Source organism: Natator depressus, chromosome 8, assembly GCF_965152275.1.
Source record: "Natator depressus isolate rNatDep1 chromosome 8, rNatDep2.hap1, whole genome shotgun sequence".
NCBI lineage: Eukaryota > Metazoa > Chordata > Testudines > Cheloniidae > Natator > Natator depressus.
In genome coordinates, this window is record NC_134241.1 from 34,601,665 (window position 1) to 34,744,569 (window position 142,905).

The 142,905-nt window shown below is 47.0% G+C and overlaps 5 protein-coding genes across 6 annotated transcripts in view; 1 reads left to right on the forward strand and 4 right to left on the reverse strand.

The window, feature by feature from the left end:
• Nucleotides 1-3,339: 3,339 nt before the first annotated feature.
• PROB1 (proline rich basic protein 1) lies at nucleotides 3,340-8,181 on the reverse strand. Its single transcript, XM_074962127.1, has one exon. The coding sequence runs from the start codon at nucleotides 8,179-8,181 to the stop codon at nucleotides 3,652-3,654; it is 4,530 nt and encodes a 1,509-aa protein (XP_074818228.1). The 3' UTR covers nucleotides 3,340-3,651.
• A 13,355-nt stretch (nucleotides 8,182-21,536) lies between these two features.
• On the reverse strand, nucleotides 21,537-30,339 carry SPATA24 (spermatogenesis associated 24). 2 transcript variants are annotated; one of them, XM_074960725.1, is made up of 6 exons: nucleotides 30,166-30,337; nucleotides 29,307-29,372; nucleotides 26,556-26,686; nucleotides 25,385-25,455; nucleotides 23,850-23,952; nucleotides 21,541-22,453 (listed from the first exon to the last, which is right to left on the reverse strand). In XM_074960725.1, the coding sequence occupies exons 1-6, from the start codon at nucleotides 30,265-30,267 to the stop codon at nucleotides 22,363-22,365; spliced, it is 564 nt and encodes a 187-aa protein (XP_074816826.1). In that variant the 5' UTR covers nucleotides 30,268-30,337; the 3' UTR covers nucleotides 21,541-22,362. The 2 variants fall into 2 exon arrangements, with proteins under 2 accessions (XP_074816827.1, XP_074816826.1); XM_074960726.1 differs by lacking the exon at nucleotides 29,307-29,372 and having other exon boundaries at nucleotides 21,537-22,453; nucleotides 30,166-30,339.
• A 6,244-nt stretch (nucleotides 30,340-36,583) lies between these two features.
• Nucleotides 36,584-78,647, reverse strand: DNAJC18 (DnaJ heat shock protein family (Hsp40) member C18). The gene is made up of 8 exons (XM_074960724.1): nucleotides 78,539-78,647; nucleotides 76,954-77,137; nucleotides 74,904-75,049; nucleotides 71,793-71,978; nucleotides 56,704-56,816; nucleotides 53,890-53,999; nucleotides 49,685-49,857; nucleotides 36,584-39,342 (listed from the first exon to the last, which is right to left on the reverse strand). The coding sequence occupies exons 1-8, from the start codon at nucleotides 78,573-78,575 to the stop codon at nucleotides 39,218-39,220; spliced, it is 1,074 nt and encodes a 357-aa protein (XP_074816825.1). The 5' UTR covers nucleotides 78,576-78,647; the 3' UTR covers nucleotides 36,584-39,217.
• An 11,021-nt stretch (nucleotides 78,648-89,668) lies between these two features.
• On the reverse strand, nucleotides 89,669-139,187 carry ECSCR (endothelial cell surface expressed chemotaxis and apoptosis regulator). The gene is made up of 11 exons (XM_074962128.1): nucleotides 139,054-139,187; nucleotides 114,424-114,468; nucleotides 109,492-109,533; nucleotides 108,725-108,775; nucleotides 107,460-107,567; nucleotides 105,407-105,526; nucleotides 101,101-101,214; nucleotides 100,616-100,714; nucleotides 95,552-95,588; nucleotides 92,993-93,086; nucleotides 89,669-92,099 (listed from the first exon to the last, which is right to left on the reverse strand). The coding sequence occupies exons 1-11, from the start codon at nucleotides 139,109-139,111 to the stop codon at nucleotides 92,091-92,093; spliced, it is 777 nt and encodes a 258-aa protein (XP_074818229.1). The 5' UTR covers nucleotides 139,112-139,187; the 3' UTR covers nucleotides 89,669-92,090.
• A 3,398-nt stretch (nucleotides 139,188-142,585) lies between these two features.
• Nucleotides 142,586-142,905, forward strand: part of SMIM33 (small integral membrane protein 33) — a 14,864-nt gene continuing 14,544 nt past the window's right edge. The window contains exon 1 of the mRNA XM_074962131.1: nucleotides 142,586-142,624. The gene's annotated coding sequence lies outside the window, so the exon portion shown is untranslated. The remainder of the gene's footprint in view (nucleotides 142,625-142,905) is intronic.

Consider the following 142,905-nt stretch of genomic DNA (forward strand, 5'->3'; position numbering starts at 1 on the left):
GCTGAATGCCTCCCATGGCAGCGTGATAAATAATAATCACACTTACAGAATGCACTTCATCAGTAGATCTCAAGGCACATTACAGAGATGAGTCACTATCATAACCCTCAGATGGGGAAACTGAGACATGCCACATCTGAGTGACTTGCCCAAGCTCACCCAGTGAATCAGTGGCAGAGAGAGGACCGACACCATGACTCTGTCACCCTATTCACGTGCCTATGCTGCGTTCTCTCAGGGCGGGGGCATAAGGGATTGAAATCGCTGCTTAGCTCAGGTTTCATGCTTGATTTGCAGTTCACCTTTAAGCACCACTATTAAATTACCCCTTCCCATTTCGCACTCACTATTCAACCTGCGTCAACCCTCCTTTCACCTGACCAGACATCAATTCCAAGGAGTCTAGAATGGCTGGACCCAACACCTCTGGCTCCTGCCCAGCCAGGATGTCCAAGCTACTCCAGGGCTGGCAGCTCTAAAGCATAGCAGTGTTGAGCTGTTAGCTAGAGATTCTCATTAAACCTTGTTAAAACTCGGCACAGGGCCCCGCCTACACTCTGGCCTCAGAAAGGCAAATCTCCCTTCTAACTCCGTCGCCCTTTGCTCTCATTCCACCTCCCCCCACATCACTTCTGCTCCCCTCTTCCCTGAACCAGCCACGTGTTTCTCCCCACTACACACTGCTGAGCAGCCTCACTCTCTGCACCCCAGATAGTCCTTCCCCCTGGATGACTCTGGTCCCTGAGGGCTGCTCCGGTTTCCTTTCCTCTTGCGGTGCAGTGGCTCCTAGGAAAGGCAGCTGAGCTGGTTCTGCCTTGTTTCCAGCCTCTCTAGCTGCTTCCTTGCACTGAGCCTGACACCTGCAGAACAGCTGGAAACCAGTGAGCCGGCCTGTGAGCAGGGAGCTGTCTGCAAAGCAGCAGCAAGAGCTCTGCACCACTGCCCTGGACGCTGGAGCTCAAACACCCCTGGGGCCTGATCCTGTGAGGCACGTTCAGATGCACAGTTCTTCACCCTAGCCATGCCCCTGATGTCAGTGGGATTCCCGCGGGGGGCAAAGGCCACTCGCGCTGAGGAGGGCTGCGCTGAGGAGGGCTGCGCGATCGGCCTGCAGGCTGGGTTTAGCACCAAGCTGGAGCGTGTAATGTGCTTTCTACACCAGCAGACTGCCTGCATTTTGAATGTGGCAGAGGCAGGACCTCCCCGACCACAGAGGCAGGTTTAGACCGTGTTCAAACACAGTTTCTGTACCCAGGTTACCAGCAGCAGCTCTGATCGTTTACACTGGAAGAAGTTTAATAACTGATTAATTCTCTTCTCACTCTTCCTACTGCTTGCTTATTTTCCACACGTCCAGTGGGGTTGGACTGGGTCCCTTTGTTCCAGTACTGACCATCTGCTGAGCACTAAGATGCAACTTACTAAATACATCACTAAATAGCCATTGCCTTCCATGCTGACCCATATGAACCTCTTGTTTCCTTGTGCCCCCTTGTCTGCCTGCCTGTCTGTCTCCACCTGTTGTCTTTTGTTATATTTAGATTGGAAGCTCCTTGGGCAGGGACTGTCTTTTTGTTCGGTGTTTGTACAGCGCCTGGCACAACCGGATCCTGGGCCATGACTGCGGCTCCTTGACGCTGCCACAATGTACATAAATACATTAATTATCCTAATAGTTATTAACAGACGTGCTTCGGATATACTGGTTTCAGAGTAACAGCCGTGTTAGTCTGTATTCGCAAAAAGAAAAGGAGTACTTGTGGCACCTTAGAGATTAACCAATTTATTTGAGCATAAGCTTTCGTGAGCTACAGCTCACTTCATTGGATGCATACTGTGGAAAATGTAGCATAAGCTTTCGTGAGCTACAGCTCACTTCATTGGATGCATACTGTGGATACTTTCCACAGTATGCATCTGATGAAGTGAGCTGTAGCTCACGAAAGCTTATGCTCAAATAAATTGGTTAGTCTCTAAGGTGCCACAAGTACTCCTTTTCTTTTTGGATATACTGTAATTTTTCTTTTCTATACAGCAAAGGACAAAAGCGCCAGATTCCTTAATTATTTCTCACTCAGTTCTTTGGGCCAGGACCTCAGCGGGGGAAAACAGGTACCACCTCATATGATTTCAGTGGTACCAGTCTGATTTACAACAGCTGAGGATCTGAGCTGGTGTGGGGCGGGGAGGTCTGATTACACTGCAGTCACGGGGCATGAGTGCAACTTGAGTTGCAACTTGCAATCTTTTAATCTAGCCTGAGTAATTACTTGCTGGGTTTGCCCAAACTGCCGTGGGTTTACTGCTCTCGCACCGGAGCTAGCTAGCTCAAATCTGTCTCGTCAAACTGCGACCAACCCTACTGCAGTATAGACATACCCTGGGAGTGTGTAGGCCAAAGAAACCAAAGGAATAACGATGCAGTGAAAAATATGTCAGCACAAGAACAAATCATTGCAAAAAAAGGCAAAGCCAAGCCCAATAGCAACTGTTTGCAGTGTCAGGTAAGAGGTTAAGCAGGCAGGTAAGAGCCTTAAGAGTTTAAGCAGGACTTAACGTGGTGTACCTTCTCTCTGCAGGGCTGCATTTCACTCAGCCAGCCCTGCAAAGCAGCCAAGAAACAGCTAACATTTCCCACAGGTCTGAGAACCTATTTTTAAAAATGATTATTGACCCTTTTTGCTAATATTGAAAATACTTGGACAAGTTCCATAACAGCTCTCACAGATTCCCAGGCTGTCACACCGTGACCAGCCAGGCTGCCCTCCTGCAGGGTAGAAAACTTCCCTGAAATAATTTTACAGTCAGCTTCCACAGCCAGTGACCATAGCCCATAACGCAGCATGCCCTCCCCTTTTCACAGACTCTTTGCTTGAGAGGACAAAACAAGCTGGGAGGCGGTATGCATTCCAGCCTTTATGCATGCAGCCCCTTGAAACAGCGATCTTCACAAATAAAAACTAGGTTGTGGGTAATTTTTGTAATGCTGACTAGTGGAAGTTTTGTCTTTCAAAGCGAGAGAGTGGGTTTCTCCTGGACAGCATCCTACCAATACAGAGTAAGCAAAAACCAAAATAAAATGACTGTTACCTGGCACAGGGCCCAATCCTGATCCACTTAGTGCTGAGCACATATAACTCTGGTGGCTGGTGAACAGCACCTCCCAGGATCAGGCCCAGCATTAGAATAGTTTGTTCTGTGCATCAAGAAACAGATCAGCAGTTATGGATGAGAGGCTGCTAGGCTAAATCCTGGTCCCTTTGAAATCAATAGCAAAATTCCCATTGACTTCACGAGCACCAGGATGGTCAGGGCTGGTTACATTTAATTAGTCTGGCTATTGCATTCTTCATTCTCATTAGAAACCAATGAGATGAACCGGAAGTGATGTGCCCCGTGCTGTCTTCTTGGTGCACTGTTACCTCTGATTTGCTTTGGAAGCCCAAACATCTGGACAAGGGGAGCAAAGTGTAACCAGCAGGGTCAGGCAGTGGGTCTCTCTCTCCTTTTCCACCACATCTTGGGGACTGGTGTAGGCTTGACTTGTTTTCAAGTACGAATGGTCAGAAATAAATACGCAGTACACATTCATTGAGGGGAAACCCACTATTTTAACCCTCCGTGTGCTGCAGGTTCATTTGGGTGAGGGTCTCACATCCGGAACAAGGGCCCTTTCTCCGGCATGGAAGGACTGAAACTTGCAGCTGGGGAGAACAAAGGCTGATTAGGGCTAGGACTTGAATTCATCCCAGTAGGAATATAATATAAACTCTCCATGTAGTTGCAGTCGGTGGCTTGAGTAGCTGGTGGAGCTTCGCCTTTTGGACCAGGGTTGAAGATTTCAGTAACATTTTTATTTTCTTGACCAGGCTGTTGGTTTGGCAGATCGGGGTGGACGGATGGCACAGCCACAGGAGGAGGAGGAAACCCTGGGAATCCCGTATATGGTATGTAGGGGGGTCCATAAACCCCTGGATTCATGACCAGTGGGTTGAAAGGAGTTGGGTAAAGCCTACTATGTGATGCCAAGGAGACTGGTGGTATCAACACTTCAAGGTACTGGCCTGTCTCTGGGTCATAGAGCATTTTCAGCTGCGGCTGTCTGGGAGGTTCCATGTAGTAGCATTTCCCGCTGTCTGGATCAACGAGCATTTTCCTGTGAGCCTGGGGCTGGGGAGCAAAAGACCTGGTGGGGCTAGGGGCACTTCTGCTGCCCGGTGAAACGCCATTGTTCCTCCTCAAGAAATTGGGTGAGTCGTTGACTCTGCAGTGGGGCTGGACATGGCTTGGCTGGTCATGCATGGCGTGGTCCGTGGCTGTCTTGCCCTCTGGTGCTTTCGGCTGAGGAGACTCATTGCTCATTGTGCTCATGGGTGCTTCCCTGCCTGGCTGGAAGGACACGTTGGAACTGACCAAAGGGTGGTGTGGATGGGAGGGCACCAAGGGCTTAGGAGCTGCTTCGGGTTTCTGGGCTTTCACAGGAATCGTTAAATAGTTGGCATTCTCAGCATGGGTGGCTGTGAAATATTGCTCGTTTCCTGCCTGCTGTCTGTTCAAGTGATCCCAATTCTCCCTCTGATCTTGGAGCTTTTCAGCTGGGGGCGATGGTGCAGCAGAAGGAACTCCTGGTAGTCTGGTTCCTTCGCTATATTCCTTTGATCTCAAGGGGGCATTGGAATTGGCACACTCTGGAGACATGCGGGTTGCTGGCACAAACACTTGGCTATCCAACGGCCTGGGGGCATCAAACATTTTGGTTTGGGCCTTCTGCTGATGTGAACTGTTAGCAGACCGATTGTTTGCTGGCATGTTTGTGTGGGATGTTTGGGTACTTGTCACTGTTGGCTTTATGGGCTGTAGATGTCTGTAGCCTTCCTTGGTCGGTTCGGAGACCTTGTTTTTTTCTTTTGAACTGACAGAATAGTCTTGACTGTTGCGAGGTGTCAATGAGATGATCTCAGTGGATAAATGCTTCTGAAATGGCCACTCAGACTCCTTGTGACCTGGCCTGGCAGTATTGTGATTGATGTCAGTGTGGTTCTTGGTGTCCTTAGGAGAGGCTGAAGACGGAAACAGAACAGCTTCACTTTTTTCTAGTGAGTTGCAATTAGCTTGTGTCAATGAGTCTTTCGTAGCCCTTCCATTCGAAGCTGAGTAAGTTGGAGCAGGGAAGTGGTCAGCTTGTGTTCTGTGTGGATGCTTGGAAAGAGAACTGTTGACTTTGATATTAAGCTGGGATTCCATCTGAGGTGCTTTCCTCGTGGCTTTGGAAGATGGTGTTACATTTAGCTCACTCCTCTCGTAATGCACTTGTTTATTTTCAGGCTTTAGTTGCGGTTCTTCATTCCCAGCTACAATCTTCTTCTTGGACTGAATTTGAGTGATGTGCATTGAAGATTCACTCACTGCAGTGCATTTGCTTTCAGTAAGACTGGCAGGTCCATCCACGTGGGGCTTAGTGATGGGGTTTAAAGTGGCACTGTGTTGCAGGTCACTCGCTCTCTGATCTGGTATGGAAACTGCTGACACATCTAAGTTCAGCGGCTGCTCCCGGTTTTTTCCATGTGAATGGGTCTTCGTTTGCACATCATCTTTGCGACACACCGAGGTACAGTGTATAAACAGAGGGGAGGTTGCAGTGGACTCCTTTGTTGATAGGCTTACACTATCCCCACTGTTGGTTTCTTGGTCTATATTGAAGCTGTCTGAAGATTTAAAGCACAAGCTATAGGTGTTCTTAACTAACTTTCTGACATCCCTGGGCTGATGTATCCGCCCCTTCCCTTTATTCTCTGTCTTCTTGGCTTTCTGAGTGCATGATGCTTCAGGGGGTCTGCTTTTCTCATCACTGCGTGATCTGCAGGAAGTGGGCAAAATGAGAGCAGAATGCTTGGTGCTCTGCACTGCTGCTGGCCTCTTCTCCTCGGCACCTCCCTCCGGAGTCAGCTGCCTGGAGACATTCAGCATCTTCTGTTGCTGCTCGGGTTTGCTATGTGGGATCAGTTTCATCTCCTGCGTTGTGGACGTGAAGATGTTCCTGGCTGGATCCCTGGGCACCACCAAGCTTTTTGGCTTGAAAGGGACCTTCTCCTCTTTCCATGACGTGTGCTCGTTCTTGCTGATCGCTCGCTGCTTCAAACTGGGCCATGGCTTTTGTGCTTTGGAAAATGTCGGGGTGACACCCAAGCCTTTCACCTCAGCCTGCTTGGATTCAAACAGGGCACGAGCTCTCCAGTATTCTTTCCTCTCTCTGGCAACCTGCTTCCTGCTGTCACCTGAATCCCCATTCATATCATCTGCCAAGATGGGGAGTGGCTTGGACTGGGTGGCTTCTTGAGACTTCAGTCTTTCATTCAGCTCATTGAATGTCTTTTTCAGCTTGCAGACATTTTCCCTTTGCTGCTCGTTCAGCACTACCCCTTTGGTAGGCCGCATGGCATCGGTACTTTCTTGGCTCATTGACTCAGATCTTTCACTCATTGAATGACTCTGCAGATCTTCAGCTGAACAGCTGCAGTCGGACTTGGACAGAGAACTTGACTTCCCTTCCGTGAAATCCCCCACAAGGTCCGTACTTACGGAGGATGGTACAGAAGAGGTCAAGCTGCCCTGCATCGATTTCTGCTCCATTCTGATTCTCTGCTCATACTGCATTTTCTTGGCCAGCACATTTTTCACCAGGCAGGAGGCCATCCTGGTTTTGCTGTACGAGTCGTCTAATGACGCTGTTCTCATAAACTGTTTGTAGTTTATCCTGAATTCATCGCTGATGGTCCTGCCCTTCAGGCAGGGGTTGTTCCTGGGTGCTGCAAAGGGCTGATGAGCAGTGCAGTCCCCTGCTCTGAGGAAACTCATCTGATTCCTGTCTCTCTGCTTTAGCTGGATCTGCCTCTTGGGCACGGTCCTCTTTTTGGAGTGGCCCTTTTTGCCGTCGGCACTTTCCAACGCCACATCAACACACTTGAGCGGGTCCTTCCCGAATGAGTAACTGGGCGGATCTTTTTCTGGGACTTGGCTGCCAGCAGGGAATTGTCTGCTGCCCTTTGCCTGGCTGACCACCTCTGCTTTTCTCAGCTCATTACGTGTTGACCACCTGTTCATTCCATTACTGTCTTCTGACAAGGAATTGGACAAGCTAGATGATGTCCTGTTACTAGAACTGTACATATGTAGGGAACCACCGTGAGGGCACGAGAGGCTCCGGAACGACAGAGCAGTGAGCTTCTGAACTTCATTATCAGCCTCTTCGGAGTCGCTCCCAGCGCTGGAGTTCTCAGCGCAATACTGGGGGTAGGAGGCCTTGCTAATCACAGGAGCTCTGTTGCCCTTCATATTGCGCGCTTTGAGGAACATCTCCCTGGGTTTCGGTGCATTGAATCGTAAAGGTGGATCCAAATATTTAGACCCACCGCCTCCAGGCTGCAGCTCTCTTGTGGCTAGACCCATCCTGCTGCTGTACCCTGGAGCAGAGCTATTCTTAGCAGGGCCTGTGATTGACATCTGAACCTGTTGCTTCTCCTTGGCACTGAGGTAGCCTCTGTATCTGCAAACTTGATTGCTTGTGGCACACTCCCTGCCTGCCTGGGGGCTCAAGATCCTCTCAGCTGTGGCTGTTAAACTCCCCCCTGAAGCCTGGCTTCTATTTAAAGCTGAATGAACTACGGCCGCAGAGCCAGCAGCACAAATATCACCAGCACCTTTGCTGTTCTTATCAGGCAGCTCCCATGTGGCTTTGTCAAAATCGCTTGGCGTCCCATGTAGCTGCTCCGCTGTGTCCTCAGAAGTGCCTGGCCAGAACCCTTTCACGCCAGCCGGGCTCCGTTCAGGAAGGCTCACCGGTGCAGTTTTGTTCTTGCGATGCATATCGCTTTCATCATCTGGGTCACCATCAGGCGGCTGGGTTAACAGAGCGTCCCCTTCGTCTTCCAGAGACTCCGCGCAGTCCTTAAAACTCTCAGCCCCCTCTGAACACAGAGCAGTGTGGTAAGAGGAGACAGAGGAGTCCGATGTGTCCTTTAGGGGGTCTCCTGGGGACTGGCTAGGTGTGTGGCTGTTCTTTTCTGAAGCAGCTTCTTTGCATTCAGAGTCACTGAAGGTCCCCTCCCCACTTAATCCATCAGGCTCAGGGGGCTGCCCTGGCCTAGAGAACTGGACAGTATTTCTTTTCACTGCGGGGATCATTTTTTATTCCCTGCAGCACATGCTAGGTTCAGAGGATTCCATTTGAAAATGCAGCTCAGGCACGTCTTTATATTTGTTGGAGCTGGTGCTATTTCCCCTGGGACTTGAGAACCTGATCTTCTCCGGGGGCGCATTTTCCATCCCCACCGTTTGATACGGTCATAATAAAGAGCAAAACCTGTTATAGGTTGCCAGCCTAGGAAAGGAGAAACAAACAGATATCATATGCTAGCAGCACAACTGACAATAACTGCCCAGAGCCAAGGTATCAGTGATTTATTTTTGTTTTCAAGCAAGGCAACGGAATGAAAAGTTCAGCTCGACAGTATGTATTCAGGAAGCCGTTCCGAAATGCAGCCAGCTATACACTATGCTCTGAGAAACAGCTGTGAGATGCAGTCCTAACAAAATACCCGCATGGTTCTCATGCACTGACTGCTCAGCTGGGGAGGTGCTGTGAGAGGCAGCACCCTTTCCATAATCTAACAGGTCTCTGCCTAGATTGCCCCTTTCATGTGCGGTGATTTAGTAGCCGCCCTCCCAAAAAACGGCCAGGATGCTGAGAACAATACTAAACATCCATGAATAAATCAGAGATAAAGACCATAGTATTATAGAAATGTAGGGCTTGAAGGGACTTTGAGAGGTCGTCTGAGCCAGCCCCCTGCACTGAGGCAGGACCCAGTAAAGCTAGACCATCCTTGACAGATGTTTGTCCAACCTGTTCTTAAAGACCTCCAGTGATGGGGATTCGCAACCTCCCTTGGAAGCCTATTCCAGAGCTACACTAGCCTTCTGGTTAGTTTTTCCTAATATCTAACCTAAATCTCCCCTGCTGCAGATCAAGCCCATTACTTCTTGTCCTACCTTCAGTGGACATGGAGAACCATTGATCACCGTCCTCTTTAGAACAGCCCGTAGCATATCTGAAGACTGTTATCTGGTCATCCCCCCTCTGAGTCTTCGTTTCTCAAGACTGAACACGCCCAGGTTTTTTGTGTTACAAACAAGCATTCACAAAAAAGTTCCCTTTATTATGAGTATTCAATATTCAGTTCCAAGGGGTTTGGATGCCCAATTCCCATTAAAATTAACAGGAACCAGGCATCTCTCAACCCCCCTAGACTGTTCTGAAAGTCTTAGCCTCAAAATTCATTCTGTAACAACACAAGCCCCTTAAAGCTGGATCATTTCCAGCTGTACTTTTCACGTAAATTATTAAAATCTTTTATTAGTGAAAAAATCCAAGCCTTTTTGGGCAGCTCTTGTGCCGTGTAATATCACCGCAGGGTGAAATTTTCCAAAGCACCTAAGTGACTTAGATTCATACCTAGATTTGAAAGCCAGAAGGGACCGCTGTGATCACCTTATCTGACCTCCTGCATAACACAGGCCATAGAACTTCCCAGAATTAATTACTTTTCAAATCCAGTTGCTGTGGCTGATCTAGAGCATATTTTGAAGTATTGAGGGCTGTACGGGAATTTCAAGCTATCACTTTAAGACTGTGGGGGGCTTGTTAGTCCTGCTGGCAGGCTAGGGGGCTTGGTAAGGAAGCTTCAAAGTGTACATTCAGAGTCAGTCTGAAAAGGTCCAGTTTAAAGAAAGGTGGGGTGAGTTGTGCCTCTTGCTGCCTTACAGAGCAGCCTGTTTTCTCTCTCTTGGGATCATGGTACTCATTCTGGATTTTAAGACAGAAAGTAGTGGTATGTTGCAAGCTTCCAGCAAGAGAATGCATATTTTTTATCTAACTTCTCAGTATGTGTGCCATGAACATAACACACAGCTTTTAGAGAAACATCCAGTCTTGATTGAAAGATTTCTAGTGATGGAGAATCCACCACAACTCTCTCCAGAGGACTTAGGCACCTAGGTGCAGATTTTTAAAGGGGTTTAGGTGCCTAACTCCCATTGAGAATTAGGGGCCTAAAAACCTTTGAGGACCTGACTGTTAGGTGCCAAAGTGCAATTGACTTTTAATGAGATTTAGGCCTTGAAGTCACAAGGTGCTTTTGAAAAAACCTGAATGTAATTATAATACTAATGATGGTTAATCACAGATAAGCACTTTCATTAATCAACAGGCTGGGTTTCATTTTTGCCTTTCAAAAGAACTCCCAGTAGGGGAAAGACCCTCTCACAAGTAAGCAGTGCCATTAGCTTTTATCATTTTCCTCCAGGCAAATTGATTTTACTGGGCGTCAGCACCTTCATAGGCATGTCCTCCTCATGCTAATCTGTAGCCCCAGGGTTCCCCAGTGCATATTTATTTTGCTACTATCATTGTGGGATTGCACTCAAAACTGCAAAGACAGTGAAGAAAGCAATTTCAGTGTGAATGGTTGTTATTGATTAATAAGAATGTATTTATACAGCTCAGGGTTACAGAGATCTGGCCTCGGCCTGCCAAACTTCACTCGGGCAAGTAGCGGTTGCTCATGCAGGCAGGCCCTTTGGAGTGACTGGATTGTGTGAAAGGATTACTCGTCTGAGGAGGGATTTTTTATGCTCAAGCCAGAGGCAAGATTTACAGAGGCAAGTAGAAACAGGCCCTGTGCTGGGAATGTGACAGATCCCTTTACAAACAGCAGTTCCGAACCAGCTTCTCAGGGAGGGCCTTGATGGCATTTTAAAATTACAGATGCTTGGCAAACTGACTCGCCAGGATCACTGACTCAGCGTCTGGAGACAAAGAATGCAGCTATCAATTGTATATGGAGGGAATGTTTCATCTAGAAAGGAGATATTTACTCAACACCTCTGGATTAGCTCACACCCATGACCTCCCCCAACTGCTCAGGCCCAGACCCTTCCTGGCCTTACAGGGTCTGGATGGAGGGCAGGGTCCAAGGAGATCCCGAGTGAGGGCCAGGTAGAATTACACTCCCTGAGCGCAGGCCTGAGCCCAAAGGGGTGGGGACACCTGGAGAAGAGGTGGCGCCAGGGCTCTGTCTCCCATCCCCCACTATTTTGTGTAGCAGTGGGCACACTGGCTGTGTGCAGGGGCATTCTTCTTACTTGAGGCAAAACGCCTCTCACTCCGCGCTTAGAAAAAATAACAATGATTTGTCATGGGAAATTTTGAAAATTTTTCATTACAATAGTTTTTTTTAAACCAGTGAAAGTTTCGTTGGGTTTCCAACAAAAAACGGGAACCCCCTGCCTCCCAAATGTGCGGTTTTTGATACACAATTTTCAATAAAACATGTTCAGTTTTCAAAAACAAAAATGAGACAATCTCTACCAAAGCCCACAACATTTTCTACTGATATTTTTTTCAGTTTCCGGGGTTCTCAATGAAAAACTGGCCAACTTTGAGCAAAATAATTTTTTTTAATGCAAAAATATTTTAATGAAACAATGTCCAGCTGCTCCAAAGGGAGCAGTGCCTGTCCCTTGCTGTGGATTTTGCTTACAAGCCACATCAAATCCTCCATTGTTCTGTGCTGCTTCCACTGAAGGCCGGGGGATAGTTTGCCATTGATTTCAAGGGGAGCAGCAGTAGGGTCATTAGTTCTATAGTCTGGAAAAAACCCCATTGTTTGCAGTGGGAACAGAATCGGGCCCTAGGAGAAGAGCATAGGCTCTGGCCCTTAGATAGCTCAGAACAGGATAAAAGTTGGACTCAAAGCCTCAGTCTGAACCCTACTGGGCGTTGAGGTAATTTGGATCAGATCCAGGGCTGAACCCTGCAGTTCAAACCCATCTCTAAACCGAAGGGTCACTTTGAGAGGTATTTATTTCCCTTTCTCTAAGAGATGAAGGATAACAGAGCAGCTGCCTTTTTGCAGCTCAGGGCACCCTTGGCAATATTTACAAATACAAGTCTTATCACTACAGATCCTTTGGGGTTTCATTGTTGTACCAATAAATTAAAAACCAGCAGGATCTTATTAAAGGGAAAAAGGCAAAATACCACATTTATTGTGAATACAGAAAGAATCATAGTAAGCAGTTAGTTACAGCTATAACATTCCATTCAATCTCATCTTTATTCACACATTCATTCATACACACACACACACACACACAGGTTCTGCAAGGTTGTTATCATAGTTACCAGCCTTAGAGTTGCTCATGCCAAGCCACTGGCCAGGTGGCCTGGACATGGGGAGGGAGCAGGGCTTGTCAGATGCTCATCTGATGCTCCTGGAAGTTGCTTTGCAGAATCAGACCCCAAAGTTCTCACTTTTTAGAGTCTATTTTTATAGGAATTTCTTCCTATGCCAGTCTATGGGAATTGCTGCATCATGCTGTTGCTGAATCAATCAGCAGATAGCACATTCCTGACAGCTCCAAGATGTTATCTTGTTCTTTGGTTCTCCCATTCTTGAGGCTGTTGGGTGGATTCCAGTCTGCCCTCCGGGGGTCCTCTGGTTATTTCCACTTGACGCCTTCTTCAGCTGATGGACACTGGATTCTTAGGATGGCACCTCCCTGATCATTCAGTTATTATCCACACCAAGCATCCGTCCACATACATCCTCTATCTCTGTTTTAAATCACAATTGTTAATACAACAAAAGGGCGGGGAGTCTCTGGGTGCTGGTTCTGTTGTTACAGAGTATTGCTTTGAGTCTCTCTCTCTGTGTGAATTGCTTTGAGAACAGACTCTGTCTTAGAATGTACTAACGCAATTAGCAGCTTGCAAGTTTCACACATAGAGGGAGAGAAACAGTACCAAAAACCAAGAGACCTCTTAATTAGTAATACCCTGGAATTTAAACTATGGAGAATCAAACTCATTTGTGATTTTAATACAGAACTTTAATATGATCCAACATCATCTTGCTCCCCCAACCAGTAATGGCCTGACAAAAAGCAGGCACTGAGACACTCAAAAAAAAAAAAAAAAAAAAAAAAAAAGCCAGGCAATAGATGTGTTTTGCAGCATGCAAGGGGCAACATATATAGATGCTTTTGGGCCAAGCTCTCAAGTTGAGGGCCCTTGCAGACAACACCCTGCTTGGACCCCCCTCTTTTTTTATACATAGGGGGTTCCAGTTTATTTTGCCTAAGCACTGACAGAAGGAAATCCACAGTTAAAATCAGTTGCACCAGGATCATTTATTTAATGTGGCTTTTCTGCATCCCTCATTTCAGAGATGCCTCTCCCCCCCTCCCCTCCCCCCTCCTCTGAGGACAAAACTCTATTCACAAGTGACTGCTAAATTAAGAAAGTTTAAATTACCTTTGGAAGTACTCAGGGTACTGTGGCAAGTAACGTGTGTTCTTGTGAGCATTTCACAGTTTCCAAATGCCAAAGGCTTTACCCAGCTCTCCGAACATCAGTGCCATAGTGAAATAAAGCTGAGACTGTTAAGGGTACATCTGACACTGACTTAGACAGTCATTTCACAGTGGAGGGATCCAACCACACCGTTCCCAAAGTGGGTGCCAAACTTGTCTCAACGCCAAGAATGAATTCTGTCTCTGCAGAGCTTGAAACCAAATCTGCCTTTGGAGCTGACAGCTCCGAGCTCATCCATGTTTAGAAAAAGTTGTGTGAAGAAAGATCTTCTTGATTGGGTTCAAAGCATGTGGATCTGCATCTGAACATCAGTGAGATGCAGAAGTGTCAGCTTCACAGCTATAAAATCAGATGCACTAGGCTGGTCTTACTGGAGATTATGGTCTGGGTTGTTGTTGGTTGTTAATATAGATCAGCAAAATAACAGCGGCAGGTGCTGATGCATCAGAGCTGTGCCAGGTTCAGAAGTAACTGGAGACTCCTGTTCAATTGGGTTCACATAGGGGACTAAATATAACCCTTAGTAATTAAAAAAAGACATTACTAGAAATAACTCTCAGGGCAATTAACTCTTCTGTGTTCAGACAACATGCAGACTGTTTGCTTTGCTTGATCACCGGATTATTTTAGGTGCAGCCTTTAGGGCCTGACCCTCCAGGGTGCTGAAGTCTAGGGGAGTTGCCGGAGGTCATCAATTTGCAGCAGAATCAGGGCTACATACTCAGCAAACTCTTACTGGAGGAGTCGCCTCCTGCAGTCAATTCCTTCACCAGAGACATGCCTGGAGCCCGACAGACATGCTAGCTGCAGTGAACTGTATTCTATGTTTGTAGGAAGGGATTTTCAGACATCTGAGCAATTTGGGTTTGAAAATCCCTCTTGTGAAGCATATGTTTGGGGCACCTGGGTCCTTATGGGAATGTCCTGTAGATTTTAACAAGGAATTAAGAAGTTTCTATAGAAAGGACTCTCAAACCTACAGAGCTTAATAGCAAATAAGGTCCTTTCCATAGTTTTTTTAAACCGTCCTGTAGAATTCTGTAGCGGGGATAGAATTCCCTATTAAAGTCTATAGGATGGTATGACAAGCACTATAGAAAGTTGATTTTCCTCTATGAAACTCTACAGGAGATGTCCAGAAAGGACAATATGCTAAAGCAACCAAATAGTTATTGACAGTTCTTTTGGTATTTTTCACCCAATCATTATTTTACATCCAAATAGTTGTATTATTTTTTGAGACTAGAGAAACAAATCCCGCAGGAGCTCAATGCACTGAAGGCCTGCCGTGGGTTGGGCCCATGATGCATAATGACAGTAGGTTAATAAAGCTAAATCACAGAGCAGCATTACTATGCCCTTGTCTTACTCAGCCTAGCACAGGAGTAAGGCACCTCATGGCTTTGCTCAGCCTACCTGGATCTTGGGTCCAGGGTTTCTGAGACTATGGGGATGAGGGCCGTGTAAGCACACGACAGACAGATTGATTAAGCCTGGTGTGGTACGGAGCCCTTACCCTCTGCAATCCTCGTGGGTGAGGAAGTGTGAGAGGAGAAGCAGAGCCAAAGCTCCCAACCACTCCCTGCAGAGTGGCTGGTCAGACATAATGGGGGAGTAAGCTGCAGCCTGAGGAACCAGGAAGGGAATTGTGCCTCTGAGGGATGTCTCTGCAGCATAGGACCTCCCTTGGATGCTCCAGGGGGTGCGGCGTGGTGTCATTTATAAATCTCGCCTTGCTCAGGTCTCAGTCTGAAGGTACAATCTAGCCCACAGGAAACCTGCCATAAATAATAAACACCTATTCTGACTGGCCATCAGTCTCCACTCACAAAACAGCCTGGCATATGAGCTGCTGGAATCCTTCTGGCTTTGGAGGACACAAGTCTATGAGAGTGTGTGAGCCCATATGACCATCTAGCTTTATCAAAAACCTGCAGAGGCTCTAACCATGGGAGTGCCAGAGTGAGATGTGTAAACCCAGGCTCCAGATGGCAGCCACTTTGAATGCCCCAAACTCACAAAGCCCTTGCTCAGGGAAACAGAGGAAGCGCCTAAGCAGAAGGCATATGAAAGGCCCATAAACCACCAGAGGCTGTGCCACACAAGGATGCATGTACAACTAAATGAGTTGGTCGCAGGATCTGTCCATGCAGCTTGGCCCTTTAAAGATCTCGACTATTCTGGGGCAGCCTGGGGCAGCCAGCTAAGCATAAGACAAAGAGAGCCATGCTGGAGTTGAAATAAGAGACAAGCTTGGAGGAAAACCACAGGCCTAAATCCTGTTGATCTCTGCTGCATCCTAGTAAAGAAGACACCTTAAAAAGGCAGCTCTGAGACTGAGTGCCCTGCACACCCATTTCCTTGGGTTTCTTTCAGAGCCAATGAACAAGGTGTCACGCCCGTTCTAGGATCTCAGAGCCCCTTGCAAACATCCAGTAATCTTTGAGAAGGAGGCCAGGCTGGCATCAGTAAGACCCCATCCCTAGAGCAAGCCCGAATGCCCCTCAGCACAGGCAGAAAGGCCCATCTGTGCCCTCAGGCTGGGCCGGAGCGGGAGTCTGGCGCCTGCTGAGTCACTGTTGGGCCGAGTACTCGGGGCTTGACGTGGTGCCAAGGAAGCTGTGCTGTGTTAAAACCGATGCCCGTGCCACTAGAGGCTGCAATGGACACAGCTGATACCAACTAAACAAGCACATAAAGAAGTGGGCCCGACCCTGCAACAAGTTGCCCGGACTTCACTGCGGCGCTGCCGGCACCTGGGCGCTCAGGTGCACACACCTCCGTGCACGGTCAGGGACTATGGTTTTCGCAGCTGCAGGAAATGCAGCACAGAGTGCGCGAGTGACTCGCCCAGGCTTGCACAGCGAGTCTGGGGCAGAGCTGAGCACAGCCCAGGAGTCCTAGTGTCCAGTCCTCTGCCCTAACCACTCGATGACACAGGCAGCAAGGAGTTGTGGCGCTAGCCTGCAGGCCTTCTGGGCATGCCAGGTAGGACGGGTGGGCAAACGCTTCCCTCAGTCACACTGATGGAAATGTGGCGTACAGTGTCCCAGAGGCATTGCCAGCATGGACCAGACCCACAGTCCAGCCACTCCACTGCCAGCAGCAGAGGAAGGTGCAAGAATCCCCCTAGTGGAAAATTACCGAATAACCTGCCCCTGGGGCAAGTCTTCCCCAACCATTAGTGCCTGGCTCATATGCTAAAGTCTGGGGCTGAGAGCCTTCCAGCAATGCTTTATGCTATTGTGTGTACCTGTGAATGTCCCCCACCAAATGACCAGAGAGCGTAACTCTGACAACTAAGGGATGTTGCTGGGGGTGGGGCGGGGAGAGGGTCTGGCCTCCGGAAGGTCCAGTCACTGACGAGAGGAGGCAATCAGTTCTGGCCAGCGCTGGAACGTCACCGAGGGAGCTGTATACCTACCGTGTTGTTCAACGTGTATTACACACAAAGAACTTTGACACTGCAGACTCCTGCCCTCAGCAATTAGGAAGTAACCCAAGTCTGACCGCGTCTGCTCCTGGCCCCTCCCGCCTACCCTTATCCCAGTCCCAGTCTTCTTCCCAGCCCCCTCAGTTTGTTGTCCTAGTCCCAGTCTCCCCTTCACCCTTTCCCCCTCGGCTCTATGTCCCACTCCCAGATACCCTCTGCCTCAGCCCAACCTCCCAATTCGAGACCCCACCTCAGCTCCATAGCCCGAGCCCCCATCCTACCTCCTTCAGCTCCTTTTCCCAGCCACTCCCCTGGCTCTTTGTCTCAGTCTCCTCCCATCCCTCTGGCCCCTTGCCCCAGTCTCCCCACCCTTCTTCTCCTCTCTGCCTGGGCACCAGCCAGGGGCATAGACACCAAGGAGACAGGCTCCCAGCTCTCACTTCCAGTGCCCAGCCTGGAGCAGCCAGCCGCTGTCATTACAGGGAAAGTCCTGAGTCCTGTAGCCCTGGGCTGGGACATGCTCTGTCACTCTGTGGGCTTGGCATACGAGCAGCCTGGTCACATGCAGGGACTGAGTGTGCTGGAGCATGCTCAGTGAGGACAGAATATTTGGGGAATTTAGCTGCCAAACTCAACCACACCCAAATGGGCTATTTAAATGTAAGAAGAATCATATGACTGCCCAGCAGCCTTGCGGCTGTGGCCTTCGGGGTGACTGAGCCCTTGTCAATCTGTGTTACCTTGAGCTCATCAGACAGTGCCATTGTGAAGTAGTCTCTTGTTCAGCACAAAAGGTGATTTCATGTCACCATCATTGGGGTGGGGAGAGCTAGGAACCCAAAAGTGCTACTGAATGTGATCTTTTATAAACAGCCCTAGAGGAGTTAAGGGCTGAGGCAGCATGGCTCTCGCAAGCTTTCAAGGTGGATTGATTGCTTTGTTCAATTCCCGTTTGCCTCTCCAGGATGAATAACATCACGCACAGAGTGCAGAGGAAGAATGAAAGTGGGAGTGGGAGATATTTGGGCTTGGGACATACAGCCTGTTACACCAAAAAGGCCCCAGCTGGCTCAGTGCTCAAGCCTTGATCCCCAGCATTTGATTTCTGAACTCAGTGCCAGAAAAAGGGAGAGCATTTTAGAATCTGGCCCTTTTCATCACAAGCCACTTTTATTCAGCGCTCATGCTGGTAGGGTGACCAGACAGCAAGTGTGAAAAATCGGGGCAGGGTGTGGGGGGTAATAGGAGTCTATATAAGAAAAAGACCCAAAAATCAGAACTGTCCCTATAAAATCGGGACATCTGGTCACCCTACATGCTGGAGGAACACGAAATACTTGTCCATAAAGTTCTTTCCGTTGCCCCATCCTTGCTGTGTTAGCAGGACAGACCGTCTGTAACTGGGTCAGGTACTTCTTCCATAATTATATGTGCGAGCTCATCGCAGCTGGCCATCTGTGAGCGCCTGCTTATGTATTAAATAGTCATCAATGTTCCTTTCTCTGGGGTGTTTCAGCAAAGGCTCTCATGACATGTTACAGACATTAATGAAGAAATCCTCACAGTGCTCCGGGAGGTAAGGTAGGGACAGGCACCCCACTGAACAGAATCTCCTCTGGAGTGGATGTGGTAGCTGTTAACAGCATCTACAACACCACAAAGCCGTTTTAGGAATAGTGAGCCAGAACCTCAGCTACTGCATTGCTCACTTGATGTCCGTGGGGCTACACAGTTGGAGATTTGGCCCCATCTCCAAATGAAAGTGCAAGACTTCAGGTAAGCAGACGGAAATTAACCAAGTGGAAATCTGGCCAGGACACTGTTTGTACAGACCCCACATCACATAAGCATGTGCTTAAAACCTAAGGCCCAGATCCTCAAAGGTACTGAGGAGCCCAAAGACCTTTCAGCATGTGGGGGCTATATCCTTTTCTGAATTGGGCCCTAAAGGGCTGGTCTACGTGGGAGATTATTGTGCAGCAAGCTGGAGTGTGACTTCCAGTGCACCAGCTTGCTGTGCAGTAACATCCCGTCCAGACCCTGCTACAGAGCACTGAAAAGCCGGGAGCGCGGCTACTACTTGTAAAGTGTTATAAGCCAAAGTCCACTCCAGGCCTTTCAGCGCATTCTAGCCATGCCCACACAGACTGTTACTCCTTGGCAAGCTGGTGTGCCATAGCCTCACAACCTGGCTTGCTGCACAGTAACGTCTCATGCAGACAAGCCAGAGTGCTGCAGGATTGTAGTGAGCACAAGGGACCAGGCTTTGGGGTTTATGTGAAATACAACCAGTGTGGCAGGGCTGTTTGAACACGCAAGACTCTCCCAGTTCTGTGCTGCACGTGTGCAAAGGAACTCAGGCTCAGCCCCCTCAACAATGGAAAGCCCTCTCAGCTGTCCAGTGTTTGGTCCAATATTGCTTCCATTAATTAGGGTTCAGAACCTCCTGGTTCCACCCCATGCGACAAACAGCTGAATTTGGTCCAGACCAGAAACAGTCGATTAGCCTCAGGATTTCTTTATAGGCTGAGCTCTGGCAGGAACGGCAGCGAAGCAGTTTAAGGTATGTCTACACTTGAGCAGCAGAACTACAGAGCTGTGCCCCGGTAGTGCCATAGCATAGACGCTTCCTACATGGACAGATGGGGTTTTTCTGTCAATATAATCTACTTCTCGGAGCAATGGTAGCTGGGTCGCTGGAAGAATTCTTCTCTCACCCTCCTACATCAACAGTGGGGGTTAGCTCACTCTAACTACATTGTACAAGGTACATCATTTTTCACAGCCTGAGCAATGTAGCTAGGTTGATCTAATTTTCACCTGTAGACCATTCCTTAAGGCTTATGCCATAGTCCTGTGTGAGATGGGATCAGCAAGGCAAGGCCATGGTATAATAACAAGCCTCCCTGTGTGGTTAGTCGTGTGCTTATCCTAATCGGGCTAGAGTAGGAGGCAGGATGAGGGGGCACTGCCTTAAGAAAGTGCTTTGTCCCACGAGAACTCTGCTCTCGGATACGTGTGTAACCCCCATGGGGCTGGACCTTGCTCTCAGTGAGCCTAGTGCACAGCAGGGGAGTCACTACAGATTTACACAGGGGATACACTCAGATGCTGCTTCCTCAGTGAGAGATTCACACTTGCAAATGATGGCCAAACTGTGTCTCCCCTGGGGAATTGAGACTGCTCCGGAACCATCACCCTTGGGAAAAATGGAAGTAAAATGTCTACTTCCCTCAGCTTTACTTCCCTCAACCATGATCAACTGATCATGTTGCCAACTACCCGCTGCACACGACACATCCCTCAGGGGCTCTGCAGCCATCACCTACGGAGGACCCTGGGTTTTGTCTTACTTGAGCTACCAGGACTCCAGCGTAGCCCCATCTGGTACGTCAGCAGCAGTCCCTTGACATCCAGAGTGTCCCACTATAGCTCAAGCTCAGACGCGGCGGGGGCGGAGCGAACAAGCTCCCTGGCCATGAGTAGGGCAGTAGAGGGAAGAGGAAGGGAGGCATTTGCCCATGCGTGGAGAGTCTCAGTTTACTGGGTGTTTGCCATTCCCCTCCACACCCCATCTGCACACTCCAGGGGGGTGTCACTGTGTTCGGAGGCGGCACCTCCGGCTGTGACTGGCAGGAGGGCAGGCACCTGCAGGGTGGAGTTTGTCTTTTCCTTGTTCTGCTCTTCTCCCGCTTCACCCATCTCATCACCCCCCACGGCTGCTCCCTCTCTAGCTGACCCCTCCCAGCTCCTCTCAGTTCTTCTCCCCAACTTTCTGCCCCCATCCACCCCAAATCAAGCAATGCAGGGGCCCCTCTGGCTAGGCCACACCATTATCCCATGCAGCTTGCTGCTCCCTCTCAGCTGCTCCTTATGCAGCCCCCCTATCACCACAGGCTTCCACAGGGACTGCAAGGTCTAGGGCAGCCAAAAACACAAGGCTCAGGCAAGGGAGGGGAGTTTGGGGAGCTGGGTTTAACGGGGGTGAGAAGGAAATGGAGAGGGCTCCAGTGCAGCACAATGGAAAGTACGAGGGTGGCAGGGGACAAAGGCACAGCCACGGGAGGCAGGAGCTTAGGGAATGGAGGATGCAGGGCCCTGTGTGTCACCAGGCTTGAACGTGATGCAGAAGCGACTGGAAGGCCAGGGCGATGGCAGCAGGAGGCTGCCAGGAACTGTGCTTCAGGAGGAGTGTGGGGCAAGGCTTACCCAGAGCATTACGCACCTCTGGCCAAGCCTTTGGGGCTGAATGGATGCAGAATCCAATGCAGCTTCTCCTGCCCTCCCATCACAGGCTGTTTTAAAGCAACAGGCACCCCTCCAGCATCTGTCCATCTTGGAGGGAAACTTTGGGGTGTCTCCCTGCTGGGGGCAGGGGAGTCAGAGTCTAGTCACATCCGGCCCTCCCCCCATGCATCCTGGGTACCTGCACCTGCAAGGCTGGGAGCAGGAATGCAATGCCAAGAGTCCCCACTGAGTCCAATGGGTCAAGAAGGAAATTTACCAGCAGTTCTTGAACCATTGAGGAGTCCCATCCTCCCCCAAGAAGGGGCATGGTGCAGAGATGCCAGGTTCAAGACTTCAGCCAGCAAGGGACACATAGGACTGAACTCAGATCATGACAGGGCAGTAAAGGGGAAGCTGATCTCGAGGTATTTAGTATAAAACCATTTATTTGAAGGCACTTGGTCTGTACATGCATCCCATCACCCTTCTGGGGTCTAACAGTATTTACCAAGCTTCAGGAGATTGTCCCTGCCATTTTCTCGGTGGGTACAGGGGGTCAGACAGGGGAAGCTGTGAGACACAAACAGCACTGGCTAGGAAGGGGCAGAACATGGCTAGGCAATGGGAGCGTTTCCATATAAGCCCCTAGCCCACAGCAGCAGTGACCAAGGAACAGCCGCTATTGCAACCCAGGGCCTGCTCTGAGCAGAGACCCAGCTCAGGTGGTGGCTTTGTGAAGCACACAAATGCTTAGAGGACAAGGGGAAGCCCATCTAATTAATTTCATTTGCATCAGGCTCCAGGGGTGAAAGGCCATTGTATTAAACCACACCTGCAGCAGCCTGAGTCTGTCTTTGCACTCAGGTTTGGCCATGACAGAGGGGTAGCTGGGCCAAATTTGAGTGAGCGGCAGCAACGCAAACCCCATGTGCCAGGTCGCACTGCCTGGAGTGGGGAGTTGGGCCTAGCCCCACAGGACAGGAGCCGCCAATGAAGGATGAGTGCAGGGTGGGCTTACTTTCCAACCCCTGCCCTGACCTCCCCCTGCCCTGGGGGCCTCCCCTCTGCACCAGGCCAGGAAAAGTATGTTTGTGTAAGCCAGGGCCCACTGATGGGTTAACGTGGCGACTCATCTACAACCTTCCTGAGATAGTGCTGGATATTGCTATTGGTCTTGTTGGCCACTGCAGTAACTGAGCACTAGAATCTTTTTGCAACAGCGGTTGCATACTGAGGGGATACATAGATGGTAGTGTAATGTCTTATACATTCACTTTAAACCCTTCTTCTGTTTCTTTTCCAGCACTTGTGCTATGTAACTTTCCTGTTGTTTCTGTATTTTTAAGTCTGACACTTGAGTCCTGCAAAAAAACCCAACAAAAACAAAAAACAAAAACCACCCATCAGAAAGTTGCACTGGCAGGCATCACACTGCTTATTTATCACCAATTCTCCTGGTTGCTTCCTGGGCAGGTTAATCAGGGATCTTTTAAGCACTTACTAAAGGAAATGGCCGCATTAACAAGGATGCTCCATTAACCCAGAGCTAACGGCTACCCAGGTGGTACCACTCAGGAGTTTTTTGTCACTCTATAGCCAGGTGTGTTAGCAAACCAGGGTTACACTGATTTCACTTCTTGGCATTGGCAATGTAACTTTCCTGTTCCTGGCAATCAGTGTCAGGTTGGTAAATCAGACTCCAGGTGTGAAAGGTGAAGGGAAGACTCACTGCTCAGTCAAGAGGTAGCTCAGGCCTGGTCCACACTTAAAAGTTATGTCTGCATTGCTACATTGGCCAGGGGTGTGAAACACCCCCCCCCCCCCCCCGAGCGACACAGCTATGCTGAAAACCCCCCCAGTGCGGACACAGCTGCATCAATGAAAGAGGGCTTCTGTTGATGTAGCCAATGTCATTCAGGAAGGTGGTGTTCCTACACCAACAGAAACCCCGTCTGCCAATGTAGGCTGTGTCCATGCTTGGTGGGTGACACCAGCGTGGGCCCCATGCCGTAGATACACCTGAAGAAGAATGCAGTGCTTTTTATTAAAGAGAATTTCATGCAGATGAAAAGTGCAAGGCTGGCAGCCGCAGAGAGGGTTCGTTCTCCATTTATCCACAGAGCAGGTACAGCAGGCGCACAGAATGCAAACGTCCCCCGATTAATGTGCCTGCCCCTTGATCTGGAGGGACGGTCCAGAGGGGAAGCCTCCATGGACAGCTCAGTCCTTAGCTGCTCTACTGAGACAGCTAGCAATGGGGCCGATGAATGGGTTTCATCATGCAGATGCCCATTCCCAGCCACTGGGATCTGCCTGCGTGAGAGATGCCTTGGCTCCTGTGCCATGCTGCCCTGTTTGCAATCCGCAGAGGCACTTGAGCTAGATCTCTCTTACTTTACACGTTGGGGGTTGACAGGATGTTCTCTGTGAGGGGCCCTCAACTTTGGAACCTACTCCCCTCCCACCTGCTCTGAAACAGCACCGGCCTGCTGACCTTCCAGGCATGCTGCAAGGGCTCTGAGGCGGAAGGGGACTGACAGGGGCAAAGGGTCAGTGTGGAGGCAGGTGGCTTCTAGTTGGAGTGAATTTAACGGGATTACTTTTGAAGTGATATCAGAGGCTGCTAGAGAGCCAGATGGGTAGATTGTTAAAACACTGAAACAGACAAAACAGACCCCATATTCCCACTGAGGTCAGCGTCAAACTCCCACTGGCTGCAGCGTAGGGCCGATAACGATCTAAGGAGGTAATACTTACTTGAGTGTTTGCTTCTGCTTGGTGATGAACTGCTGCAGCTCCTTAATTTCATTCTCTTTGTCATTGAGAAGATCCTCCTGTTTCATAATATGGCTCTCAATTTCTACCAAAAAAAATGCGGAGGGGGAGTTGAGGCTTAAAACTCACTTGAGATGCAGCTAATCTTAGGTGCATTTCTATTTCCTCTGGCATCAGCACGGCAGCTGGGGTTTTTTTGGCCTTTGTTCTAAGAATTTCTTATAGTATCAGCTACAAACATGGACACCGAAAACATGGGGAAAATGTTCCCACACCCCCCAAAAATGGAGATCAGCTTTGCAGCAGGTGCTGCTGAAATGCTGACAACAGTGACGTTCGGCTACAGTCAGTTCTGGATTGGTTTCACATAAACACAAACTGTCTGCAATGGCGGCATGAAACCTAACTAGGGCAGCTAAGGTGAGAGGACAGCTTGTTAAACAGAAATACACCAAAAATAAAGGTTCTTGGGTCTAACCCCTTCCATCTGCAGGCTTCAGGACACTGCACGGACATCTGCTGGCTTCACCACACCCCCGTGAAGCAGGTATTTATCACAAGCAATATAGTACAGCTAGAGATGCTGAGGCACAGAGAGGTTAAAGGGCTAATCCTATGAAATGCTGAGTACTCCCTGAATGCCCTCAGCTCCCACTGACTTCAGCTGAAGGCACTGGGCACCTCCCAGGAGATGCCTGGCACATCCCAGGATCAGGCCCTAAGTGACTTGCCCCTGATCACATGCTATATCTGTGGCAGAGATAGGCCCAGGTCCCCCTGTGCCTTCAACTCCAGGTCGTGCTTCCTGAAGCTAAACAGTAAGGTGCTTTCATTACAGATGAGAAGACACTGAGTGGAACAAAGCATTGCCCTGTTAAATATTTTACTGCTCAAACCCTGGATTGGGCCATGCATGGCTCTGATTGCCTGGCCTGGGATTTCAACCTAATGCCCTGGGAGCACCTTAACCTGATTGGGGAGGAAAAAGTGGATAGATATTTAAAATGTGCTGTCCGCTTGCGGAGAAAGCCAGCTCTCCTTAGCAGTCAAGCAGGGCCACTCTGAGCCTTTGCTCAGTGACTCAGAGAAGCATGATTCCCTCCCTGCTCCTCCCTTTCTCCAGGAGGGGCCGGTATCTGCACCAGGCTTTTCCCAGCTGCAGATTCCTTCCCTCCTGCACCAGCTCAGCTGATATACTAACGGTAGAATGGAACTACGGCTCCACCAACTCCCTGCCCTGCTTCATGCCCATGTATTCGTAGGTGCCTGGGAATAGTGACTACATGGAACCTGCTCCCCCATCCCCTACACCTGGATCTACGGTTCAGAGAGACCCCGTGGCAGGTGGCGCGCGTGTGTCTGTCTTACTCCCCTTTACACGCCTGTACAGAGTCTTGGCAGGAGTACGATGTTAAGTCACATCACCCTTCCTAATTAAAGTAAATCCTAGTTACTGGGCTTTTGTTTCTAAGCCAGTAGAGCAATGCATAACAGACTGTGGCCTCTGGTAAACTTACCATTGCATTTGCTTATTAGCTTGTCTTTTTTGGTGGATTCTTTTAGCGCTTTGCTCTTAATGTTGGAAAGTCTATAATAGAAGCAACAAAAATGAAGGCAAGTGACAAGAGTGTCAGTATAATTTTAAATGCTGAAGAACCTTCCCATTTTTAAGGGCTGATCTTCCTTCTGCACCAACATGGCATGCAACCCCCTTAGGCAGCTCTGAACATCTCCGCCTCCACGGCATGTGGAGATCTCATTACCTGATGTGCACTCGCATGGCAGCTACTCTGCTTAGCCTCTGTTTGACAGACTGGGAATGGGTGACAGGGGATGGATCACTAGATGATTACCTGTTCTGTTCATTCCCTCTGGGGCACCTGGCATTGGCCACTGTCAGAAGACAGGATACTAGGCTAGATGGACCTTTGGTCTGGCCCAGTATAGCCAGTCTTATGTACTCAGGCATCCAAATGACACTGATTGGCACTACATTTTAAGCCCTGATCCTGCAAAGTGATCCACTTGGGCACACCTGTAAGACCAGGCAAAGGCCCAGTGGCTTCAAAATGATCTCCACACACAAATCACTTTACAAGGCTGGGGCCTTAGGCAGAAATGTCCTTTTAAAAAACGCTGCTGAACCTCTCCCATCACAAAGCAATACATTTTAGAGGCAATCTAAAGGCCTTGTCTTCCAAACCCTAAATTCCAGGCCTCACAATGCTGAACTTGGGTCCAGATTCAGCAAAGCATTTAATTACGAGCTTCAAATTAAGCGCATGCTTAAGTCCCATTTACATCAACTGAATTTAAATTTATAGGTAAATATAGTCAACAAGGGAGTTTGTTGTGATGAAGATTTTACTACTTGTATTATTGTAATGGCCAGTTGCCCCAGTCCCTGACCAGGGAGTGCCCCGTTGTGCTAGGGGCTGTACAATCAGAACAAAAAAGAGTTGCTAACAGCTTTTGGCTCCGATTCAGCAAAGCACTTTAGTATGTGCTTAACTTTTTTCCGATCTCTAATTCTATTAAATTCGGGTAAACAACTCCCCCCCCGTGAAAATGGAGTCCCTAATTAAGTACAATGCTGTCATACCCAGCCTGGTTACCAACGAGACAAAATACTTGCTGCCTGTTTTGAAATATTAAACACAAAAATCCCTCTCCCCCAACCAAACTTACGCTTTTTCAAAGACTTGTTTCTCTCTTTCAAGCTGCTTGGACAAAATCTCAATCTCCCCGAGCGCAAACTGCAGCTTCTCAGCTTCCTTGGCAAGCAGGATTTTGGTCTTAGAGTGCTCTTCCTCTTCTTTCTGTAATACACACAGCATCCCTCTGTTCTCTGCCAGCCCCAGACCAACACAGAGTGTAAATCACAGACTCATAGAAATGTGGGGCTTGAGAGGTCATCAAGTCAAGCCCCCTGCACTGAGGCAGGACTGAGTAAACCTATGCCAGCCCTGACAGGTATCTGTCCAACCTGTTCTTAAAAACCTCCAATGACAGGGATCCCTTGGAAGCCTGTTCCAGAGCTTAACTACCCCTAGAGTTAACCCTTAACTAGCCTTAAAGTTTTTCCTAATAACTAACCAAAATCTCTTGCTGCAGATTAAGTCCACTACTTCTTGTCCTAACTTCAGTGGACATGGACAACCATTGATCACTGTCCTCTTTCTAACAGCCCTTAGCATATTTGAAGACTATTATCAGGTCCCCCCACCCCCTCAAAATCTAACACGGGTTGATCATTATCTTACAGTTCCAGAGGATTTTTCATTTCAGAAGTTGCCAAAGCACTTTACAAACACTCTAATCATTTTGCCCACTAATGAAAAGCAGCCATGGCTAGGATGGAAGGTGGTAGCTGGTTAACAGGGCACAGCAAAATTACAAAGCAAGTTAGGACAGGATGTGTTAAAAAAAATTACTATAGCCAGTTGAAACTGCAAGGGAGTTGAAGGAGGCAGAATGCAAATCCCTACAATGGCCAGGCCACTGGCATTAACACCCAAACTCTAAGGAAATGTGTCACTGGATCTTTAATGATCACAAGTGGACAAGTCCACCATTTTGTCTTCTCCAAAAGACACCACCTTTGGCAGAACGGTGCCCCTAGCACCACTAAGGAATATTAATTCCATATCTACTCAGAGAGATGAGTGCCACTTACTGAATTATCCAGCCACAATTCTTTAAATGTAAATATTAAAAGATCTTGACTGACCAATTTCATCCTTCTGCTCACAAGCTCTTGAGTAATCAGGGGCTCTATTAGTTACATCTTTCCTGGTGAACCTCAATCAAAGGATGGAAAAATCCATTAATTACACAATATATGTGGGCTACCTCACCAGCTATGGACTGGTTGTCCCACTTCACTTGCTCCTACCATACACAACTTACCATTCAGGCTAAGTGGCTCTCAACACACTAACAACTGAACACCTTTTTTCCACTGTTAGATCCCCTCCATCACCGAGCTATCCAGCTCCCACTCATCCATGACATCTGAACATGCACTCTGCTGTGATCTCCAGTTACTATGGAGCTGGCATGGAAGAGGCCAACATGTGGCAGATTTTTTGGTATATTTGATACTTTGGAAAAGTGCATTTAAAATTCACTATTTTATACCTATTGGAATTGAAATTATTTTTTAAAATGAAGTGAATGGATTTGTCATTTTAATCACCTTTAAGCAACATCCTAACCTTCATCTTCAACCAGGCATCACATAACAGACAAACTGCTCACAGCTCCAAAGTAAACAGGGTTATTTTCTGTTCTGTTTTTCACAGGTTCTTATATGGCACTCATCATGGTAGTATCTGAGCACCATCCAGTAGTAGTAATGCACATCTCACATGTGTTGTTTGCTCTCTCACCCTTGCCCACTCGGAGCGTTTTTTCTTTTGTTAAAATATACCTGTTGCTATGTATTTATATTAAAGAAGGCAAGGTCAAATAAATGAACCTTGCACTTGGAGTGGAAGGTGGTAAGGTTTGTGATAGTTCTTAGTTCGAGGGAAGGGGTAGGGGGTTGGGGAAAGGAGTTAATTGACCAGCTCCCAAACACTTCCACTGGCTGAACAGGTGTGTGTTCCTCCTCAGATCCATGCTCCATGGGCCTCCTAGTACCCTTTACCCTATATAACCTCAGGAGCCACAAAAAGTTAAAATGTCAAACATCTAAGCAAGGTCCAGGGCACTGACCTGGTTCTTTAGACAGCTCACCACATATGAATCAAGCATGAGCCTCTAGTACAGCACCACTGAACACAAAATAGCTAGACACAAAAAAGAAAAAAGAAAAGGAGTACTTGTGGCACCTTAGAGACTAACCAGTTTATCTGAGCATGAGCTTTCGTGAGCACGAAAGCTCATGCTCAGATAAACTGGTTAGTCTCTAAGGTGCCACAAGTACTCCTTTTCTTTTTTCTTTTTACAAATACAGACTAACACGGCTGTTACTCTGAAACCTAGCTAGACACAAATATTCAAAAAGAGAGGAAAAGGGGTGGGTCCCAGGGGTGGTAGAGAGAATACACACCCAGAGAAGAATTGTTAATGGTACTAAGACAGTTTTTTTATTCTGTTTGTGCCACATGTAGCCCCATGGAATCTTAGTCTGCTGACAATTAATAGTCCTTTCCATGAGCTTCACTCTCTTTGCTGTCCAATTAATGTGGTACTCAGCAAATTTTTTTTAGAACTGCTAAGCTGCATCAAGACTACCCTTGAGTCCAAATGCAGCTCTCCTACCTTTCACTAAGAACTGCAAGGCTAATTTCAATCTGTTTGGCCTAGTTTCCAATAGAAACAGAAATCATTACATTATTCATTGAGGCCTCCACCAGGATTGGAGCCCCATTGGTACCAGATGCTGTTCAAAATGTATGAAGATGTAGTCCCTACCCCCACGAGGTTACTTACCTCCAACTTCTTCACAACAGCCTCATAATCCTCTTTACGGACAAAATTATCCTCCTGTATTACTATCTGCAAAAAGAATTTGAAGTTCAATAAGTCAGTTACATCCACAGATAGAGCTTCAATGTATGTTGGGCAGACCACCAGAGTCACTAGCGATTTTGACAGGTTTCAGAGTGGCAGCTGTGTTAGTCTGTATCCACAAAAAGTACAGGAGGACTTGTGGCACCTTAGAGACTAACAAATTTATTTGAGCATAAGCTTTCGTGAGCTACAGCTTTTGAGTGCCCAACTTCACACCCTTCAAAGAAGGCTGGCTTTCCAAGAGCAAATGCTCAGCATCTTCTGACCATCAGCGCTTTTTAAGGTGTCTCAACCTGGACACCCAACAACAGACACACCCAAATCACTCATGTTTTTTTTAAAGACCTGGCCATAAAAACCAGGTGTGGTACAAAGACCTTGCTGCCTGCCAGCAGCTAGCCAGTCGCTGGGGCAGAGGTGTCTCAAGAGGAATTCACTATCTTGAACACAAACAAAACTAGGGAAAAGGGGGCAGCTAGGGCCTTGCATGCCTGTGAAAACAGCACTGGCAGAGGCAACACAAACACTCCTGCTCACGTGCAAACGTCATAGAGCCGGGGGAGGGGGGGGGGTGAGCACATGCACCCATTGCTCAGACCCCTGTACCAGGTGCAGCCCAGCGGGCGCCCTAGTGCGGGGTGAAGGGCCGCAGGAACCTTCTAGGACAAAGCGCAACAAGCACAGGGTGAGGGGGCGGGGCCTCTAAATGGCCCCACCCACCAATGCTCCAAGCCCCGCCCATCCGCGTCGCCGCTCCGCCCATGGGCCCCGCCCGCACCCGGAGCCGCAGCCGCTCTATTAGCGCCTCCTGGGTAGCGACGAGGTCCCGCAGCTGCCGGAAGGCCAGAGCCTCGGTACCCGGCCCCGGCTCCGCCGCCATCTCCGCGCTCCCCGCGCCGTTGGAAATGGCCGCCGCCGCTTCCCCCCTGCCAATCACAACCCAGCTCCCTCACCGCCCCCAGCAACGGGGACAGCGAGGCACCGCCCGCTGGCAACCGGGCCGGGGACACGCCCACTCCTGAAAGGAGCCACGTGGGGGCATGTCTACATGGGGAAGAACAACCCCTGGCCTAAGGGGCTGTTTAATTGCATTGTAGCCATTCAGGCTGGGGCTGGAGTTGGGGCCCTGCCAGGGGGGAGGGCCCCAGAGGTGTTCTGGCTGAGGCTGCAGCCCCATCTACCCTGCAATTAAACAGCCCCTTGGCCAGAGTCAGGTGGCATGAGCCAGCCCATGGCGGCTAACTGCAGTGTAGACATATACAGAAGGAAACACAAAGCGGGGGGGGGGGGGGGGAGAGGACAAGGAGAGGGAGAAGGGAGACAGCAAGGGGGGTGAGGGGTTAGAAAGGAGGAGAGAGGGAAGCTGTGCGGCCTGACCCATAAACCCAGGTGCAGGGCAGCCCCAGCTTTGGTGTGTGACCTGTGCACCGGTGGCTAAGACAGATGGGGAAGGGAAGAGTTTCTCTCCAGTGCAGCAGCATTGCTGGGACTTTGGGAACTGGCTGCCGGGAGAGAGGGCCGGGGCATGGCTTGGGGTAGCACGGGCAAGGTGGCAAAAGGCCTGCAGGCCAGGCCAGGTGAGGAGTGGCCAAGGCGGTAGGGAAGGGAGGCCATGATGAGCCAGAGAGGCCAGCACAGTATCAGCTGCAGGGGCCTGCAAGCCAGAGGAGTAAGCATTCCTGCTAGGCAGCCTGCTCCTGGGAGCACTGACACTAAGTAAGGGAAGCCTGGGCAGAAAGAGAGTGAGTCAACCCTAGACATGTTGGGCCTAAAACCCATTTACACCTGTCAGTAAATTCAGTGTGGATTCACCTTCCTTATGCCTGTGTAAAGCAAAAGGAACATCAGACTCATGGAGCCGACACTGGAGCCATCAGACAGGTTCAGCTGTAGAAGTGAATGGAGGATAAATGGTTATCTGCCTAGATTATAAACTCTTTGGGGCAGGGATCATCATTGCTGGGTCTGGGTTTGTACAGCACCTAGCACAATAGGGTTCTGGTCTGTGACACGGGCTCAGAGGTGCTACAGCAACACAAATAATAATTAATGCCAATACCTAAGGTAGCGTGAAAGGTGCTTCCCCCCTGGCTGTCACACAAAATTACCAGTCAAACAAAAGCACAGTGATATATCTGGCTTTGTTAATGGAAGCGTTGGGTTTTGTTTCTGGCAATGGTTAAAGGCACTGTTGCTATAGGAAAGCATCTTCAAAAAGGTGGATCTTACATTTCACCTCTACAGGAAGTTTTGGGCTTAGTAAATGGTGGGAAAATTGCTAAAATGTCATAGACAAGGCCCCTCCCTGTGATTTCTTCTTACGATAGGCAGGGCTCTGCTGCTAATAATATTCTGCTCTGATACCTGGTCAAATGGTAGCCACTGCTGTATTGGTGACAGTTGAAACCATAGCAAGAGATGAGATTACATGCAGGGGCATTATCTATACAAGACTTCAGCAATTCTCCCACTGCTGGTGCAGAATCTGCGCTAGCACTGATTGGGGTACAGGTGTTCTAACTACCGGTCTGAGCAGGAAATATAGGAGAGGAGCTAGAGAACACTGGTGTAACTCTGGAAAGATATGTTAAAGGAGCAGTTAGAAAGCAATGAGAATCTTACAGCAATAAGGTGACATCAAAGAATGTAGGTCTCATCTTCTAAATAGTTGTCATTCTGCTTAAAGCATGTTTCCCTCCCAGGTTTTCCCAAAACTCCAGCCCCTCCCCCCAGCTGCATTAATGGCACTGATTCTGTTAAGGAAATGAAGTTGTATGGTGTCTGTTTATACTGAGAATCATTCTCCTTGTTTTTTCAGTAGTGACCCACTGGGAATGAGTCCAAGTTCTATGGAAAATGCAGTTGCACTGGTACTGATTTACTCATGTTAAATATATTTTTGATCTGTAGCTGGGCTGTACACAATGGATAACCTCTGTCAGCTGCTGATTAACAGGACTATTAAAAGCAAATGGTTTACATTTATGACCTTTGATGCCAAAGCCCTATACTATGAAGTATTGGGGTACAGATCAGCAGCCAGCCCTGGCACTTCACACGACAGGGAGTAGGCAATTTTGCTAAGGAGCCTGGTGCAGTCAGCTACTTTGATCATGTGCGATAGGAGAGAGAGCAAGTAGAAATTCAGTTAAAAGGTACCTTCTGAAAGCTTCCTCCACATAGTAAACTCCAAGGTACTCAATTTATCAATATTGGAAGGCTTAAGGGACAAGTCAGTCCTTTGGGACTTAAGCATCTGGCTGTATGGGGGTATGAACTTCCTTGTGATGTTTCCAGCTGATGTGCTTGAGTCTGCTAATGTTAACAGTTTACTGTGTGACAGTTAACTGTGAAATATTTCTCAAAGATTTGGGAAGAGGGAACAGATCAATTATCTTTATAGAAAGGCTAGATTGTTCATTAGGAGTATTGTCCTAGCTGCAACTGGCTAACATCATTACAGCTGGTCAGAAAATTTCCAACAAACCAAATGCTGATTCATTGCAGTGAAACGTTTTGTTGAATCTATTAAATATTCACAAAAACTTTTGCCTCAATGCAAGCAGGTTTTTACTGGACAAGTGCCAGCATTGTAGGGTTCACAGCTCTGGCAGGGAGCCTACCAGTCCCCGGAATCCTGGCAGGCATCCCATGCCACAGAAGGGAACGTGCCAACCCTAAGCAATACAATGGGTTTGGCTGTTTCTGCACTTCAAACTCCAGTGAGGCATAGGGATAGGGGACAGAAACACATTAAGCACTTATTCAGCTGTTTGGTACTCAGATCTGGTTTTAGGCTTGGCCTTAGCACCTCTTTTTCAGGCCTGACTCTGGCACAGACATAAGCACAAAACTGATGGAATGGTAGCTTCACTTACTACTTCCCATTGATAACTTTTGATGGCACTAGCTTTAGCCTTGTTAAATCTCATAACCCAAAGGAGTGCTTCAGGGAGCCCAGTAATAGCTCAGATCAACATTCCAAGATGAACGGCGTGACTCCATTACATTTAATACAAAAACTTCATCTTCTGATTAAGAGTACACAAGTCAAAACAAACTAAGGTCTCAAGAACTGAGCTGATTATTCAGACCCAACAATCAAGACAGAACTGATTTTTCCAGAATTCTTACTGTAGTAAGGACAGAACAGCTTATTTTCTAATCATCTAGTGTAACAATACAGAGAGGAAATATACACAAATATACAACTTAAGTAAATTAGAACTGTACAGTCAAGGTTCAATGGACTGATACACTATTACAGTATGGCCAATATGGATTTACTTAAGGTAAATGGAATATACATTCAGAAAATAAATACTTTAATATCTCCTACTGAAATAAGTTAAATAAATAGGAATACTAAGGTTGCACTTTCCATTAAACAAAAGTTTGAAACCAACAAAATAAATGCTGCATCTTTTGATGCGTCATGCGTGCTTAGGTAAGAAATAATTTATAATATCACCAGGAAATGCAAATCTTTCGTTTATATTACCACCTATATTTACCCACAAAGTGAGCATCTCTTTAGTTGGACAAATATTGAAGCAAATACATAGTTAATCCTGACTATAAATCTGTACGTTGTAACATTACTGCACTTTGCAATTTAGCAAAGTGGAAAAACTGTTTCTAGTATCAATTAATTGATTACCGTGGGCTCCTATCAAAATCCAGTGCATCAGAGAAGATCACACAATAGAGCCATGTTTCCAAAGCACAGGGCCAAATTCTCCCTTTGGATACACCTATGAAACTGCCATTGGCTTAAATTATATTTGTGTGAGTACATCTAAGGATAGAGTTTGTACCTTATGTTGTCTCGGGGGCTGGCAAGAGGAAGAGAGATTGGGACTTTCAAGTGGATCATAGATAGGAAGACAGCATTAATGGCTTGGTCTGAAAAGGTAATCTAGACTCTCCAAGGACAGCCTTCAAAAACTGCTTTGCTTTCTCTGCTTGGAAGAAAACAGGCTTTTCAAGTGGCAATGCTATGCTGCCCTGCCTTGTTCCCCACCCCTCCCGCTGCTTAAGAAGCCAAGAGTGTTCCATCTTCACAAGAACACTGAAGAACCACTGCCTCAGGATTATGGCCACCAGTGGGACAGTTATTAATTTTTCATTACAAGTCTTTGTGGAAACCATTGCACATCGTCAATTTCACATGATAAAGCCCAAAACTCCACAACCATGTCTCTTTTCATATTCAGTATCTTTTCACCCACAGTATGTACATAAATTAGAATGTGAAATCCTTCATTTCTAAAAATATAATCATATTCACAAATCTATTGGAATTCTCATAGAAACAGCCCAGGGGGCTTACAAAGCTTCAAGCACCTTCTTAAAAGTAATAAATATCCTTACACAGCTCACATTTATATCATGGCAGGAAATATTAGAAGCCTAAATAAAAATGAACACGCCCTACTTGCTGCTCAGAAAAACACTCTAATTTAGAGACCAGGAAATAGAAGTTGATCACAATTTGGTAAATGCCTTCTGGTTAAAGAAAGCAGTTCATTTAACGAGTTACTGTTACCTTGAGAAATATTTGACTAGATTTGATCTATTTTATCTATTTCCTAGCAAAAACAGAAGTAGCGACAAAACATTAGAACAAGACACTTTATGTTGCTAATTGTTTTTACTCACATTCCCTAGAATACTGGCATTGAAGTAGTCTCTGAGAAGGATTTTAATCTCTGATATGACTGGCCATGATTCTGAATACAGAACATCTTACTGTTTTTTAAAACATCTCTTTACTTTTCAGTCGTGTTTTCCACTTAATCATGTTCTCTTCTTGAGTCCTACAGAAGACTCCTAAAATGATGGTGCTTCTTGTAGATCATGTCCTGCCTCTATAAAACACTTTAAGATTGTTGGATGAAAGGTGAAATATACTGTAAATAAAAAGTATTATGTAGGTATTCAAGTTATATACAGTACATGTTATATGTCTAACCAGCTCATAGCATTCAGTTTTCCTACCACATTTTTGATAGGACTGGGAGCGTAAATTAGAAATAACTGGATACTAAACTCGGTGTAAACACTGACCTGCTGTTCACATAAAATCTATTGTGGCATATATCAAATTACATATACAATGCTATATTAAAAAACTTTATAAACAAAGTCAAGTACAGCACTCAGATTAGGAAAACAGCAGAATTAAGGTCGCCTGTGAAATGTTAATTTGGCACCCTTGTGAGCATGCACGATGATACAATCTTTAATTATATGAGGACATACTATTTTTTCCCCCTGCAGGATCCCTGCCTCATTCAGAGCACAGGATGGATGTTGCTCGCTGAATATGCAGCTACTCAGTATTTTGTTTTATCCTCATTGAGCAGTCTGTGGCGTCCATCCTTATTTATACTGCACGCCATCCAAGCCCTGCACCAAATACAGATTTAATTTCTTTGTGGGTTTTCTATAGAACTCATCACTATAGTATTTGAGTGCTTCACAACCATTAATCAATCTATCTTCACAACACCCTTAGAGAAAAGGGGGTATTATTCCCATTTCACATATGGGGGGGCTGAGGCAGAGAGATTCCTCTCAAAAGTGTCCAAGGTGCCTGTAGTCTGATTTTTCAGAAAACTTCGTATTTTATAACACTTTATAGGTTCAAAACACAGACTTCATCTACAGTTGTGAGTGCTCAGCACTTCTGCAAATCAGCCCCCAGGTGTCTCAAATCAGACACTCACAAGATGACAAACAAACTAGTGGCCACCCGTGAAAAAAGTTCGGCTTAAGTGACTTGCCCAGCACCGCATAGAAACTTTATGGCAGAGGCAGGGACAGAACCCAACTTTTCAAGCGCGGAATTCAGTTACTTTAACTATCAAACTATCCTTTCTCTTACTGCAATCCCATTTCATTCCCCACGCCCCTTCCAATTTCTACAATAAACAGTTTTACAGACAACTGTCTCTATACAACCCTGATTAATTTTTCCTCAGCACTGCATCCTGTACACTGAACGAGGCAGCGGTCCGGTGGGGAAAAAAAAAAGTATGTGATCATGTAATTATAGACTGCAACATAATGTACGCAGAGGCTGCACTAAAGCTGCATGGGCAACCTTAATTCTGCCATTTCTTAATTTTGGAGCCCATGACTTTGCAACCTTAACGTTATTCTAAGGTAGTATTTTGTATGTGATATCCTAGATTTAAAAAAAAAAAAAAAAGCAAATTGTGGCTACCTGCACTACCTATCGTGAGGTTTAAAAGTGGGTGGAGTATTGGATTAGTTCTTAGTGGAGAGGTGTCAACACATTACAAGAGTCACTATTACAACAAGATCTGGGCTGAACATGGAGAAGCCTGCACTATCACTAGAAGTAATGTACCTAGTCTGTGGAAAAAGGCAATTTCATCCTCTAGAAGAGCCTGTTCAACAAATTTGTAGACAGAAAAAGAAAAGAAAAGTATGATGAGTGCCTACCCCTTCTGCTGCTAAGTCAAGTCAAAGATGAAATACAACAGTCCAGAACATGGGGTGCAGCTAAGCTGCAGAGTCCTATTAAGGGTATAGGCATAAGTGGTTTAAAACCCACCTTTGGACAGCCTTGATCCTCCTGCAGCTGCATGCAGGCTGGTCTCTTTGTACTGTTAGAGCAGCTCAAAGGATGCTCTAATTTACACCAGGCTGAAATAGTTACAAGGGGCCAAAGTGCAACTGAGGATTGAAATGTTGCAGAAGCATCTGGGCCATGCCCTCTTTTCCCAGCTACACTGGCTGCAGGGTGGTTGTGTGGAATAAGAGCCTCTACATCAGATCTAGTCCACTGGAGGATCAGCCTTACAGTTCTTAGGCCAGTTAAACTAGATTATAATGGTAATGCAGTACACAGTAGCTGCCCTGCACTAGAGGAACACACCCAGTAACTTGATTATTTGTAGTAACATTTTGTTCTCTTAACATAAGAGCATAAGAATGGCCATACTGGGTCAGACCAAAGGTCCATCCAGCCCAGTATCCTGTCTACTGACGGTGGCCAATGCCAGGTGCCCCAGAGGGAGTGAACCTAACAGGTAATGATCTAGTGATCTCTCTCCTGCCATCCATCGTCACCCTCTGACAATCGGAGGCTAGGGACACCATTCCTTACCCATCCTGGCTAATAGCCATTAATGGACTTAACTTCCATGAATTTATCCAGTTCTCTTTTAAACCCTGTTATAGTCCTAGCCTTCACAACCTCCTCAGGCAAGGAGTTCCACAGGTTGACTGTGCACTGAGTGAAGAAGAACTTTCTTTTATTTGTTTTAAACCTGCTACCCATTAATTTCATTTGGTGGCCCCTAGTTCTTATATTATGGGAACAAGTAAACAACTTTTCCTTATTCACTTTCTCCACACCACTCATAACTTTATATATGAGTACATCTCTTCCTCTGCCTTCCATTAAATGTCAGATTTTATAAAAGAGGATTATAAAACAGGAGAGTAATAAATTAGTATTACAAAGAAAAAAATTCAATCTCTAGAGTGAAACATGCATGACAATTGCACATCAAAGCAAGAATGTGTTAAATAAGAACTGTATCAAAAAACTGCCTGGAGAATCTCTGTTGGAGCAAGAAGAAAGAGAAGGCTTGGAGATAAAATCAAACTAGACAATGAGCTTAAAAAATAAAAATACTGTGCCACTGAATAGAATACACGAGAACAATGTATCTGGCTGTATCCTCTTCTCCAGTGGCTTGGCAGTCATAAGAATCCACCTAAGATTCCTTTCCGACTGTAAAGTTAACAAAATTATCACCTCTTGTAAGTTTCTGATTACAATGAAACTCTCAAAGTTTGAGCTGGTTTTCTTAGTTAGTTGGGGGAAAGCTTCTCCCACTCATTGCAAAAGAGATGGGATACACCTTTGCTTAATTAGATCCACTGGCATCCTTCAAATTTAGCTAAAGAATAGCTGTAATTTTCACAATGAATGTTATCATTGCAAGTTTTCCACGTGAGAGAAAAGGATAAATGGGTGAGTTCAAATGAGACATTGTGGCAAGAGCAGGGACTCCAGGAATGCATCCCACATGCACAGAAATGAATGTTAGCAACTGAAATATGCTATTGCAGAAATAAACAATTTCCAAATTCCTACTGGCAATCTGGGTTAATTACATCACTAATTATAAAAGAATAGTATAGGTTTGGATCTAAATTCAGCAAAGCACATAACACATGCTTAATTTTAAGCACATGCTTAAATCTCATTGACTTCAATGAGACCTAAGTAAATACTTAGGTACTTAGCTGAATCAAGGCTTTGATGAATACCTGAGGTAAGCACTGGAAAGTAGAATGGAGCAGGGAGTATGCCCTCTCTCAATTTTTTTTCACAAGCCATTTTGGATGCAAGGACATCAGCTTCAGATGAATATGGAAATGCCAGCATATAACTGAAACCTACATCGCCTGAATGACTGAGTGTGGTCTATGTCCAAATAAAATACAGGGTATATGGGATATTATGTACACTTTTCGGGGAACCAAAGTTGCTTGGGTGGCAGAAAAAACTATATCAAATGAAGACTGGTGCCAAACTAAGCTACATTTTAGGGAGTTAATTTACATTGAATACCATTGGTTTTTGGAACAAACCAGCGTATATAGTATATTAGAGCAAATACTGTGTCTATGGCTCAGGGTTGCCCAGTTCGGTGAACATTACAAAGTTACCAATTATTAAAACTCTACATTAGGCTCTTTTTCTTTTCTTTTTTTAATAAATACAAAGGAAAATAGAAACAAGTTAAAACAGCAATAAATAACCCAGGATTTGTCTGGCCTACTCAGCCCCCCTTGTGTAGTCCAATAAGATTGGAGAGCTTTTCACAGTGCTCAAGTTTCAGTGACTCCGCTTTCTGTTTTAATCGCTCATCTCTGTATAATCTGGCCAAATTCGACAAGTCAGATTCTGAAAGATGAAAAAGATAACATTAGAACAAAGCTACTGAGCCTGATGTGTATAATCATGTTTAATGCTTCATTTTCCTCAATACATTTTAATAAGATTAATAAAATCCCATAACTTTTTAGCAGTTATCTTTACGGAGACGTTGTCAGCCCAAATTGGGCTAGGCATTTAGGAAAGTAAAAACAAATATTTCCATCATTATTTAAAATTTTAACTGTATGAAATAAACCATCTCCTGCAGTGTTTGTAATCCAAACACTGCAGCCTTGTGCTAGTGTATGAGAACCAGAAAATGAAACTGAGTAGACATCAAAAATGAAACTGATTGTCTATTTTCATTGTCCACAAAGAAAAATACAAAATGTAAACAAACAGCATAGTGCAGTAGTGCCCAAACTGTGGGGCGTGCACCTCTTGGGGGCACGGAGGAACATGGGGGGGGGGGGGGAGGGGGAGAAATGAACAAGGGACCAACTACACTGCCTAAATCCTAAACTGCCTAATTCCATTCACTGAAAAATTATTTTTAGTCTTTCTGATTTGCTCACTAATATAATTTTTTCCTTAAGGAAATTACCAATTGAAAACAGTTACGTGTACCTATGGAGAATGGCAGACATGGATTTCTGAACAGGTCAGAAAAGTTTCCTTATGCACAAGCATATGATGTCATTCAATGATGTTTGAAGCATATGATGTCATTTAATTTGTTTGAAGAACTTTACACAGCTGTCAGATATCACAGCCAACAGGCTGATTCAGTATGGAAAGAACCTCACAATGGGACAAATCTTGTAATTGCTACTCTGTCCCATGAAATCTATGGGAGTTTTGATTGAGTAGTAACTGTAGGACTTTGTTCTTTGTATTTATTGAATGACTCTATACACTGACAAGCATCAAGGATTTTTATTTTGAATCAGAAACCCATTCCTCCATTCCCTAACACTAAAATACCATCCACTGAGTACAGCATGCACCTGACAGACACACATGGATTTGGAGCAGGCACTTGTATAAGAACATGTTTTCAGATGTCAGCCAAGACTAGGCTGGTCTCAGCACAGCGGGACTCTCAGTCAACTAGTTTTAAAATGAAAGCTTATTGAAATGAACTCTCTTTGTTACAAGTTCTCTCATGGGGGTCAAACTTCTTACTGTGGATGTTACACCTTTGCTGGTATGAATTTCATCATGTAAATCTCCTATACTTTATCTGATTCTTTATGCTGATTTGTCCTTATACCTGTATCTTTTAATATCCAGTTAAAATTTATAAAGGAAAATAATGTAATATGGTATTCATCAAATATGTTGTTTCAATGTCACATTTTAACCCCCTATTTTCAGTTGTCTTTATTTGGTGTTCTTTGGTCCTGAATTTTGTTAACTTCAGTCTTACACAGAAATTGCTCTACCACAACAGACTAACGGTCCATCCAAATCTGGTATCCTTCCTTCAGCCTATATCAGGTGTTTTAAAGGACAAAAAGCCACAGCACACCCAGCCTATTGTGCAATACTAAGCCACAAGAGGAGAAACGCTGCCTGCAGCTGGCAATCAAATCTTTTAAAATAAATAAGAGGCACCAAAAAAGTGACCGGCCGACCATGTGCTTTAGTGGACTAGTAGGCTGTTGAATGACTACTTTGTAGTCTCCATTAATGAGGTAGACAGACAGCAGACAGAAACCTTTTCAATAGTCAGATCAAAGACAATACAATATCCATTGTTCCTGTAGTTTTAACTTTGCGAAATTGTATATATCTATATCCATCAGCAACGAAGTAAACTCCAGTAAATAAAACAAACTACCTACTATCAATAAGTACTCATTTAACAAAATGCATGGCCCAAATGAGGCTAAACATCTGAACAGAAAGGAATTAATGGACCAAAGTTACAAAACAGCTGATTAAAGGTCTCCAGAGAGCTTTTCTCCATGACTGTGTTTTGCATTCAAACAGTTTATTTTTACAAACTTGGCTGTCTAAAGTTAGCACAGTCTCAGCTGTACTCATTACTGGCTCACCGGACCAGATGCTAATCATTCTTAAACGGTTTTTAATTACTGTGGTGTCCTCAGGCAACTGCTAATCTCAAACACTGTAAATATAGTTGCAGATGTGTTTCTAACGTATACCATGGCTAATTATGGGAGCATATGTTTTTGCTCTTTAGTTAACAGAATGGCAAAATTGTAATGTTTTCCTTTGCTGGGCACAATGGTCTTAGAAAACATCTCTCTTAAATTTGTGGATTTTAGAGAGGTCCCTAGATCCTCAACTGCTATAAATCTGCATTGAAGTCAATGGATCTCAACCATTTACACTAGCTGAGGATCTGGCTCCTATTACAACCATATGTTATCAAAGAGAAGGTTTTGGAGTGACTTGATGACAGTCTATGAATACCTATATGGGGAAAAGAAATTTTACAATCAATGGCTCTTCAATCTAGCAGGCAAAGGTACAACAAGATCCAATGGCTGGGACTTGAAGAGGGGCACATTCAGACTAGAAATAAGGCACACATTTTTGACAGTGAGACTACTTAACCACTGGAACAACTTAACAAGGGTTGTGGTGGATTCTCCATCACTGGCAATGTTAAAATCAAGGTGAGAGGTTTTTGTAAAACATAACTGTAGTTGAACTAGAGCATATTGGACTTGAAGCAGGAATTAATTCAGGGAAGTCCTATGGCCCTCATCATGCAGGAGGTTGGACTAGATGATTACATCTATTAACCTTAAATATGGAGCAACCATTGCCATCTCATAATACATACAGCCCTACTAAAGTCTGAAGCCTTGTTTACACTAGCACATTCCATGTCAGCAACAGGCATATTCCTTCTCCCCATGATTGTGCAGTGTACTATTCACTGGCTGGCTTCCCCTCCCCACCTCACCTTAAGATGTGCTTTGGGCTGAAAGCTAATGTACAAATGTAAAATGCTGAGTGGAAGATTATTTGCATTTATGAACTTGGATCTTCTCCTCTCTCTAACTCTCAGATCCTTTTAGATTTGCAAACTCTGGGGCATGTAATTTTAGAAATGTAGGGTTGAAAGGGACTGCAAAAGGTCATTGAGTCCACCCCCTCAGCAGGACCAAGTATACCTAAACCATCCCTGACAAGTGTTTGTCCAATCTGTTCTTAACAACCTCCCAATGATGGGGATTCCACAATTTCCTTGGAAGCCTATTCCAGAGCTTTACCATCCTTACAATAAAAGTTTTTCCTAATATTTAACCTATATCTGCCTTGTTGCCGATTAAGTCCACTACTTCTTGTCCTATCTTCAGTGGACATGCAGAACAACAGATCACTGTCCTCTTTATAAACAGCCCTTAACATATTTGAAGACTGTTATTAGGTGCTTCCCTCCCACCCCCCAGTCTTCTTTTCTCAAGACTAAACATACCAAGTGGTTTTAACCTTTCCTCATGGGTGAGGTTTTCTGAACCTTTTATCACCTTTGTGGCTCTCCTCTGGACTCCCTCCAATTTATCCACATTTTTCCTAAAGTACAAAATTGGACACAGTACTCCAGCTGAAGCCTCACCAGTGCCGTGCAGAGTGGGATAATTATCTCCGTGTCTTACATGACACTTGTGTTAATAAATCCCAGAATACTAGCCTTTTTTGCAACTGCATCCCTTTGTTGATTCATATTCAATTCACTATAACCTCCAAATCCTTCTAATCCATACTGCCACCAGCTAGTTATTCACCATTTTGTAGCTATGCCTTTGATTTTTCCTTCATAAGCTTAGTACTTTGCATTTGTCTTTATTAAATTTCATCTTGTTGATTTCAAACCACTTCTCTAATTTGTGATGGTCATTTTGAGTTCTACTCCTGGCCTCCAAAGTGATTGCAACCATTTCCAGCTTTGCATTCCTTGGCTCTGGAGACCTTTGTAGAACTACATGAAGGAGATCAGCTATGTGCTTAATGTAAGTGTCCTGAAGCCAACTGAAGTATCTGACAGCACAAATTCTATAAAACAATTATTCGCTGAAGAAGAATGTTCACGTAAGGAAGATACTGTTCTTCTTCATTTAAAAACTTGAAGGTCCCAGGGTGCTGGTTAAACAAGAAATTGCATGGTGCAATGGCTCTAAATCTTAAGGGTATGAGAAATGATAATGCCAGGATCATCAGCACAAGATAAGCAGACTAAACTAGACATTTCTTCCACCCTATGCTGTGAAACCAAAAGTATCATTTCCTGTCCAGAGACAGACAGACAGGACTGGACACAGCTAGGGACTCAATATAGATTCCACTGAGACAAAGGACTGAAAGGTGCATGGAGACTGATGTGTTCCCCTACCCCTGAAGCACAAGACTGGAGCAGACTGTGGAAGCTTGCACTGCCACAACCTCTGGTGTAGCCCATTCTGTGCACAGGGATTTCGGTCTTCAGCACAGGGTTCTTCTTCTGGCACATTTCACCAGCACCAAGTCATTTTATCAAATCTTTTTATGTAAAAGGAAAAGACCCAAACCTGTATTCAAGTATACAACTGAAATAATTTGCAATGCCTTATAAAATGCCATAGATGCCTAAAGTCAATAGTGGACCAGGAAATGGTAGGCCACCATCAAATAAGCCAACAGCCAATAGCAATCTATAGAGACATGCGATTGCCCTTCCAAAAGTAACTCTGGAAAGGTGGAAGACTCACAAGGGGCCAAGGACATTCACTAGGAGAAAGAAGTCAAAATGTAAACCTGCATCCATGTTTGTTGCGCTTACTCGTTGCAATTTCTGTAGCAGAACAGCACATGGCTTGCATGGACAGGAGAGTGGGACTGGAACTGCACACACCTTTCCCTCTAGAACCCAATCACAGTGCAGGTGATTCAACAAGGCAATAGTGACTCTGCAATCTCTTAATCCAAGACCTGCAGTGAGGGGGCATGGCAACAGGGACAGGCAGAGGATGCTGTTGGAAGTCCTTAGTCACAATCCTGCACACAGGTTGAATGGGAGTGATGGCCATTAGTCATAGCTGGATGCCACGTTTGTATCCTTCTCAAGTGTCAGAGCAGCCCTATCTAGGAACAGTGCTGCTCGTTTCAAAGGGGGAGTGGGATGGAGAAAGGACCCTAAAAAACGCTTGCTCCACCCAAACCTGTCAGTGTCCCACATGACTGGTCACCCAGCTTTTCTGCAGTCAAAATATAAGGAAGACAAACAACGTTTGCAACTTGGAATATTCACATGCTCCTCAACAGAGGCGATGGACCTGAGCATAGGACCACTGTATTTGGCAAAGTATTGGCACAGTACAATACAGATGTTGCTGGGCTCAGTGAGACAAGACTTACTTCTTCTAGCTGCAACTCACCAGCGAGCACTAGTTACACTTTTTACTGGATTGGCAAATCTGAGGATGAATGCCGATGCATGGGTGGGATTTGCCATCCAGACTTTGATTGCCTGCAGATTTGAGTCACTGCTGGAGGGTGTTAATGACACATTTATGCTCCTTTGCACTGGCCTTGCTAACAGTCATGCTACTGTCATCAGTGTATAGGCACCAACAATGATCTACCCAGATGAGGATACGGAGGACTTCTATCAAACCCTTGATAACGTTGTCAGGTTGGCCCCACAGAACAATAAACTGATGGTTCCAATCATGCCTGTCATTAAAATGGCCAAAACCTATGAATCATGGGGAATGTATAGAGTTCGCATTGCCAACTCCATGACGACCTAATGGTTTGCTACTACTTTCCAAATGCACTGAATACAACCTAATCATCACCAACAACATTTCAACAGGCCCACAAGTATATGACCTAAATGCATCCTTGTTCAAAACACTGGCACATGATTATGTTACTATATGGTGAAGAAATCTCTGCCATGTCAGGCTCACTTGCATCATGAGAGGCGCCAACTTCTAGTCAGCCCATAGACTCATGAGAAGTCAAATGTTCCTCTGTAGTGTTCTCAAGCAACACTGATAGCAACTCAAGCCAGTGAAGACTATCAGTATTTCAAGCCTGGAAAACCGTGACAGTCTGAATTCCAACAGAAACTCATGGGAGCATTTCCCTCAGTTACAGAAGCCTCAGTGGACATTGAGGCAGTCTGGAAACATTCTGGGGACACAATATATAACATGGCTGCTAAAGTTCTCTGTTTCATTAAGAGGAAATATCAGGACTGATTTGTTGAGAAGGACCCCAAAGTATGTCAGCTCTTGAACTCACTGCATGCTACCCATCAAGCCTACATAGTGGACAAGGATTCAGCAGCTAGAAAAGCTGCATACCACCAAACAAAAACGATGGTTCAGACCAGAATTCGGCAAACAACAAAAACAGTGATGAGAAAATAAAACTGCAGCGTTACAATTGGCAGCAGACCGCAAAGACACCAAAAGTTTTTTTTGCTGGTGTTCATGTTATATACGGCACCATGTGCAACAAGATAAGCCCTGTATGCAAACTGCACTGCAATCGACCCTTAGCTGGAAAAAGAAAAAAAAAGAAATTCTTGAGTGACGGACAGAATATTTCAGTTTGCTTCTTAATCACCCTTCCCAACATATCTTAGGAAGTAATTAATGCTCTTACACAATACTTCTTAAAAGAAAAACTAGCAATAACCCCCACTTTACATGTGACCACCGCAGCCACAGGAGATGTCACAAGGGAAAGCACATGGACCAGATGACATTCCAACAGGGTGGCTATCACTATGCAAAGCACCTCAAATGGCTCTTCCATATTATCTGGGAGCAAGAGTTGGTGCCACAGACTCTCAAGGCTGCCAACCTCATCTACCTCTATAAACATAAAAATGATAGGGCAAATTGCGATGATGACTGTTGCATTTCCCTACTCTGTTGCTGGAAAAATTCTTGAACAGGTCATATTGAACATATGATATCGGACCCCTTTTTGCTCACCAATGCCACCAAAGAAGGTTGCATGCTGGTGCCCGTATTCTTTTCCATCCTTCTTTGGCTATGCTTATGGATGCATTTCATGACATTGACAGGAGTATTTATCCAGTTCCATGCAGATGGGAAGTTGTTCAACCTGCAATGCTTCTGTGCTCACACAAAAGTGGCAGATTTACTTTTTAAAGACCTTTTAATTGCTGATGCTCCCTCGGTTGACGACATTCAACTTATATCTGATCACTTTGCTCATGCAATCATTTTGATTTCACCATCAGCCTAAAGAAAACTGACATACCATACCAATTTGTTCTGGGACATGTGCATGTCTACCCAATTGTTAGGATCAGCAATGCTCCTCTCAAGTCCATGGAGAAGTTTTGCTACCTTAGGTGTATGATTTCACAGAATGCCACATTTGATAATGAAATTACCCACTGCATAACCAAGGCCAGCACTGCATTTGGAATGCTGTCACACCACCTATAGAACAATAGGAATGTCAAAATAAACACAAAGCTAAAAGTCTATCAAGCAGTCATGCTTACAATGCTTCTATATGATTGAGAGACATGACAATATAGTGCTGCCACATTAGGTCACTTGTTCAGTTCCATACATGCTGTCTTTGGTCTATTTGCAGGATCAAGTGGTTGGACAGGATTCCCAATATTGAAATCTTTAATTGTTGTTGGATGTCTGGCATTCAAAGCACGCTCATAAAAACTCAGCTGCCTTAATCTGAGCATCTCATTCGTATGTCCAACTTGAGAATACCCAAGGCCATATTTTAGGGCAGGGGTAATCAAACTTTTTTTCGCAGACCACTTGAAAATTGCTGAGGGTCTTGGTGGACCACTTAATGATCTTTTCAAATGTTGTTTGTACCAATTTGTTCTACAAATTAAAGCACACAACTCATATGTTAGTATCAGTAGTCTTACATTTCTAATGCAATAGATGTGCCCTCTCTCCCCCACCGCAGCAGCCCCCGAGCTGGGGCTGGGAAGGAGGGGGGGTCTCTCCCCCGCCACAGCAGCCACAGAGCTGAGGCTGGGAAGGAGGGGGGTCTCTCCCCAGCAGCCGCAGCCCTGGAGCTGGGGAAAGTTGCCTCTTTCTCTGGCCGACGCAGCCCTGCATGTCCCAAATTCCTCACACCTCTTCTTCTCACCCCTCACCTTCTTTCTCACCACTGCCCCTTACCCCTATTTCCCCCAAGGCCACCACCTCACCTTACATGTGCGTCTTCTCAGGGTCCAGGCACCTAATTAGTGGAGCCACGCCTGCGTGGCTCCACTAATTAGGTGGGTGGGCCTTCATTTTCTCGTGCGTGACTGCCCAGGCGCGCACCTTAGAGGGAACTATCTGAGGACCACCTGAATGGAGCTCGTGGACCACTGGTGGTCCTCAGACCACAGTTTGAGAACCTCTGTTTTAGGGTCAGATAAAGCAAGACATCTGTTCTCATGGTGGTCAGTATAAATTATATAAAAAGATACACTGAAGTCAAAGCTGAAAGCATATCAGGTTGACCTGAGCAACTGGGAAGGAAGAGCCCACAACAGAGCAAGGTGGCAGCAGATTTGTCATGTCGCTGTTATATGCTTTGAAGCAAGGCCCATTAACACCTTATGTGAAAAACAAGAATAGCACTAAGCAAGGAATAAAAGCAATGGTATTGGATAATCCTGTGTGTCTCGTATGTAACCATGTTTGTGGTTCCTGTATTGGTCTGCCTCACATATACGTGTTCACCTACAGTGTTTGCTGAATCCTTGTATGTAGACATTGACGTGAGACTCCATTATCATTGTATTCAAGTTCATAGACAGCCATGTTGTATCTACAGGCTGGTATTGTGTCCACAAGTACCCCAAAATCATGAGTTGGGCCTCTCAAAATCATGAGAGTAGCTTAAAAATCATGATATTTGAGAAACAAAAACAAAAAACAAACTTACATGCCTCTTGGGTTCTTTTAACTTGATTTCTGGTTTTGGGGCCTTCAAGATTTTCTCTGCAGTCAAAATGGCTAGGTTTTTTTTTTTGTTTGTTTTTTAAGGAAAGCTGAGAGTCTCACATGAATCACCTGAATCCAGGAGCTGGGGCTTTTTAAAACATCAAATATTATGAAACTTGTGAGAAGATTACCAGAGTTGGCAACATTGTTGTTGCCTCTTTGTTGATACAGCAAATATTGTTTGGACAAGGCATGTGCTCTACAATGTTTGTGCCATATTGACCTGATTGCTGGACATAATAGGAGATCAATCAAAAGCAAAAAGTTTGTTAAAACATGTTCAGGTTGAGATTTATAGGGATATTATTAACTTAAAAAGAAAAACTTCTATGTGAAAGTGGTTTAAGCTTACTATTACTAAAACACTTAAGATGATAAATGTTTCTCTCTTTTTTTCAGTATACTATGCACTTTGTCTAGTTATTTCAATTATGGAAATTCAAACTTGTGATTCCCCATATAACTTGCTCCCCTTGTGTGTGTATATTTTGTTAAAATGTAAGAAAGGGACAAGGACTGCATCTTTGTTCCATGCACATCAATTCAGATATCAGTACTATATGGTGTTAAAGTTTATGCCTTAATATATATGTGCCATGTGACCAAGTTAAGGTTGATGTGAGAATAATAATTTTGAATTTCCTAACTTTTTTGTGCATTTTAAAGTCTCAACATTTTATTGATTGTCACTTTTTGCATTCCATTTTCTTAAAGTAAAATAAATGCTTGACTATGGTAAAAAACATGACCTCAGACTCAAATAAAGGTGGCACATTCAAATACGCACATGCTTTCTGCCTCTCTTTTTAAAATGTGATACAAAGTAACATGGTATGTGAATGCCATTTTCAAAAATGTTCTGAATCTGTCAAAGATTGGATGAATAAATGTGGTGGATTTCATGTTTAAAACATTGCTACCCTGAGTTATTCAAGTGTAAAAGAAAGCACCCGAAAAAAAAAAAAGTCCACTGGTGAAAAACACTTCAAACTCATCTCTTAAAATCAGCCAAAGAGATCTGTGTCAAGCTTTCAACAACGAATTCACCAGGTGACAAAAGAGAGCAGGTGTGACAAAAACCAGTGCAAAGGTAATTTAGGGTGAGAATCACTGTTCTAAACATTTACCACCGTGGGTAGCATATGCAGCTCTCTACGTGTTATGTGGGCCGCATCCACACCATATATATACTACCTGTATGGCCCTGAGGATGTCACATGGGCCACAGCTCTGTTCTGATTGGGCCGCAAGTTGAGAACCAATGGTTTAGGAAGTTATATATTTCCATAAGCTAGGGCTTATAATGGAAATACCTGCTCAAACAAAGCCATGCTCTGGCTTTTATGTGATGTGTACCTATACACTTATAAACAACAAAGATTACTTACTTTGTTGTTTCTCCTTCCAGCAGCTGGTCTGGATATAGTCTATATAATCCTTTTCAACGGTTTTCTCTAGCTCTTGAAGTTCTGCTCCTTTATAACTATTTTCGAAGTTTTTATCAACATAATAAGGCACCTGCAGGTTTTGTGTTTCTCTAGGAATGGTATGGCCTATGGACCTGTGAAAACAGCATAGAGACAAATGTGTTCAGAAATATCAAGGAATGTTAAAAAAAGGCAAGGAGAGAGAAAAGTGCTCCTTCATTCCAATATTCTCAGCAGGAAATACTTGTAACTTCTTCACAGCAGCTATTGCAGAACTACAGCGCCCTCAATCATTCACTAAAGAAATTACACTTCTCCCTGCTCCATAATCAACCTTACACCTTCCTAACACAGCTGATGAAATAAACGTGACTGGCTAGAAAAACACAATGAAGACACAATATCTAAAGAGATTTAACATGAAAAATGGAATCTAAAAGGAGCAACCTCAAAATTGACACTGCCCAAACTCAAGTACAGTATGCATTAATGAGACTGCATTTTTCTGGGGAGTTCTTGGTAACTTGGTCAAGTCACTTCCAAGACAAAAAGGCCCAAACACAGCTTTGTTTGTTTGCCTGCACTTTCCAGCAGCCTCCTGTCAACATCAGTGGGAAATGACTGGACAAACTTGAAAGGACAGCAGTCTTCAGGGTGCATTTAGGGCACAGGGCCAAATATCTTAGGGTGCAATGTGACTGTAGTCATATAGCCCATTCCACGTAGATTTCCACTGCCTCACATTTTAGGTACCCCAGGGCAAATTATAGAATGTGGAATTCTGAATAAGGGGTGATCCTGGTTCCACTTCCTTCAAATGTTTTGAAACTGCCCTGCAGTCAGGAGAGCTGTGTGGAGCTAGCCTCCTCCGCTGGTTTAAACCATATTCTTCTTTCTAATCTTCTTGGCTCCTCTCTTTGCATCTTTAGAATTGTTACCCTGGATGAGGAGAAAGCAGCCAAGAAGGGAGGGTCACACTCCATTTGACATGCCTCTCCCTCCTTCCACAGTTCGGTTTGTCCCTTCCTTCTTGGTTTATTAAAAACCTTCTTTTCTTCCTCTCTTAAGGTCTGGGGTTTTTATTCTCTGCACTAAGAACAATGAAGTTTGTAGAGTTTAATTTCTAAAGATAAGGTTTAGAGGCAGAGCATATGTGCCTATGTGCAGGACTGAAGTGTGACTCTCTTGGATCACAGGGCACGGAGGCAGCAGGAAGGACTGCCTATTCTGGGAGCAGCCACGGGCGTTTCACTTGGGATTGGCACAACTCAAAAGACTCAGTGGGGGAGTCTCTTGCTGTCTGCCAGACATGCAGGCTGACACCTTGTGGTAACAGTGATAAGAATTTTGGGGCAGCTTGAAAAACAAACGCCCCATGGAAAAGGACAGAATGCGAGTCCAACCTCAGCAAGTTCCAATTACGCTACCCCCAATAGGGGTGCCATTTAGGAGGAGCAATTTCCTCCTTCCCCCATGAAGCGCCTCAGCCCCAGCTGAAGATAAAGGAAGCATGTAGCTGAGGGCAGGCAGAGGCAGAAAGCAAAGCTCTCCCACAGCAGCTCCCCCTTGGCATCATTGTCCTTCTGCATTGCACTGGGGAGAGACTAAGGACTAAAGCTCATCCGCCTGGGCTCCCGACCATTGGGCTTGCCAGTATCTTGGAGCAGGAGCCATCTGCTGCTGGCAAAGCCTGTGGGGTGGGTACCTTTCTGCATGCTGAGCAGCCTGTCTGCCAGGCATCTGTCCCGCTGAAGGGGTACGAGGGAGCAAGTGCTGGGAAAGGCAGGCAGCAAAACCCCCAGAAGTTCACTGAAAAGTCTGGAAACTCCACCTCACAGGCAGCAGGATAGGGAGCAAGCCGCCCACAACAGGAGGGGTGGTGAAACCTTATCCTGCCTGTTCCTGCTGAGCTGACAGGGAGAGCTGTCTCTGCTAAGGAGGTGGGAGCAGATACAACCCACAAGAAGCCTGACAGTCACCTTGTGGCACAGGATTCACGTATTCATGTGATGTTCTTGTGATCTCTCTCTGAAGGAGTCCCTCAATCTCACCACTGCCTCTGTTCCAGCAGTGCAGTGACTGGATTCGTACTCCTACCTCACTAGCCCCTAAAACATGCCTTAATCAATATGTGTTCCCTTTTGTGACCAACGCCAGACTGCTGACCCCTCACTTGGAGCTTGCCAAGAAACGGATGGCAATGCAAATGCACAGCCTCACGTTTTTTTCTTTCCTCCACCCCCAGTTATTTTATCATTAGATCTTCACTTTTGTTATCCTGTCAAACAGCAACTGAAGTTCAAGTTTTTCTGTCACATTTTTCAAATGAAAGCACAATATGTTTTATGTCAAGGGCTTAAGACGTTTGTTTTTTGTTGTCGTTGTTGTTGTTGGAGTCTTGCACTAAGCCAGGAAGGTATTGGGATGAAAAGAAGGTTTTAAAAAGCATGGTGTGAGCACTAAATTTCACGCGTTTATGTTTTAAAAACTGAAGATGGGTGATCCTGCATAGTCATTTCAGAGATATCTGGCAAGCAGCTGTAGGAGTAGACTGCTGTGTGACTGCACTGCTATCTGGAATCAATAATATTTTACTGTATTTGTAGCCTGTATGGTCTGAACTTTGCTGCTTTATAAGCTTGAAAGTTAGGTTTTATTTGGCAGTGGGTCCCAGGTGCAGATTGCTTAGCTTTAAAAGTTTCCTGTTTGTCTTGTGTTGATAATTTTGTTGTAGAAAGCCTATATAAATTATTATTAACAATACAGGAAATAACCACAACAAATGAAACAGACTGATTTTTACCTTTTATCCTTCAAAACATCCAACAGCTGCCAGGGGCCAAAGCAGCCCCTAGACTCCTGCAAGAAGTTGCCCCCCCTGAAATCTGAAATGACCCCCGTTCTTTAAAGGGAGCAAACCCAGACCTTTCAAACACTGGATTTCATCCGAAGTGAACGCTTTGTGTCTATGCTCTTCCTCTCACACATGCTCCAGTTTGTCACCTAACCAACAACTCTCAGCATTGGGAACGCCCAAGTGAAGGAGGAAACAACGTGTGACAATGCCCCAAAAGGAGGGGGGAATTTTGCTGCAAAACAGCTATTTGCTTTTTAAATGACAAAACTGCAAGGAGGCAAATGCCTAAACCCTCAAACTCATTTTATTCCTGATTAACAAAGCAGAACCCCCGTGGGCTGAGCGTTCAGTACTGCAGGTTTCTTTCCCACCTACTTGTTCCAACTCCCCTTAAATATTCCTCCACAGTCATGATAAGCCTTTTGAGCCAGCAAGGATTGAACACCAAGCTAATACTATTCCAGTACTGGCATGAGAGAACTGCTTTGGATTGAAAGGAGGGTCTGCAATGTTTCCCTGACACCTATTCATCCAACTGAAAAACACCTGCAGTCCACAACCCCAAGCCCATGGATATCAGATTTACACTGGTGTATAAATCAACCATGCACATCCTTCCTACCATTCAAATCAACAATACCTTCGCAACTCCAGAACTTTTGCAGGTGCCTTTGCTGCTGCCATCGCTGCCATCCTGAGGACACAGGTCTCATGCCTTACAGCTCCACCTAGCTACTGCTCCTTTCCCCAAAAAAACAACTAGCGTTACTTGGGTGGCTCTACTCTCCCCCAAGGGAAAATCCCCCCACCAGCTCTCCATCCCGAATTGGCCTGCTCTCTTGGACAGCATTTCTACTTGCGCTGGATGAACAGGCAAGTGGGTTTTCCCCAAGCCCTGATTAGAACAATGCTAGGCATTCCCCACTCCTTCCAGGGCTAACCAGGTTGCTCTGTAATGCTCCAGCTCCTGCTGGCTTAGAAGGTGCTAATGCTATTAGCCCACTCTATGAAAGTGTTTTAAACCAGATGGTGAGCTCTCTGGGGCAGGGACTGTCTTCTCTTACTTGTCTGTATATAGCCTGTCACAATGGGGCCCTGCTCCTTGATGGTTTTGTATTATGGTAGTGCCTAGGAAAACCAACCAATAAAAATTGAAATAGCCCTAGTCCCTTAATTCCAAAATGATAATGCTTTCTGCAGAGAGCGGATAGGAAAAGTTAGTGAATTCTTTATTAAGTCCAGCATCCCTCTACCTCCCCACCCCAAGTAACCTAGATCAGATAAACAGTTTTTTAAAAATTGGACTTACGATTTGTAGAACAGGCTGTACGGTGGATTAGTGGCCATCAGCTGAGTTATAACTGACACAACTATGATCACCAAAACCGGCAGCAACTGAATAAATGCAGAGTACGTATTCTGAAATGGACAACCATAGTGAGTGGATGATAAAAGTTAGAGATGGGAATAAGACCTACAGCTCATAAAAGGCAGGATGCAATGCTGTCTCTAGGTAGAGAACGTATCAGATGTTAAACAGACAACAAGAACAGAGACTACACTTGAGTTTACAGAAGAAGTGTGACATTTACATTTCAAACTAGTTAAATTTCAGAATTACCTTTATTAGAAAAAGACTTTAATAACTTAAATTTCAAATAAATAAGTTTTCTCCAAATCAAATTTTTGCAAAGTTTCTTTAATGCACAATTCCATTTATAAGTCAAATATCTTTTCCCTCATAAAGTATGTGCACACTGTGCTGCCAGGTGGCAACGCAGTTCCAGGAACACCCTGCTTGGATACAGTTTACATCTACAGGTGCCCTGTAGTTTCTAAAATTTACAATTTTTTTTCTCAAATCCCATAAAATACTTAAGATTTATTTTCTACCCAATGACTGAAACTTTTAAGAATAAGCAGGTATAAATACACCACATATAGAAGATGGGAGTTGCCTTATCAAGTGTGTGTGTGGGGGGGTCAGTGCTAACGAGCCAATTCAATTAAGGTGGAAGTGGCCTATTCTCAACAGTTGGCAAGAAGGGGTGAATACCTAGGGAGGGAAAATCACTTTTGTAGTGCTAATGAGGCCAATGCAATCAAGGTGGCCCATTTCAAACAGGTGACAAGAAGGTGCGAGTATCAGCAGAGGGAAATTAGTTTTTGTAGTGACCTATCCACTCCCAGTCCCAGCAACTACATACCACAAAACAAAAACACTAACCCAGGAACCAATCCCTGCAACAAACCCCACTGCCAACTCTGTCCGCATATCTATTCAAGGGACACCATCATAGGACCTAACCACATCAGCCACACCATCAGGGGCTTGTTCACCTGCACATGTACCAATGTGATATATGCCATCATGTGCCAGCAATGCCCCTCTGCCATGTACATTGGCCAAACCAGAGAATGTCTCTACGCAAAAGAATAAATCGACACAAATCAGACATCAAGAATTGTAACATTCAAATATCAGTAGGAGAACACTTGAGTCTCCCCGGACACTCAATAACAGACTTAAAAGTGGCAATTCTTCAACAAAAAAAATTCAAAAACAGACTCCAACGAGAAACTGCAGAACTAGAATTAATTTGCAAACTGGACACCATCAAATTAGGCCTGAATAAAGGCTGGGAGTGGATGGGTCACTACAAAAACTAATTTCCCCCTTCTGATACTCACACCTTCTTGTCAACTGTTTGAAATGGACCACCTTGATTACATTGGCCTCATTAGCACTACAAAAAGTGATTTTCCCCCCTCCCTTGGTAGTCACCCCTTCAACAGTTGAGAATAGCCCACTTCCACCTTAATTGAGTTGGCTCGTTAGCACTGACTCCCCACTGGGTAAGGCAACTCCCATCATTTCATGAGCTGTGTATTTATACCAGTCTACTGTATTTTCCACTCCATGCATCTGATGAAGTGGGTTTTAGCCCACGAAAGCTTATGCCCAAATAAATTTGTTAGTCTCTAAGGTGCCACAAGAACTTCTGGTTGTTTTTCCTGATACAGACTAACACAGCTACCACTCTGAAACTCTTAAGAATGTTACAGTTTAATAAACAATACATAGTGTAGTTTGGAATTATATATGTGTATTTTCTTTTATTTGTTTGAATATGTTTTTCAAAGTAAGTGAATTTAGTGCAAGTGAAACAGTGATGCTCTAGGGACAAAAGTTTTTTGTTACTCCATAAAACAAACCGCCTGGACAGTAACAGCGTAAGTTTCTTTTTACATTGTCTTGCCCACCTGCCTCAACTTTGGCCCTTACGGGGAAGAGCAGAAAGCAGTCTGTAGCTATTCAGTCCTTGGTGTCTGTATCAAGATTACCAACAAGAATGCTCACTGCAACTGCATGTGATATGAACACTTGTCTGTCCACACCACAAATGTATTTTCCATTAGGCTACACAACTGACATTGGATGGTAATGATTTTCAGCCACTACTGATCCATTTCAACTGATGAAAGACTGTAGCTCTTTTCTGAGCCCCCCCGCAATAAGATACATGTTGGAAGTAGCAAATAAAGAGACAAGTACAGTGGTCCCACATAAAAAGTCCTTTCCGGTTGTAAAAATATTACTGGTTCTAGAGGCATTCCCCATTTTAAGAACTGTAGAACCTCAGAATTACGAACACCTCCAGAATGGGTTGTTTGTAACTCTGAAATGTTCATAACTCTGAACAAAACATTATGGCTGTTCTTTCAAAAGTTTATAACTGAACATTGACTTAATACAGCTTTGAAACTTCACTATGCAGAAGAAATATGCTGCTTTTAACCATCTTAATTTAAATGAAACAAGTACAGACACAGTTTGCTCACATTGTCAAATCTTTTTTTTTTAAACTTTCCCTTTATTTTTTTTTTGGTAGTTTACATTTAACACAGTAGCGTACTGTATTTGTTTTGTTTCTGCTGCTGCCTGATTACATATTTCTGGTTCCAAATGAGGTGTGTGGTTGACTGGTCAGTTTGTAACTCTGGTGTTTGTAACTCTGAGGTTCTACTGTATAGGGAACATTGCTGAAACCAATATGATCTTGAAGTGCACCCACTGTAGCCATGATCAATATTTAAAGCTAACAGCTTCCTCCCACAGTACCTGAGGCCTGTTCTCGTCCTCCTCTTTGTCCTGCATCCAGGCTCTCTCATTTCGGTGTCGTCGCCGATAATAGTGGGCGTCTGGTGTCACATTTGAAAACATATGAATATTTCCTGTTTTAAAAAAACCCAAAGAGGTGAACTAGCCATTTTCATTCAATTGCAGGCATCTAATATTCCTCAGAAATTCTAGCTGGCTATACCATCTTACAGTAAATGGCCTGAGTTAGCAGGCATAGTCATGAAAGGCCAGATTGTAAACTTCAAATAATACAACTCAGAACTGAAATTCCAAAACAGCACATGGGAGCTAGCCAGTATGCAGCATGCTGGGGTATTGGTGTGCCAAGAGAAAATGAATGTTTTTTTAAAAAAAAAGAAAAAAGAAAAACACCACCACCAAAGGCAAAGCAAAACTTGGTGCAAAACCATCTCAGTTAATTTCCTAAAAAAAACCAACAACCAGAGACTCATTGGGGTTTTTATACTGCAACTCTTGCTTTCACATGAGTTTTAACATGACCCATTGAGAGACTATTTTGCCTGAGGCTCCAAATATAAGAAATATCCTTTATCATTCAGTCCATAAATTAGGCTGCTCTTAATTACTAAATTTGCCCTTCTGTAATCATTTCTGTTCTCTTTCTTTGAGCTCTTTATTGCCTCATTAAGGATTTTGTAATGAGAGAAGAGATTAAGGAGAAGTACTACTTGATAAAGAATACAATTCAGGATTTCCTTTTCTTGTAGGCTAAAGAGAGACACAGTATATAGCTGATTTATTTTAGAACTTCTAAGATGGGGGAAGAAAGAAGCACAAGCTATTTTGATCAGAATGATGCTGTTAAAAAGCTCTACCAATTTTTAAAGCTATGAATTTTACATCACATGAACACCAGAATAGCTATGCTCTTTCCTTTCTAATTCAGAACTCTTTTGTAGTAGAGGCTCCAAATTCAAAATGTTTGTCCTAATCAGAATCATAGAAATATGACTCCATCTTTAAGCCCGCATGAAATTAATATAACTTTACACTTCTATAACATCCTTCATCCAAGATTCTCAAAGCACTTTACAAACATGGGCAAGATAACATTGTTCCAAGACACTGAACTTAAAATAAATTCTTGACTTTTATTTATTAAAGTCTAAATAACAAAATGCCCATACACAAAGCTTGAGGCACCCTGCCAATTATTTACAACAGCATAATGACCATCCAGCAGCATTAAAAAAAATCCCATTGATACCATAAACTCAGCCTACTTGCAGCATTCAAACAAATAGTAACAAATTAATTCAGGGCAGGTCTACACTCTGGGCATTACAGTGGCACAGTTACGTAGACGCTTCCTATATCAGCAGAAGGGGTCTTTCTGTCAATGCTGGTAATCTGCCTCCCTGAGCGGCAGCAGCTAGGTTGATAGAAGAATTCTTCCGTCAACCTCGCCGCATCACACTGGAAGTATGGTCAACTTAACTATGGCATTCAGGGGTTGATCTAAAAGTGTAGACCAATAGGGCTCAGTTGGCCAGCAAATGGAAAGGAACAGAAATGTTCCTTTCCATCCCCTAATGCCTCTTGGTCCATATCTTCCATCTCTTCAAAACCCGAATGGTTTTTGTGGCATGCACAGAAGGACATCAAGTTCAGAATATTTCAGACAAAGCGGAGGGAGCAAGTTCCAAGATCCCAGGACCCTCACGCAGAATGCCCTACCAGCATAAGAAAAAGTTAGGTGTGGAACTTTAGTTTTGCTCATCTCCAAAGGTTTTCAACTCCAATACCCAAAAAGACTATGCTGCAGCTTACAACCGTTTTGCTGCACATGGGGTTTGTGCATGGGCACCAAAATAGCTGGATGGATTTTCCTCAATTAAAGAGAAAAATAACCTTTGAGCTAGGAAAAGGTACAGAAAGTTCATCTCAAAAGTGAGGTGGAAGTTACGATTTGGTTTTAATTTAATTTAATTTGGTTGGAGGAAGTTATGATTTGGTTTGAATATCAAAACAATTTTAAGCTTTGTTTAAGCTTGAAGTAGGCAAAGCATACACAATTTCTGCTTTGCAAAAGAACTGCAAGGAAGATGTTTAGTTGTATAGCAAACGGGAAGAAAAAAACGTTCTAAAATCATAGCTATTTAGTTTTAATAGGGAGTTGTAATGAAAATCCCTGTGCTCCCTTAATTTTCTTTGCCACAGAATCTGTAACAACCTCATTTAGGCCTTGTCTACACTAGAGTTTTTTTGATGCAAGTTACACCAATGATCAAAAAATGGTATAATTACATCGCTTGTGGATGTTCACACAATGCTCCTTTTGTTGGTGGGGCACATCCACAGCTTTAGCATCCACAGTGAGAGCAGTGCTCTGTGGGTAACTATCCTACTTGCCACCTTCTGCAGCTAGGAACTGTGGAATGGTGGAGTGGATCGCAGTGCATCATGGGTGCGGGATCTATGTCCCATGACTCATTTTTTCCTGTCCCATCATTCCATGAGGTTCATAGAATCACAGAATAGCAAGGTTGGAAGGGATCTCAGGAGGTCATCTAGCCCAACCCCCTGCTCAAAGCAGGACCAATCCCCAATTTTTGCCCCAGATCCCTAAATGGCCCCCTCAAGGATTGAACTCACAACCCTGGGCTTAGCAGGCCAATGCTCAAACCACTAAGCTATCCCCTCCCAGGTTCTGACTGTTTTTCGTGGCATTTTTCAATGACCCCTGTTTACTGTGTGCCCAGAGCCTGCACTGCTCTCTACTGTTGTGGTCACTGTTATGACCACATCACCGCTGGTCATGCAGTATATCATAAGCACCCAATCTGAACAGGAATCAGAGGTGCCTGACCTGCTGTGCACCATGGAAAGAAACACCACCAGATTACTTTTGGCATTCATGGAGCAGCTGCACACAGTGGACTGTTGCTTCTGGGCTCAGGAAACAAGCACTGACTGGTGGGATCGCATCATTACGCAGGTCTGGAATGACGAGCAGTGGCTGCAGAACTTTCAGATCATAGAATCATAGAATATCAGGGTTGGCAGGGACCTCAGGAGGTCATCTAGTCCAACCCCCTGCTCAAAGCAGGGCCAATCCCCAACTAAATCATCCCAGCCAGGGCTTTGTCAAGCCTGACCTTAAAAACCAAAAAAGAAGGAGATTCCACCACCTCCCTAGGTAACCCATTCCAGTACTTCACCACCCTCCTAGTGAAAAAGTTTTTCCTAATATCCAACCTAAGCCTCCCCCACTGCAACTTGAGACCATTACTCCTTGTTCTGTCATCTGCTACCACTGAGAACAGTCTAGATCCATCCTCTTTGGATCCACCTTTCAGGTAGCTGAAAGCAGCTATTAAATACCCCCTCATTCTTCTCTTCTGCAGACTAAACAATCCCAGTTCCCTCAGCCTCTCCTCATAACTCATGTGTTCCAGTCCCCTAATCATTTTTGTTGCCCTCCGCTGGACGTTTTCCAATTTTTCCACATCGTTCTTGTAGTGTGGGACCCAAAACTGGACACAGTACTCCAGATGAGGCCTCACCAATGTCGAATAGAGGGGAACGATCACGTCCCTTGATCTGCTGGCAACTCCCCTACTTATACATCCCAAAATACCATTGGCCTTCTTGGCAACAAGGGCACACTGTTGACTCATATCCAGCTTCTCGTCCACTGTAACCCCTAGGTCCCCTTTTCTGCAGAACTGCTGCCTAGCCATTTGGTCCCTAGTCTGTAGCGGTGCATTGGATTCTTCTGTCCTAAGTGCAGGACTCTGCACTTGTCCTTGTTGAACCTCATCAGATTTCTTTTGGCCCAATCCTCTAATTTGTCTAGGGCCCTCTGTATCCTATCCCTACCCTCACGCGTATCTACCTCTCCTCCCAGTTTAGTGTCATCTGCAAACTTGCTGAGGGTGCAATCCACACCATCCTCCAGATCATTTATGAAGTTACTGAACAAAACCGGCCCGAGGACCAACCCTTGGGGCACTCCACTTGATACCGGCTGCCAACTAGACATGGAGCCATTGATCACTACCCGTTGAGCCCAACAATCTAGCCAACTTTCTATCCACCTTATAGTCCATTCATCTAGCCCATACTTCTTTAACTTGCTGGCAAGAATACTGTGGGAGACCGTGTCAAAAGTTTTGCTAAAGTCAAGGAACAACACGTCCACTGCTTTCCCCTCATCCACAGGCCAGTAATCTCATCATAGAAGGCAATTAGATTAGTCAGGCATGACTTGCCCTTGGTGAATCCATGCTGACTGTTCCTGATCACTTTCCTCTCCTCTAAGTGCTTCAGAATTGATTCCTTGAGGACCTGCTCCATGATTTTTCCAGGGACTGAGGTGAGGCTGACTGGCCTGTAGTTCCCAGGATCCTCCTTCTTCCCTTTTTTAAAGATGGGCACTACATTAGCCATTTTCCAGTCGTCCGGGACTTCCCCCGATCGCCATGAGTTTTCAAAGATAATGGCCAATGGCTCTGCAATCACATCCGCCAACTCCTTTAGCACTCTCGGATGCAGCGCATCCGGCCCCATGGACTTGTGCTCATCCAGCTTTTCTAAATAGTCCCAAACCACTTCTTTCTCCACAGAGGGCTGATCGCCTCCTCCCCATGCTGTGCAGCCCAGTGCAGTAGTCTGGGAGCTGACCTTGTTCGTGAAGACAGAGGCAAAAAAAGCATTGAGTACATTAGCTTTTTCCACATCCTCTGTCACTAGGTTGCCTCCCTCATTCAGTAAGGGGCCCACACTTTCCTTGACTTTCTTCAGATGCGGAAAGCCACCCTCCTGGAACTGTGTGCAGAGCTTACCCCAGCCCTGCGTCACATGGACACCAAAATGAGAGCTGTCCTCTTGGTGGAGAAGCGTGTGTGGATTGCTGTGTGGCATCTGGTGACTGGGAAGTCCATCGTTGGGGCTGCATTAACGCAAGTGTGCAGGGTCCTTAATCACATCCTGCTACAAAGGACTGACACTCTTGGCAATGTGCGTGAAATACTGGATGGCTTTGCGGCAATGGGATTTCCTAACTTCAGTGGGGCGACAGATGGCACACATATTCCAATTTTGGCCCTGGACCATCTTGCGATGGAATCACGGCGGACATTTCACGGATGTCAGTGTGGGGTGGTCCAGGAAGATGCATGCCGCACACATCTTCAGGAACACTTGTCTTTACAGAAAGCTCCAAGCTTTCTTTCAAGACCAGAATATTCCAGTGGGGGATGTTTAAATGCCCATGTGATCCTGGGAGACCCAGTGTACCCCTTACTCCGATGGCTCAAGAAGTCATACACGGGAAACCTGGACAGCAGTAAGGAGTGCTTCAACAATAGGCTGAGCAGGTGCAGAATGACTGCTTAATGTGCCTTTGGCAGACTAAAAGCACACTAGCACTGTCTTTATGAGTGGTTAGATTTAAATGAGGAAAATATTCCCATGGTCATAGCAGCCTGCTGTGCACTCCATAATATTTGTGAGACTAAGGGTGAAAAATTTCCCCTGAAGTGGAGCATGAAGGTGGATCACCTGATTTTGAGCAGCCAGATACCAGGGCAATTAGAGGGGCACAATGAGAGGCTATTCAAGACACCATTTTGATAATAAGCACCAGTAATGTGTTTTTCTATACACAGCACTCTGCCATGCTTTATTTATTTGCCACTTTGCATGAAAATGTTGATGATTCCTGACCAGGATTTGTACTCAGCAAACGATCAAATTGCACTGTGTATTAATTCCAGCTGCAACAACCGCATATAGGAGACAAAGACTGGTTATCTTTCAGAGAGTATGTTTTTATTAAATACCAATTAAGTAGACAACAGTGAAGGGCAGTATAGGTGTGTAAGTCCAGCTATAATTTTGGAAGCTGTCAGAAGGGATGAAGTAAACAGGGTATTGACACAGGCGAGGAAGTTGCAAGGAACTTGTGGAAGGCATTTGGGAGAACATGGAACACAATTCTGTATCAGCTGCAGGGAGGGCGAACACGCATGTGTTCTGCCTGCAGCGTGATTAGGGACTTCAACATCTCTGTTTGCTCCTCTATCAGTTTTATCATCTGCTCACGGCCCATTAAAATTTGCTCCTGGCTCTCCTTTCTGTCCTGCCTGTCTATTTTAAAATTTTCCTTTAAAGACTCGCTCCATACCCTGCGTTCTTGTTTTTCAGTCTCCGAGTATTGGAACACCTCTTGAAATATGTCCTCCTTGCTTGCGTCCTTATCTGGCGGAGGTGCTCCGCCAGTGTGTAGGGGGTTCCCCTGACAGCCAAGTCTGCAGAAGCACAACAAACAGAAGTATGTGCACACAGCATCGAATCATGGTAGTAAAATACACCTCTTTTTACATATGAATGAGTTTCTCACTGTCCCTTGGCAAGCACACAGTTTCACTAATACCCTAACCATGGTGAGTTTGGCTGGGGGGGGAGGACGTTCAAGATGGGGCAAAAGATCTAGGAAGTGTTTTTTTAAGGGGATCATTGCAGGCAACTAGGGACAATACTATAAATTCTGCCACCATTTTCCACAGGTGGGGGTCACTGAAGTGGATATCTCACTCCTGAAGTTAAGCAACAATGCATCTGCTGCATGCGTGTGGCTTCAGACCGGGTCCATATGCTGCTCACCTGCGTGCTGCTTTGGTCCCTGCACAGTGATTGCTGATTGGCGCAAGAAAGTTTCCTACAATGGGGGAAGGAATAAAGCACCTCTGCCAAGGAACCTTCGGCAGAGGATTGAAGGGACCTCTAGGGAAGTTTCCTAGAGAGTTCTCTGGAGGCTTCTCGTGATGTTTCGGTGTGTATTAACACACTGTTCCACCACACTGCTTAGCTGCACTGGGGAATGTGAAGCACACACAAACGCAACTAGCCTAGTACATTTCTATCCCTTCACCCACTTCTAGAATATACAAAGCAAAGGACAGCTCTACCTCATATAACCAAGCAGCAACAACTCAAAAAGATCACTCACCAGAGCTCTCCTCTCCTGCATCATGTGCGCCAGAGACGGACTGCTGGGACTGGCTAGACCTCTCTGGAGTGGAAGAGAGGTCCTGACTTGCCGCACCACCGGATGACCCTGCCGTGTGCTCCACATTGTTCTCCAACTTGACCTCCTCGTCCATGACTCTGTTCTCGGGGTTGAGTCTGCTGTCTCTAGCCCCATTGAGGTATCCACAGGGCTCTTGGGGTGGAGGCAAGGTTGCTGCCAAGTATGGAGTCCAGCTCCTTATAGAAGCAGCAGGTCTCCAGTGCAGGACCAGAGCGATGGCTTGACACCCTTGCCTTCTGGTACGCCTCCTTTATCTTCCCACGGTACTGATGGGTATCGCATTTGTAGCCCTTATCCAACATGCCATGAGAAATCTGACTGTAGGTATCCAAGTTCCTACGGCTGGAGCGGAGCTGGAACTGCACAGCGTCCTCTCCCCACAGAGCCAGCAAATGCAACAACTCAGGTGTGCTCCAAGGGGGAGAGCATTTGCTGCGTGGTCTGCTGCAAAGAGGTGATGTGAGCTGTCCAGGCCGAGCAAACAGGAAGTGGAGTTTCAAAAATTCCTGGGCATTTAAAGAGGGAGAGACAGATGCTTGTGTACCTGAGTTCAGGCAGCAGAGTTTGAACTGCTGACCAGAGTGGTCAGGACGGGCATTGTCGGACACCTCCTGGAGGCCATTTATAGTGACATAACCAAGCACAGTGTCTACACACTGTCGATATAACTTTGCTGCAAAAAGTTCTATGCCTCTCACTGAGGTGGTTTTATTTTGTCGTCAAAGCAGGAGAGTTTTGTTGGCAGAAGGAGCATTCTAGTGTGTACACCTCCACAGTTTTGTTGATGAAAGCTGACTTGTCGACAAAACTCTGTAGTGCAGACAAGGCCTTTGTTATCTGTCAAGAGCTTAACTCGGTACTCTGTTTCACCTGTTATAGTTGGTATCACTGACATCTAAATTCCTCCTGCAGTTTCAAATGCTGTTCCACTTCTTGTTCTAAACTGCTGTATAATGTTGCTGGGTGCTGTTGAATAGCTGCCACATGCCAGAAGTGGTTGTTTTTCAGTAGTGGATAAAGTGACTGGTGTAAGCAGGTGCAACTTTCAGCAAAATCAATGGGAATTGTGCCAATGCTGGGTTTGGCCCAGAGTTTGTAAATTTGCTGGTAATGTTTGTAGAGTACTTTAGGATTCTTTTAGATGAATGACGCCATATTAAATCACCATAATTATAATCAGTATAAGTAACATAGATCCCTCCTCTGCTTTAGGTGTTAGTGATTACTGTGATGTTTGTATGACACTTTGAAGGTGAAAAACACAACACAGGTGCTAAATACAGTGTTATCAAGAGATCTTTGAACTCCAATCTTAGCAGGGAAAATACCAGTGTATCTTTAAAATGTATTATTTTCTACCCAAGTCTACATGTGTATTCCACTAATCATTTGGAAATCTCTGTTTTTAGTTATTTTAAAAATGCAGGAGCCAAAAAGATTTGGATTCAGATACGCACACAGCACTGCTACAAGTCTTGAATCTATGGGTATGTCCACATGTTGAACAGGAGGTATAAATTCTAGCTTGAGACACACCCACACCAGCTCTGATCAAGCTAGTGTGCTAAAAACAGAAGCGTAGCTGCGGTGGCGCAAGGGGCTAGCTGCCCTGAGTGTGATCATGTCTAAGACCCTAGGTATTTACTTGGGTAGCTAGCCCCTCCCCAAGCTCGAAGTGCAGCTGTATCCCATGCCCAGGTATGTAGAAGACATGCGGTGATGCCTTCCAGTGAATCTGAAGGTAGACCTATGACCTTTTGTTCTTTATTTCTGCAGTATTCAAGCCAAATGTATGGAGCTTTTCCTTTCATATGCATCTGTGGTTATGGATCGATGCAATACTCTATTGTATCTGGAGCGCTCACAGCAGCTGTCGTGGCACATCTGCATTTACTCAGGGTATGTCTACACTGGCAGAGTTACAGCGCCGGCAGTTACATCGCTGCTCAGAGAGCGCTGAAGGGAAACCACTGTTATGTGTTCACACTGTCAGTTGCCTGTGCAATAGTGTGTTCACACTTGCAGCACTTGCATCGGTATTCAGAGAGGTGCATTCTGGGTAGCTATCCCACAGAGCATCTCTTCCTCTTCTGCTGGTAGGAGTTGTGGGAAGGTGGAGGGGGTCACGGGTCATCCTGGGTCCAGTCCCAATGCCCCGTGATGCATTACTTCGCATCCCAGCAATCCCTGTGCTTCTGTCCACATTTGGTGCCATCTTTCAATGGTTTGTGTACTGCACGCTCTGCAGGAATGGATCCCATACTGTTGTCCAGTATGCTGCTTGCTCTCACTAACAAGACATGAGTGGCAGTGGAGTTATTCCTTAAACTACAAAGGCAAGAGGAGTTCAACATTGATCTCGCCATGCGTACTATCTATAACATGAGATTGCTTGTGGCATTCACAGAGGTGTTGATCACAGTAGAACGCTGGTTTTGGGCTCGGGAAACAAGCACTGAGTGGTGGGATCACATTGTCATGCACGTCTGGGATGATGAGCAGTGGCTGCAGAAATTTTGGATGAGGAAAGCCACATTCATGGGACTGTGTGATGAGCTCGCCCCAGCCCTGCGGCACAAGGACACGAGAATGAGAGCTGCTTTGCCGTTGGAGAAGCGGGTGGCAATTACACTGTGGAAGCTGGGTACTCCAGACTGCTACCAATTGGTCGTTAACCAGTTTGGAGTGGAAAAGTTGACTGTTGGACTTGTGTTGACACAAGTGTGCAGAGACATTAACCACATCATGCTACGAAAGACCGTGACTCTGGACAACGTGTGTGACATTGTGGATGGCTTTGCACAAATGGGCTTCCCTAACTGCGGAGGAGCGATAGATGGCATGCATATTCCAATTCTGGCACCAGACCACCTAGCCACCAAGTACATTAATCGGAAGGGGTATTTCTCTATGGTTCTCCAGCTGCTCGTGGATCACCGTGGCATTTCACGGACATTAACACAGACTGATCTGGAAAGGTTCATGACTCACACATCTTTTGGAACACTGGCCTGTTCAGGAAGCTGCAAGCAGGGACTTTCTTCTCGTACCGAAAGATCACCATAAGGGAAATCGAAATGCCCATTGTGATCCTGGGAGACCCTGCCTAGCCCTAATGCCGTGGCTTATGAAGCCATACATGGAGAACCTTAACAGCAGCAAGGAGTGGTTCAACAAAAGACTGAGCAAGTGCAGAATCACTGTTGAGTGTGCTTTTGGCTGTTTAAAGGCCCTCTGGCACTGCCTATATGGGAGGCTGGACCTGGCCGATGACAATATTCCTATGCTTTTAGCCGCGTGCTGTACACTCCATATTTGTGAAAGGAAGGGTGAAAGCTTCACTCAGGGCTAGACTGCTGAGGCTCAGTGCCTGGAGGCTGAATTTGAACAGCCAGAGACAGGGTTACTGGAGGGGCGGGCAGCGTGGGACCATAAGGATCAGGAATGTCTTGAGGCAGCAATTTGAAGCTGAAAGCCACTAATATTTGTTGCTATGCTCGGGAGTGCAGTGCTTGTGAGGCTAGGAGGTCGTCGTGACTGGTGCAGATGATGCACTGTGAAGGTTTAAGAAAATTGCCTGTTGCTTCGCAGGGCTTGGTTTGCTTTCAATTAATGGAATAAAGATTGCTTTCAAACCAAAACAATTATTTTATTAAAAAGCAACAAAGGGAAGGGAGAGACAAACAAAAAAACGACATCAGCTGTAGAGAGTGGGGGAAGGGAGGGTCCCAGGAAGAGGTGGGGTCTGTGGATGGTTAAAGATTTGTGTATGTCCAGGTGTCATATACAACCTTGTCTTTTGGAGTATAGTGCAACGGGTACTGTAGTTCAGCAGGGCTAAACTGCAGAGGGACGGGTGTTGTCTGCAATGGGTACTGGGAGTCCGCAGGGCTGGACTGTGACAGGGCAAGAGTGGAATGCAGAGGGTACAGACTGGAGCCAGGAGGTTCATAAAACTGTGTTGGCAGCGTCTGGGAGTGCATGGGAAAGAGTTTTGCAAGAGTGGTTGCAGGGGAGGGTGGGTGCAGAGCTGCTCGGCTTACAGTGCTAGTAGCACCTGGAGCATGTCCGCTTGGCATTCCATAACCTTTAAGAGCCGCTCCGTGGCTTTGTTCTGGCGTGTCGCGTTCTCCTTTCGGTCCCTCTTCTTGCTGTCCCGCCACTCCTTCAATTCTTGTTTTTTGGCCATGGAATGTGTCACGACATCACAGAAAATCCTCTTTAGTTCTTCGTGGCCACTTTCTAATTCTGCGCAGCCGTTCAGCTGGCAATAACAAAGAGGGAGGCTGAGCTCCCAAGGTCATCTCTGTGAAGCCAAAATGCAACATTTTACAGAAACATTTATTGTTTGCAACACACAGACCACTGATTCAGTGATTTAAAACAACCACTATTCACGTACCTGTCACTAACTGGCTGACGCCAGGCAAGCACACTTGAGACACAAGACCCCCAAAATGGTGAGTAACCTCAGGGGCAGGGAAAATCAGTGTTCCAGGACCATACTGTAGACTGGGCATGTGGCTCTCGGGGAGAGCCAGCATTGTAGCAGGGGCCTTACAATCATTACTGTCCCCACATTTTCCACAGGCTGTGTTCATTATGGAAGATATCTCACTGCTTAGGGTGAGCAGGGATTCAAGGGAGGATCTTCGCCAAGACTGCGGCTTCCGGCCTTGGCCCTCATGTGGTCCCACAGTGACGGCAGATTGGCGTGGGAAAGTTACCGTTAATGGGGCAAGAAACAAAGCAGCTCGGTCAAGGAACCTGTGGCAGCGGATTGCCCAGTATCTCCATGAGAGTTTCCTGGAGAACTCTGAGGCAGATTCCCGTGAAGTGAGGGAGTCAATCAACACTGTTCCATCACTTAGACTAGGCCTGTGGTGGTATGTGCATCATAGACACATGCCTGCTTTCTGCAACACTCCTGCCCCCAACAACTCGCTTCAGCAATTTCCAAAATCAAAGCCACTTACCAGGGGCCTCCTCTCCTGTTTGCGCTTCGCCAAGTTTCGACAGCTGTGAATGGCTGGCTTACTCCAGAGTAGAGAAGAGCTCATGGCTGCATGCATCTCTGACCTCTGAGTCATCTTCTGCCTCCCCGCAACACATCTTTGTCCAAGATTTCCTCCTCCTGGCTCAGTCCACTCTTGACTGGCATGCGAGCCACCGAAGTATCTACAGTGGCCTTCGCAATGGAGATGGGGTCACCACCGAGTATCACGTCCAGCTCTTCGCAGAACGGGCAGCATTGGAGCAGCAGTTTGCCTCCCACGGCTTATGGTAGGTTCTCCGCAGCTCCTTCACTTTGACCCTGCACCGCAGTGTGTCCTGCTCATGGCCCCTTTCTGTCATGAAATCTGACCGTAGGTATCATAATTCCTACAGCTGCAGCGCAGTTGGGATTGGACAGCCTCCTCTCCCCAAATGCTCATGAGGTCCAGCAGCTCAGCACTGCTCTAAGCAGGGGATAGCCTGGTGCGTGGAGCAGGTATGGTCACCTGGAAAGATGCGCTGAGACCACTGTATGCGTCACCGTGCAAACAGGAAGGGAACCTTCAAAATTCCCAAGGAATTTAAGGGGCGGGGCTCATGGCTGGTCACTTGAGGGCAGGGCCGTACAGTTCAAACTGATGACCAGAGAGGTGAGAACAGGCATTGTGGGACACCTCCTGGAGGCAAATCGCAGCAGTGTAATCGACCAGGGTGTCTACACTGGCACCGCGGCACTGTAACCCTGATGCAGAAAGTGGTACGCCTCTCGTCGGGGTGGTCTTTTTACAGTGCTGCAACTGCACAGTTTCTGCGCACTAAGTGGCTTGGCAGCGTGTGCACCTCGGGAGTTACACTGCAGAAAGCTGCTTTACTGCGCAGAAACTTGCCAGTGTCTACAAGGCTTCAGTGAGCTGTCTATGACAGTAGCACTACAGTTGATGTGGTTGGCAAGCACACTCCCGATCCCTGGAGATAAATACCGCCTCCCCACCTCCAAACCATTTCTGGCTTCAGGCAACAGGGAGAGAGAAGAAGCAGTTTTACCAACTACAGCTGGAAGTTAAAAATGTGGCCCACAAGGAATTCAACCTGCCTCAGCCCTTCCTGCATTAGTGGTTCTCACCCCTGGAGCTCAGCACTGGTTAGGAACTCTCAGGAGAGGCAAGAAGACACAGGCAGGGGTTGGTAGTTTGTTGGCTGGCCATACCAGAGCAGCAACAGCATGAATGGTTCACTGAACCATGTGGGAATGCTGTTGAAGTAGCACATGTGAAGAAAGCAAGGTTAGGGTAGGTTTTCACATTCTGAAAATCTGAAGTCAACAAACTCAATTTAAGATTGTGTATCTCAGGAGTTTTGCTAGACGTAAAAAGGAAAAAGTGAGAAAAGATTAACAGCAACTGTCACTTTAGTTATCAGCCTAACTGTACTTTTCAGAATAGTAAAACCTATGTCTACACTACAAAGTTAAGTTGACGATCATCCACTGCTGTAATTAAACCACTTTTGCATGTCCACATAATGCTCCTTGTGACAGCAGAAAGCGTCCACAGTTAGTGCTATTGCATCGACAGAGAGCAGTGTATTGTGGGTAGTTATCCCACTGTGCAACTCACCACCAGCCGCCACTCAGTGGTCCATGATGCAGTTTTCTCTGTCCAATCATTCTATGGGCTTCCTACTACATTTTGCACCACTTTTCAACAGCCCCTGTAAACTTCCTGCCCATCATCTCTGTCTGAAAGCAAGGATCCTGGACTGCTCTCTTGTATCGTGATGAGCATTATGAACACAATGTGGCTGATCCTGCAGTATTTTATGAGCTACGAGACTGATGACACCGTGGTGTCTGCCCCCATGTGCCATGGAAAGAAACAATTCAAGGCTGATGTTGGCATTCATAGAGCAGCTGCACACAGTGGACTGTCAGTTCTGGGCATAGGAAATAAGCACTGAGTGGTGGGATTGCATCATTATGCAGGTATGGGATGACAAGCAGTGGCTGCAGAACTCTCGGATGTGCAAAACCACTTTCCTGGAACCGTGTGCGGAGCTCGCCCCTGCCCTCTGGCACAAGGACACCAAAATGAGAGCTGCCCTAACGTGGGAGAAGCAAGTGGTGATCGCTGTATGGAAGCTGGCAACTCCAGACTGCTACCGATCAGTTGTGAAACAGAGGTCCACCATGTGGGTTGTAGTGATACAAGTGTGCAGGACCATTAATCTCCTCCTGCTACAAAGGACTGTGACTCTTGGCAATGTCGGGAAATAATGGATGGCTTTGCAACAACGGATTCCCTAATTGCGGGGTGTGATAGATGGCACGTATATTCCCATTTTGGCCTCAGACCACCTTGCAACGGAGTACATCAACAGAAAGAGCTATTTTTCTGTGGTATTGCATGATGTGGTGGATCATTTCACCGACATCAGTGCATGGTGGTCCAGGAAGGTGCATGACACACGTTTTCAGGAATACTGGCCTGTACAGAAAGCTGCAAGCAAGGACTTTCTTTCCAGACCTGAAGAGTCTAACTGCGGATGTGGAAATGCCAATAGTGATCCTTAGGACCCAGCCAACCCCTTGCTCCCGTGACTTATGAAGCCATACACCAGAAACCTTGACTGCAGCAAGAAGCACTTCAAGAACAGGTTCAGCAGGTGCAGAATGACTGTTGAATGTGCATTTGGCTGATTAAAGGGTCATTGGCGCTGCTTTTTTGGCAGGTTAGACCTGAATGAAGAAAATATTCCCATGGTCATAGCAGCCTGCTGTGCTCTGCATAACATTTGTGAAGCTAATGTTGAGATGGTTTTATTATGTCAGCATAGCAAGAGAGTTAAATCAGCGGGAGGAGCATTGCAGTGCGTAAACCTCAACAGTGCGGTTGACGTAAGCTGCCTATGTTGAGTTAGCTGTGTAGTGTAGACAGGGCCTTAGGTTCTTGAGCAGTATCAAATAAAGCTAACTTTCCAACTCTTTACACTTCAAAAACACTATAGACAGAACACTGACCTGTAGGGAAGTGCCCGCCAAAAAACATGTTGAATATTTCTTCTGGTGTGATGTCTGCTTCAAATTCCCTGTAATAATCATAGTTCCTAGTCCGGGGAGTGCTGAAAGTCTCTTGCTCATCCCCAAATTGATCATATCGTGATCGTTTTTCAGGGTTGCTCAGAACGGCAAAAGCAGTGCCTATTGCTACAGAATAAGAGAGAGCAAAATTACACATTTATGTCATCCAATCTTTTCAAGTCAATATGCCTTTCATAAACTGAATTTTAGAAGATGAGTAGCAACGAGTTGATAAGAGACACATTTTCTGTTGGACAAAGTGTAACACAAAACCATCTGGACAGAGAGACTCTATATCCATTGGAGATGTCATTCTTAATGCAAAGTGAGTGCTCCTTTCAGTTATTCTTGTAGATACTGGTATTAACACTAATGAAAGCTGCTCACTCATCTTGGATAGAAGCAGGAAGTTAAAACATTTCCTATAGCATATGGAAAGGTTGAAAATACTCAGAAAACTGGAGAAGAGACCATTCTGGAAATCTGTTAAAGGGCTGAGTGACAATACAACTTTTTACCAAGTCTGAAACCAGTTAGTGACATGGTAGGCGTTAGAGTGTGTGTCCACACACCATATGGTTAATTACATGACATTGCATCCTTCCTGTGGGATGTATACTTTTAACTTTGTATTAAGTTAACTTGAGTTACATTCCTACGAGCTGGACAAGATAAACACTATGCTTGTCCTAGGATTCACCTCAATCAGCTGAAAGGTTACAACTGCCTTGTCTTCACTAGACTTCTAACACAGGTTAGCTTAGCATGGGTTAAAAATATATCTTTTTCCCTAGTGAAGACAAGGCCTTAGTTAAACAAGTGCAATTGCGTGTACAGCATACCACAGAGAGCTAGGTGAGAATGGCAGCAGTGTTAGAGTGATCTCATGCACCAGTGGAAAGAAAGGAACTGAGGGTGAGGGATGGCCACTATCTTACAAATGCCCACTTGCTGGCAATCCCATTCAAAGGCACAGTAGTTTTGAGCTAAGGGAGTTCCACCAGTCACCTGAGAGACTATCAAGAATAGGGCTCGATCACAACATTTGGGGAATGAATTCTCAAATAAGGATCAAAGAATTTACAATAATTGCCTTTATATTAATAAGTGGTAGCTTTCAAAATTACCCAATATGCTTTTTAATGCCAAAGGCAATCCACTAGCCGTATTATGTTTTGCACTGAGATAGCCTTGGAGAATGAAAACCTCTCTTCATAGAATAAATACATCCCTGGCAGTTTCCCCTCTCCTCTACACTCGTCTCAATTCTGACCTGAAAGAGCCACCAATAGACCAGTTTGGTGTCCATGGTCATGCCTATTCAATCTGTAGCCACTTCGCTGAGACTGAAAATAAAGGTACAAACTGATACACTTAGGTGTCTACCAGGACCTGAAATATGAGAATTGTTTCACACTGGCCACCATACAGCTAGTCAGCTGGCAATGACCTCATCAGTAGCCACCTGAGCTGGCTCTAAACTAGTGCCCCAAAGATGAAAGACCCCATATTTTATTACCAAACCCTTCAGCCACCACGTCTCCCAGAACACACCAACATCTTCAGATATTAATTTCTGAGAGTCAAATAGCTGCAACAAACTCAAGTATGCAACAAGTTTCTCTTCTAAAGTTGTGTTCATATAGTTTTTCCAAACGTTCAAGGTATCTAAATATTAATGTAACTAAAGAACATTGAAGTTTGATTTTAAAATTTAGAACTTTTGTACCACCTTAATGCTGTTTGAAATATATTTTTCATAGGCAAATTTACACTGAAAACCAACCCAAAGATGAAAAAAAAAAAAAAAAAAAAAAAACTTTGCAACTTCATGTCTTCTCTCTCTTAACACTAGCTAATTGAAAGCAAGGCTTTGCCAAGCTCTGTGTTAAGATAGTCCTGGCCATAGCTGGAAGATAAAAAAAGAGAAGGTATAACAGATTTAATTTAAGTCTTTAGATACTGATTGTTGATACAGATAATATAATCTTAGTATAAAATTCAGAGAATCAGAATAATACACTCAAAAACTTTCAATGTTTTCATGATTTTTAACTCATAATTAGGGCCCTACCAATTTCACAGCCGTGAAAAACAGGTCATAGACAGTGCAATAAGCCCTTTCCTGTGAAATCTGATCTCCCCATTCTGATCTGAGAGCACCACTGCTCGGGGGCTCCTAGCTGCAAGGCTGGGAAGGAACAGGACTTGTCCATCCCCTCCATGGCCGCAGGGGGGTGGGGGGGGGAGGGGGAAGAGAGGGAGGGAGGGAAAAATCAGACACGTCTCCCCCTGCTTCCGGAAGCTCTGGGACTGGGCAACAGCCCTGAGATTGCTGCAGCTAGAGGAGGCTTCTGAAGGTGGGTCCTATCTCCCCCTGCTGCTGGTAGCACCCCAGCCATGGGGCTCCTAGCTGCAAGACCCCAGCAGGCTGGGGAGGGACAGGATTTGTCCATTCCCTGCAAGGCTGATTGGGGCGGAGGGGGAGGACGAGGAGAGATCAGACCTACCTCTGGGTACATTTGGGTTGGGACCCCCACAGTTACAAATACTATGAAATTTCACATGCAAACATCTAAAATGTGAAATTGACCATTTTTTAAACTCTCTGACCATGAAATTGATCAAAATGTACTGTGAATATGGTAGGAATCTGCTCACAATCTAGTACATAGAACACACAGAACAACAGGTGATTAGACAACCAGGGAAACTGTTGATCAAATGGATGAGGGCTATTCGTTACAAACAATACTGCTTAAACACCACCGTGAAAATTCGAAGGGATTTAGGATGCCTTTTCATTTTACTACCATCCTGCTTCTCACAGAGGTCTGTATTTTGAAACTCCTCCTAACAAAGACAACTCTTTGTCAGGCAGCTGTGGGATTTTATGAAGAAAACTGTATACAACCTACCATCGCCTATGAAAATTATAAGCTTCTAATTATAAGTTTCTATGAAGTCTTCAACCAGGGTGCATTGCCATAGTCTGAAACAAGCCTTGCAGGAAGATTCTTTTTAAAATAAACCATACATCATCTCACATACCTTTAAAAGCTTCTGTTGCTCCAGGAGCACAGTTTTTGTCAGGGTGAAATTTAAGGGCCAGTTTTCGATAAGCTTTCTTCAAATCCTCCTCATTGGCATCTCTCTCAACTCCCAAAATTTCATAATAATTGCTACACTTCTTTATTCTGAAAAGAAACAAAATTGTTTGTTTTTTTTTTAAATCTGCATGCCTCCTCCTACAATACAGCTGAGAGAAAATTTTACAAGAAACCAAATAGACAGCACTTAACATAGGTGAGGAAAAAGTAGCAGCAGAGAGAGAGATTGTATGTTGCTAACATGCATGAGGAATCAGAGCACCGTCTTAGGGATGGGGTCATGTGTATCACTTAAAATTCACTTAGTGAAAATGTAAGTGCTGAAGAAAGGTGCCAGGTTGTGCATCCTAGAAACTGAAGTCCTCTGTTTAGTCACAAAGCAGTTACAACACAGGCAGACGTAAAACAAGCTTCCCCACCAATCCAGCTCAACCCTCGACTGAAAGGAGCAGATCTAAAAGGCTGGTATGTAATTTGGTCTCCACGTTCATCCATCTCTTGCCTACCCTGGTAAGAAAGCCATTAGTGTGCCCATTTGTACGATGCACATGACTTCAGAACCTGAACACCTGGCCAGCAGGAACTGGACACCACCAGGTTCATTTCATATAGGATATCAAACCAGGCATATGCATCATTTGCAGTAGAAGAGCTTATTTAAATTACTTTCACCTGAGAGGACTACATTTAAAATCCTGACACTGATCAACAAGTGAAAAGGAGCCTGGTGGGTCCCCCATTGTTATCTCTATTTGTGCAAACCACAATGTTGGTCTACCTATCTCAGATACTTATATAGCCTCCATCCATGTTGTACGTGAGCACCTCAATCTTTAATGTGCTTATGCTCACAATACCTCTGTGAGGTAGGGAAGTAGTATTATTTCCATTTTACAGATTTGGAACTGAGGCACAGAGAGACTAAGTGACTTGGCCCTGGGTTACACAGGACGTTTGTGGCACAGCAGGACCTGAACCCAGGTCTCCCATAACCCAAACTAGTGATCTAACCACTGAACCATCCTTCCTCAGTCTCTACTCAAGCACTCAGGGCTAGAAGAGCTAAAACTGAGATGCACTGACAATGCAGGAGGGTGAACAGTATTTGACTGTACTATTCTTTGCCTCAGCCACGCCTCATTTTCATGTGAAACATTGCACACAGAGCCACTGAAGTCAACAGAAACAGGGGTCTTGCTCATGCAGAGGTCCTTGTAGGAACAAGGCCTAAATTTAAACACATAGTTATGCTTATTTTCTTCAAATCCTTCTTTTCAAGGAGGCTGTTTCAGCTGGAAAAGAAAGCTTGGGCTGAAACTTAGAATTTCAAGTCTTACCTAGAACTAGATCTCCTCCCCACAAAAAAAATAATTAAAAATGATTCTACCTTTTAAAGTTTAAAACCTAGTAATCTAAAAAGGAAATGTTTGTGCTCCTCTAACTTTAAAAAAACAGCTGCTTTAAAATGATCTTTTGCAAATTCTTTAGATTACAATATGGATAAATTGGTTGCAGTATTTTTAGTAAACATTAACAGTTAAATTTAGGAAGGCACAGTGACTAATATTCTGTTCATATATAGCAACTTTTGTTAATTACCTACTATTATGCATATTACTCCTATGATTATGATGGCTCCATAGTTTAAACTGACTAGATACTAAATACAGATATTCATAATAGACATTACTGTTCGTTAATTGTGACTTAAACCCATAACACCTCAAGGAAGTTTAAGTTAAGGTTCAGAATATAGTTGACACTGTAGATTTCACCACTCAGAGATACTTATATTAAAAGGACCCAATTTTCAAAACGTGCAGAGCACCCACAACTCCCATAAAAGCCATTCAATCAGACCACAAGTGCACATTAGCTGCTCAGGACTACAGCAGCTTTGCAGTTGACATCTGGTTACTAAAAGATCACATATGTGAGACTTTTCCCTCCGCCAATACAATTTAATGTAGAGTCTACTGAAAATAGTTTACCTTTGTACCCCATACAACTGCTCCTCTGTGTAAGTCATACTAGCTTCTCCAGAGCCCGGTTGACCCCTCTCATTGTCACACTTCTCCTTCTTCCCTCTCATACAGTCGCTGCAAGCACAGAAGTCAGAACTCTCACTGTTTTCCTCTGTGGGGCATGCATTCCTTCTGAGTGCATCAATTAAGGCTGCAAAGCAACATGTCCCCATTATGAATGTATTACCAAAAATGCAATGACATATCATTGCATGTTTCACTGCACAATAAATATAAAATTAGGGAATTAAAGTTAGCATAAATTTGGTTAAAGAAATGTGTTGTAAAGAAAGGCCCTAACTAGCAAGTAAAAGAAAGGTCTTGAAAGTAACAAGCTATAAGGCCAGAAGGAATGAAGGAGGGAGGATACCTTGTTCAAAGAATGAAATAAGGGAAAGTTCCTAAAAAGGCCTCTGACCAATAATGGTGACTGCAGATGATAAGACAAAGAGACTGTCTTAAAAATAACCAACACGGACCTTCCCACCCCACTTATCAATGTTCTCAAAAATTGGGGCCTATCTGAACTCATATGCAAAGGAAAAAGTGTTAGTCAGCAAGGAGGAAGGAGAGAGACATGGAGGAAAGGCCTTTGGAAGAAAGAAGGTTGGAAACTTTATCTGGATTAAGACTGCAAATAAGGGAGAACTGCCTCAAATCAGTTTTTCACTGAAGTCAGAAATTGGCAAGGACATCACTGGTTTGTTAAAGGGTATATAAAAAAGTAAGCTCTTAAAGGGTTCATTGCTAATACCTGCCTGACCACGTTGGAGTGGCCCAGTATTGGTCTAAGCATCCCTGGGTTTAGCCCATTTGTAACTATCTTGAACAAATGCTTATAAATATTTTGTTATTGTTTGGAGTAGTACATTGCTTATTATTTAGGCATGTTTAGAGCAACAGTATAACTATCAGTCAGCCTTCGTATTTAATAAAGAAATTTATGGTTAACAGTGTTGTGATAATATCCTGCATAAATAATCCCAATATTCAGTCTAATGGAAACATCTTTTCACATACAAAAATCCATGAAAGAAAAAATTCATCTTTCATCACAGCATTATCCATGGATTATCTTTAATGGGGGTCTTTTCTGTGTGTGTGCTATACCTGAGAAAAACATTACACAAAGCAAGTAATAGAGAAAACAAAGGAGAAAGTTCACCAGTTATATCAATAAAGCAAGAACCAAATACACATTGCAAATTAATAATAGTGCAGAATGATATAAATGCTGCATGGACTGAAAACTACAGCTTCAGGGCTAGATTGCACAAAACGGAATGCAGAGAAAAATGCAATGCAGCTTCAGGCCCTAGGCCCTTCCTCAACCCCCATAATAACCTCAGCCCCACTCCCTCCCCAGCCCCCAGTGCCCCCTCCCCAGTCCCCTCCCTGCAGCACCCTCCCCTCCCCTCCCTGCCCTGCCCTGCCCTGCCCAGCCCCCACAGTGCCCCTCCTCGCTCAACCCCCCTCCCCCCACAGTGCCCCTCCCTACTCCCTCCCTCCCCGGGCTCCCTCGGCCGCTGCCAAGTGCCGCGGCGCTCACTACCTTCGGCCCAGCGCTCCCCGCTGCCCAGCCCCGCCATGTTGTTCAGGGGGAGGAGGGGGCTGGGACAAGAGCGGGACGCGGCGCTACTGCGGCGCAGGCAGAGGGGGCGTGGCGCGGGGCCCCCTGGGTATTGTAGTCCTGCCGCTGGATTACATTACCCAGAGGCCCCGCGCGGCTGGGGGCAGGGAGGGCGTTAGGCGCGTGGGGTGCGAGTCCCCTGCCCTCGCCGTGAGCGAGTGGCGACGTCATCGAAATAGGCGATGGCGTCACGGGAACGGTCAGTAACGTCATGGAGGCTCTGTAAAATCAGCCCCCCAGCCAGCCACCAGGTCTGTGGCAGCAGGGCAACAGCCCGCCTGGTGCCGCACAGCGCCTGTCCGTCCCCGCCGCTCGGCGAAGGCCTCAGCCCCGCGGCTGGCCCCACCATGCTGGGAGACCTGACGTGGGCCTGCGCCCTCTAGGGCAGCTCCTCGGGGCTGGCTGCGGCTGGTTGTTCGGAGCATCCCCTCCGCTGGCACTGGGCTCTGAGGTTTAGTCTCGTACAGCTTGGCTCAGAGGAGGCTCTGCCCGGCAGCTCTCAGGGGCCGAAGTGAGCTCCGGTGTGGTAGCAGTGCTGTTATTGTCACTGTGTATGCCCGCAAAGCGCACAAGGCCTAGAGGGCCTCACAGTCCTTTGTCTGAATGGCTGACATCCTGAAACACAAGTACAACAGGAGGAGGGCGGGGGGAAGGCGTCACAGGTGACAAGGGCAGTGGCTGGCACATATTGGTAGATCCATTTGCTTTTGGGGTGGGGAGGTGCACAAACTCTCTTCCTCTTGCAGTCTTCATGGCAAAAGTGGATCTTGAAGGATCTACATGATGAGAGGGTAGGGTGGCCGCTGGTGCCTCCACAGAATACAGGACATCCCCTTGGCTGTCCCTGTTGCCACCTGCGTGATCCCCCCTCACCAGTGTGACCTCTCACTCACAGTGCATGTGAGGTCATGCTGCAAGGAGGACACCATTTTGCAGAATGCCCTGCTCCCACCTGCGTGACCTAGCATGTGGCTTGCTGACGGGGGCAGAGCAGTGTGCTCTGCAAAATGGCGTTCCCTGTGCATGATACTGGAAACAATCGCATCCAGTTTTATATCAGTGCTGGACAGGGGAAAAACCGGATTGGACGGCTTAAACCTGGACATGTGGCTGCTTGTGAGAGGATAGTGTCATAGGTCTTGTCTACACTACGAAACTAGGTCACGTTTATAGAAGTCGGTTTTGTAGAAAGCATTTTTATACAGTGGATTGTGTGTGTCCCCACACAAATGCTCTAAGTGCATGTAGTTGGCGGAGTGTGTCCACAGTACTGAGGCAACCTTCGACTTCCGGAGCGTTGCACTGTGGGTAGCTATTCCACAGTTCCCGCAGTCTCCGCCACCCATTTGAATTCTGGGTAGAAATCCCAGTGCCTGATGGGGCTAAAACATTGTCGCAGATGGTTCTGGGTACATATCGTCAGGCCCCCCTTCCCTCCCTCCCTCCGTGAAAGTAAGGGCAGACAATCGTTTTGCGTCTTTTTTCTTGAGTTACCTGTGCAGACGCCTTACCACGGCAAGCACGGAGCCTGCTCAGCTAACCGTCACTGTATGTCTCCTGGGTGCTGGCAGATGTGGCACTGCATTGCTACACAGCAACAGTTTATTGCCTTTTGGCAGCAGACAGTGCAGTATGACTGGTAGCCGTCGTCAATGTAGTCCAGGATGCTCTTTTAACTGACCTCGATGAGGTCAGGGGCGCCTGGGCAAACATGGGAGTGACTCTCCAGGTCATTTCCCTTTTAAGTTTCGTCTCATGGCGATTCGTCTCATTATCTTTTAATCTGCAGCCAGCAGAAGACAATGGCCAGCAGTCATACTGCACCGTCTTCTGCCGAGCACTCAGGTGATGACGATGGCTAGTGGTTGTACTGCACAGTCTGCTGCCAGCAAGATGTATAAAGATAGATGAAGTGGATCAAAACAAGAAATAGACCAGATTTGTTTTGTATTCATTTTCTCCTCCCTCCCTCCGTGAAATCAACTGCCTGCTAAACCCAGTTTTGAGTTCTATCCTTGAGGGGGCCATTCTGTTTCTCGCAAAGCCACCCCCTTTGTTGATTTTAATTCCCTGTAAGCCAACCCTGTAAGCCATGTTGTCAGTCGCCCCTCCCTCCACCAGAGGAACGGCAAACAATCGTTTTGCGCCCTTTTCCCTGCATTGCCTGAGCAGGAGCAGACACCATAACACAGCAAGCATGGAGCCCGTTCAGCTCACCACAGCAGTTATGACCATTGTAAACACCTCGCGCATTATCATGCAGTGTATGCAGAACCAGCACCTGAAAAACCAGGCGAGGAGGCGACGGCAGCGCGGTGATGAGGACATGAACACACTTTTCTCTAAAACCGCGTTCCCCCACAAATTGGAGATCATGGTGTTAATTGGGCAGGCTCATGCCGTGGAACGCCGATTCTGGGCCCGGGAAACAAACACAGAGTGGTGGGACCACATAGTGTTGCAGGTCTGGGATGATTCCCAGTGGCTCCGAAACTTTTGCATGCATAAGGGCATTTTCATGGAACTTTGTGACTTGCTTTCCCCTGCTTTGAAGCACAAAAATGCCAAGATGAGAGCAGCCCTCACAGTTCACAAGTGAGTGGCAATAGCCCTGTGGAAGCTTGCAATGCCAGACAGCTACCGCTCAGTCGGGAATCAATTTGGAGTGGGCAAATCTACTGTGGCGGTTGCTGTGATGCAAGTAGCCAATGCAATCACTGAGCTGCTACTATCAAAGGTAGTGACTCTGGGAAATGTGCAGGTCATACTAGATGGCTTTGCTGCAATGGGATTCCCTAACTGTGGTGGGGCTATAGACGGAACCCATATCCCTATCTTGGGACCGGACCACCAGGGCAGCCAGTACATAAACCGCAAGGGGTACTTTTCAATGGTGCTGCAAGCACTGGTGGACCTTTCATCAACATCAGTGTGGGATGACCGGGAAAGGTTCATGATGCTCGTGTCTTCAGGAACTCTGGTCTGTTTAAACGGCTGCAGGAAGGGATTTACTTCTTAGACCAGAAAATAACTGTTGGGGATGTTGAAATGCCAATAGTTATCCTTGGGGACCCAGCCTACCCCTTAATGCCCTGGCTCATGAAGCCGTACACAGGCACCCTGGACAGTAGTCAGGAGCTGTTCAACTATAGGCTGAGCAAGTGCAGAATGGTGGTAGAGTGTGCATTTGGACGTTTACAGGGTCGCTGGCGCAGTTTACTGACTCGCTCAGACCTCAGCAAAACCAATATTCCCATTGTTATTGCTGCTTGTTCTGTGCTCCACAATCTCTGTGAGAATAAGGGGGAGATGTTTATGGCAGAGTGGGAGGTTGATGCAAATCGCTTGGCCGCTGAATATGCGCAGCCAGACACCAGAGCGGTTAGAAGAGCACAGCAGGAAGCGGTGCGCATCAGAGAAGCTTTGAAAACCAGTTTCATGACTGGCCAGGGTACTGTGTGACACTTCTGTTTGTTTCTCCTTCATGAAAACCCGCCCCCTTGGTTGACTCTAATTCCCTGTTAGCCACCCGCCCTCCTGCCTTCGATCACAGCTTGCTTGCAAAGGAAATAAAGTCATCATTTAAAAAACATGTATTCTTTATTAATTGGTTATAAAAATAGGGAGATAACTCACAAGGTAGCCCAGGTGGGGTGTGGGAGGAGGGTAGGAGGGAAGGAAAAGGCCACTTTTAAACTTGTTGAATGACAGCCTTCTGTTGCTTGGGCTGTCCACTGGGTGGAGTGGTTGGGTGCCCGGAGCCTCCCACCCTGCGTTTTTGGGTGTCTGGGTGAGGAGGCTATGGAACTTGGGGAGGAGGGAGGGTGGTTAAGCAGGGGCTGCAGCGGCAGTCTGTGATCCTGCTGCCATTCATGAACCTCCACCAGACGCCGGAGCATGTCCGTTTGATCCCGCAGTATCCCCAGCATTTCCTCATGCCTCCTCTGATCTTCCTGCCGCCACCTCTCCTCACGTTCATCAGCCACCGTTCTGTACTCTGCTATTTGTGTCCCTCCACACAGCTCTGTCAGTGCCGGACGACTGCATGAGCTCAGAGAACATGTCATTGCGCGTGCGTTTTTTTTCGCCGCCTTATCTGAGATAGCCTCTGGGATGGAGGAGGGAGGCTTGAAACATTTGCAGCTGCTGGAGGAAAAAAAGGGAGTGAAGTATTTAAAAAGATACATTTTAGAGAACAATGGCTATACTCTTTCACAGTGAACAACACTATTCACATTACATAGCACATGAGATTTTGGTACAAGGTCGTATTTTGCATCTTATATTGAGTGCCTGCGGCTTTGGTGTTAGAGATCATACACACAGGGCCGAGCAACAGAATTCGGCTTGCAGGCAGCCATGGTAAGCCATAGTCTTTCGGCTTCATAACAGCAGCCCCCTCCTTTCCCATACCAAGCAAAGCCTGTTGAGTTGGCCATTTACTGCTGCAGTTTTCCTGTTAACGTGCAGCAGCGGAAACCAAACTAACCCCCTCCCCCATCCAATTCTCTGGGATGATCGCTTTTCCCCTCCCTGCACCGCCTGGCTGGTATCAGGGAAGATCCCTGCTAGCCAAACGCGAACAGCTCAGCACCAGTGGCCCCCCTCCCACCGCATGGCTAACTGCAGGGAGGATTTATTTTCAGCCACAGGCAAACAGCCCAGTAGGAACGGCCACCTCTGAATGTCCCCTTAATCAAATTCCCCTATTTCAACCAGGTTACCATGAACAATATTACTCTCCTGAGGATAACACAGAGAGATAAAGAACGGATGTTGCTTGAATGCCAGCAAACACCGGGACCATACGCTGCCAGGCTTTGTCATGCAATGATACCAGATTACTTGCTACTAGCATGGCGTGGTAAAGTGTCCTACCATGGAGGACGGAATAAGGCTGCTCTCCCCAGAAACCTTCTGCAAAGGCTTTTAGAGTACCTCCAGGAGAGCTTCATGGAGATGTCCCTGGAAGATTTCCGCTCCATCCCCAGACATGTTAACAGACTTTTCCAGTAGCAGTACTGGCCATGAATGCATCCCAAGTCCTCAGGGCTACTTAATCATTAAAAAACACTTGCTTTTATAACATGTATTATATTTTAAAAGGTACACTCACCAGAGGTCCTTTCTCCGGCTTTGTTGGGTTGGCAGGGTATTTCAGTCAGGGTGATAAAAAGATCCTGGCTGTCAGGGAGAATGGTGTGCTGTGTGCTCTCCCCAAGCTCGTCCTCCTCCTCGTTTTCCCCATCTGCAAAATCCTCAGCCATGGCGGAGAGTATCCCATCCTCGGAGTCCACGGACAGGGGTGGGATAGTGGTGGCGGCTCCCCCTAGAATTGCATGCAGCTCAGCGTAGAAGCGGCATGTCTGGGGCTCTGTCCCGGAGCGTCCGTTTGATCTTTGGTTTTCTGGTACGCTTGTCTGAGCTCCTTAAGTTTCATGCGGGACTGTGTTGCGTCCCTGATGTAGCCTCTGTCTCTCATGGCCTCGGAGATTTTTTGAAATGTTTTGGCATTTTGTCTTTTGGAATGTAGTTCTGATAGCATGGATTCCTCTCCCCATACAGCGATCAGATCCAGTAACCCCCGTTTGGTCCATGCTGGAGCTCTTTTTCGATTCTGGGAATGCATAGTCACCTGTGCTGATGAACTCTGCATGGTCACCTGTGCTGATGAGCTCGCCTGGCCAAACAGGAAATGAGATTCAAAAGTTCCCGGGGCTTTTCCTGTACACCTGGCCAGCGCATCCGAGTTCAGAGTGCTGTCCAGAGCAGTCAAAATGGTGCACTGTGGGATAGCTCCCGGAGGCCAATACCTTCGAATTGCATCCACACTAACCCTAATTTGAAACGGCGATGTCGATTTCCGCACTAATCCCCTCGTTGGGGAGGAGTACAGAAATCGGTTTTAAGAGCCCTTTATGTCGAAAAAATGGCTTCATTGTGTGAACGGGTGCAGGGTTAATTCAGATTTAATGCTGCTAAATCTGACATAAACTCATAGTGTAGACCAGGCCATAGTGTATCAGCTTGGGAAGGGCATTCAGTGTGTAGGGACAGCATGGAAGAAAACGCAGAGAAAGTTGTGGGAGATTCAATTAAATGGGGCAACAAAACTGGCATCACTGAGAGTGGAGGAGGTGGGGAGCATCACAGTAAGAAACAAGGTCCCATAGGTAGAGAGGAGCAAGTCACAATTAGCTTGATTTTGATGTAGTGGAAAAGGAGGTAACAAGTGGTGAGATCCAAAGAGGAGGGTGACATGTTAAGAAGATCATTTTGGCAGCTGCATTTTATACAGCCTGAAGGGAGCTAAGTGAGTGTCAGTGAACCTGGAGATGAGGTTGCAAGAACAGCCCAGGTTGCAATCAGATGGGCCCATCAGTTCCTCCAGGCTGGATGATTCAATATTGTGGTTCTCAAACTTGTTCCTATTGTTGACCACTTCCTCAGACAGACTCCCTCAGGGACCAACTTCCCTCATAAACTGTGTGGCCTCATTCCACACTTTTATTTGGAGCAACTGTACTGCTTAGTTACATGACCAAATTGTATTAGGGCAATATGTAGGAGGCTGAAAAGATGCTGAAAGAGAAGTCAAAGAGGTAGGTGGAGAAGACAGTATCTTGAAAGCCCAGTGAGGGTAGGATGCCAAGGAGGGAATAAATGACAGTGTCAAAAGCAACAGAGTAGAGGGCCTGAGGTTTGGCCAGAAAGAAGTCATTAGAGACCCTACTGAGAGTAATTTCTGTAAAGTGGGGATGTCAGGAGACAGACTGGAAGGGATCCAAGGCAGAGCTGGAGAATAGGAAGTGAGTTCATTGGTTGTAGACTGTGTCTTCCATGAGTTTAGAGATCGAGAAGGGGCAGTAGGACCCTAGGAACAATTAGCATGAAGGGACAGGTTTTCAGAGGTACATGTGCACATGGTTTAGGGCAGGGGTGGGCAAACTTTTTGGCCTGAGGGCCACATCAGGGAATAGAAATTGTATGGCAGGCCATGAATGCTCACAGAATTGGAGTTGGGGTGTGGGAGAGGGTGAAGGCTCTGGTTGGGGGTGCGGGCTCTAGGGTGGGGCTGGGGATGAGGCGTTTGGAGTGTAGGAGGGTGCTCTGGGCTGGGACCGAGAGCAGGGGGTGGGGATCAGGGCTGGGGCCGGGGTGTGGGAAGGGGTGCAGGTTGCAGCTGGGGGTGTGAGCCCTGGGGTGGGGCTGGGGATGAGAGGTTTGGGGTGCAGGAGGATGGTCCAGGCTGGGATCGAGGGGTTTGGAGAGCGGGAGGGGGATCAGGGCTGGAGCAGGGGGTTGGGGCGTGGGGAGAGGCTCAGGGGTGCAGGTTCTGAGCAGTGCTTACCTCAGGCATCTCCCGGAAGCAGTGGCATGTCCCTTCTCCAGCTCCTACACGGAGGCACGGACAGGTAGCTCTGCACGCTGCCCCATCCGCAGGTACCACTGCAGCAGCTCCCATTGGAGTGCTGGAGGGGGCCATTGGAGCACATAGGACCTGGAGTGGGCCCATGCTGCAGGTTCCGAGAGACGCGTGGTGCGTCCTCCGACCCTGTGCCCTGGCTGGAGCGCCGGAGCAGGGCCAAGCAGTGTGGTGCAGCCCCTGACCCAGCATTCCGGCAGGAGTGCTGGAGCGGGGCAAGCTCCAGACCCTGCTCCCCCGCGGGAGCTCACGGGCCGGCTTAAAATGCCCCACGGGCCGTAGTTTGCCCACCCCTGGTTTAGGGGCTAGAAGGAGAATTCTTGGAATTTGACCCTCATATTATTCAATATTGCAAACATTTTTACACTTTTCATTTTCAAGGTGACCTACAGAGATGGGGGTCTAAGGCAGCTGGGCAGCAGAGTCTGCATCCCAACAAAGGGTGCCAACATAGGGTCTGCACCCAGGAGAACTAGGAACTAGGAATAATGACCCTGTTCTGCCCAGACCCAGTTAGCTTAAGAGCACGTGGAATCCAGGCATTGGGGTTCACTCACAACAGACTGGTGTCTGTCCAGAGAGGGGGACTAGATCAGACTGTGACAGCCAGAATTTTCAGTGGGACAGAAGTTCCGTTTTCCCATCAGCTCCAAACTATATGTTTTTCCCTTCTGTAATTTTACAGAAGAGTTTGGCAGGTTATTTAATAAACATCCTTTGTAGTCCACTTTTCACACACTTTTAAATTATGAAACTAATGGACATATTTAGAAACTCAATCAATAGTTACTTGTGAAAACATTGCATTTATTATTCCATACGCTTTATTATCTTCTGTAAAACCCAGCTGCAGGTCAATAATTGCCATCAGCATGTTTCAATCCTGCATTCTCCAGACTACATCCTTAAATCACCCTATGAAATTAAACCAGGCTAAATGATTGTGCCTGATTGATTGGTGCAATGGAGTATATGTAAGAATACATATATTAATTCTGTCAGTGAAAGTGAGATTTATTTTTCTTTCACTGCCATCAATGTTTATTTGGAGGATCAATACATCTTGATGTTCACTTCAAGTGAAGTCAAGATTTGCCTGTTGTGCCACATGTTAAATAAGGCATTTTGAAAAGTCTGTTCCTTCAGGCTACGGAGCAAGTTAACTTTGTTAGAGCGAGTCATGAGCCTAGGCTGGGCAGAGAGGAATGTACAGTTATCAGTCCTGGAATCTGGGCTTTAGGATGTTACCTTGCAAAATATAGTGGCTGAGATTTTCAAAGCTACCTAAGGATTTGGAGGATAAATTCCCCTTTCAATCAAATGGAAACTGGGGATCCAGATCCCCTAGGTGGCCTTGGGAATCTCAGCCACTGTAGGTGTGTTTTCACTGCAGACTTAACTCAAGGGATCGGCATCCGGATCTGGTCACCTGTGTGAGCAACCTGGCATGCCAAGCCATACCCCAGCTACTGCAATGCATCCTCAATCATGCTGCATTCACTGCATGTGTAGTTAGAATTGCTGGGAGCACAGCACTTGGTTCTTTGTGCTGCAGGAAGATGAGCTGCTCTATGATTTTGTCCCAGTGAATTGTGGAAGAACTTGCCTGTCCTGAGCAACTGGGGAGAATTGTGAGAAGGCATTGGAGCACTATCAACACCGGAGTTATGGGCGCTGGCCCACTGAGCACCGGGTCCTTGGTCTGGGCGACCCGAGCATCAGGCCGAGCCGCCGGACCCCCTTCTCCTGAAGGCTCTCCCGACCAAGCTGCTGGCCCCCCAAGCACTGGGCCGAGCTGCCAGTCCCCACCGCACTGAACCACCCCCTTCCAGCACCGGGCTGACCCCAGCGCCCATCCGAGCCGCCTCACTCCCTGTCAGATGCCCCCGCTCGCCCACCGCTGGCTTGCCGCATCCCTCTGCACTCCCCCTCCCAAGAGGAGGAGGGATGTGGCGAGCAGCGGGGACTTCCGGAGGGCGGTGGTGTAGTGGAGGACTAACCGTCAAGCAGCAGCAGGGGGCAGTGAGGATCTTGGGGAAGGGACGGGGCCACCGCAGCCCAGGTGTCCAGCGACGGGTCAGCAGCAGCTGTCCAGCGAAGACTTAGCCTTCCCTGGCCTATTATACCCACCGCCCATGACTGGAGTGATTTAGCCTGCGTCCTCGCTGCAAAGTGGGTGGGTGACCAGCCCAAGTGAAAGCCTCACTCAGGCTTTAGTCTATAGCCCAGCCAAGTCAGCAAGCCCAGGGTGAAAGCACCACTCACTATACCTGGGTATGGGAAACTGGCACAATGCTCTTCTGCTGACAAGAGCAGCTCTGTGGCGGATGGAAGGAGGGAGACGTGCAGGGAGCTGGGCACAGAGGCAGTGAGACTTGGATGCTGTAACCCGGGGGGGGCCCTGTACTGACCCAGGGTGCCTTTCTGATGACCTAGTGCTGGTGCAGAGTGGCTGCAGTGTGGAAGGGTCAGCTTTGTCCCCAGGAGCGGGTAGGCTGAAAAAGGAGCTAGCCCTAGAGGATAGGGAGGAAATCCCACTCCGACAGCCTGCTGCCGCCAGCTGCCCCACTGAAGGGGAGGAATGCCCCTCCAGAGCAGGGGCAGGGCATTGGCTGCAGGACATTGGACTGGCTCTGGGCTGATCGGCGGCCACGGGATGGGGCTAGAAAGAGCACACTTGCCCTGAGGCCTGTGCCTGGCTCTTGGTTGTACTATTGCAGGGATTGGGGGAGTTGTGTGCGTGCCCTCCAGAAAACCCCCCAAATCATCTCTGGTGCTGTTGGAGGGCTTGTTGTTTCATTGCTGAGTGCAGTGCTTGTTCCTGGGGTTAGTTCCTGCCTCTTCAAGGTTGCAGAAGGGAACCAATGTGTTTAGGCCCAATCAGAGGCAAGTGCAGAGGGGTTTCAGGATCCATTTAACCAACATTGGGGTGCCCCAACTCCACTGGGGTAGGTGGGTTTTGTCTTATCCCCTACCTGTTTATAACCCATAGCCACACAGTGCCACCTTGCTGAGCTAGGGCCTTTGTGAGTTCTCTGCTGGCTATGTTGAGTGGAGGTGCTGTCTGGCCTCAAGGGGATTTCTGCTGGGGTTACCTCAGGCACCTTAGTCTGAGACAGGGGTGCATTAGTCATCTGGGTATTCGTAGGTTCTGTGGTGCTCACCCATGAACCTTTTTGATGTCGTGGCTGCAGGAACCTTATCTGGACTAGGCTGGTGTGCTACCCAGGGAGCCAGTCATAGGAGTCTGGGCTATTCTTGAGGATTATCATGTGTTACCTGGCTGGAGGATTCCTTAGACAGGCCAGGCTGCTCTGGGGAGCCAGGTGTTACACTCTGATGCACTCCAGAAGAGCAGTCTCTAATCACAAGGAAATGGAAGCAGGGCCCTGAGGTAGATGGTTAATCAAAACATGTAACAACTGTGAACCAATTAGATCAAAACAGTCCGAACAAAATTTAACTGCAGTCCAACTGGCAGGGATGTAGCAGCACGCCCCAGGAACTGGAACACTGAGTTCAGGAACCAGGGAACAAACAGGAATGGGACCAGGAAGGGAGCAGGACGCAATAAGCAGGAAGGCAACACGCATACACACATGCCAGGAGACAACATACTTTTGTTATTGTCTCTCTTCTATATCCCTCAGATCACACTGGAGACTGCAAGGGCACTGGATGTACAGCTCAGCCTTAGCCAACACAAGCAACAAAGGGTGAGACCCTCTTGTAAATAATAGTAATTCCTGTTATTAAAGGTGAACTAACAGAACTTTTGAAATTAACCCTATCCAACTCTCCATATACATCACACAGGAGCCAAAAAAAAGGAGCAAAAGTCTGACTTACAAAGTTCTTTGCATATCACCTTTAACAGTGCACAGTGGATTAGGTTGTAGAACATCCCCAGATCCTTTTGAAAGTGAGGAAAATGTAGGAGGTAGGTACAATGTAATTCTACCATACCAGGAGGCTGGGAAGTTGAACAGGTCATCTGTGCTATTACCAAAAGTATCCCAGGATCTCTGTTCTATGTCTTGCCCAAAGGACACCACCTCCAGCATGCTCAGTGTTCAGCACTGACTGCAGGTGGAAGGAGCAGCCATCAATATAATTTCCTGCAGCACTTTTCATCTTCCTTGGAGGGCTCCAATCTACATACTACCCTGGCTCAGCATCACTTAGCTTTTGAAAGTTCAGAACTCTGGAGGTGGGCTGGTCACAGACATGTTAGCAAAGAAACGTCTGTGTTAAACCTGAGGTACCAGTGCTCAAACATCACAGTGATGATCATGATATAAATGCCTAGGCAAAGAATGTCATTGACGTTTCCTGTTAAGTGTTGTATAGAGAGTGTAACAAGGGTGTGGTGTGTTGCTTTTTGGGCCAGGGAGTACCTGGCCCTGTTCTGGAGGGAAGCCCAGCATGCAGGTGCTGCGGATCAGCTGACCCAGCTGGACAGCAGCTAATGATTGGTTCTGATTCCCAGCTGAGGGATATCAGTGAGGGCCCAGGAGAGAGTTCAGTGTACCCTCTCTGGTGGCTACAGCAGAAGGCTTTGAGGAGCAAGCAGACCCCCAGGTTAGAGGAGATTAGACCCGTTTGCTACTGGAGGCCAGTCTCAGTCAGAAACAGGACTTGGTTGTGTTGTTATTCCACATTTCTTTTTGTGGGCTGAAGAATAAATAGAGCCCTGAAGAAAGGGCTAAAATGTAACTACATGTGGCTGATTGTTTGTCCCAGGCTGGTGTTCAGGTCAACCAGTGTATAGTGATTATGTGCCAAGGTCTCTCTGCCTGTGGTCTGGGTCTACACTTAAGTTAGGTTGACCCAGCTGTGTCACTCAGGGGTGTGGAAAAACCCACACCCCTGAGCAAACTAGTTGAGCTGTAGCCAGTGCTAGGTGACGGGATTCTTCTGTTGACCTTACTACCACCTCTCAGGGAAGTGGATTAACTACAGTGACAGAAGAATCCCTCTGGTTGTTGTTGTAGGTATTGTCTACACTGAAGTGTTATGGTGGAGCAGCTGCAGCTGAGCCACTGTAGCATTTTAAATGTAGATATAGACTTAAGTATGGTGGCTTGTTGGAACTGTTAGGAACCAAAGACTGGCAGAAAAGAGAGAGCTGCATTCTGTTAAAGTAACTTTACTTCTGTTATTCCAAGTAACTGAATCCTTTTATCTGAGAGATGTTGCTGTCCCCATTCAGAAGGGATCAGAGCACAGGCCTGTTGGAAGCATCGTATACTCAAAGACCACATTTGCTATCAAGGAAGGGTTATGGCTATTCCCTGCAGGGAGCATACTGTAGTCATAGGAACATGCTGATCTGCTGGCTGAAGTTTAATTTGTAGTAACTTATAATAAAAGTACTTTGCACATCTCCAGCAGCTTCCATTCATGGATCTCCAACTGCTTTCCAGGCATTAATTGATGTAGCCTCACAACACCCTTGGGAGGTAGGTAAATATCATTCATGTTTTAGATAGGAAAACTGAGGCATGGAGAGGGACTTTCAGCAGTTATGCCTCAATTTAGCAAAAGCACTTAAGCATTTGCTGAAGTCCCATTGACTTCAGGCCTGATCTACGCCTGCTGAAGTTAATGGGAGTCTTTCTGTTTGTTTCAGTGGGCTTTGGATCATGCCTTTCAGTGCAAAGCTGAACTGGGACATTTGTGATCAGCTGTGGGGCAAGCCAATGATTGTCTGGCACGGATGCCAAAGGGTCATTAAGGGAGCGGTCTGTGTCATCGGTGAAGTTGTAGGTTGTTTGGCTCTCCTCCCCCTAAGAGCTGCTAGAACACACTGCAAGTTTGTGTGCCTATCAGAAATATAGTTAGAACATGAAACATTGCGAGATGCTGGCTCTGGCTGGAGAAAACTCTTATAACCCACATGGGGTTACTGTGCTTGATTTTAGAGTACATATATTGATTGGAAAGGATGTAATAACTTATAAAGGAAATGTCACCCCCTGCCAAAATAGAAAGTCAGTGCAGATTGGCTAGTAGTGTTTCCTCATGGCTCCTGTCATGTCACTGTCTTCATAACACCTACAAAAGAACCAAAACATGATGCATCAGCAGGCTTTCTTGGCAGGCAAAAGAAAACAAGTAAAGTATCCCCAGGGACTAGCCCTTGGAGAGCCACTTGGGAACTCTGTCCATCCCTCCAACAATCCCAAATGCTGGACCAGGTGTCAAATAGTAAGCCCTAGGGAAGTGATGGTCCAGCTGTTGTGGGGGGGCATATATGTTAATGAAACAATGTACTGCAAACACCAATCACACAATACATCATACCCACAGTGGGAGCTGGGAGAACAGTGGTCCTCGTCTCTCAAACACAGATCTCTACCTCCAGCTAAAGAAGAGCTTTTTTTAGCCCATACTGGTAGTCCCTTCCCAGCATGTTGTCAGCTGGCCTCTAGATGACAACGTAACCCTCACTTATATCCACAAAGACAAACAGTACGTTCCAATGGGGCTTCATAGGACTCGGCTATTACCAGCAGGAGAGTGGCGTGGGGGGAGAGAAAACCTTTTGTAGTGATAAACACCCATTTTTTCATGATATGTGTGTATAAAAACAAACATCTTCTGTATTTTCCACAGTATGCATCCGATGAAGTGAGCTGTAGCTCACGAAAGCTCATGCTCAAATAAATTGGTTAGTCTCTAAGGTGCCACAAGTACTCCTTTTCTTTTTGCGAATACAGACTAACACGGCTGCTACTCTGAAATAGGACTCAGATAGTTCAGGTAAGCTTTGGATAAACACCCAAATTCGTCCATGCTCATCTGAACCAACTCAGACCTCTGGAAGTTTGCATGAACCTGTTTATTACTACCTTTCCGGTGGATTAAGAAAGCAAAGGGATCTTCTCCCCAAGGAGAGAAACAAAATCCTAAGCAATTCTCTAAAATGCAAGGCTAGAAAGAGAAACCTTTTCCGAAGAGGGGTAACTCGTACTGTTGTTCGTGCTTAAATTCTTCATGGAGATCAGAGTGATGCTGTCCTTGACTGTAGCAGCAGAACAACTGCCAAACAAGAGAAGGTGCAGGCCAATTACTGTCTTTGGAAAATTAAAGCAACTGTCATAAGAGGAGAGGTTTCTCATCACAATCAGACAAGGCTAGGGAAAAGGATGGCTCAGTGGACCAGGACTAGCTGCTAGAGCTTTCCCCCTCTTGGTTGCTGGTTCATTTCCAATCCACAAAGAAAGATGCCCAAGCTATAGAATTCAAATCTGGATCTGGCACTCCCCATAGTTCTGGGTAGGAGGCAGAGGTGAAAGTAAGCCGGTATGCCCCCATACGGCGTACCGGCAAGAGCCGGTGCACTGTACTGGGGTGGATTGGCTTCCCCAGGCGCAATTTAAAGGGCCTGCTGCTCCTAGCAGCAGCTGGAGCCCCTGGCCCTTTAAATTGCTGCCAGAGCCCTGCTGCCGGAGCCCTGGAGTAGCGGCGGCGGGGCTGGGGCGGCGATTTAAAGGGCCTGGGGTGGTAGCGGTGGCTGAGCCCTGGGCCCTTTAAATCGTCCCTGGAGCCCTGTCGCCGCTTCCCCAGGACTCCGGCAGGCTCCAGGGACTGATTTAAAGGGCCCGACGTGGTAGTGGTGGCCGGAGCCCTGTCCCTGGAGCCCTGCTGCCGGAGCCCTGGGGAAGCGGTGGGAGGGCTCCGGGGATGATTTAAAGGGCCCAGGGCTCGGCCGCCGCTACCGCCCAGGGACCTTTAAACCGCTGCCAGAGTTCCCGGCTGCTGCTGTTGCCCCGGGGAGGGGGAAGGAGGCACTTGCCGGTACAGGGTGGGCCAGGGCTGGCTCTGACCGCCCCAGCCTTGCCCTTTCCGCCCGAGGCCCTGCCCCTTCCGGGGGCCAGAGCTGGCTCCAGCCCAGCCCCGTACCGGTAAGTCCCTAGACTTACTTTCACCCCTTGTAGGAGGCGTCTGGATTAATGGATCCAAACTGGATCAGTGACAGAGAGCACAGTCCTGTGAAATTTCTATCTGAACTTGGAATCACTGTTCTGGTTTTGACTCATCTCTTCTGGTATAAATGAAAGTTCTTCTCATCCGATGTCTCCTCAGTGGTCTCAAGTTGTGGTTTCAAACCAATTCCTAAGTCGATAAATGTTCGTGTAACAAATCTATCAGCACAATTAGCACCATCGTTGGCAGACTCCCTGAAGAGGCCAAAGACACAATGGATAGAGTGCCTGAATTACCCTTTCGCTACATGGTCCTTCAACATCGTGGTTGAACACATTGCTAGGCATGGGGAGTCTTGCCCTGAGTGTCGTTCATGCTGTGTCTGTTCTGGGGCTACACAGTGGCGTTCAGCCTCCAGGGCTTTGGCAATCACTAGGTCAGGGGTAGGCAACCTATGGCATGTGTGCCAAAGGCGGCACATGAGTTGATTTTCAATGGCACTCACGCTGCCCGTGTCCTGGCCACTGCTCTGGGGGGCTCTGCATTTTAATTTAATTTTAAATGAAGTTTCTTAAACATTTTAAAAACCTTATTTCCTTTACATACAACAATAGTTTAGTTATATATTATGGACTTATAGAAAGAGACCTTCTAATAACGTTAAAATGTATTACTAGCACGCGAAACCTTAAATTAGAGTGAATAAATGAAGACAGCAAACCACTGCTGAAAGGTGGCCGACCCCTGCATTAGGTACTGATTGTGTTGTACAAAGAAGCTCCAGGAACATATGGTTTTAAAGTAGCAGCAGCATTCAAGGGTATTTCTATCGTTTGTGTTGTGGAGGAGCGTGAAAAAAGTGAGTCAGGTAGAGGCATCCTTTACCTTTACTCTGTTGATTCATATTGGATTGTCAGACCGTTTAGAGAAGGGTGGTCCAATGTCTGGGGCACTAGCCTATGACTGGGGAGACCTGAATTAATTCCCTGCCACAGACTTTCTGAGTGACCTTGGGCAAGACTCTTAGCCTCTCAGTCCCTCATTTGTAATCTGGGAGTAAATACCTTAAAGAATGTGAGGTGCTCAGATACTGTGGTAATGGGGCATGTCATATAAACTTAGTCTTTAGGACCACTCCTGTCTCAGGGAAGATACTTTCAAATCTGGGGGCCTAAACGTAGGCATCTAAGTACAGGAGTTAGGTACCTAAATATAAGTAGGCTGATTTCCTGAAGGTGTTGTGCCCCCACCGGCCTCAATGCATCTCAGAAATTCGGTACCCATATACGTGGCTCGAGATCCAGTTTTTCCACTAACTCCATTGGGAGCAGGATCAGGCTCAGTGTCACTTTTCACCTATCCCAAAGAAATATCATAACATCCCCCTGCACCCCAAATGCACTAAACATTTCCCCTCCCTTGCCAGAGTTAGTTTTGAAAAAAAAAAAAAAAAAAAGAGATCGGTCCTAGTCCATGCTTAGAGCTTGCAGGTGCTATGGCAATATGAATAAGTGATAATAATCCCTGATCCTTCATAGTGGGCCATGAAGAAAGCCGTGATTGCCGAGCAGCCTTACCTTTCCGATACCATGGAGCTCCCCGGTTTCTGTTTATCTGTTGGGGGGGGAAAAACAAAGTTGATGCTGGGTGAAAAAAAAAAATCTATCAATGAGCAAAGCGAGAGTTATTCAGAATGACCCTGGTAGTGTCGTAAATGGCCATCAATGGAACGCAAAGCCTCTGCCAGGCATTTCAGCCCTCGTTAGAGAAAACTGTATAAAGCTGAGTGAGCTGAACAGGGTGCTGATGTTTGCCTTACTGGTTTCTTTTCAGCCTTTTGGCTAAGATGGAGTGTCCTGTTGGTTGAGCTGCTTTGCCCCCTAGTGGACAGTGCTTGAGCTGGAATATAGGCTTCACCAGGAAATCTTATTAAAATGATCAATTTATTTGAGCATAAGCTGTAGCTCACGAAAGCTTATGCTCAAATAAATTGGTTAGTCTCTAAGGTGCCACAAGTACTCCTTTTCTTTTTGCAAATACAGATTAACACGGCTGTTACTCTGAAACTTATTAAGATGATGTTGAAGTAAAAAGAAAACGGTACAGAGTTTAAGCATAGAAGTTTCTGGTTATCAGGGAATATAAGGTACAGATTATCAAGGGGTGCGAAATTCGGTTTAGGAACAGGTGGCGTAAGGAATACATAATCTGCAATCTCCCCGATTGGGGGTAAAAGTTAAGGGGTCAAAGTACAGACATTGAGATATGGGGGTACGTTGTTCATATAATGGCTGTGTTCAGGTGTGGAGTATAATGAGTGGATACGATGATGAGGATGGATTTACCCTCATTTGGTGGGATTTAATGTTCAGTGAGTTTATGGTGAGTTCATATGGTCCAATGGAAAAAGTCTCTCAGTCCCTTTCCCATAGTTGATGCATGATGTCGTACTGGCTCACGCCTCCTTGTACTGTCGGTGGCCGGTGATGTGTTCGATGTAGATGTCCCTGGACCATCGGATGGTGTCTGAGACCATGAGGCGCCGCATGAGCCGTACGTAGAGTCGACCGATCCCACAGGTCCGCAGCACACGCTCGTAGCAGGGGTCCCAAGCGCCCAGGGCTCCGACGATCAGGGCATCCATCTGCACCTCGTAGCCCTTCGCTCTCAGGGTGTTGGCCAGGGGGGCGTATTTTTCCAGCTTACGAGCTCGGGCTTCGCGGAAGGCCAGGGTCCTGTTCTCAAAGGAGACCGTGATGTCGACAAAGATGATCTTTTTCTGGGCCTCGTCAGGGACTATCACGTCAGGTCGCAACTGGCTGTCAGTACCGGGGATGGCACAGTTCACGGCAACCTCCCCCAGGCGCGGTGCGATGGCTTTCACCAGGCGGTTCTGGATGGCGTTGTGGCGCAGCTGCCAGGCTCTGGAGTGGGGCTTGCAGCTGCACAGGACGTGGGGCAGGGTCTCGTTGGAGTAGCCGCACTTCCTGCAACGCTTGTCTCGGTTCCCATGGTGGACGGCTCCGTTGAGCGGGACGCAGTTGAGCCGGGCATGGTGGATGAACTGCCAGTCGGCGAAACGGGTGAAGCCGCCCCCAGCAAGGAAGTGGTTGCTGGCGTCCCACTTACTGGTCAGTTCGAAGGCTTTACCCTGGTCCGGTTTACGCTTCAGGGTTTCCATGTACAGTGAGTAGATGGCTGCCTTCAGGGCCCTTTCCAGCATGCCCCTGGCGCTCGGGGTGACGATGGTGTTGTCGTCGGACCTGATCTGCGGCACCAGGACTCCCAGCTCCTGGCGCTCCTTGCACCACTCCCAGTGGCAGCCAATGCGCTTCCCCAGGCGAAGCGTGGCATTGCGAGCGCGGGACCACAGTGAAGCGATGTCGTGCCTGTCCCGTCTGAATTCGCCATCCAGGGAATCGCTCAGGAAGGTGGCGGTGTCTTGGTTGTCGGGGGCTCTGCTGATCCGCTTCTTTGTTGCGTCATGGAGGGCGTTTGCTGCGATGTTCCATACCATGGCATCGGGACACATCAGCAGGCGGAAGGCGTGGGTGATCACCACGATGTCACACAGGTCACCCATGCGGGGGACATTGGCACCGCCATGCCTGTGGCTGATGTAGACCAGCTTGTTGCTGGTTTTCTGGGGAAGGAACAGCCACTTCTTCACCAGCTGCCGGACGATCTTGTCTGCCTTGTTGAGGGGTACCTTCGCCACGGCGGATCCCCTTAGGGTGAACGAGATGCGGGGGATAAGGAAAGTGTTCAGGGCGTTTATCTTCTGCCACGGTGCTAGCAGGGAGGCGTCAATCTTGGCGGCATCCTGCAAGATCTCCTGGATGGTGTCCTCGGGTGTCTGCCAGACATGGAAACCCATCGGCGTGCCGAGGTGCTGGTACGTCTGCCCCTCTGCCAGGGGGATGATCGGCTCGCCCTGGATCTGGAATCCTGTCATCTGCACCGAGTCCCTTTTGCTGCCGTCGATGTGAAGAGTTGCGCACTTCTTTGCATTGAAGCGGAGCCCCATCCAATCGGCAGCTCGACTGGTGGCATCTAGCATACGTTGGAGGTTCTCTGGGTCTTCCGTGGTCAGGACCAGGTCATCCGCGTAAGCCAGGATGCTCATCCTCTCACCGTGGAGGTTGAAGCCATCTGTGCCATTGGAGATCGCTCGCAGCAATGGCTCCATGGTGAGGTTAAAAATGATGGGGCTGAGGGGACAGCCCTGCTTAACTCCGCTCCGGATCGGGATCTCGGCGGTCTCCTCTTCGACCGAGCGAATGGTGGTGCTGCATCCCTCGTACACCTCTCGGATCACACGAAGGAAGTTCTCTGGCATCCCAAACTCCAGGAGTGTGGCAAAGATATGGTGGTGGGGCATGGACCCAAAGGCGTTAGCCAGGTCGAGCCATGCTGCCGTGCACTGCCTCCATGCCCTTCTGGCCATTTCGATGGTGGTTTGGAGGACAAAGTTGTGTTCATAGCAGCCCTCGCAGGACATGAAGCCTTTCTGGATGGAGCTGATGGCTCCCCCGTTCACCGACCACTCCGTGATCCTCGATGCCAGGCAGCTGGCATAGAGCTTGTACATCGTGGAGCAGAGGGAGATGGGCCTCCAGTTGCTGGGGTCATCCCTCTCACCCTTCTTGTACACCAGTACCGTCATGGCCTTCACCCAGGAGCTGGGAGTCGGGCAGAATCGCTTGCACTGGTTGAAGAGCGTGGCAAGGACCAGGCAGCCGGGATCTCGCTTTTTCAGGAGGCTGTAGGGGATGCCGTCTTTCCCAGGAGCGGTGTTTTTTGTTTTTGAGAATCTGGCCATTACTTCCTTGGGCGTATAGTCAGTTTCCAGGACACCTGCTTCGTCGACATGGGGCAGGGGGCGGAGGCACTCTGGGCGCTGCGCATCATTCTGGGCTATGCGGTCAAATACATCCTTGAAGTAGCTGTAGAGACGCTCAGATGGGATCGTGCAATAGGGCGAGGGCCCATCTAGGATCTCCCTCATGGCCTTGGAGCGGTTTGCCCGGTACAGCTTTTGGATCCTTGAAGCCGTTGATGGATTGTAGCGACTGCTGGCGTCTCTACTTCTGGCTCCCCTGGTGGTGGTGGTGTGGTTTGGAGCAGGCGTTCTGTGGGCAGGCGGGGCGTTCTCCTGGTTTGAACTTCTCCTCGGAGTGATTTCCGCAGACAGTTCTTGGGTGAGCCTGTCAACGAGGAAGTCAAAGTCGTCAAAGGAAGCTGCCGCTTGTAGCTCCTCGGTCCAGGCAGTCTGCCACGGAGTGGCAACCCTCACCATCGGCTGCTGGCCCTCATGGTCCTTGACCTCGTCTGGTGCAGGCTCAAAGCCTGCGTGGTCGGCCTGCCATCTATCTCGTGGGTCAGGATTCCCTTCGGTTGGGTGCTGGGGCGGGATCTCTGGTGGGATGCTGGCGTTGCTAGCGGTCGGAGAGACGCGGTTTGGCTCGGGGGTTGCTGGGACATCGCTGGTCCTTCTAGAAGTGGCTGCTGCCTGGGCGGTTGCTGCTGGAGCGTGAGATCTCTCATAGGCAGTGTCCCACAGAATGGACTTGGGGGCCGTGCTGGGCCGTCTGGCGATGAAGGCCAGGTGCTTTGCTGTGGCTGCAGGGCTGGGTCCTCCAGTAACGTCTGGAGTTTGTAGGGCGATCTGGGGCATGGTGCTGGCTCCTCCGGTGGCTGGAGCTCACAGGGCGGTCTGAGGCTTGGCACTGGCTCCTCTGGCTGCTGGAGCTCATAGGGTGGTCTGAGGTGTGGCTCTGGCTCCTCCGGTGGTTGGAGTTTGCAGGGCGGTCTGAGGGGCGGCGCTGGCTCTTCCGGCGACAGGATCTCGAGCAGCTATGCGTGGTGGGGCGCTGATCCTTCTGGGGACCGGGACATGCTGGACAGGTGGCAAGGTAGCACTGAGTCGTCTCAGTATGGAGATTTGCTTGGCAACATGAGAGGGTGAGATGGGCCTCCTGCTGAAGAGGACCTGGGTGATGTTCCCCAAGGCAGCAGGTACCTTCTTGATCGCAGCATCCTGTTCCATTGGCCTGGCAACGGGGGCAGTGTTCTTGACGGCAGCTTGCAGGGTCGCTTTTCTTTGTTGAGGCTCTACAAATTCAGTGCAAAAATCTGGGCTAATGCAACGTGGAGCAAGAGGTTTAAACCCAGTAAAATCTGCAAATTGCACTGAGGCAGCTCCAGACTTACCTCTGTCCCTTGTATGTGTAGGGTAGGACTTGGTCTTTCAATATACGTTCACACTGGATTGTTTTATTTACATAGGCAAAAATGACTCCTCTCCACTGCATTACGTTTGATTTTAAAAGACAAAGCCATTTTTAATAAAAGCATCTTAAGCTCATTCCCCTCCCCCTCTACTCAAAGTGGCCAGATCAATTTTTTTGCTAATTAGTGGGGGTAAAGCGGAAGAGGGAAAGGAATAATTCCAGGATGAGACCAAACATGGACAGTTTTGGCCTACAAAGACTTTTTATACCAAAATTACATCGGCCCAGTTCTGAAGCCCATCTGTGACTGAAAACAGGGATCTGGACCAGAAATGCCATTTAGCTCTGGATACAACCACCCTATAGAACTGCTGGAATGACTGTAACCACACAAGCATATGCAAATACCTTCTGCATCTTTGGAACGGTTACACTTGAATCTCAGACTGACCACGCTGGCCAGGACGATAACAACAACTACCAGAATGACTATGAAGCTGATGACACCTGAGCAATGGAGAAAAGAATAATTAGTCAATGTTAATGTAACGGGTCTGTTTGGGGCCCAGTGTAACTCCTACTGAAGTCAATGAGTTAGCCCTGTTGACTTCTATGGGACTTGAATTGCATCCTCAAGGAAAAACATTAAGCAAATTTTTATTTCTGTTGTAATGAACACCAAAGTGTATTGACCAGAGAAGTGATATTCCCTAGAATGAGAAACCTCTTGCTCTTTTTCTTCGCTGGTATTTTCCTCAAATGACAATACATCTTGACTTCCAATGAACCTTTAACCCAAAAGGCTGAGTTTACTCCTGGTATAATCCTACCAGGGTTGAAACCAACTGCATTACCAAGCTTCGCCTCCACGTCACCAAAAGACAGGCCCTTACCAAATGCTGCCATCGTCAGGGCCGATTTCTCCTCCGTCGGGGCAGGGTCTGGGAGGGAAGGTCCTGTGCTCCAGTCAGAGGCGATGGTTGTAAAGGTCACTTGTTTCGAAGTGCCTGTGGAAAAGGTAGTTTTACTTAAAGACTTTCTACTCAGAATCCGGGGAGAATGTAATTCCAAGGCCACATTGGCAAGGTGCCTTCATTCCCCCAAAGAGCATTTAGCCTTACTGCAGAGAGAGACTGAGCTGCTCCCAGTGAAGTCAATGCAAAATTCCCATTAGCCTCAATGAGAGCAGGACTGTATTTTGCAGTTCTGTGCCCCAAAAGATCTACATGAATGAGCGAATGCTCACAACCTACCATTTACAGCCGGCACAGAGAGGCTGAGGGATTTGCGGCATGACATGTCTGCAGCAAGAGCCAAATATAGATCCCATACTTCCCAATTTCCATTTGTGTGCTTTAGCCACAAGACCAGCATTCCTCTCAGAGAACCAGCTTTCCTGCCTAGCTCAACCAACTGCCCTTCATGCCTGAACAGTTCATCCCAAGGAAGGGAAACTTCTGTAGTGTTTTCAGGTTTTCCAGAGAGCATATGGGAACTATCAGACACACTGGTTAGCTCTCAGAGCCATTGCCATAAGCAGAGGCAGAGACACAGTGATGTGATAGCACCAATCCAGGATATGCTGTGCAAAGGGTTGTAACACCGTCTTTGGGTTTCTACGCTGGAGCACAAACAGATTTAACAAGTGGAAACCAAAGGAGCTAGTCAGAAAATGGAATTTTTGTCCTGTGGAACATTCCAATATTTAAACGTTTGTTTTCGTCCAAATCAAGACAAAAAAATGTTCATGGAATGAAAAATTCTGAAAAACTTCCATTTGGAAGTGTTGAAATAAAAAATGTTGACTTTTTAGTTGAAATAAAATGTCAATTTGAATGGAAATGTTTTGGTTCAAAATGTCACTTTGGAAAAGGGAAATTTTTAATGCCGACTGACATTTACCCATGGAAAATTTCAATGTAGACAAAACATATTTCCCAACAACGCATTCCCCCGCCCCAAAAAACCCCAAAACCCAAAAACACGCCGCCTTTTTGACTGAAATTTTCAAGCAGCCTTCAACAGCTGCCTCCCAGAGTAAAACTGTGCTGGAGGAACATAACTGGTAGTGGGATTATCCAGATTGCAGATGTTGCTGTACAATGGTTCTGTTAGTCATCAAGTTGTTTGCCTTGTGCTGAAATGCTGCATCTTCTAATTTATCCATGGTCACTAGACAACTGTCTTATAGGACTTTCTTTGCTACTCTGCTTGCTGAGCCTGGCCTGGGTACTTAGTATTTGGGAAATGTTAGATCCCACACCAAAAGCCTAGAATGATGGAAATATCAGTAGCAACTCCATACTTAAAGTTGCACTGAGCTTTTACATAAAGCAGGATTCAAATTAAAACCAGGCTCTGTGATACCCTAAAGAACTATTAGCTTTACTGAGCACAAACATCTACATAGATAGAACTAATTTACACATGCACTGGGTCTTGCGTAAAATCTGGAATGGACCCTTAAGAGGGCAGGGGTGGATTTTGGTTGTTCCACAGTCTTGGGTTCAAAGCCCGAACTCAGGATTTAGAGCTCAATCCAACTCCCACTGAACTTAATTGGAGTATTTCCACTGACTTCAGGGTTGGATCGAGCCTTTACTCTGGGAGAAGTCTCCCTGAAGTCTACAGGAATCTTGCTCTGAAGGGACTGCAGGATTAGGGCCTATGTCAGAAGCATGGCAAGGGTCTTTCCAAGACATTACAGGGGGCATTTTACTCTCAAAGTGAGGTCATTCTTTTCACATTCAGACACAGTCCAGTCAGGGTGCATTGGTTGGATTTTGTCATCTGGTCTATACTGACTGCTAGGAGGACACCCCTGTTTATTCCAGGTGTTATGGACAGCAGAACTCCAAGGTCGGACTACATTTAGAGCACTGGACCCCATAAACCAACTGGTTCAATCGCAATGAATTCTTGTTTAAATTAAAAGTTGTTAAATAAAGGGACACAGCCTGTGCTCCCAATTCCCCTGGACTCTGGATCTGGATGAGGAAAACACAAGACACGAGACTTGTCAATGGACAGTTTGTAGTGATTAAAAGAATTATAGACCAAGATGGAGGTAAATGCTGGTTTTCCCTAACCAAGGTGGCACCCAGTGAAAAAGGGCTTTGTTTTTAGGCTTAACACCTTCCCCACCAAACAAAACAAAACCCCTACTGTGGTTGTACCCCATCCCCACCCCCTATTCCATGCTTTGAAGTTAGATAGAAACCATGGGGAAACAGGGAATTAAAAATTCCCCTGTGACTGATCAAAAACTTATCTAAGCCGTTTGCCAAGGATATTTGTGCTATTGACTGATCAGAAGGCTCAACTTTAATGCTGGCTGTGTGCCAGCTCACCAACAAAAGGCCGGGGGGGGGGGGGGCGTATTTTCATAAGTGTTTGTGACTAAGAGCACAAGTTCCACTGATCTCTCAGGAGTCTGGGGATCATAAGTCAATTGAGGTGCTTTTGAAAATTCCACCCCTCGGCTGGCCAGCCGCCACCACCCTCCACCACAAAGAGCTTCCTGAGCCTCTGCAGTGCCACAGTCCCCACGCTGAATGCCAAGGTTGGGAACAAATTAGTGCAAACCCTGAATGCAGCAGTGTGGGAGAACGTGGTCTGAAGATGCACCAGACAATGTGTGTCAGCGCAGGGGAGTCAACTATAGGGCTGCCCTTTATTTTTTAAAGTTCCTTGGGGAAACTGTCGCTTTCACTGAAACCTCCCACAAAAGTCAGCTCACAAGAGAACACTGCAAGCTGGAAAAAAACTCTGCCGTTGTTACTGCATTCTTTCAGATGATTTTTTTGCCAACCTGAATTTAACCACAAACTTTCTTCCCAGTGCTTAATTTGTGCCAGGGCTTGCTTGGGCTGAGCCTTGGCACCTCTAGGCTTGGCAGTTCATAGTCCTGGCACCTCTAGCTTGGCAGTTCATAGCCCCAGCACTCCAGGGTTTCCTGCTTCTTTTAGGAAAGTAAAAAAATTGCTGAAGCCTCCTTACCTCTTTCGTTACAAACTATGCACTGTCTCTTCCTCATCCCTTCCCCCAAAAATCAGATAGCCTGCCAATAAACCCTCCATGGCACGCATTCGCTTACCTGTGCGACCATCAGCGATACCGGCCAAGATGTTAAACTAAAGACTCAGTGCTCTACTCGGCGCTGGTTAGGCCCTGGCTGGAGTACTGTGTCCAGTTTTGGTCACTAATGTATAGAAAGGATATAGCCAAACTGGAAAGGATCCAGAGGCAAGGGAGGTGAGCAGAGGGATGGAATGCAAGCCATATGAGCAAAGGCTGAAGGAACAGGGTATGTTTCATTTGGAAAAGAGGAGAATAAGGGGGGACATTATAGTGGTCTTCAAATACTTGAAAGGCTGCCATAAAAAAGATGGAGAAAAGTCGTAGCTCTCTTACCACAGAGGGCAGGACAAGAGGCAAGGGGTTCAAACTACAGCACAGCAGATTTAGATTAAATCTCAGGAAAAACTTCCTAACAGTAAGAACAGCAGGACAATGGAACAGACTGCCTAGGGAGGTCATGGAAGCTCTTTCACTGGAGGTTTTCAAAAGGAGGCTGGATAGCCATCTTTCTTGGATGGTTTAGACACAACAAATCCTGCATCTTGGCAGGGGGTTAGTCTAGATGACCCTTGCGGTCCCTTCTAATCCTATGGCTCTTTGATTCTATAACTCTTCTGCCTAACCGAACAGCCACACAGGGGAAAGTTGTGTGAAACTTCATGAAGAGTTTGAGAAGTTCCTACACAGTATATGAGCCAGACTGCATGGCTTATACTCCTGTTGGTGAGCGCTTAGAGCCTGCTATTCCAAAGGGCTCAACACACTGGGTGCTAGGTATGCAACAATCTGGCCTTTACTTACACAGTCTTCGTGGCATCACTTGTATAAGGAAGCACTCACTGACAGGAGCAGGGGTTGTACAATCTAACTCTCTTTGTATGTCTACACTGCAAGGGAAGATGAGATTGTAGCACACTTGGCATGTAGCGCAGTGTAGATATGTCAGTGTAGCAACTAGCGTGCATCTTTCTGGTGTTACCCTGCTAGCTAGATTAAAGCTAGCACCGATATGCCAACCTGTGCTACAATCACCCTTCACCTGCAGTGTAGACATAGCCGGTGTGTGCAAAGTTAAAGTTAAGTGTACCGTACCGTGCTAGGAACACAGCAGGCACTTACCAACTGCAGCTGATCTTGATGCCGATTTTGATTTTCCCTCAGCTGGGCCAGACAGATGGCCTTTTGTTGTCTGCTTTGAGGGCCTGGGAGTTGGTGTAATTAAAGTCAACACATTTGAAGCTGTGGAATAAATGTAGGGTTATTTTTGATTGGCTCTCATCACCCATGTTCATTTAGAAACAGCTCAACTAAAGGCAGTGCCCTTCCCAGGAAGTCCTCAGGCCTCCTGGGAGTTATGGGTAATCTGTTAAAAAGAGCACAGAGTTGAACAGCCAAAGCAACTGCTTCTAGTTCTGATTGAGGGAACAGAACGCCTGCAGTATCATGACTTTACCAGTAGCCAGAAATCTTATTGCTCACGTGTGCTGAGGCAAACACAACTCTTCGGGCTATATGGAAGGAGTTCCATCTCGTATTGCACCCTTTCCTTTTTCTGAATTTTTAAAATAAAGAGGTTTGTCCTGGCTTAGAAATACCCATCACCCCTCCACACAATTGTTTGCTTTCCGACACATGCTTGCTTATGTGTTTCACTTCCTTATGCTTGGATGGCTCAAGAGGAGCTACAGAAATTCACCTTTGCAGTGTGCTTTGAGTTTTGGGGGGTCCACTTGAACGAGACACTCTAAGCGAAACTTTGGGGCATGAACCCTGTGCAGAATGAGGCAGAAAAATAAAGCTGTGCACAAATCCCTGCAAGGAAAGTTGAAGCAGCATCACATGGCTTCACAGGGTTTTGTTGCTGAGAATCTGCATAGCTGTCAGGTGGGAAAGAAATGCGGGGAAAACAGTTTTAAGGTATTTCTCCTTTAGGCTCCAATTCAGCAAAGCATTTAAGCACATGCTTAACTTTAAGCACATGTGCAAGTATTTTGCTGAATAGGCATGGATTGATAAATAGGAGCCATTCTGAATTCCCCTCTCCCTCCATGCATTAGATGACAAGAAGGCTTGCAGCAGGTTTTTGCAAATTGGAACTCTTCTTTCAGAAGGAGTGGCCCAGAGGATCCTGGGGATCCCCACAATCTAAGGGGCTCGCTGACCTCCTTTCTAGCCTATGCTTCACCGCATTTTAGGTCTTCTAAAGGGTCTTTTCCATCCTGCTTTCATTGGGTCAAAGATGATTCTTGCAGGGAGGCATTTGGAGCAAATGACCATGGCAGATTCGATTGCATTGGGAGACCGTTTGAGAGAGTGGGACCTATTTAGTTAGAGGTCAGATCTCTTCATCCGATTTGACTTTGAACCATTTCACATTTTTGATCATTTGGAGATGCTTCCTCTGAATGGTGATGATGGTGAGGGGCCATGTTTCAGTCCCATAGGTCAGGCTACTGACCATGGAAAAGGGGAATGGCTATTTCGCAATAATGGTTATTTTGGTAGGAGACAGACAGGAGAGCAGTTGCACAGCTGAGCAGACACTCACCTACATCCACCGAACAAAGCAGAATTTTGTTGATGCAGCTTCTGAGCTTAGACCAGTCCTCAGTGACTTAGGAACACATGTGTTGCTCCTTAATGCTCCTAAGTTACGTAGGTGCTTTTGAAAAGCCCACAATGGCTCTAAATCTGAAGTAAAACTTTCTCAGTTTGAGAGTGTTTAGGCAGTGTGCTCTAGTGGATAAGGCACTGAAGTAGGAATCAGGAGACCTGAGTTCAATTCTCTGTGTGACCTTGGCCAAGTCACTTCCCTCCCTGTTCCTCAGTTTTCCCATCTGTAAAATGGCAATAATACTGACCTTCTCTGCAAAAGTGCTTTAAGAGCTAAAGATGCAAAGTGTTGTAAAAAAGCTATAGTGTTATAGTCTGGCCTATTGTAGAAATAGGAGCCAGTTGTGACGTTAAGATCTGATTTCAGATTCAATCTCTCTCATAGATCAGGGATGTTCAGACCTAGGGGGTTGATTTAGGATCATGTTGTGTTTGCTTGTTTGGGGAAAAATTATGTTTTTAAAGGAATTTTTCAGACAAAAGGGGCAGTATATTTCCAGAGGAATTTACCCAGATAGCAAACGTGGACCCGAAATAGGAAAAATTCAGACTTGCTTACCATTTGGGTTTATATTTGCAGACTGAAGCTTGTAGCTTTCTGTTGACAGCCTTTGTCTCCCGTCTCCTGGGGAGGAGTCCTTGCTTCTAGCCACCTGCAGCAGCCTCCCTGAGCCAGTTTCAGTGGAACCAGAAGGCAGAGAAGCAAAAATAAGGTAAGGGAGCACTTTTTGTTTGAAAATCCATTGATTCAATCCTTTGCATCATTCTAAGTGATTTGACAGCTGCTTCCATGGAACTAGACACAGGAACCCTCTACTAGCCACAGGGTTCCTCTACCAATTTTGCTGCCCCAAGCAGTCGCTGCCGAATTGCCGCCGCCACAGCAGCGGTGGAGCTGCTGCCAAATTGCCGCTGTGCCCGGAAGAGCGGTGGAGCTGATGCCTAAAAGCTGCTGCGGCGGGAAGAGCAGCAGAGCTGCCACCGAATTGCCGCCGTGGGACACGGACTGCCGCCCCAGTCTGAATGCCACCCCAGGCACCTGCTTGGAAAGCTGGTGCCTGGAGCCGGCCCTGACTAGCCAGACCTGCATGGGCTAATGGATTAACCCTGGGACTGGGAGCCTAGAGCGTGGGTTTAGTCCCAACTCTCACAGGGCGGCTCTGGTTCAATGTCCCTCTCAGTAAAATGGAGATAACAACCCAGCAGGGGTGTTGTAAAGAGTGTTTAGTGGGTGTCAAGCACCACACATTGTTAATCACTTGTTTGAATGAAAAAGTGAAACCTGTGTAACTCGAACTTAATTTTTTGTAAAGTGAGCGTGGTGCAGAGAAGCCTCTTCTAATGAAGGATGTGGTTGCTATCCTTATTTCTATTGCAGTAGCACTCAGAGGCCCAGGCCAGACACCAGGGACACTGTATCCTTCTGGCCCACATACCCACACCAAGTCTCCTCCCTGAAGAGCTCACAGTCAATACATATGGTGAACCAGCAGGTGGATAAAAAAAATCCTCAATCCTGGGGGAGGAGAAGGTAAGCATTGAAAGCAAGACCTGCACCAAAGTTAGGCACTCAGCAGGCCATAGCAGACAGGCCTCCTGAATGCAGACCCACAATTGGCCCGTTCACCTGCCTGCTAAATAGCTTCTGTTTTCACTTGGCTGAACACAAAAGCTGCCCAGCAGCCTACAACACAGGCCAATTACTGGACAAGCCAGCCAGGATGCTCCCTCCACTACTGCTCTGTGGGTTCTGCTGGCATCCAGTACCACATGGGCTATACGTCCGTAGTATCCCTCAGGCTCTTCCCCTTTGGCCGACTTTACCTGAGCTGTGGTTCTGGCCTGCAGGGACTGGCGATGGTGAGGAAACAATAGCTGAAACAGGAGCAAAGTGATGAAGTTAGATCCTTCACACCCCAGCAGCAGGTGTCATCCTGCTGGGCCCAAGGCAGGCTGCGGTGGGTGGATGGGAAGGGGCCTTCCATGCAGCATAGGGTTCAGAGATTGATGTGGTGAGGAGGAAGCAGCAGTGAAGAGGACTTCATCCATCACCAGGCCTGAGACAGGCTGATGTAGCTAGGGGCAGGTCCAGCCCCTGGACTGGGTGGGGGCCCATTGCCAGAGAGCACAGAGATCTGACCCAGGGAGAGAGGGGATTGGTGAGCATTGGCAAGGCACGGAGCCAGGAGGGCCACCACACAACCACTTGTAGGCCCCATCCCTGCCTCACAGCTTCTTCTCCTGGCTCACTCTCCTCCCAGCTACCAGTCTTCCCCTCAACAGGCAGCCAAGCTAAGCCTCCCACTCACTGCTCCTGGGCAGACAGACCAGGAGAGGAGGAGCCAGACTGGGGCCATGCTTCATGTCCCCATTAGGGATCTGCTCTTTCCTCTGACCCCAGAGACCTGAGGGAGGAGGGGTTGCATTGCACAGCAGTCAGCACTGGAGAGGAAATGCAGTCCCATAGGAAAGACAGAGACCCTTCAGCAGGAAGGGGGTCCTCAGGTTGTATTGGATCTGGGCCCCATTTATTCTCAAACCACCACCGGCTAGTGCTGGATGTTGTAACTGGATCGAGGCGCTGGCTGTACCTGCTGTGACGCTGGCTGTGATTCGTGGCGTGGCCGTAGTATCTGAAATGACATGACCAAGGTAGTTTGTGCAGAGTCACGGCTGGAGAGTCAAGCTACCCCACTTCCCATGTTTTTCTCTGCTAATCGTTTGGATTGTGTCCTCTGGTCAGGCTGCAGAAGACACTTAATCCCACTTCCCAAAAGCAGCAGATAGTGAGAGGTGATGAACTGTTTAGAATGCGACACCTGTTGATGGTATTGTTTAAGGAGCTATATGTATATGTAGTAAGGTATAAATTTATAACAGGGAGAACAATTAACCGTTGGAACAATTTATTCAGAGTCGAGGTGGATTCTCCACCACGGACAATTTTTAAATCAAGATTAGAAGTTTTTCTAAAAGAACTGCTCTGGGAATTATTTGGGGGCAGCTCTCTGGCCTGTGTGCTACAGGAGGTCAGACTAGATGGTCACAATGTTTCACCCTTGGAATCTATCTTATTTCTATTCTCTATTTAATCAAAAAGTACAGATATGATTTCACTCATGCAGAAATTCATTTAAGTGGTGCCTAGGTCTTGTGCCACACCTCTGCCCTGGGGTGAATTCCTCCCCCAAGAACAAGGCCTACAGGTATGTATAACTCAGCAATATAATCAGTCAGGTTCCTAATGGTCAGGGCTACAAGAGGAGGGTATAACAGTGCTTCATTTTAGGGTAACTGTTTTCTGTGGGTCTCTTATTGTTCTTGTGCTGCTCCTTGGGGTGTTTCCAATGCTTGGCATCGTGCAATAATAAACTAGTGCCCATTGCTCTATCTTGGTGGAGAAAGGCCATTTGAGAGGTTTTCTGGAGCTGAGGCAATACTTAAAGCACGTGTTCAGAGCTTTGTTAAATTGGGATCTTAATGCTGTTGAGCACCATGGGTCAGATATTTAGGGACCTAAAGATGCAGCTTGGTGCTCAATGGGGTTTTCAAAAGCAGCTAGGCATCCCACATGGTGCTTTAAAAATCTGCCCGTCTCCTCAGAGTTTTCATCTCCGGACTGGACTGCAGATGCCAGAATTACCTTGGGCCCTAGTTACAGCGGTTTTCCAATTGCAACTTCTCAGATCCTTTCTTTCCAGTAATTAATTAAAATATAAACCTCAGGGGACAGGAATAAGCATATGAAAACCAGCAATATGTCATAGTAAAGCCCCTTGGAGGGCAGGGGAAGGAAAGTATTTCCAGTATTTGGGGAAGGGCTTGCATGCCCTTGACCAGTTCTGGCAAGGACAGGTGCCATTAACACTACTGAAATCTAATTCCCAAGCCTCTCTTTTGTGCTGTCACAATCACCTTTCCCACCTCTATGATGGTGGAGCAACCATTAGAAAGAAAACACAGGGACAGTCAAGCAAGAGCTTGTCCTCCAGGGAGGATGTCCTTCAGTGGAAATCAACTGTAGTTAACACAAGCAAAAAAGAGTAACATCAAAATTGTGAGCTGTAGCTCACGAAAGCTTATGCTCAAATAAATTGGTTAGTCTCTAAGGTGCCACAAGTACTCCTTTTCTTTTTGCGAATACAGACTAACACGGCTGCTACTCTGAAACCTATCAAAATTCCCACTGATTATGATGCAACCCAGCCCTCTGCCTTTAGGGGAGGAACCCACCTTCCCATTAGCATTCCCTCCTTTCCCCAGCAGCCAAGTTATGGGTCTTTTCCTGAGCAGTGTTGCAAAGGGAGGGGGAAGCTGAGCTGAGGTTAACCCCTTGTTCTCGAGGGGCCAGGGAGTGTCCCCGTACCCGGATTAGACTGGCCGGAACAAAGTAAGGCCAACATTTGGCTGTCAGATCCACCCTCCCAAAGTTCCATGTGAGCAGGGACAGAGGAGTTGAGATCTGCCATGCGGGGTGGAGAATGGGATCCTACCCTGTGTGTGCAGAAACCTTTCAGGCAAATCTGTTCTCCAGGGGGCGATGGAAGAGCGGAGCCATTCCTGACTGTGAATCTCAAGAACAACGCTCACCCCAGAGCCTGGGAGAGCACAGATCCAGGTCAGGCCCATCTCTGCTAGAGAACAAGCATCCATCTTCTCTTCTTTCACATTCTTTCCAGGAATGAAACCCCCCCCCCCTTACACAGCACACAGAAGCTGTTCCCTGGGAGCCAAACGCCCATCTCGGTGCCTGTGGATGTGGCAGTGGGAGGAGGGGGCATTCAATGTAGCTGCATCTTTCACGCTGCTGCTTGTGCCAACAGCAGTAAAGTGCTGTGACCTTGGTCCCTACTGGCATGCAAAGGGTTTATGCGGGAGCTCTGGGCTCCGAGGGCTGCATTAGCACCTTGCTGCCAAAGAGCTCCCCACTCCCTGAGCAGCTCTTTGTGGTTCCTGGCCCCTTTGTCTCAGCTTTGGGAAGCCTACTGCAGCCTTGGGGCTGGGTTAGCTCCCACAGCGTGAGCTGTAGGGGAAGACTAAGGGTATGTCTCCACTGCAACTACAAACCCGTGGCTGGCCCATGCCAGCTGACTGGGGCTCAGGCTGCGGGGCTGTTGAATTGTGGTGTAGACTTTTGGGCTCAGGCTGCAACCCAAACTCTGGGACCCTCCCCCCTCATGGGGTCCTAGCTCAGACATCCACACCACAATTAAATAGCCTCTTAGCCCGAGTCAGCTAGCACAGGCCAGTCACGTGTGTCTAATTGCAGTGTAGACATACCCAAAGAGGCCAGGGGCTTAGGGAACTGAGTCAGAGCCACCAGTGTCTTTGCCCCAGTGGGCCCCTCACCCACCGGACCCGGTTCTGCCTGGCTCAGCTTTAACTCTCACACTATGCTTTAGGGCAGGGGTGGCCAACCTGAGCCTGAGAAGGAGCCAGAATTTACCAATGTACATTGCCAAAGAGCCACAGTAATATGTCAGCAGCCCCTCACATGAGCTCCCCACCTCCTGGTCCCAGCACCTCCCAACTGCCAGCAGCCCCACGGATCAGCACCTTCCCCTCCCTCCCCGCACATCCCGATCAGCTGTTTCGTGCTGTGCAGGAGGCTCTGGGGGGAGGAGCAAGGGCACAGCAGTCTCAGGGGAGGGGGTGGGAAGGGATGAGGTGGGGGCAGGGCCTGTGGCAGAGCCAGGGGTTGAGCAGTGAGCATCCCCAGGCACATGGAAAGTTGGCGTCTGTAGATCCAGCCCCGGAATTGGTGCCTATACCAGGAGCTGCATATTAACTTCTGAAGATCCGCACGTGGCTCCAGAGCCACAGGTTGGCCACCCCTACTCTAGGGCCTGGGTGGGACAGGGAGCTGGAGACACAGTGGGTTCTGGTAACACCAATTCCTTTTCCTTTCTTCTCTTGACCATGTTGTCCTTCCCACCTGATAGCTCCGTTCTGGATGTGTGAGAAGCCCCATTTCCCACATCTAGCCAGTCCTGCCAACTCTCACGATTTTACCATGAATCTTGTGCTATTTGGTGTTTGCCTTAAACCCCCAGCTCTTGGAATCCTGTGATTAGGGCAGGGTCTCAGCTTCCATTTTTTTAAAAAAGTAAGTTTAGTCCTCATGGTTATAGAGAAAAGCTGAGTGCCCCCTAAAAGCTCAGAAATCAAAGGCCAGATAAATAAATCCAGAAGTTAATTATTATTATTTTTATAATTTTTGTTTCAAATCTCATAATTTTGGGAGCCTAACCCATGATTTTTGAATGCATGAGTTAGCAATACTGAGTCCAAGTTTGCATCCACTTTTCCTAACTCGATGGTGCCTAGATAAGTGACAGCAGCTTTCAAATGTGCAGCAGAAGCTCAAAACAAGGGACACAACAGGAATTAGTGCCCAGCCAGGGAGCTTGGGGGCACCATTCTTTTTTTACAGATAACGTTCCCCAGAGCACCGGTTTCCAGATACAACATTTCTGATGGTAAACAGGGAGATAACATCTGGGGAGGGGAATCTGGAGTGATGTAGTGGGAAAACTGATTGCACTGCTGTGGAGAGAGAACCAATGGCCTTGCAAACTTCCTTATGCACAGCACAGCCAACACCCACCTGTGCTGAGTCCCCAATTTCTCCTGCATTGCACAAAGCTCGTTTTAGTTTGTCCCACTTCTGGACCTGCCTTGCTCTCCTTAGAGCTCCAGTTTCCCTCGCCTTTGCGAGTTTTCATGCGTGGAATTTTTAAAGGTCCGCAGTTTCAAAAGTGTTTGCATTAATGGGGGAAAACAACCCTCTTTGTTTTACTGGGTGCCTCTCAGTGTCTAAATACATATACAAACCTGGCTCTTAGGCCTAGACCCTTAGAAGTATTTAGGTGCCTAACTGCCATTGGTTTCCATGAAAGTGAGGCACCTAAATCCCTCTGAGGATCTGGGTCTTAATGCCGGATTTTCAGGTGAGCCCATCACCTACAGCCAGGGCCAGGGTTTCTGACACGCCTGGCATGCTGACTGTCGCAATGGGAGCTGCTGGGCACTGTACTCCCTTGAAAGCCAGGCCCTCGGTCTGCAAACTGAGAGCCAGATTGTTCACTATGATGCCTTCTGTGCCTCAGCACAAAGGCAGTGTAAGTAGGAACCTACGTGGGGACAGGGGATGGATCCTGCGTGTGGGGGCAGTTCAAGTAATATAGCTCTTTGACAGACTCTCCACCCCTCCAGTTGGGCTCCCAATGGCTATGCCCCCATCCCTCCCCACATTCTACATGGTGGGCTTGGTGGAGCTGGTGCAGAGCTCAGCTCCACCACAGGCGGGGCGGGGTGGGTGGAGGGGGAGCCAGTCCACCTCCATGTGCCTGCCCCTTGGATAGCAGAAGCACCCCACTATGCTGGGGACCTTATATTGCCCCTGCAGCCAGGAGTGAATTTCATCCTAAAGCATAATCCCAGCTGTTCTCTAGTTAGTGACTGTTCTAAGAGACACATATGAAGAGGGAGGGGCTGAGATCCTAGGATGATTTGTTTTTTACCTGCTGGGCCTCCTTTAGTGAGAGATGCATTTATGTTCTCAGCATCTGAAAGAGAAAAAAGGCAGCTTGTCAATGAAACAATGGGCTGGTATTTTCCTTGAGGCTGGCAGGGAGGGGATTTCTTTTGGCAGAGCCCCTCAGGCCATTCTGGCTCCATTTGTAACAGGTCTCTATAAATCCACCCCTAGGCACCTGGCTCTGTGTAGGTGGGAAAGCCCCCAGCTGCCTAGGCAAAGAGCAGCCTCATAGCCTGTGGGGCATTCTGTGGATCAGGTCTGGCGAAGCGGGTGCAGCCAGGAATACCTCGCCCCTCCCTATTCCCAAAGGAGTGCTTCATCCCTCGTTCTCATCCCCATTCCCCACCCTCTGGGTTTCTGCTAGGGGAGGGAGTCTAGTTCCCAGTGAGGCTCTGTAGATGGGCGGCAGTGGAGCAACACATCCCCTATTCACCCTAGCCAATGCTCCTTTCCTCACACAAACACCATCTCCTTGGGTGTAACTAAGGTTACAGCTGCTTTGCACCGCCATAGCCTGTCTACAGCTGGAATGTCTTGCTCATGATCAAAACCCCCATCAGCTCAGTGGCAGAGGCAGGACTGCAACCCAGGAGTCCTATCTCCCCTTCCCTGTTCTCTAGGCACAACCTGGCCTCCCACCAGACCAGAGAAGTAGAAGAAGTTGGAGGGAGTAGTCACATATAGCTCTAAAAGCAGTGAATCCTGCAGGGGAAGTGATCCTTAGGCTCCTACAGCTCCAGTCAGTCCCATGCACGGCAGTATCATTGCACGTAATATAACCTGAAACAGGCCAAGGCCACAGAGACTTTGCACCCATTGTTCCAGGTCAGTTCTTCAATACTCAGGTGAAAACTGTTTTACAGGTGCCGAGAGACAGCGCCCAGAGGTTGAATCAGCCCCATCACGACACAGGCTCTGTCCTCACAGTGCAAGCCCAGGATGTACCCTAGCGTTGCTGTTCTCAGGCACGTACGCGTCTGTGTGCTCACACAGAGCGTATCCCACCGTGGTTGCTATTACACACAGACGGAGCATATCCCAGGATTATCATTAAGCACTCATGTGCGCGCACACACACACACACACACACACACGAAGGGAAAAATACACACACACACACACACACACGCATGCACGAAGGGAAAAATACAGAAGGAATGATAATGATCCCTTCCATAATTCCTCTGCCAAAGCATGGTTATAGGATGAAAACGTTGGGCCTCTCCTCCCATGCAGGTCCCGTGGCTGAAAGCCAGAGAGTAGCCCGACAAATGGGCAGCTGACACCTTGTTCTTGTATCGTCTATCTGCAAACCACATTACTGACGTTGTTCCCGCTGGTTGGAGCCAGGTGAATTATAACAGCCCAGAGAGCATGGACTGAGTGCAGGATTCGGCGATGTGCACACCTGTTCGCTAGGAACTGACCTTCCACAATGCCCCCAAAATGTGAGTTCAGACGTAATAATAATTAACTAACAATTTTACCATGAGTCCCTTCCCTGGATTCCGCAGGGTGCCTGGCCTCTCTGCACTGTCCGTTAGGTGTTTGCTGTTTCATTCACACTCCAGCTCCTGGACACTTGTGCTTACATGAGAATCTCCTTTCATTTGACCAAAAAAAAAAAAAAAAAAAAAAAAATCTAGCCCTCCTGATTGTGGGAAGATGCTTGAAAATGACACTTGAATGTACCCTAGAACAGGGACGGGCAATCTGTGGCCCGCGGGCTGCATGCTGCCAGTCAGGGTAATCTGCTGGTGGGACGCCAGACAGTTTGTTTACATTTGCACGGCCGCCCGCAGCGCCCAGTAGCCGCAGGTCGCCATTCCTGGCCAATGCAGAGAGCCACTGGGTGCTGCGGGCGGCCGTGCAAATGTAAACAAAGTGTCTCGCAGCCCGCCAGCGGATTACCCTGACAGGCTGCATGTGACTCGCGGGCTGCAGGTTGCCCACCACTGCCCTAGAGGCTCAGAAGGCAAACAAAAGAACTCCAACTCTATTTATTTTGCAATCTTGTGATTTTTAAGATAATCTCATGATCTTGGAGGGGTCTAACTTGTGAGTTTTGAAAGTTTAGGGTTGGTGATACTGGGGCTGACTGCATTTTTGAGCTTTGTACAGTGCTGTGCACATATGAAAATTTGACCCAAAGTGCCTAAGTGATTTAGGACCCTAAAGTCAATGGCATTTAGGCCCCAGGGGCAGGCCTAAATTCTATTTAAAAATGGGATTTAGGCCCTTCTGAAAATTTGACCCATTGTCATTACTGAATAATTAAGACCACCCAATCCCTTTCAGACAGGCCAGAGAAATCGTTTTGGAGGCTTGAACCTCACGTTTGGTTCTCCCTTTGCCTGTGGAGAGAAGTGATCTAAATCAGCCTATACCCAGGGCCAGATTAACCCATCGCTGGGCCCTAGGCAGACATACATGCCTGGGCCCCTATCTGGTTGGAGGAGGAAGTGGTTTCTTTACTCAGTCCCCTCCCCTCTCCTTGGCAGGGTTGGGAAAGGCAAAGTGAGTCTCAGCTGTGAGTAAAAATTATCTGCCCACTTATCCACTGGTGCCGATTGGTTAGTCTCTAAGGTGCCACTAGTACTCCTTTTCTTTCTGCGAATACAGACTAACACGGCTGCTACTCTGAAACTGCACATTTGAACAGCGTTACAAGGTCACAATGCCATTCATCCAGGGGAGTGACGGTCTTTCACTTTGCGTGCAAATCTGCATCAGTTAAATAAAATAACTACATTTTTAAAATGTAGGCACCCCCCATTAATTTGGGCCATAGGCACGTGCCTAGTTTGCTTATCCATTATTCTGACCCTGCCTATGCCTGCTGCAGATTAATATCTCCTCCACAGAGCACAACTCTCTGACCAGCCCCTAGGGGTAGGAGTGGAGTCAAAGTTCTGGTCAGTCCCCTTCCCCACCAGCATACCCCCCCTCGCCCACCTGCATGGGAAGGGAGCAGTAGCCAAGCAGACCCTGATCTCCCACAAGTAGCTCATGCAAGGGAGTAATGGAAGTGATACCCATACAGGGCAGTACTAGTGGGCGTGGATGTGAAATCACACCCTGGCCCTGCTGAACCCAAGCTTATGGGGCTTTCATAGTTTACAAGGCCAGAAGGTCTGACCTCATGTATAGCACAGGCCAAAGAACTTCCCTGAACTGATTCCTGGTTGAACCAGAGCAGATCTTTTAGAAAAACATCTACCATGACCCTTGGTAAGTTGTTCCAATGGTTAATTACCCTCACTGTTCAAAATGTACACTGTATTTCCAGTCTGAATTTGTCTAGCTTCAACTTCCAGCCACTGGATTGTGCTTGTGTGGCCCCTGGGAATTTATGCTTAGTACATATTTTTCGGATGGAAGTTCCTCAGCTAGAAGGTTTTTTTCAAAGTCATTTTAAAAGTATCCCAGCCAGATGAGGAGCTTAACAGCACATACAATTCGATGAAAAATATTAAGCCATAGTTTTCTTTCCAGCTAAAGTTTCTCCCAAGAAAACACCCTTACCCAGAAAATACTCCCCTGCTTTTCCGTTCCATGGCTGCAAAACAATTTGCGTCAATCTCAATGGAAGTTAGTCTGCACTGACAACAGCTGCTGGGCCACAATCCCTCCCACACCTCTTAATAAGCATTGATGCAATATTAATGCCCTAAACATCAGGGTTTGTAAATATCTTACCTGAACAATACTCTGCTGCAAATGTACCACAGAAATTTCCCCCAAAACAAATAGCTCTTCTTTCCCCAAACTATCACTTTTCCAAAGCGAGGGCACCATTCTGTCACCCTGCCTGGAGGACTAACTGCCTGTAACATCGCATTTGCTTTTTTAGATTAAGCCATATTTTTTAGAGCATGCATGTCACTCCAAGCACCTGGAATTTCTACAATAGCTATTGTTTATGCTTGGTAACTTCCAGACAGCTTAGCTGGGGCCTAATGCACTTTTAAGAGAATTGGCTTCTGGGTTGGCAATTGATGTATACAGTTTTCAGCCCAGTTGAATAGAACCTTTTGTAGTGATAAACACCCATTTTTTCATGATTTGTGTGTATAAAAACAAACATCTTCTGTATTTTCCACAGTATGCACCCGATGAAGTGAGCTGTAGCTCACGAAAGCTTATGCTCAAATAAATTGGTTAGTCTCTAAGATGCCACAAGTACTCCTTTTCTTTTTGCGAATACAGACTAACACAGCTGTTACTCTGAAACCTAAAGCAGCTAAGCCCAGAAATTGGACATATGGGAATAGTGGGGGGGGGAGCGGAGGGGAAAGGGAGGAAGCTGCCTCCTGGCAAATAAAGGAAAGGGGAAGGTGACTGCAACTGCTTTGGCCACCCCAACCCACTAGATCCTAGTGAGGGTTGTGTGGTGTTGCTGCTCGGTACAGCTAGAGGGAGCTAGTTCTTCAGTACAGTGCACCATCAGCGTGCTAGCTCCAGTTAAAGGAAGGTTTCAGAGTAACAGCCGCGTTAGTCTGTATTCACAAAAAGAAAAGGAGTACTTGTGGCACCTTAGAGACTGACCAATTTATTTGAGCATAAGCTTTCGTGAGCTACAGCTCACTTCATCGGATGCATACTGTGGAAAATACAGCAGATGTTTGTTTTTATACACACAAATCATGAAAAAATGGGTGTTTATCACTACAAAAGGTTTTCTCTCCCCCCACCCCACCCTCCTGCTGGTAATAGCTTATGTAAAGTGATCACTCTCCTTACAATGTGTATGGAAATGGCCCACCTTGATTATCATATACACTGTAAGGAGAGTGATCACTTTAGATAAGCTATTATCAATAGGAGAGTGGGTTTGTGTGTGGGGGGGGGAGGGGGGGAACCTGGATTTGTGCTGGAAATGGCCCACCTTGATTATCATACACATTGTAAGGAGAGTGATCACTTTACATAAGCTATTACCAGCAGGAGAGTGGGGTGGGGGGAGAGAAAACCTTTTGTAGTGATAAACACCCATTTTTTCATGATTTGTGTGTATAAAAACAAACATCTGCTGTATTTTCCACAGTATGCATCCGATGAAGTGAGCTGTAGCTCACGAAAGCTTATGCTCAAATAAATTGGTTAGTCTCTAAGGTGCCACAAGTACTCCTTTTCTTTTTAGTTAAAGGAAGGTCAGTGAAGGGCTTGAGATTTCCCGGAGACCTTTGTAAGATTGACGACTGCAGAACACCAGTGAGACTGAGCTAGCCAGGCTCCTGGCCTCACTTAGGAGCTGGCCCTTTAAAGCAGGAAAGACACAATGGGATTTTTCATCCAGTCAGCTGACCTGTTGAGCAGTGGGCTGATCAGCCCTACTACCTGATGGAAGTACCATGCGCTCAGACAGGGAGTCATGACGAGTGGTCTGCCAGGGGGAGGGCAGAGATCCATAGAAGGGACCATTAGATCTAGTCGGGCCTCCCATGTAACATAGACCAGAGACTTCCATCCAGCTACTCCTGCACTGAGCCCAATAACTTGAGTTTGAGTAAAGCATCTACACCAGTAAGGCAGCCTGTCTTGTTGAGAAGTCTTCGAGATGGAGAATCTGCCCCTTTCCTTGGTAGTTTGTTCCAATGGTTAAATCAACCTCACATTAAAAATGTGCAGGGCCTGATGAATCTTTTGTGGGCTCTGGTGCCTGGACCGTGGCCTGGCCCCCAAAGGCCCCACCCACACTCCACTCAGAGGCCCCACCTTTGTTCAGCTTCTTTCCCCCCCCGAAGCCCCGCCCATGCTCTGCCTCAAGGCCCTGCCCCTGCTTGGTGTCTTCCCCAAGGCTCCGCCCATGCTCAACCTCTTCCCCCTGAGGCCCTGCCTGCCGCTTGCACAGGTGAGAGGGGCAGGAGAGGAGCAAGCGGTTGGTGGGGCCTCAGGGCAGAGTGCAGGCGTAGCGTGGATCAGGGACACGATTCGGGGGCCGGGGCCCCTTCTAAGTGTGGGCCCAGCACCACAGTGCCATTGGCACCATTGTAAGCCTGCCACTGAAAATGTGTGCTTTATTTCTAATTTGAATTTGCCTTTAATGTCCCGACTTGTTTGTTCTGCCTTTCTCCTCTAGATTAAAGAGCCCTTTAGTACCCAGTATTCTCTCCTGGGGAAGGTATTTATATGCTAATCAAGTCACACCTACAGCTATGTCTACACTGGAGCTAAAGTTTAATTTCCATCTCAAGTGGACGTACACCAAGATAGACAACTAAACCCTGAGGCAGGGAAGCAATGAAAGCCGGACCAAACGACGGCATGGGAGTGAGACACAAAGGGTATGTTTAAAGGAAATGCCAAGCTCACCGTTGCCAGGCTTGCCACGTGGTGAATCCTTGTGTGCGGGGAGGGGAATAATGCTGACAAAGAATGTGCCTGTTGTACGCTGCAGGGGGTGGGGCGGAGTGACTCGGGTCTTACAACACATTCTTCTATGTGTTTGGAGAGTGCCTCTCAATCACACCACAGTCCCAACCCTCGAAAACAGCCTTAGGCACTACTGAAATAGAAGTAAGTAACAATAATAGGTAGGTCGCCTCCAGCAGGGCTGCAATTACAATAAACCTCAGAGCAATTCAAATGACTTGCCACTGAATTTAAGTGCTGCCCAATTACCCTTTTTTTTGAGGCTGGAGTGATTTACGGTTAAATGGTGCAGTTTTAGGTGGGGGATGGGAGGCTGCTGAGTGAGTCATGACGGGAAATATTGCAGTTTCTGGCCCTGCTGTAACAGGAAAGTCCTGATAACAGTGATCCAGGCTTCACCTCCCTCACTCATGGAGCACTTTTTTTAGCCCAGAGGCAGGAGAATTTTGGATTCTGTGTGTGGTATTTCTTCTTTAACCCTATTTTTTATATTATATATATATAGAGAGAGAGAGAGACAGACAGACAGACACACACACGTTAAAACAATGATGTGGTGGGTTTTAGATATTCCCGGTCAGTTTTTATTTTTGGAACTTCAGATGTTTCAAGAGTTTTTGTTCTCAGGCATATTTCCCAGCTGCTCTGCTGCAGCATAAAGAGAGGCACTTGATCTCTTTAAGAAGGTTACAGTCAGTGGCAGGAACTTAACAAACAGCTGTGGTTCATTTTCTTCTTCAGGACCAGAGGCCTGATCTTTCCTTCGACTTCACTGGACTTTGAATCAGGCCCCAGAAGGCCTCTGCTCAGTGACACATGCTAGCAGATTGCTGGATTCCTCATGGGGAAAAATTCATGTCACCCATAAAAAGACGCAGATCTGGGCTTTATGAGGGCAAACTGTATGGGGTTGGAGGGACAGAACTCCATCCCATTGCCGCAGGAGGGCTGTGTAACACCCTGTGCCTTGGCATCACATATATAGGGTGTTATGCCACTGGAGTCACATAAGCAGCCCCTCTCCTGGCCTGATTCTTGCCTGTTTGGGGGTGGGGTGAAATCCTTCCTTTCTCAATGTGCAGAGAGCTCTCCTATTCCCCCCTACTCTGCTCTGTAAATGGTAAGTACAGGGCCTATGTTACCTTATAGCGGCCCTCTGCCCCGAGATCCACACCCCCCCCTTTGGTTTTTATGAGGTACAGAGTACATGCTTCCAGAGAAGAGAGTGGAATCATCAAATAATACTTTGACCTTTCATCTCAGTCTTTCAAAGCACTTGAGCCAAGATTTTCCTAATTACGAGCCTAAATTTAGGCTTCTGTGATGTTTAGATGCCGCTTGTAATTATTAGAACTGGGAGCACTGGCTGTTGGGAGTCTGAAAGGACAGGAAACAGGAAGGGGAGTGGGAAGTTAAGAAGGCGGAGCGAGAGCTACCAAGGGCGCAGCAGCAGCTTGGTAAAGAGGTTTCCACTTTTATTTTTAAAGTCCTGTTGAAATTTGTTAGTACCTTGCCTGGTTGCTACAACATTTTGGTGCTGAGGGATGGATCTTCTGCCTCTGAACCCACCTGCACCCTTGCTGCAAAGCCCAGCTGAGCCTCCAGTTGCTTTTACTGCCTGGATCCATATGTCTGAGACTTATCTGCTTGCAATCAGTGCTACAGAGATTTCTGAAGTAAGAAAGCGTGCTCTCCTAATCCACTGCCTTGGAGCAGAAGGGCAGCGTATATTTTACACTTTTCCCCTTGCAGATGACAAATATGAGACTGCACTCTCTGCATTAAAGAATTTTGTGCCAAAAGTGAATGTAGTAGCTAATTGCTACAGATTTTGCCAGCATCAGCAGAAAACAGGGGAGACTATAATGCAGTATATTGCTTCCCTGAGGAGTCTGATTGTAACTTGTGACTTTGGGAATATCGCAGATGACATGATTAGAGACCAGCTCATTGAGAAAACAACCATGCTTCTTGTAAGAGAACGTGTACTTCTAGAACCACAACTTACACTAGAAAAAGCAATAACCATTGCTACGCAGATTGAGTCAGCTACAGCTGAAGCCAAAATAATGAGCATGGATACAGGAGGCAGTCTGGGCTGTGACTCCTTTGCGGAAAAGTTCACTGTCGCTGCAGACAAATGATTACAAGAGGAAAACTAATGGAAAACCACTGAATCAGCAAATTCAAAATACAGTAAAAGTATGCTTTCGTTGTGGATCCTCACAATACCTTGCAAGCTACACAGGATGTCCAACAAAAGTAGTTCAGTGCAATCATTGCAAAAAGATTGGGTATTTTGCTAAAGTATTTCGCAGCAGCCAGTTCAATCAACAGGTGCATGCAGTTACAATACCAGATGTTACTGTGCTGAGCATGGACATAATCACTACTGCACATATTCCAGAACAAATAAAGTGCACTGTAAACGTTTCCGCCATACCCTCAGGCAAATCACACTCTATTCAGCTAATGTTGGACACTGGCTCAGCAGTATCTATACTACCGGATTCCATCTATTTGCATTACTTTAAAGATGTGTCTCTTACTGAACCCAAACTCCACTTGGTGTGCTATTTGAAAAAAACATATTCTAGTACATGGCTGCCTGCCAGCAATAGTTACTTTTGGTGATTGCTGTGTAACTGCAGAGTTCTTCGTTGTCCACAAAGGCACTCCTATCCGTGGCAGAGATTTATTGGCTGCTTTAAATCTCAGGGTAGTTAATGGATGAACTGATCTTCCTCAGTAAAGCACTCTTGCGGTATACACACCAGTTTCAGCTGGGACCCAACACCAGGTTGAGGAGAAACTTGGCTGTGCTTATGGGTTTCTGCATAAAGTTAAAATATGGAATAATGTGATGCCTGTACGACAGAAGTTATGGCGCTTACCATTTTCAGTCAGGGAAGCTGTTTCAGAGGAACTTAGAAAACCTGTTCAAAAGGACATTATTGAAGAGATTGACTCCTCGGAATGGTTTCACCTATAGTAGTGATGCAGAAGAAGGGTGGAGGCATTCGCCTTTGTGTGGACTTAAGGGAGCCAAATAAAGCTATTGTGATTGACAGTCATCCTCTTCCTCACACAAAAGAAGTATTTGCAGAACTCCGTGGAGCAAAGATGTTTTCTACTCTTGATTTGGAGACCGCATACTACCAGGTTATGTTGCATGAAGATAGCAGAGACCTCACAGCATTTATTAAACATGAGGGGCTATTTCGTTTTAAACATGTTCCATACGGTCTTGCATCAGCCCCAAGTGCCTTCCAAAAAAATGATGTCATTGATTCTGAAGACTCAACATGGAGTTCAGTGCTATCTGGATGATATTATCATGTTTGGAAATACTTCTGAGGAGCATGACAACCTGCAGTCTATACTAAACTGCATCAGCAAAGCAGGCCTCAAGCTCAATACGTCCAAATGCAAATTTAGACAAACTGAACTCTCCTTTCTGGGGCATACAATTTCACAGGCTGGACTAAAAACCTGATCCAGATCATATCCTGGCAATTTCAAATGCTCCTCCTCCAACAGATTTGCAAACCTTACGTTTGTTAGGGAAAAAGGGTTTCCCTCCCGTCTAGGGTTGGGAGAGTAGCCTTCCCTGGACTTCTGTATTAGGTAAACAAACACAGAGTCAGGTCTCTTAGATAAAATGAGGCACTTTAATGCTAGCAAGTATGACAGCTGAAGGGCTCACCAATTCCTACACAGAGGAATATGGCGAAGCCCAGAACAATGAACAAGGTAGAGCTTTTATAGCTTGGTTCAACATACTTTGTGATATCTCTTCCAGTTCAAACCGGTCAACCCCTGTTGGTCTGAGTCCTGAGGTATGAACATGGAGGCCCATCTGTATAAGGAATTCCTTCCCCAAACGGGGAGTACAGGTTACACATAGTTCAAATTCTTTCTACCCATAAACATAGAGAAAGGACAGATAAGCATAGAAAAAAAACAGAAGCCTAGCTTTACATGATTATAGGGTTGTTTTCTGGTTCTTTTCTTTATCACGTTCCTTCTTAGGTCTTACCTCCTGGTATGCAAAATTCATTCCCAATTATGCTTCTGTCATTGAACCATTATGAGAATTACTACGGAGAAGTTCAACCTGCGTGTGGACAACGGATGCACAAGCTAGTTTTGAAACGGTGAAAGACTTGATTGTACATAGTCCAGTACTTGCACTATTCACTCCTGCATTACCCAGAATTGTAGCTACTGATGCTTCTGATTATGGACTTGGGCTGTCCTCACACAACTTCATGAGGACAACACAGAGAGGACTGTTGCATTTGCTTCAAGGACACTAAGTAATGCTGAGAGAAAATATTCTACAGTTGAAAAAGAAGCACTTGCTTGTGTCTGGGCTACTGAAAAATGGAGAACTTACCTGTGGGGCCACATGTTCAAGTTGCGCACAGACCACAGCCCTTTGATAACGTTGCTCACCACTAAAGGACTGGGAAGAGCAGGATATTGTTTTGCTAGATGGTCTGCAAGACTACTCTTTCAATTATGAACTGGAATATAAGCCTGGAAACCAAAATGTCGTAGCTGATTGCCTTTTTCGCCTGTCTTTGCCTTCACCAGATGGTCCACCGGAGGATGAGGATGTAGTAGCTGCGCTTATTACAAGCAGTCTTACTGCAGTTACAAAAGAACAATTTCAAGCTGCTTGTTCAGCGTGTCCAATTCAACAAAAATGACAGGAATTTCTGACAAAGAGATGGCCCAGTAACCCTAAAAACCTTGACCCAGTTTTGCGGCCTTATTTTAGGGTTCGGGATGAACTTTCTTTGCTTGATGGCTGTGTGCTATGAGGTACACACTGGTGACTTGTGCCAGAAGAATTACAGTCAAAACTCATACACTTGGCACATGATACTCATCAAGGAATTGTCAGAACCAAACAACGACTACGGGATCTGTATTGGTGGCCAATGTACCCTTCCATTGTGACATGTACCCTTCCATTACAGCCTGTTCCTCTTCCTGAATCTGCATGGGAAAAAGTGGCGATTGACATTGTCGGACCCTTTGATGCTGCTCCAAGATAGCTCAGTGGTTTGAGCATTGGCCTGCTAAACCCAGGGTTGTGAGTTCAATCCTTGAGGGGGCCATTTAGGGATCTGGGGCAAAAATTGGGGATTGGTCCTGCTTTGAGCAGGGGGTTGGAGTAGATGACCTCCTGAGGTCCCTTCCAACCCTGATATTCTATGAAGTTACTGCTGTTATGCCATCACTTTAATAGACTATTTCAGTAAATGGCCTGAGGTAGTGTTTACATTGCAAATCTCTTCTGCTACAGTAATTAAGTTCCTCTCTCCAGTTTTTAGCAGGGAAGGTAACCCCAAAGAACTGGTTTCAGATAATGGTAGTCAATTTACTTCCCTGGAGTTTGAAACTTTTCTAGCAGAGAGGAACATTTTACACAGAAGGTCATCCCTATATTACCCTCAAGCCAATGGGGAAATCGAACAGTTTAACAGAAGTTTGAAAGAGAGTTTGCAAACGGCTAAACTGGAAGGGCGATTGTGTATAACTTTCACTACTGATTTCTTGCAGGCATACTGGGCTACACAACATGCCACAACGCAAAGATCACCCGCAGAGTTTCTGCATGGGAAACAGATGAATACTAAACTGAACATTGCTGGATTGTTAAAGGCATGACCTGATGCCCCAACCGAGGATAATGTGAGAAAAACAGTTGAACAGAACCAAGCAAAGTAGAAGGCTTTCACAGACAAGTGGTGGGCTGCTAAGGAACCAAAGTTTGAGTGTGGTTCCTTTGTTAGAATACGAAAATCTGGAATTTTACGTAAAGGGGACCATAAATTCACAGCTCCTCTTAAAATCAGAGAAGAAGGGACTTTACATCTATCGACTTTCTGATGGGCAGGTATGGAATGCTTCTTATCTTGCACCTGCCTATGCACCAAGAGGAGATTATGCGAACACCCAGTCTGCACTGGATGACTTCACCATAGTATCAACACAACAAGACATTAAACTGGAACCAGGGCTTGAGAGACTGCCTGTCAGACCCAGATGACCACCTGTCTGGACTAAAGACTATGTTATGTAATATCTACAGTGTTTTCAGTGTAATATTTCTGCCAACAGTATAGTGTCTTGTTTCATATTTGTTCCTGTGGTTAGAACAAGAATGTTTATTTTATTGGGAGAGTTTCTTAAGAGAGGAGGGAATGTGGTGTTTAGATGCTGCTTGTAATTATTAGAGCTGGGAGCACGGGCTGTTGGGAGTCTGAAAGGACAGGAAACAGGAAGCGGGGAGGGGGAAGTTGAGGAGGCAGAGTGAGAGCTACCGAGGGTGCAGCAGCAGCTTGGTAAAGAGGTTTCCACTTTAAAAATAAAGTCCTGTTGAAGTTTGTTAGTACCTTGCCTGGTTGCTACAACACTTTCTAAATTATTTAGCCACTTAAGTGACCCAATTTTCAAAAATGCTGATATGCACTCCTTGGGTGAAACATAGCAGCTGCTAAACAGCACACAGTAACAGTAAAGAACAGTTTATGATGGCAATGAAGGAAAATCCTCTCTCTCATTGAAGCTGCAGGTGGAGATTCTGCTAGGTAGAATTTAATCTGATGGGTGGAATCCTGTATATAATTTTTGTAGTTAATATCTGTCACAGCAAGTGAAACCACATGCAGGATCTTAGACTTTGGGGACCATATTGTTTTAAGTTTATATATCACTGAGGGCCATGGATTGTAGGCAACTCCAGGGTGGTTAAGCACCGGAATAAATTGCCCAGGGAGGTTGTGGAATCTCCATCATTGAAGATTTTTTAAGAGCAGGTTAGACAAACACCTGTCAGGGATGGTCTAAATCAGTGGTTGTCACTTTTTTTCCTGCGGACCACTTAATGATCTTTCCAAATGTTTGTACCGTTAGCTAACTATTGTAATGCACTTTGGATAAAAGCACTATATAAAAAAAAAACAAAAACTTTTTTTGTCCTACAAATAAAAGCACACAACTCATATTTTAATATCAGTAGTCTTACCTTTCTAAAGTGATGGATGTGCCCTCTCTCCCCCACCACAGCAGCCACAGAGATGAGGCTGGGAAGGAGGGCTGTCTCTCCCTGGCAGCCACAGCCCTGGAGCTGGGGAAAGTCGCCTCTTTCTCTGGCTGCCGCAGCCTGGCATGTCCCAAATTCCCCCCACCCACTCTTCTCACCCCACTGCCCCCTCCCACCTATCCTTTATTCCCCCAAGGCCACCACCTCACTGTACATGTGCATCTTCTCTATGCGTGGCTCCATTAATTAGGTGGGTGGCCCTTTATTCTCTTGTGTACAGCCGCGCACCTCAGAGAGAGCCATCTGCAGATCACCTGAAGGGAGCTCGTGGACCACTGGTGGTCCACAGACCACAGTTTGAGAACCTCTGGTCTAGATAATACTTAGTCCTGCCACGAGTGCAGGGGACTGGACTAGCTGACCTCTCGAGGTCCCTCCTAGTCCTATAATTCTATGGGAAGGAGGGCTACCACAGCTCCTCCAGGCATTAAACAGAATGGGAGCTGATTGCAGGAATCATTCAGGCTGTAAACAACTCCAGAGAAGTACAGTCAGCTGGGGGAGCTTGCAGAGACTAGTTCATACTGGGGTTTTAGAGACAAGCAGAGAAAGAATTTTTTCTATACGCAGCCTGAGTTTAAACTGATCCAGCTCCGGGGCAGCCTGAACCCCAAACCCCTCATCCCCAGCCCGCACCCCCAGCTGGAGCCCTCACCCCCCACACCCTAACCCTCTTCCCCATCCCTGAGACCCCTCCCACACGCCAAACCCTTCAGCCCCATCCCTGCCACACATCAGCTCCATATTGGTACACATAACAAAATTCATTCTGCACATGGATGGGAAAAATTAGAGGCAATGACTGCCTAGGAAGTAGTACTGCAGAAAGGATCTGGGGGTTTATGATCCACTAGAACTAAATAGGAGTCAACAATGTAATCGTGTTGTGCAAAAGAAAAAAGAAGTGAGCATCATTCTGGGTTGTATTCGCAGGAATGTTTTAAGTAAGACACGAGATGTAATTCTTCCGCTCTACGCCGCGCTGATAAGGCCTCAGCTGGAGTACTGTGTCCTGTTCTGGGCACCATACTGTGGAAAGATGTGGACAAATTGGGGAAAGTCCACAGGACAGCAACAACAACAACAAAAATGATTAAAGGTCTAGAAAGCCTGCCCTACAAGAAAAGATTGGGGAAAAAAATGGGTTGTTCAGTCTGGAGAGGAGAAGACTGAGGGGGGTCACGATAACAGTCTTCAAGTGCATAAAAGTTGTTATAAAGAGAAGGGTGCTAAGTTATTCTTCTTATCCACTGAGAAGAAGACACGAAGCAATGGGCTTAAATTGCAGCAAGGGAGATTCAGGTTAGACTTTAGGAAAATCTTCCTGTCAGGGTAGTTAAGCTCTGGAACAAATTGCCCAGGGAGGTTGTAGAATCTCCATCACTGGAGCTTTTTAAGAATAGGTTAGACAAACATCTGTCATGAATGTTCTACTTAGTCCTGCCTCAGTGCAGGGGACTGGACTAGTGACCTGTCGAGGTCCCTTCCAGTCCTACCTTTCTATGGTTCTACACACATCGTAAGAGAAAGTGCTAGCCCCAAGGAGTCTGCCATCTAACACAGAACATGCGGAGGAGAAAGGAAGAAGTATTGTCCCCAGTTCCCAGACAGGGGGCTGTGACCTAGAGAGATCAAGTGACTCGCCCAAGGTCACACAGTAAGTTGTCAGCAGAGGCAAGAATTGAGCCCTGATCTCCTGAGTCCCCATCAAGAGCTTTAACCACAACTCCATGTTCCTAGCAGTGGGCTGGTTGGTTCTCATTTGTTCACTAGTCACTGGGTTTGCTTTCTAGCTGCTCGTGCTGGAGACAGATCAGTGTTCTATGGGAAGTCAATTAAAAACCATTTGACTCTTAAAAAAAAAAAAAAGCAAAAAAAAAGCAGCAAGCTGAAAGCCAAACAATGCGGGGAAGTGGCACGTGTAGGACGGGACAGTCATGTTACGGTATTTGTTTAATCCTGTTTTGCCAATTCCATTGAGTCAAGCAGCTAGCAGTGAATCATGGGCATGTGCTTCCCTCCAGCGCCAACCTCAAGTCTGGGCCTAGGAGAGCTGCCTCCTGCGTTTGTCCGCCCCATGCCAACATTCCTTAACATCGTCAGCTGTCCAAGCAAAACAGATCCGTTCTGTGAAGCAGTGTCCTCAGAATAGGTCCCTGGCTGCTGCCAGGAGATCCCCTGCCCTACTAGCGCTTCCAGTTTCCTAAAGACACCTCTGTTTGGAAAATGGTGTGTTTGCTCTGGGTTTCCATGGCAGTGGTGCTCTCGGCCTCTTGGGTCTGTCTGGGATTGGCCTGGGGAAGGATCTGCTGCTTGCCATGCTTGAGTGAAATAGGCTGAGAAAAACTTCTGTTCAGGCTGGGACCAGAAACCCACTGCAGGCTCCCAGCCTAGCTAGCTGATGGCTATTGTCTAACCCAAGCGTTATCCACGAACAGAGCTATCGTGCAGGGTTCTGACACTGTTCACTCCAAAATGGGTGCATTTCTAGCTAATAAGATTCCAGGCTTGTCACCTGTCTGTGTGTCATTCTGAAGTCTGGACTGTCTGTTGACTCAGGGTGAAGCGATAGAACAGGTACAAGCATGTCTGAGAGCACTCTTTGTTCAGATTATCCCCAGGGTCAATCACCAAGATTTCATGGTCTGGTACGGTCCAGTTTTTAAGTTCTCAGCCATCTTGACTTTATGAATTACACCTTTGCGGTGTACAGTTGCAGCAAGGCATGTATCTAGGCTGTGCCAAGAGTCCTAGACCGTTGTCAAGTAGCAGGGGGTAGCTGTGTTAATTTGTATCCACAAAAAACAACAAGGAGTCCAGTGGCACCTTAAAGACTAACAGATTTATTTGGGCATAAGCTTTCGTGGGTAAAAAACCATGCATCTGAAGAAGTGGGTTTTTTACCCACGAAAGCTTATGCCCAAATAAATCTGTTAGTCTTTAAGGTGCCACCGGACTCCTTGTTGTTTTTCTAGACTCTTGTGATATTAGAGGTACTCAACCAATCACCCTCCTCACTCTACAGCCAATTTTCATGCAACAGTTTCATTGGTTCTCTGAGGGAGACTGCACACATGGTGGATTACTTGGCCCAGTTGCTACACCAGTGCAACAATACAGGCTTTCAGCTACTAGTTATTTTGTACAAAACTTTCTCTTTGTACCGCACTTTTAAATTTCAAAGGAGTCTGCTGGCATCAGGGCTGGCTGCCATTTTGTTCTCAGAGCTGCTGCAGCATGTTACAGGGAAAACATACATTGTGCTCTCTCTTGGAGACTTGCGTTTGTTTTTTTCCCTCATTTTATTCTGCCTGGCTCAGCATTAACTCCCACCCTTAAGGTTAGGGTTTGGGTTTGGGCAGGGAGATGGTGCAGGGTGGATTTTTGTAATTCCAGTTCCTTTCCCTTTTGTTTCTTGAGCACCCTGTTCTTCCTGGCCAAAGCTGAGGGAGGAAGGGAAAGTATCTGATGAAGCAGGCCTTTCTGAACTCATCCATTTCACTCCCTGGGAAGTTGTGTAAACACTGTCACCAGCTTCCATCTGAGAGCAGCCTCAGTCTGCCTGCACTAAGGAATGTGCTGGAACATAGCTGTGCTGTGGTCCCTTACATAGGGATTAGGCAAAGGCAGGAGGAAGGGGGAGAAGGCAGGAGGCAAGTCCAGTCATCCAGTTACTAGCTTCCTGTTCCACATCACGGAGACAAAGGATTCACTGTCACCTTCCCCAGGCTCACCTTACAGCTGCTGCTGGGGTGGGGGCACACACTGCTCCTACTGTTCAGGCTGGCTGGTCTGCAAGGCTGCCAGGCCTTTTTGCTTCCTGCTGCTTGGCCTGCCTGGGGAGTACGATGAATGGGCTGCCCATGAGACGCCAAGTGTCAGCGCACAGGTGGCTCATGCAAAGTTCCACCCAGCTCTCTAACCCAAAAGTTCAATCCAGGCCTTTCAAGTACTGTCCAGAGGTGCCTTTGCCAGCCAGCACCCTCTCACCACAGTGCACACACATCATCACAGTGACCCTGCCTCAGTTTCCCACACCCCACCCACAATCATTTGTCTCCATGCCAGAGGAGATTCCTCTTATGACTGCAGCTGGGTTATTTATAGTCTCTCCCCTTCCGGGGCAGTAAGAAGTCTGATACACTGGAGCCCAATAATCTCAGGCCCCGGCAGTGTCCTCTGGATTTTACTATCCCCTTTGCTGGGGGTGTGCTGGCAAGGGAATCCCCCCCCGAGTTCCAGTCCCAGGACCCTACGTTAAGAAGCTGGGACCAGCTCCCCACAATTCCTTGCTGCCTCCCACCTCCCCTCTCGCATAGGCCCTTTGCAGACTCACATTCTCTGATTCTCCCTTGGTGAGGGTCTGACTTCCTGCCAGGTTGTTGCTCAGGGTGGCTCCTCTCTGTACCTTGGGTCTCTGGTAGCCTGCCCTCTCCTCTGAGCTGCAGCCTCTTATCCTCCAGCTGGATATGTCTAACCTGCCCGTTAACCCCTTAGTTCCTGTGGTAGGATGGGTCTGTACACACCTGACAGATGGTGTAAACATAAACATAAAACATAAACATAAAATGGGCTAAACATTCCAGTTACTGGGTCTGTAATTCACAGCCATTAGCTTTAGGGCCACACAACCCCAAGAAAGTGATCTATGATTTCTCCTGTTGCTTGAGGACCTTTGCTCCTGTGGATGTCACTCCGGTAGCAGCCAGTTCCGTGCCCCAGTCTGCATCTCTAGCACATGTGCAATGGTAGAGTCCCAGGGCTCTGCAGGCCACGCTTGTTTCTTGTCAAGATGGGCCTGGACCAGTCCCCCAGCCTGCAAACCCCCAGACTCTGGGGAATCTTGGATGGGAATTCTTGTTGTGACATTCCATGCCTCTTCCTTCACTGCTACTGGATCAGGGCACCCCAGTCACTTGACTGCCCCACACAGTTGCTGGGTCTAATCCAAAAATAAAACTATTCACCAGAACATCAGTGTAAAGATGGAAGCACCCCCCTAAATGCAGGAGCTGAGCAGTGCATCAAACCCTACAACTAGCCACATAGCTGCCCGGCGAGGTATAGGGCTGGAGGCCAGGTGGCCAAGTGCTTGAAAAGTGTGGTCATCTCACAACTATTGCAAGACGCAGTCTGGTGTACCAAGCACCCGCAGCCTTCCTAGGCTAGAGATGCTAGATAGAGATGCAGATGGACCTGGAAAGGCCACGTGCTCTCCCTTGGTCAAAGCACTGTCTAGCTAGAGGAAACAATCCTGCACTGGAGATGAGATCTAAGAGATCTCTGCCACTCTTGTGTTCTCGGCTCTGATCCCTGAATGTCACCATGTTGTCCTTAACCTTGAAGACTACCACAGGCATGTGGTGCTCAGACAGTAGGCTGGATTTAACCCCTCTGCCAAGCCATCTGTGTGTGCCCTTAGTGCATACCCTGCAGGTTATTGCCAGCAAGGCTCCAGCCAGGACCCTCCTAGTTCATAAGCAGCAGCTCTACTACATGAGCCAAAGGGGGGGGGTCCATCTCACCAAGACAGCAGCAGCCGAGTTAAGCTTGTCCCAGCCAGTCTCTTGCATGGTTTACAGCAGAGGTGGGCAACCTACGGCCCGCGGGCCATATCCAGCCCGCGGAACCGTCCTGCCCGGCCCCTGAGCTCCCGGCTGGGGAGGCTAGCCCCAGCTCCTCCCCTGCTGTCCCTCCCCTGCAGCCTCAGCTCGCCATGCCGCCAGCACTCTGGGCAGCACGGTGGCATGGCTGGCTGTGGCCGGGCAGCACGGCTGCCAGTCTTGCCGCTCTGAGTGGCATGGTAAAGGTGTGGGGAGCTGTGGGGTTGGATAAGGTGCAAGGACACCCAGGGGGTAGTCAGGGAAGAGGGAGCGGGGAGGGTTGAATAGGGGCTGGGGTCCCGGGGCGGGGGGTGGTTAGGGGCGGGGGTTCCCAGGATGGGGAGGTCAGGGGATAAACACCAGGGGCCATTGGATGGGTCAGGGGACGGGGAACAGGGTGGGTTGGATAGGCGTGGGAGTCCAGGGGAGCCTGTCAGGGGTGTGGATAGGGATCGGGACAGTCAGGGGACGGGGGGCTTGGAAAGGGGCTGGGGTCCCAGGGGAGCGGTTAGGGGTGGGGAGTCCTGGGAGGGGGCGGTCAGGGGACAAGGAGCAGGGGGGATTGGATGGGTTGGGGATCCTGAGGGGGGCAGTAAGTGGGAGGGGCAGGGGCCAGGCTGTTTGGGGAGGCACAGCCTTCCCTACCCGGCCCTCCATACAGTTTTGCAACCCCGATGTGGCCTCAGGCCACAAAGTTTGTCCACCCCTGGTTTACAGCCAGCAAATCTTAGAGGTTGGACCATCTGGCCCTGAGGCTAAGCCTCAGCAGTGATGCCTCTTGCTTATGGTGTGTACAGGGCATAGTCCTTCTGCCAGCTCCGGGCTTGGGGTTACAGCAAAGATCCACTTTCAAAGCAGAGATGTGCTGGTATTCAGTTACTGGAACTATTTCCCGTAAGGACACCTGCTGCTGACTCAGCTACCGTGACTCAACAGGATTCCTGGATGCACGGCCTGCAGGTCGTTGCTAACAGTTTTCAGAAGCTCCCTGAAGAGTCCTCTGGGGAACTTGAAGCATGTACTGTAATGATACGTGGGCGGGAGCTAGACTAGTTCAGGAAGATCTGCTTAGTGAGCAAACTTTTTGAAGGTGGTTCTCCTGGGATCCTCCTGTTTTTCACCCTCCCCCTTCCTTCTACACATCAGACTGGCCTGGCCTGGCTTTTTTGGTCAAGGAGTGGAGGAGGATCTTGCTGGGTTGGTCAAAGGGGGTGGCTGTCAGGGCTGAGTTGTGGACAGCCAGACATAGTGGTTGGAGCTGGAGTCCAAAGTTGGGAGTCAGCTGGGTCAGAATACTGGGAGGTCAGAAGCCGAAGAGAGACTGGAGATCAGAACTACAAGTCGGTAACCAGAGTCAAACTGAGTTGGGATACCAGGGGGTCAGAAGCAGGAGACAAACCAGAGATCAGACCCATAAGTCAGAGGTTCAGAGCCAAGCCAGGTCAGGATGCCAGGAAGTCAAGCCGGGGAAGCAGGAGCAGGAGGCACAAGGTACACAGTCCAGAGTAGGGTGGATTGGTCCTGCTTTGAGCAGGGATTGGGTTAGTTGGGGATTCGTCCTGCTTTGAGCAGGGGGTTGGACTAGATGACCTCCTGAGGTCCCTTCCAACCCTGATATTCTATGATTCTATGATCCCAGTTGTTCTGACAGCTTTCCATTCCTGTTGCTGGCTTAAGTAGGGCCAGCAGTCCAATGGCTGCTCTGGGACTCTGCCAAGGGGGTATCAGGGGCGGAGCCTCAAACTGGGGCTGGGCTTCATGGGTCCTGGGTCAGCAGGCTGCCAAGTGGAGGGTTGCAGCGTGGCTGCTCCTGTGGACTCACATTCGAGGCCTGTGGGTCATGATGATGGCCAGGGAATAACCCTGGGAGCTCCCACCCAGGGAGGCAGAGAAGGCCTCTGCAGCAGCTTTGGAGAGCAACAGCTGGGATCTGAATGTGGTCCCCCTTGGCAGTGCAGTGAGCTAAGGCACCTGCCAGTGGGACACTATACTATGAGCCGGGCTGTGATTCCCCTGGCGCATACACAGACATACTCGCACGAGCTCTCAGTGCGCCAGCCAGTGTAGCTGCTAGAGTTACCACCTTTGAAATGCACCCACCCACAAGTCAGGCCTGCCACGACCCCAACCACAAGGCAACTCTGTGATCCCCGCCCTTTCAACAGCCACTTATAGTTTCTAGAGAGATCTTAGATATAGACGAGACTGGTAACATTGCACGTCTCCTCACTCTCGTGTGACTCAAACCCTCTCTCACACACCTGCACCATGCGCTTGCGTGTTGGTGGGCAGCCAGCTGCTGTATTTTCAACAGTTTTGATCTGTTATCGCTTAAACTGCAGAAGTGGGAACACTGCAGCACCTTTAGCTGGATATAGACACTTTGAACATTCGATACCCCAGTGCATTGTGATAATAATGTAAATCTCTAGACCCACGGAAAAGAAAACCTGGCAGATTAAATTATTTTTCTGGTAACTGGCAAATCCATAAAAAATGGCCAGGCTGGTCAAATACCAGCCACGTGGTAACCCTACTAGCTGCAGGAGGAAGGGTGGCAGGAGCAGAGGCATGGCTGAGCCATGCCAAGTACAAACATGGTAAAACCAGTTGGTACCTACTTGGCATGGTACAAACTATTTTACCTTTTGTCCCTGGACCTTATTGCTGCCACCACCAAGCGTCTAACAGGGAAAGAGCCTGCTTGGAAACGTCTTTCCCCCCCAACCCCCCCCAAGCCCTACACCCCCTTTCCTGGGGAAGGCTTGATAAAAATCCTCAGCAATTTGCATAGGTGAGCACAGACCCAAACCCTTGGATCTTAAGAACAATGAAAAAGCATTCAGGTTCTTAAGAAGAATTTTAGTTAAAGAAAAAGTAAAAGAATCACCTCTGTAAAATCAGGATGGTAAATACCTTACAGGGTAATCAGATTCAAAACAGAGAATCCCTCTAGGCAAAACCTTAAGTCACAAAAAGAGACAAAAACAGGAATATACATTCCATCCAGCACAACTTATTTTATCAGCCATTTAAACAAAACAGAATCTAACGCATATCTAACTAGATTGCTTACTAACTCTTTACAGGAGTTCTGACCTGCATTCCTGCTCTGGTCCCAGCAAAAGCATCACACAGACAGAGAGAACCTTTGTTTCCCCCCCCTCCAGCTTTGAAAGTATCTTGTCTCCTCATTGGTCATTTTGGTCAGGTGCCAGCGAGGTTGTCTTAGCTTCTTAACCCTTTACAGGTGAAAGGGTTTTTCCTTTGGCCAGGAGGGATTTAAAAGGTGTTTATCCTTCCCTTTATATTTATGACAACTGCTATTTACACCCACGCTAGCTCGATGAGAACTAGCACAACTATGTCTATGTACACGAGAAGGGGAACCACAGCCCTAGCTTGTAGTGTAGACATAGCCTAAAACTAGCTTTAACTCCTCCTGTCCCCCACACTGCTCCCTTGGCCAGCAACATATTGTTCCCCAGACTGTTCAGCCCAGTTTGCAATGGCCCATGCAATGGGGTTGCCACCATTTCTCCTCAGGAGCATAGGCCACCATCTAATACATTTCACTGCTAGGAATTTTTTCCTGATCTTCTTTCACGTCCTCCCAGGACTTTTTAGTTATATACTCTTGTGACATGCTAAGCACAGTCTCTCTCCGCATGGTATTCCCACCCTTCCTATACTGGTACATACAGCTCTTCTGTGGTATCTTTGTTTCAAAAGCAGACCTGAGCTGCCCCCTGCAAGCTGATGAGTATCTGATGACAAACAGCACTGCTCTCAGTCCTCTGCCATTTGCGCTAAGCCTCATACAGCCGTCACACAGAGACCCTTTCACCAGCTGCGAGGGAACTGAAATAAAGTGCAGCACACACATCCGTATGAATTTGCTCTGAAATTAAAACTGACAAGCCGGAAGAGTTACGTTCTGAACGGTCATATCAATGGAAGAATAACAGAGTGAGACAAAATATGCCAACATATTAAATGGCCGGCTGCTGACCAGAGGCCGTAACTGAATCCTACAGTAAACCCTACAAACTTAAAATGAGCGTACTCGTTAAACAGACAAAGGGAAACCAGCACAGAGATTTACCTAAGGTGACAGGACTAGAACTCAGGTGTCCTGACTTAATTGAGGGCCCTACCTACTCGGCCAGACTGCCTCCCAACACGGTGGATAAGCCCGGGGAGGTAGTCCAAGAATACAGGCCTTCTGGAGAGAAGTAAACAGGCAGATGGATTTGAGTTTAAATACCAGCCAAGGGATCCAAAATGCAGCTGGAGAGCTGGGTGACACGGCAGGTCTGTCAAGCCACAGGAGAGGTTTCTGTGGAATAACCAGCATTGTTGCGGAGAGGCCAACTTCTCCAGAACTGCTAGAAAGCTTAATAGCATACTAAGGAACCCCTCTAATTCTGTTAAAATCATTTACCTAGTTACTGGGCAAAAATCCCTTCTTCCCCTGAAGCCAGGGGTGTTACATCTGGGATGAATTTGGTCCAGTCATCATCTGGATATAATTTCAAAGACGTAGGCTCTTGCTCCTGAGAATGACATGATAAATGAACAGCTAGCAACTGAAGAGTCAATAGCATTATTCTGTGTGACCTGCACAGGCTTATTCTCGGCTTTCTGATCTGCATGCTGTAAACCCTATTCTCACCACACCGCAATGCCTCGGCCTCATGGACAACTTTTCATATGGTTTCGTTATATAAGAAAAACCTCTCATCCAAAAAATGCAGGAAGAGGTTTGTTTTTTTTTATTATAGAAACAGCAGTAAGTAACTTTGCAGTCCCTTCCACTGCCTCCAATTAAATAGAGAAACAAACACAGCTACTCCACACTCTGTCAATACAACGCACGCCCCGCTTGCCTACAACAAAGGGAAAAGCAGCAGGCCACACTTCAAAACATTAATCGCTGGCTCTGGATTAACACTTGCTCTGCCCCTGCATCCAAACATCAGGTGTTAACAAACAGTTAAAATCTGGAATATTAAATCTCTGTCTGCTTCCAAAACTTCAGTTGGATAAGGATGGGGATTCACGTTCTTATTTCAGTGTTTTGTCCACAGCCCTACATTATTTGTATTTACAGCTACAGGAAATGAACAATCAAGAGGAAGGGGCAAAATACTTTACAGGACAATAATATTTTGCACATTTCAAAATGCAGTAGTTCTAGCAACTATCTCTATACCAAAGTGGTGTATTAAATACTATAAACCACCTCAATGTCCCTACGTTATCACAAGATAGGCGTTCTTTTATCCCAGTGTGATTCCTCTGAAATAAACTTTAGAAGTGCTAACATGGCCAGATTTTCTAAAGAGCTGATTTCCCAATATAAGCACTTAAACAGATTCTGAGAGTTTCAATTGGACCTGCTGGGGGTTGGGAACATTTGAAAAGACGGACACTTCTTGTAGCTGCCTAAATGGGAGCCAACCTCTTTTTAAAATCTGCCCCTCCCCTCTGCAGTGTGATTTAATTGCCTTACCTATAAAATGAACGCAGCCAAATACCCACAAGAGCAGATGGATATTCAGGGCCAGCATCGTCTCGGTAACTTGTGCCTGCGCAGCCTGCTCTATCCATACTGTGAGTGAAAGAGGTGCGAGGAGAAATTTGCTGGCCTGGGTTGATTCTTTTGGAACTTCCTGTTAAATAATAGAAGGAAACAGACTGAATCCACAGGAGAGCTCATGCCATGGAACTCTGTTTTCGCCCATTATGGTTTAAAAGGATATGAGACATAGTTTACTGAATGCAAAGGAAATCTTGGCAGCATTTTTGTCAGGGAACTCTTCTCAGACTGGAGGTGAACAGCAATAAATGTACACAGCGGGCCCAGTTTGCTGTGTGCTTACATAGCTTCTTTACGGTATTTATTTGTGTAGCAACAATACCAGTACTTTGGTGGTATGACCTAGTGGGCTAAGCACAAGGCTAGCAGCCTGGAGGTCCTGTGTTCTAATCCTGCCTCTGACGTTAGCCTTGAGTAATTTACTTCTGCTGCCTATCTCAGAGGGTGACTGTGTATGGGAAAAGTGCCCATCATGGGTGCGAGCACCCACTGCTGGGGTAAAGGCTATTATAGGAGAAAGTCTCCCCAACAATCCCCCACCTGAGGGTTATAAACTGTAATCAAGTCACCTCTTTGTCAAGCTAAATAGATTGAGTTCCTTGAGTCTGTCACTATAAAGCATGTTGTCTATTCCTTAATCACTCTCATGGCTCTTCTCTGAATCCTCCACAATTTATCAGCATCCTGCTTGAACTGTGGGCACCAGAACTGGACACGGGATTCCAGCAGTGCCAAATACCAAGGTAAAAACCTCTCTGCTCCCACTCGAGATTCCAGGATCACATTAGCCCTTTTGGCTACAGCGTAGCACTAGGAGCTCATGTTCAGCTGATTATCTGCCAGGAAGCCCAAATGCTTTTCAGAGTCCCTGTGACGAGGACTCAAACCCCAGACGGCAAGGTTCGTTGTCTGACCGGAGAGAGACAGGCAACACCAGCAAGGTCCAAACACAAAGCTCTTTATTGAGGAGTGCACACAACAATAGAGAGCAGCCCGTCTCCAAAGAGAACCAGCAGCCTCTAAGTAAAACTAATAGGTTTTTATAGACAGTTCCGTCGCGTCACAGATTTATTCATAAAGCAGTCCACCCCTCCGCTATGTTAGTTAAAATCCTCTTTCTTTATTATGCATGCACTTCTACCCCTTATTGTAGATAACTTTTAGCAAATCGTAATGCTTCACTAACTTTCTTATCGGTATGGGTGTCAACCAGGAGACGAGGAGTTAAGAACAGACATAACACAAAAACAGGGAGTGGAAAATTAGTGCCTCCTATCTCAACAAACTGTTCCCAGAACATTTGGTACAAAAATGCGAGCCTCCCCTTTTTTCTTACTCCCTGCAACTTAAACAAGTATTCTTTTATTCTATTTATCTTGTTCAGGGACTTTCCCAGCAACCTTTATTGGCCTGACTTTGGTTCGGTTGGCATAACTGCTTCATATTTAATTTTTCTCACCTAACACCTGCTTCCCAGGATAGAGTCCCCCGGCCTGTAAACGTGGCCTGCATTCTTTGGTCCTAGATGTATACATTGACATTTAGCCACATTAAAACACACATTGTTTGCTTATGCCCAGTTTACCAAGCTCTATATCCCTGCAGAGGGCCTGTGCCTCTACAACGCCCTGGCAGCCTGTCCCCCTACTCCCACCCCTTGTCAGGGTGGGCCCAGTGGAGTGTGCTAACTGGGATGGAGTCCCTCTGAATGGAGCAGAGCCAGGGGGAGGGAAAAGAGCTACACAATGAACATCCTGAGGTTGGATAAGATGGGGGGGATGGTTTGCATTCTCCTTACCCCAGTCTAGCCACCCCTGTCCCCATGCTGCATGGAGCAGGCTCCTTGGGAGGGTGGGGCTGAGCACCCCTTCTGCATGGAAGGGACCACTCCAGCATGCACAGATCTAGGTCCCTGTTCGGCAAAGCACTTATGCATGGGCTTAAGTCTCTTTAACTTCAGTGGCACTTGAGCACCCGCTTTTCAAGGGAAGTGCTTTGCTGACTCAGGGCCTTGGCAGAGGCTGATCTGGCTCAGTTCTGCACTAGCTCATGGGTGCTATGGGGATCCAGCTGGTTCATATTTGGGAAGCATCTGGAAGCTACAGCATAGGCGCCAAGTTTCTAATCTACTGGGGGGTGCTCCCCCTGGCTCCGCCCAGGCCCTGCCCCTGCCCCCACTCCACATCTTCCCCCCCAAAGTCCCACCCTGCTTATTCCCACCCCCACTGTGCCCCACCTCTTCCTGTTCTGCCCCCTAGCACACTGCCCCCTCACTCCTCCCCCCCGCCCTTCAGTGTCTCCTGTCGCTGCAAAACAGCTGATCCGCAGCAGACGGTAGGCGCTGGGAAGGAGGGGGAGGTGCTGATCTGCGGGGCCCGCCGGCGAGCAAGAGGCGCTGGGGGTGAAGGGGAGGTTCTGGTGGGGGGGTTGCCAGTGGGTGCTTCGCACCCACCATTTTTTCCCCCAGGGGTGATCCAGCCCTGGAGCCCCCACGGAGTCGGCACCTATGAGCTACAGCATGAATATTAGCAGCGATTTAGTGCTCGGCAAGGCCAGCGTGAGCCCTGCGGCCTGCTGAGCCTAAACTCTGCAGCAAGGTCACCAGCTGTGCACAGCTAGGGCAGCTTCAGGCAAGCACCAAACTAGAGGGTTGGGGCAGAGTTAAATGTGAATGGAGCACTGCACTCAGTGCAGACACTGGTGTCGTTTGGGTATTACATTCAATCTCTAGCCCCTAGGGATTAGGCTGAGGCCTTCCTGGAGGGCAGATTTTCCTGTCTGCTGTTTGTGGAGGGGTTTACACCTACCTCTGAAACAGTTGGTACTGGCCATTGTCAGAGACAGGACTCTGGGCTAGATGGACGAGGACTCCGATCCAGTCCAGTGTTGCTGTGTTTATTTCACTGTGCCCCAACATTTTCAACGTGCCATAAATTTTTGTATTGATAACAGCCAACCACATGCTAGAAGTTGTCAATGGGGAAGCAGAAGGTTTTAGCAGCTGGGTAAGAAGCAGCTGGAGATTTTGGAGACTGTTTCCTAGCTAAGAACATCAGCTGGAATTTCCTGCTGTCATAATGAATGGTGAAATCGTTAACAATGTTGACATTGTAATATCATCATTATGTTCCAGGGTTAACATCCTGAGACAAATGGGAGGAGTTTGTGCCTCACAGAGCTATTGTTGCAGGCTGTCTGCATGCTCAGGCAGCTCATGCTGCAGTGCTTGATGCATAGGTCACATTTGGAAGGGTTACTCCATACCCGGAAGAGGTAGAAACAATTTTTAAAAAATGAAATAAATTCTGGAGCCGAGTTCTGTGACAAGGAGTGTCCTGTCCAGCTGCAGGACTGGGGAGCACTGGACCCTGTGCTCTGACCGCTCTGAATTCTACCCAGACCGTCAGGAAGCCCCCATGGAACTTACAGGTGGCCGAACAGGTTTGGATTCAGGAAGAACCAGCCCAGACTGGACATTTCTCAGGTATGGGGGAAAAGGGGTTAGTTTGGTTGGTTGGTTCCTTGGCCCAATCAGGTGATGGCAGGCCTGGGGCCTTTTGTTTGTAATGGTCCCATATCCCTGCGCTTCCCACCGAAACACCCTGGGAAATGCAGCTCTCACTCACCATACTTCCCAGCCCGGCTGTGGCCTGAGACATCTCATTCGAGAGCCTAGGCTGAGGATCTCTGCAGGACTGAGGCATGCCCAGATGCAAACCTTGGGAGTTCAGGGTCTGGGCAGGAGCTCGCCACAGAGATCACACA

Coding starts and splice junctions, on each gene's coding strand:
- DNAJC18 (XM_074960724.1), bottom strand. CDS start 78,575: ATGGCGGGGCTGGGCAGCGGGGAGCGCTGGGCCGAAG. Junction 77,138..78,538: donor CGGGGAGCGCTGGGCCGAAG/GTAGTGAGCGCC, acceptor GTTGCTTTGCAG/CCTTAATTGATGCACTCAGA. Junction 49,858..53,889: donor TACAGCCTGTTCTACAAATC/GTAAGTCCAATT, acceptor CTGTTTTCACAG/GTCCATAGGCCATACCATTC.
- PROB1 (XM_074962127.1), bottom strand. CDS start 8,181: ATGATCCCCGCAGTGAAAAGAAATACTGTCCAGTTCTCTAGGCCAGGG.
- SPATA24 (XM_074960725.1), bottom strand. CDS start 30,267: ATGGCGGCGGAGCCGGGGCCGGGTACCGAGGCTCTGGCCTTCCGGCAG. Junction 25,456..26,555: donor AAACAAGTCTTTGAAAAAGC/GTAAGTTTGGTT, acceptor CTTCTATTATAG/ACTTTCCAACATTAAGAGCA. Junction 22,454..23,849: donor AAGCAGAAGCAAACACTCAA/GTAAGTATTACC, acceptor GTTTTTTTGCAG/GACTCAAGTGTCAGACTTAA.
- ECSCR (XM_074962128.1), bottom strand. CDS start 139,111: ATGCTGGCCCTGAATATCCATCTGCTCTTGTGGGTATTTGGCTGCGTT. Junction 114,469..139,053: donor TGGCTGCGTTCATTTTATAG/GTAAGGCAATTA, acceptor TTTCTCTTTCAG/ATGCTGAGAACATAAATGCA. Junction 93,087..95,551: donor AGCTCCATGGTATCGGAAAG/GTAAGGCTGCTC, acceptor CTTGTTTGGCAG/TTGTTCTGCTGCTACAGTCA.